A 143,676-nucleotide genomic window follows, 5' to 3' on the forward strand; every position below is an offset into this window, starting at 1 on the left:
ATCACAACCAAGGCGATAGCTAGGGAGCTGGTGCAGGTATTTAGTAGAGTGGGAATACCAAAAGAAATTTTGACTGACCAAGGTACTCCATTTATGTCAAGGATCATGAAAGAGTTGTGCAAGTTATTTAAGGTCACTCACCTCAGGACGTCCATCTACCATCCCCAAACTGACGGGTTGGTGGAAAGGTTTAATAAAACATTAAAAAGTATGTTAAAAAAGGTTGTTGAGAGAGATGGGAAAAACTGGGATTGTTTGTTGCCCTACTTGTTAATGGCCATCAGAGAAGTTCCTCAGTCCTCTACGGGGTTTTCTCCATTTGATTTGTTGTATGGTAGACACCCCAGAGGGCTGTTGGATATTGCCAAAGAGACGTGGGAAGGACAGCCCACTCCTTATAGAAGCGTTATTGAGCATGTAACACAAATGCAGGATAGGATTGCAGCCGTGGTACCTGTTGTCAGAGAGCACATGGAACAGGCCCAAAGTGCTCAACAGAGGGTCTATAACCGGAGTGCCAAGATACGGGAATTTGCTCCTGGCGATAGAGTTCTTGTTTTGGTACCCACTGTGGAAAGCAAATTCCTAGCTAAATGGCAGGGTCCATTTGAGATTAGGGAAAAAGTGAATGAGGTTAATTACAAAGTATACCAGCCGGGAAAGAGAAAACCCGAACAGATCTACCATGTTAACTTAATCAAACCCTGGAAAGATAGGTTGTCTCTGTCAGCGGAGCCTTGCCCTTCGGTGTCTTCACCCCGGTTGCTTCCCGCAGTGAAGGTGTCAGAGACATTATCAGCTGATCAGAACAATCAGGTTAAAGAATTTCTCATCCAAAATAGGGAGGTATTTTCAGAGCTGCCTGGCCGAACGACCATAATAAAACATGACATTGTCACAGAACCAGGGGTCAGGGTTCATTTAAAGCCATATAGGATTCCTGAAGCTCAGCGAGAAGCTATTTCTAAGGAAGTTAAAACCATGTTAGAACTGGGAGTCATAGAGGAGTCTAACAGTGAGTGGTCCAGTCCCATAGTGCTCATCCCAAAGCCCGACGGTAGCATACGCTTCTGTAATGACTTCCGTAAGTTAAATGAGGTGTCCAAGTTTGACGCATACCCCATGCCCCGTGTGGATGAGCTTGTAGAAAGGCTGGGAACAGCCAGGTTTCTCACCGCATTGGACCTGACCAAAGGTTACTGGCAAATACCTTTATCTGATAGCGCCAAAGAAAAAACAGCCTTTTCGGTTCCGGAGGGGCTGTACCAGTATAAGATGTTACCCTTTGGGTTGCATGGGGCTCCAGCAACCTTTCAACGGGCGATGGATAAAATTTTGAGGCCCCATAGAAAATATGCAGCTGCCTATTTGGATGATGTGGTAATTCACAGTACAGACTGGGGGTCCCATTTGGTTAAAGTACAAGCAGTAGTGGACTCAATCAGAGAGGCAGGGTTAACTGCTAACCCAAAGAAGTGCTGCCTCGCAATGGAGGAGGTCAAATACTTGGGCTTCACCATAGGCAGAGGTCTGATTAGGCCCCAATTGAATAAAGTTGATGCTATTCAAAACTGGCCTCGTCCAGTGAATAAAAAACAGGTAAGGGCTTTTTTGGGAATTACTGGGTACTATAGACGGTTTATTCCTAATTTTGCGACCACAGCGGTGCCGTTGTCAGACCTTACCAAAGGGAAGCAGTCAAATGTGGTGAAATGGAACCCTGATGCAGAAAAGGCGTTCCAAGCGTTAAAAGTGGCTTTGTGTTCACAACCGGTGTTGATAACACCAGATTTTTCAAAAGAATTTGTGGTACAGACAGATGCCTCAGAGGTAGGGATAGGTGCTGTGCTGTCCCAAACCAGAGATGGGGACGAACACCCTATCATTTATTTGAGTAGGAAACTCAATGAGCATGAAAAAAGGTATGCCATTGTGGAAAAGGAGGCTTTGGCCATTAAGTGGGCACTAGATACCTTGAGATATTACCTCTTGGGTAGACAATTCAGACTAGTGACAGACCATGCCCCTTTAAAATGGATGTATGTAAATAGAGGCAAGAATGCTCGTGTAACTAGATGGTTTCTAGCGTTGCAGGACTTTAAGTTTACTGTCGAACATAGACCGGGAACACAATTGGCCAACGCAGATGCATTGTCTCGCATCTTCTGTTTGGGGGCTACAAGTGTTCCGGCCCCTAGGTCGAAACAGGGGAGGGGGATATGTGACAAGAACACTGGGATAGTGTTTGAGGGCAGGTATATTTGTCCCAGGTTCTTGTCTTACATGTTTTAGAAAATGTTAACTTCTAGGAAAAATGCTTTTCGTTTTGTCTGAACCTTTTCAGTTTGCTGTAAAAGCTGGGTAAAGGCTCTGAGAGAGAGATAAGGCGAGTTCTAGACATTGGGCCCAGTTCGGGTCTTTGGCCTCACAGAGGGCTAATCAGGGTTTCAGCTGTGTAAGAGTGATATAGTGCTTCTAACCTGATTAGTATGGGCAGACTGCCTGGGAAGGCTGCAGGATCTGTGTGTGAGAGACACGCTTTCTGATGCAAGTAAGCTATACAGTATGTACTGAAGAACTCTGTGTTTTGTTTAGTGACAGTTAGGAACATCTTATGTTTAGTTAGTGCCGGACAGGCAAGGTATTTTTATTTTGGGGTTTGTTTTATTTTCTGCTTCAATAAAACTGGCCGGGTCAGTTGTACCAGAAACTGGACTTGTGTTGTTCCTCAGCTGCTGAGGTGCCAGGAAAAGGCGCCTTGCACCCCTACAGTGTTACAATGTGTATATATATATATATATATATATATATACACATATCATACACATACATAGATAACATCCATGACCACTTAATATCACTTAATACACTTAAATATAAGGTGATATACATACCACCAAGGACTGGGAGACTGGGAGCAGGAGTTCTGTGACGAGGGAGGGCGGGACGGAGGGAGCTGCTGTGGCTGAGCTTCCACAGCCAGCAGCTGCCCCCGGACTTTCACTATGCAGAGAGCTACGTACTACTGTAGCTTTCTGCTGGTGCTGCAGGAGGTCCGCGGTAGCGGTCGCGGTCGCGATCGCGCCTTTTGCTGAGACGGAGACAGTGCTGTCTCTGTCTCAACAATAAAACATTTGGCTCATTAGGGGGGGTTTCCAGGTACTCGGAAACCCCCCATGCGTGCGCCACTGCTTGCGATCACTGCAGTTTAGTTCCTGTTTTGATGTCACGATCACGCCCTGCGTTCGGCTAGCCATGCCTGCATTTCCCCAGGCACGCCTGCGTTTGTATCTGACACGCCTGCGTTTTTCAACACACTCCCCGAAAACGGTCAGTTACCTCCCAGAAACGCCCCTTTCCTGACAATCACTCTGCGGCCAGCAGTGCGACTGAAAAGCTTAGCTAGACCTTGTGTGAAAGTACTTTCGCTGTTGTGAAAGTACATCGCGTGTGCGCATTGCGCTGCATACGCATGCGCAGAAGTGCCGCTTTTTTACCTAATCGCTGCGCTGCGAACGAAAACAGCTAGCGAGCAACACTTGGAATGACCCCCTTGTTTATTATAAACTGTGTAGAAAATAAATGGATTCGGTATAGCGGCATCCCGCCCACCAGGATGCCGGCAGTGGGGCGAGTGCTAAAAGTCCCCTTGTGGGCTTGGCGGCTCGCTGCGCTCGCCACAGGATCTAGTCCCGCTCTATGGTGGACACCCATGAGTGGGAATAGCCCTGATGCGCTGGGATTCTAACTGGCGACATTGCCGGCTGTTGGGATTCCGGCGACGGTATCCTGACCACCAGGATCACGACAGCCAGCAAATTGACTGCATCCCAAATAAATACTGTTCCCATTCATCAACAGCCACCCCAAACACTGACAAATATCACTGGCCGGGGCTCACTGGCAGTTGGTGTGGCTCCCCTGTTTGAATTTTGAACTACAGTGCAGCCCCACCTCTGGATCCGCCACTGATCCCGACGCCGGAATCCCAACAGTCAGAATCCCAAACATAAGTATAAGAGGGAGGGTTAGTGTTAGGCTGCTTGAGGGGGGAGGTTAGGGTTAGGAACTAGTGGGAGGGTTAGGTTTAGGCTGCGGGTAGGGAGGGTTAGGGTTAGGGGGAGGGTAAGGAGAAGGGTTAGCAGACTTACTAAAAAGTGTCAGGATTCTGACCATCAGAATGCCACCGTCGGTATCCTGACCACTGACATCCTGACTTTTGGGATCCTGTACCCAACTTGTAAAAAGAACAAAGCCAATAAAAACATAGCATTTGATGGCAGATAAGAATTAGTTGGCCCATCTAGTCTACCCTAAGCACATGTACATGCACACACTTACAAACCAGGGTTAATTTTTGTCAAGAGCCAATTAACCTGCCAGTATATTTTTGGATTGTGGGAGGAAACCGGAGTACCCGGAGGAATCTCACGCAAGCACTGGGAGAATATACAAACTTCACACAGTTAGGGTCATGATGGGAATCGAACCCATGACCTCATTGCTGTGAAGCAGTAATGCTTACCATTGGCAGAACACTATGAGGACAACAAAATGAGAGGGGAGTGGCATAGCATGGATTATGTAGAATTATAAATGAGGACACAATAATTACTAAGGAACGGAGCTGAACAGTGTCAGGTAAATCACAATGGAGAGGTCTGTAAAATAAAATAAAAAATATGCACTTACAGCATACTTGCATTTATGCGGATGTGCAGGATGCATGATAATACAATTTGCATTAAAGCTATGCCCTCCCACTGTGCAATGTCGCTATTCATGTATGGGTGGCCATTGACCATTGATGGTTAGCAAACATTGATGGTTTGCCACTGATGGACCATGGTTTTGCCATTGATGGTAGAATTCTGATATTTCTCTGCAATAGATGGTGGAGATCCCATGGTGGCATGGTCATTTTTATTTTTTATTTTTGGAGTCACATTGCACTTAGCATTGCCCTGTCATGGCATATCCCAAATCCCTGCTCTCCTTCAATTGGGTCCTCGTTATCAAGTATATATCACTGCTAGTACCGCCCATCGGTGGTTTGAACCATGGTTTTCCGTCAATTGTTAAAAATTCTTTGCCCATTCCTATATTCATGCCTTCACGTGAAGAATGACTGGGGCCACAATAGCATTATCAAGCCCCAGCCCACTTCAGTGAGGGCCATATCTGGAAGGCTTCTCTCCCAGGAGGCCATTAGAACTCCCTAAAATTTAGTTGTTTCCTTGTAGAACAGCGGTGGCCAACCTGTGGCTCCTGAGCCACATGTGGCTCTTTCTTTCTTCAAATGTGGCTCCTAACACACAAAGTCACATGACCACAACAGATTCGGTAACCACTGCTCTCCAGAAAAACACGCAGCAGCATTACGGGGACTTAGAACTGAGGGAGTCAGATACTAGAGATGAGACACCCACCAGCAAACAGAGGACACATAAGGGGCTGCTGCAGTGGCATGAATTGGGGGAAGCTGAAGTGACACAGGAGGGTGCTGGCTGAAGTGACACAGGAGGGTGCTGGCTGAAGTGACACAGGAGGGTGCTGGCTGAAGTGACAGGAGGGTGCTGGCTGAAGTGACACAGCAGGGTACTGGCTGAAGTGACAGGAGGGTGCTGGCTGAAGTGACACAGGAGGGTGCTGGCTGAAGTGACACAGGAGGGTGCTGGCTGAAGTGACAGGAGGGTGCTGGCTGAAGTGACACAGCAGGGTACTGGCTGAAGTGACAGGAGGGTGCTGGCTGAAGTGACAGGAGGGTGCTGGCTGAAGTGACACAGCAGGGTACTGGCTGAAGTGACACATGGGGGAGCTGAAGTGTATTATGTGAATCTGGATTTTTCAATATATTTTATGTGGATCTGGCTTTTACAATTATTTTATGTGGAAGTAGATTTTTCAATGTATTTTATGTTGGATCTGGCTTTTTCAACGTATTTTATACCAGGGGTGTGGCCTAGACGGTACAAGGCCACACCCCATTTTTGCATGTGCGCCTTCGGCTTGATGTCGGCTCTTCGACGTACCTAACACATTTTTTGGGGGCTCTTTGTCTCTGACTGGTTGGCCACCCCTGTTGTAGAACAACTGTGTAAAACACGGGCACTTTGTCAATCCTGGACCTTTGTTTGAGTGTCAGGCAAATAAATGATGTCAAACCTGCTTTACTAGAATCCCTGCAGTAAAGATCTCAAATTGCTGTTTACAAACCTACTTAAATATCCCAATTCTTGCTTACAGTCATGCGCACCAGTCCCTGCAGATGCCGCGGACAGCCTGCAGCAGTATGAGTATGAACAATTCTGTTTGAAGTCAGTTGCAAAGATCTGCTCGGGTGGTCTACAGACACCCATCTGATCTTGGCTGATAAATGCTTTGGTCAAACATTTTGTACTTACAAGCAGGGCCGTAACTACGTGTGTGCCAAGTGGGCTTGGCACACAGCGCGGTTGCCCTGAGGGCGCACGGCCAGCGGCATGTAATGAGTCAAATTGACTCATTACGTGCCGCCTGTTCTGTGCGCCGCGCTGTGGAGGGAGAAGAGAGCTGCCCGGCACTGCTGTGGATGCTGGGATGTGGTTCCTCCTTCCCAGCATCCACAGCAGCGCCAGGCAGCCAATACAGAAGAAGAGGGGACAGCTGCAGCGGCGCTTACTACCAATGAAATAGCGCTGCTGCGGCTCCAGTCCCCCTCCCTCCTCCTCCTTCTCACCTGCCTGCACCGAGGGAGCTGCACGAGGAGCCTGACTGCCAGCGGGGAGATGGTAAAAGTCTCTCTCTCTCTCTCTCTCTTTCTCTCAGGGGGACACCGTCTGCCATAATGTGTAAAAAGGGGGCCTGGCTACCGTAATGTGTAAAATGGGGTACCAGCTGCCGCAATGTGTAAAAAGGGGGACTGGCTACCGTAATGTGTAAAAAGGGGGACGCTGGCTGCCGCAATGTGTAAAAAGGGGGACTGTCTGCTGTAATGTGTAAAAAGGGGGACTGTCTGCCGTAATGTGTAAAAAGGGGGACGCTGTCTGCTGTAATGTATAAAAGGGTCTCTACCTGGTGTAGTGGCGCTACTGTGCAGCGTAATTTGAATAATGGAGACTACTGTGCACCGTAGTATGAATTGCTATTATTTTGTGGCCACGCCCCTTCCCCATAAAGCCACGCCCCTATATATTTTTCGGCGCGCACTGCCCCTATCTTACATGGTGGGGGGGGGGGGGGGGCGCGCCAATGTCGTTTCTTGCACACAGCGCTAAAATGCCTAGTTACGGAACTGCTTACAAGAGGGTCATCTGGCCTATGGCAAGTCCCACTGCTATGAAAGAGACCTCTATCTATCTCAGCTGTTGCTAGCCACTCCCCTCATCAGTTCAAAGTCATCCCAAATTCCATACATAAATGTCACTATTATTTACATGGGAATTGTGTCACAAGACCCTCACATTTTATTTTCTATATTACATAGTGCTGTATGCAAATTTGCACTGGTAGCACTCTTCTACTATAAGCCATGCTACCAAGAACATGAAGAAGACCTGCCATAACATATCAGTCATGTTATTACGTTACCTTCAGCACCATGAAGTTGGCAAACAAGCAATAAAAACAACAGGGTTTCCTGGTGACCCCATTCGTCTTGGAGCGGGCGTTAAATACAGTGGGCTCATGATGCACCATTCTCCAATCCAAGATTACTTCTTCCAGACCGCACAGCTAGTGAGCTATGTGATGAAGGAACAAACATGGTGGAGACTGATAGCCTGTCTCCCATCTCATGTCATTCAGACGGTGCGGAGACTGGTCTGTCACAGTGGTCAGCAATTATATGTCTGTGTGGGCAGGGTGGGTCTGAGGCTTGTGTACCTTTATATCCCCCCTCTTAATCTGACAACACTTTGACCATGAACCGTACTCTACTGCAGAAAGGCAAATGTCCGAAGCATTATTTCGCTTATGGGTGGCTTTGCCTATACCTAGCACCTCTTCTGCGCTGTGGAGGAAAGCCTGGGTGAATTGTGCACTTTTGGGTTTTTACCAACTACATAATGCACACGGTGCTGTGTACGAATGTGGTAGACGTACATCACAGGACTCCATGATAGTCTCTGATGATAGCATGACGTAGAGAGGGCTGCCGTGGAGAAACTGCCACCATGTCAGCAGTTAATGCAGTTGCCATGGGGACCAGTGAGGAAGTGCTGAGGTAGGGCCTGGTCATGCTGCTCCATCTGCAGTGTAGGTCCCTGATCTGCTGCAGTGGGGATGAAGGAAGCTAGCAAATGTGCAGGGAAGCCCTACTAAAAGTTCAAAAGGGGCTTCATTGTGCCACCCCCAAAGCCGTCTTAGATAAGCACTGCTGGGGCCTCCATTGCAGATCACCTGAAATCTCCTCAAATATGGGACCCAGCAATGGAGTGTAATGCCCTTGGAGCGGCGCATCCTAAAAGCTTGTCCCACCACATGGCACACAGTTGAGGACCACATCTCATGGTTATATAGTGAGAAGAGATCATAACACGGTGTCCTTCTCAACCTCCTAAATTTAAAAAGACTAAATCGGGACAAGATAAAACCCTGCCTCTATCCAACCAACCACGTCTGATCGCCCAAGCATGTCCGCGTTCCAGCATTTCAGGATAGCAGGACAGTTCTGACAGGAATGCCCCTTCGATATGTTAGAATTGGTTCAGTCCACCAAATCATGACTGTTGGTAATTATGCTTGTATTGGGTCAAATTATAGGGAGCTGCCTGTGCTATGTTTGTCAGTGACACTAACCCAGGAGGATGAAACATTGGGCCAAAATTGTCGGCATGGCTTATCCAATACATGTGTGGTTTTAAACAATGAAATACAGTGTACATTGGAGAGCTTTCTGGTGATTAACATACAATAAAGAGAACATTCTACTGATTAACATACAATATAGAGAGCAGTTTGATGATTAACATACAATAATGATAGCATTATAGTGACCAACATACAATACAGAGAGCAACCAAGTAATCAGCATACAACAGAGAACATCCTAGTTCAGTGTCGGACTGGGGCAAAAAAGGGCCCACCGGGGGAATGCATTTTTAGGCGCCCATGTTTAGGGGTGTGGCGAAACTTCAGAGTCTTGCTAACCATTAAAGAGTGCATGGACTGCTAGTGCATGCATTATAATGTACCAGATTAATAACAGAAATGCACTGTAGAGAATGCACCATAGTCCTGTGCAATATAAGGTAATATATGTATTATCTATAATTCAAGTGCACAGTCCGGAACCTGATTCCCTAGAGGAGGTGGGGCTCCCAGGAAGTGGGGCCCATCGGTGGTTTCCCCTGTTCCCCTGTGGGCCAGTCCAACCCTGTCCTAGTTATCAGCATACAATACAGGCAGCAGACTCGTGAGAGCTGTACAATGAACCAGATGATATTCTGGAGATTAGTTACTATACCATGTAGACCAAAAACCTTTGGTGGCTATGCAATGTAGACCCTAAATCTGTGGTGGGCATACAATGCCCATCCTGAGTCTGTGGCACTGAGATCCCACTCACTGGTGAAGTGAAAGGAAACGTTATTCATCACTTTACTGTACTCTGATTGGTCAATAATATTTGCATTTGCTCTTTCTGGGAATCAAACCTACTGTAGGAGTCAGGACCATGAGCATGGCGCGTGGTACAACTCTAATTGGTCAGTAGCACCAGCAATTTATTAAAGTAGAATGTAAATGTAAAGCTGCTTTTGTTGTGCCGTTCTATACTTCCTTTATACTGCCTGCTAAAGTGATGGTGAGTGGAAAAAAAATCTGAGAAAAACCTATGCCCTTATTTATCAGTGATAAATTTCACTGTGATAAATTGCACCAGCCAATCAGCTCCTACCTGCCATGTTACAGACTGTTGCCCTTATTTATCAATGAGTGATAAATTTCACTGTGAGTGATAAATTGCACCAGCAAATCAGCTCCTAACTTCCATGTCACAGGCTGTGTTTGCAAAATGACAGTTAGGAGGTGATTGGCTGGTGCAATTTATCGCTCACAGTGAAACTTATTAGCGTGCCACGGCAGTTGCATGACATCACACGCAGCCACTGCAACCTATACATGGCGGGCCGGCGACTGTAGCGAAGTGCTCACATTTTAGCAGGAAGTACCCGGCATGCGGAGCGGACTTACCCTCTGCTGGGCGGCCCTCCGCATGCTAGTGGAAGGAGTTGTAGCTTTGCAATTTTTCGCAAAACTACAATTAGGCCCCAAGTTTGGTAACCTCTAATATTGGCCCTCATTCCGAGTCGTTCGCTCGGTATTTTTCATCGCATCGCAGTGAAATTCCGCTTAGTGCGCATGCGCAATATTCGCACTGCGACTGCGCCAAGTATCTTTGCTATGAAGAAAGTATTTTTACTCACGGCTTTTTCATCGCTCCGGCGATCGTAATGTGATTGACAGGAAATGGGTGTTACTGGGCGGAAACACGGCGTTTTATGGGCGTGTGGCTGAAAACGCTACCGTTTCCGGAAAAAACGCAGGAGTGGCCGGAGAAACGGGGGAGTGGTTGGGCGAACGCTGGGTGTGTTTGTGACGTCAAACCAGGAACGACAAGCACTGAACTGATCGCACAGGCAGAGTAAGTCTGGAGCTACTCTAAAACTGCTAAGTAGTTTGTGATCGCAATATTGCGAATACATCGGTCGCAATTTTAAGATGCTAAGATTCACTCCCAGTAGGCGGCGGCTTAGCGTGTGTAACTCTGCTAAATTCGCCTTGCGACCGATCAACTCGGAATGAGGGCCATTGTGCATTATCGCCCAGAGTAAAAGGGAGCCTGTGCTTAGGAAACCATGCACTGCTTATACACATAAGAGAGCTTGGTGTGTAAAGTTTGGTGAAGGTGGAGCTTCTACCAATAAATAATACTGGGACATTGCACTATCACACTGCACAGGAGAACATCATCAGCTGCAGCTGCAGCAGCAGCAAACAGTCACACCCAGGTCCTGTGGGTGTAGTCAGTACCCTGCCTGTGTACACTACTAAAGCATCCCTTCTACAGATACAGAAACTTTGCATCTTTGTGTCTGCAATGATGTAGCCATTTTGTTGAAGCCATTTGAATTAGCTCTACGGAACGCCAGTCTCCAGATGAAGAGGAATTGTAACTATACATCTGGAGACTGGTGTGGACGCGCTTCTGCCTCTAGTGGCACACTCAGAAACGCGCAAGATGACGCCTTGACTTATTGTGGGCGTGTTCATAAACTCTGAATATCCCGAGCAGCGTGACCATTGGTCAAGTAAATAAAACCAGGGCGTGTTCTGTACAGAGGAGGCGTGGTCTTTAGGGCGGGAGGGCGTGGTCACAGCTGACAGGTTCTTCCTTTGAGTCACTCCTCGCCCCGCAGCCGCCGCCCTTCCCGGAACTCAGGCAGAGAGAGGAAATTCCCGGAGCCCCGGACACAGCCATAGGGTGAGTGCAGCATCCATCTCTCTGCTCATGCGGGATTAAGGAAAAGTGGTGCCCAGTGTGTGTCTGCAGTGTTATATCTACTGGGGTGTGTGTCTGCAGTGTCCTATTATACTGGGGTGTGTGTCTGCAGTGTCCTATTATACTGGAGTGTGTGTGTGTGTCTGCAGTGCTATATCTACTGTGGTGTGTGTGTCTGCAATGTGATATCTACTGTGGTGTGTGTGTCTGCAATGTGATATCTACTGGGGTGTGTGTGTCTGCAGTGCCAGATCTACTGGGGTGTGTGTGTCTGCAGTGCCAGATCTACTGGGGTGTGTGTCTGCAGTGCCAGATCTACTGGGGTGTGTGTCTGCAGTGCCAGATCTACTGGGGTGTGTGTCTGCAGTGCCAGATCTACTGGGGTGTGTGTCTGCAGTGCCAGATCTACTGGGGTGTGTGTCTGCAGTGTCATATCCACCGGTGTGTATATGTGTACCCGCAGTACTATATCCTCCAGTGTGTGTGCCTGTTGTCTTATATCCACTGGTATGTGTTTCCTGCAGTGTTATATCCACCAGCGTGTGTGCCTCTTGTCTTATATCCACCGGTGTGTGCGTGGCTGGAGTGTCATATCCACCGTTTTGTGTGTGTGTGTGTGTGTGTGTGTGTGTGTGTGTGTGTGGATGCAGTGTCCTATCCACCAGTGTGTGTGTGTGTGTATGCAGTGTAATTTCCACGTGTGTGTGTGTGCCTGCGGTGTAATATCCACCGCTGTGTGTGTGGATGCAGTGTCGTATCCACCGCTGTGTGTGTGTGTGCCGGCGGATATGACGATGTGCACTAACCCCTGGCCGCCGGGTATCCGATGTGGAGGGTAACGTCCGCAAAAGCTGGCGTTACCCTATAGAAGCCTATGGGCTTCTCTCCAATTGGAACCCTCCCAGCCTGCCCCGCGGCTGCTGCGTCTCTGCCCATGCACAGATGGACTCCTCGGTCATAAACCCAGAAGTCCAGAGAAGGGAGAACATCACAAAGGACAGCTCTAATCGGAAGAGCTGTCCTTCTCTATACCAATCGCATATGTCGGTGCAATGTGTGGTTACCGCAACAGGTTGGTACGTCCCGCATTTGAAAAATGGCAGGAGCGGATTCATTTGTACTTTATCTCTCTCCAAGCTTTGCTAAATCTTCCATTCTTAGAGAATTAAGCAAAAGCAATCCTTGTGTATACCCGTGTGATAAGTCACGTCTATAATAGATAGGTATTCCCCTCCTGGTGGATGTTATCACGCATTGGACATTTATTTTTATATCCTGATGTCAGTCTGTGTGGTATATCACAGAATGAATGAGTGTTGCAGATGGGTGGACCGGTGAATTATACACACCGTAATGTGCCAGTGCTATTGGTTACAGGGCAGCTTCATAGCACCTGAACGTTATGGTAGGTACAAGTCAGTACTTGTGATGTTACAGTGCGTGTGGTCCGCTTCCCGCTACCCACCAACAAGTAGGCTTTTTGTTGGTCATTCTTGTCCAGAGGGATGGGCAACCTAGTTGGCTGATGACCCTCACCGGGACACGTGTACATCAAGTGGTCATTCCTTAAATTAGATAGTCAAATCCCATTGAAGTCCAGGTATATTAAATTACTGCGCATGGGCTGCATTCAGTTGGATGGTAGCATCGTTTTGTGTTCTTTATGTGGAAGCCAGTGCAGCATTATAACCCACACGGTGGTGCCTTTGAGAACGCCTTCCAGAAACGTACAGGTCTTTTTGATTTAAGCAAACTTGACTAAATGGGTGGAATTCAATTGTTTGAAAAGTCGGTTGGGTGTCTGTTCCCCCCCCCCCCCCCCTGTCTATTAGATAGGAAAAAACGACTTGCAACTGACTTTTCAAACAATTGAATACCCTCCTATAATTGAATAGATTTTTCAAGGCGAATGATTTCTCTCCCTCTGCACCAGATAATAAGGGACTTGGGCTCAGGGAATATTGGATAGCTCCCAGGATTGCATATGTTATGCCTGAGACTAGTCCTTATCAGTTTCCCATTGCACTCTGTGCTCCAAAACAACTTTTTTATTTCTCTGACGTCCTAAGTGGATGCTGGGGACTCCGTCAGGACCATGGGGATTAGCGGCTCCGCAGGAGACAGGGCACAAAAGTAAAAGCTTTAGGACTAGGTGGTGTGCACTGGCTCCTCCCCCTATGACCCTCCTCCAAGCCTCAGTTAGGTTTTTGTGCCCGGCCGAGAAGGGTGCAATCTAGGTAGCTCTCATGAGCTGCTTAGAATAAAAGTATAGACTTAGGTTTTTTTATTTTCAGTGAGTCCTGCTGGCAACAGGCTCACTGCATCGAGGGACTAAGGGGAGAAGAAGCGAACTCACCTGCGTGCAGAGTGGATTGGGCTTCTTGGCTACTGGACATTAGCTCCAGAGGGACGATCACAGGCCCAGCCATGGATGGGTCCCGGAGCCGCGCCGCCGGCCCCCTTACAGAGCCAGAAGAGTGAAGAGGTCCAGAAATCGGCGGCAGAAGGCATCTTGTCTTCAAGAAAGGTAGCGCACAGCACTGCAGCTGTGCGCCATTGCTCTCAGCACACTTCACACTCCGGTCACTGAGGGTGCAGGGCGCTGGGGGGGGGCGCCCTGAGACGCAATGAAAACACTATTTATGGTAAAAAATACATCACATATAGCTCCTGGGCTATATGGATGTATTTAACCCCTGCCATTTTACCTCATAAAAAGCGGGAGAAAGGCTCCGCCCCCTTCACGGCGGCCTATCTCCTCAGCACACAAGCGCCATTTTCCCTCACAGCTCCGCTGAAAGGACGTCTCCCTGACTCTCCCCTGCAGTCCTGCACTACAGAAACAGGGTAAAAAAGAGAGGGGGGGGGCACTAATTTGGCATATAAAAACATATATAGCAGCTATAAGGGAGAAACACTTATTTATAAGGTTGTCCCTATACATATATAGCGCTCTGGTGTGTGCTGGCAAACTCTCCCTCTGTCTCCCCAAAGGGCTAGTGGGGTCCTGTCCTCTATCAGAGCATTCCCTGTGTGTGTGCTGTGTGTCGGTACGCGTGTGTCGACATGTATGAGGAGGAAAATGGTGTGGAGGCGGAGCAATTGCCTGTATTAGTGATGTCACCCCCTAGGGAGTCGACACCTGACTGGATGGTCTTATTTAAGGAATTACGTGATAGTGTCAGCACTTTACAAAAAACTGTTGACGACATGAGACAGCCGGCAAGTCAGTTAGTGCCTGTCCAGGCGTCTCAAACACCGTCAGGGGCTCTAAAGCGCCCATTACCTCAGTCGGTCGACACAGACACAGACACGGACACTGACTCCAGTGTCGACGGTGAAGAAACAAACGTATTTTCCAGTAGGGCCACACGTTACATGATCACGGCAATGAAGGAGGCTTTGCATATTTCTGATACTACAAGTACCACAAAAAAGGGTATTATGTGGGGTGTGAAAAAAACTACCCGTAGTTTTTCCTGAATCAGAAGAATTAAATGAAGTGTGTGATGATGCGTGGGTCTCCCCCGATAAAAAAATTGCTGATATCTAAGAAATTATTGGCATTATACCCTTTCCCGCCAGAAGTTAGGGCGCGTTGGGAAACACCCCCTAGGGTGGATAAGGCACTCACACGCTTATCAAAACAAGTGGCGTTACCGTCTCCTGATACGGCCGCCCTCAAGGAGCCAGTTGATAGGAAGCTGGAAAATGTCCTAAAAAGTATATACACACATACTGGTGTTATACTGCGACCAGCGATTGCCTCAGCCTGGATGTGCAGCGCTGGGGTGGCGTGGTCGGAGTCCCTGACTGAAAATATTGATACCCTGGACAGGGACAGTATTTTATTGACTATAGAGCGTTTAAAAGATGCGTTTCTATATATGCGTGATGCACAGAGGGATATTTGCACCCTGGCATCAAGAGTAAGTGCGATGTCCATTTCTGCCAGAAGATGTTTATGGACACGACAGTGGTCAGGTGATGCGGATTCCAAACGGCATATGGAAGTATTGCCGTATAAAGGGGAGGAGTTATTTGGGGTCGGTCTTTCGGACCTGGTGGCCACGGCAACAGCTGGAAAATCCACCTTTTTACCCCAACTCGCCTCTCAGCAGAAAAAGACACCGTCTTTTCAGCCTCAGTCCTTTCGTCCCCATAAGGGCAAGCGGGCAAAAGGCCAGTCATATCTGCCCCGGGGTAGAGGAAAGGGAAAAAGACTGCAGCAGACAGCCTCTTCCCAGGAACAGAAGCCCTCCACCGCTTCTGCCAAGTCCTCAGCATGACGCTGGGGCCTTACAAGCGGACTCAGGTGCGGTGGGGGGTCGTCTCAAGAGTTTCAGCGCGCAGTGGGCTCACTCGCAAGTGGACCCCTGGATCCTACAGGTAGTATCCCAGGGGTACAGATTGGAATTCGAGACGTCTCCCCCTCGCAGGTTCCTGAAGTCTGCTTTACCAACGTCTCCCTCCGACAGGGAGGCAGTATTGGAAGCAATTCACAAGCTGTATTCCCAGCAGGTGATAATCAAAGTACCCCTCCTACAACAGGGAAAGGGGTATTATTCCACACTATTTGTGGTACCGAAGCCAGACGGCTCGGTGAGACCTATTCTAAATCTGAAATCTTTGAACACTTACATACAAAGGTTCAAATTCAAGATGGAGTCACTCAGAGCAGTGATAGCGAACCTGGAAGAAGGGGACTATATGGTGTCCCTGGACATCAAGGATGCTTACCTTCATGTCCCAATTTGCCCTTCTCACCAAGGGTACCTCAGGTTCGTAGTACAGAACGGTCATTATCAGTTTCAGACGCTGCCGTTTGGATTGTCCAAGGCACCCCGGGTCTTTACCAAGGTAATGGCCGAAATGATGATTCTTCTTCGAAGAAAAGGCGTCTTAATTATCCCTTACTTGGACGATCTCCTGATAAGGGCAAAGTCCAGGGAACAGTTGGAGGTCGGAGTAGCACTATCTCGGGTACTGCTACAACAGCACGGGTGGATTCTAAATATTCCAAAATCGCAGCTGATCCCGACGACACGTCTGCTGTTCCTAGGGATGATTCTGGACACAGTCCAGAAAAAGGTGTTTCTCCCGGAGGAGAAAGCCACGGAGTTATCCGAGCTAGTCAGGAACCTCCTAAAACCAGGAAAAGTGTCAGTGCATCATTGCACAAGGGTCCTGGGAAAAATGGTGGCTTCTTACGAAGCGATTCCATTCGGCAGATTTCACGCAAGAACTTTTCAGTGGGATCTGCTGGACAAATGGTCCGGATCGCATCTTCAGATGCATCAGTGGATAACCCTGTCTCCGAGGACAAGGGTGTCTCTTCTGTGGTGGCTGCAGAGTGCTCATCTACTAGAGGGCCGCAGATTCGGCATTCAGGATTGGATCCTGGTGACCACAGATGCCATCCTGAGAGGCTGGGGAGCAGTCACACAGGGAAGAAATTTCCAGGGAACGTGGTCAAGTCTAGAAACTTCTCTCCACATAAATATACTGGAGCTAAGGGCAATTTACAATGCTCTATGCCTAGCAAGACCTCTGCTTCAAGGTCAGCCGGTGCTGATCCAGTCGGACAACATCACGGCAGTCGCCCACGTAAGCAGACAGGGCGGCACAAGAAGCAGGAGGGCAATGGTAGAAGCTGCAAGGATTCTTTGCTGGGCGGAAAATCATGTGATAGCACTGTCAGCAGTGTTCATTCCGGGAGTGGACAACTGGGAAGCAGACTTCCTCAGCAGGCACGACCTCCACCCGGGAGAGTGGGGACTTCACACGGAAGTCTTCCACATGATTGTGAACCGTTGGGAAAAACCAAAGGTGGACATGATGGCGTCCCGCCTCAACAAAAAACAGGTATTGCGCCAGGTCAAGGGACCCTCAGGCAATAGCTGTGGACGCTCTGGTAACACCGTGGGTGTACCAGTCAGTGTATGTGTTCCCTCCTCTTCCTCTCATACCCAAGGTACTGAGAATTATAAGACGGAGAGGAGTAAGAACTATACTCGTGGCTCCGGATTGGCCAAGGAGGACTTGGTACCCGGAACTTCAAGAGATGCTCACAGAGGACCCATGGCCTCTGCCATTAGGAAGGGACTTGCTTCAGCAAGGACCCTGTCTGTTCCAAGACTTACCGCGGCTGCGTTTGACGGCATGGCGGTTGAACGCCGGATCCTAAGGGAAAAAGGCATTCCGGAAGAGGTCATACCTACCCTGGTCAAAGCCAGGAAGGAGGTGACCGCACAACATTATCACCGCATTTGGCGAAAATATGTTGCGTGGTGTGAGGCCAGGAAGGCCCCCACGGAGGAATTTCAACTCGGTCGATTCCTGCATTTCCTGCAAACAGGAGTGTCTATGGGCCTCAAATTGGGGTCCATTAAGGTTCAAATTTCGGCCCTGTCGATTTTCTTCCAGAAAGAATTGGCTTCAGTTCCTGAAGTCCAGACATTTGTCAAGGGAGTACTGCATATACAGCCCCCTTTTGTGCCTCCAGTGGCACCGTGGGATCTCAACTTAGTTCTGGGATTCCTCAAATCACATTGGTTTGAACCGCTCAAATCTGTGGATTTGAAATATCTCACATGGAAAGTGACCATGCTGTTGGCCCTGGCCTCGGCCAGGCGAGTGTCAGAATTGGCGGCTTTGTCTCACAAAAGCCCATATCTGATTTTCCATTCGGACAGGGCAGAACTGCGGACTCGTCCCCAGTTTCTCCCTAAGGTGGTGTCAGCGTTTCACCTGAACCAACCTATTGTGGTGCCTGCGGCTACTAGGGACTTGGAGGACTCCAAGTTGCTAGACGTTGTCAGGGCCCTGAAAATATATATTTCCAGGACGGCTGGAGTCAGGAAAACTGACTCGCTGTTTATCCTGTATGCACCCAACAAGCTGGGTGCTCCTGCTTCTAAGCAGACGATTGCTCGTTGGATTTGTAGTACAATTCAGCTTGCACATTCTGTGGCAGGCCTGCCACAGCCAAAATCTGTAAATGCCCATTCCACAAGGAAGGTGGGCTCATCTTGGGCGGCTGCCCGAGGGGTCTCGGCTTTACAACTTTGCCGAGCTGCTACTTGGTCAGGGGCAAACACGTTTGCTAAATTCTACAAATTTGATACCCTGGCTGAGGAGGACCTGGAGTTCTCTCATTCGGTGCTGCAGAGTCATCCGCACTCTCCCGCTCGTTTGGGAGCTTTGGTATAATCCCCATGGTCCTGACGGAGTCCCCAGCATCCACTTAGGACGTCAGAGAAAATAAGAATTTACTTACCGATAATTCTATTTCTCGTAGTCCGTAGTGGATGCTGGGCGCCCATCCCAAGTGCGGATTGTCTGCAATACTTGTACATAGTTATTGTTACAAAAATCGGGTTATTATTGTTGTGAGCCATCTTTTCAGAGGCTCCTCTGTTATCATGCTGTTAACTGGGTTCAGATCACAAGTTGTACAGTGTGATTGGTGTGGCTGGTATGAGTCTTACCCGGGATTCAAAATCCTTCCTTATTGTGTACGCTCGTCCGGGCACAGTATCCTAACTGAGGCTTGGAGGAGGGTCATAGGGGGAGGAGCCAGTGCACACCACCTAGTCCTAAAGCTTTTACTTTTGTGCCCTGTCTCCTGCGGAGCCGCTAATCCCCATGGTCCTGACGGAGTCCCCAGCATCCACTACGGACTACGAGAAATAGAATTATCGGTAAGTAAATTCTTATTTTTTTTGCAAAAAGACCTCTTTGAGGGGTAAATGTATGAAGCAGTGATAAGAGTGAAGAAGTTGCCCATGGCAACCAATTGGCACATTGAAGTAACATTTATAATTTGCGTTCTATAAAATTAATACAGAGCAGCTGATTGGTTGCCACTGGCTCACTTCTCCGCTCTTATCACTGCTTCATACTTTTACCCCAGGGCCGGATTAAGCCTTGGGGGTGCCCGGGGCACTTAAGACAAAGGGGCCCCGGTGGAAGGTGGGGGAGTCTATTATAGATTGGGCATATCCCCCTACATGACCTATTCCAGGAGGGACAAAATGCTCTCTACCTGGACTTCCTTCTTAATATATGATTGGTGTCACCTGTGTTGAACTATTTAATAGATGAAGGTGTTTCACAGGTGATTGCAATCATAACTTAAGATAGCATGTTATCCCTCCAGGACTGGGTCATGTTAGGCTGTGTGGATTGTGTATATTACATTTAATCCAAAGGGGTATATTAGATTGTAAAGTTTTCTTGTAGTGGAACAAATACAACTTAAACAACCTTATCTATGATTTATCTTGTCACATTCAAGAATAGCAGCAGCCTCTGTACTACTTACACACTGGGACAGGACTCAGGAGGACTCTGCATGTGTGTCTCTCTCTAGACCCTCATTAGATAACAGGTTACATAGGACCCAGGCAGGGAGGAGAAGATGGGAACCTTGTGTCACTTACAGCTCTCTCCACCTTCCTATCTCTCCTCTGGTCGGAAAGCTCAATCGGTAGCCCATAAAACCTTATACTAGGTCTGCAATGGATACTGTCCTGCTAGTATTCTGGCTGTCTGGTTCTGCTACGGCGTGAGAGGGAAAGCTAGCGATGTCGGTGTGCTCTGGTTGGGGGGCCCTCTAACAAGGGTTCTGGGGCTTTGCGCGCCCAGGGCGGCAATGGGGGCGTGGCTTTGTACAGGGGGCGTGGTCATTTACGCCCCCCTGTACAGACTACTGTAGCGCTCTGAAATGTGCCCCCCCGCTGCCAGCTGTGAACCCCTACGTGGAGAGGTCCTTTAATGTGCGGTGCGCGATGACGTCATCGCGCACCGCACAGTAAAGGACCTCTCCACGAAGGGAAACTCTAGTTTCCCTTCACAGCGGCAGCGGGGGGCACAGCAGCAGCGGATCTTGACAGGGGCCACTTCAAAATGTTGCTATGGGGCCCACAAAGTTCTGGCTACGCCCCTGGTCGAGTTCTACACTCAGTAGAGATACACACTTCCCTCTATCCTGGGTATGGGCCGGTTGCTTAAGGGCCCTTTCTGTGACGTCTACGTGTCATCTGTCTCTCTGCAGATGTGGACTGACCAGTTCCTCTATACATTGCGGTGTGTGTGTTATTTTCCCTCTGGGAGGAAAAGGCAGGGGGGTTTCTGTCTCTTAGCAGGGTGTGGTCCTACGTCTGCATTCCTCACTATCTATCTAGCAGAGCTACTGTCTCTATACTGCACATGTATTCTACATAGTAGACCTGTATTCTTAGCCTGACTGCATGGGGATCCATTCCTTGCAGCCTGGTAATATATCAGAGTGTGATCAATAACTGTCCCAGAGCAGCTTCTAGTGCTGCATGTTATCCCTCTGCTCTCCGGTTATTCAGAATTCATCAGTCTGTCATTCATGTGCGCCCTCTGACCCCAGCCTATTACTCATGGAACTGGTTCCTCCAGCAACAGATTTGCCTATGCTATCAAATACTGAGGTGGGTGGGGCAGGCAAGAACAACTGTGCCCCGTCAATGCAAAGTTTATCTGCATCAGTTGTCTTGCATCAAGAGAGCTGCAGCAGGTCAGGTGGCGTTTGTTTGAGAAACTCCTAAAGGCCAGTACTCACCGGGAGATCAGGGGAGAGATGTGTGCTGAGCGTGCGGAAGGGCGGGAGGGGGGTGCTCGGCGCTCATTTCACCCAGCGGGTGAAATGAGCGACCTGCTAGATTGAGCCTGCAGGCCAATCTAGCAGGGGGGTACACACGGAGAGATCTAGTCCGATTGCTTAGATTATCGCTCCGTGAGTACCCCCGTTAAGAGTTTCCTTTGTATGCTTTGTTACTATATGATGGTCTCTTACGCTAGGGGTAGGCAACTTGTTCCCACTCCAGCTGCTGTGGAACTACAAATCCCAACATTCTCTAACGCATATTTGCTGGTAGGGCATGCAAATGCTATGGCAAGGCAGCTGGGGGTAGCCTACCCCATCTGGCGCTAGTGCGTTTCCCATCCTTCCTCCGTGCTGTGAGCTTGCAGCGTGCATCCGTTCTCTGCTAGGTTTGTTGCAGAATCAATGATTAGTGGGGTACAGGCGGATCCTTGTGCACGGTTTGCACGCTGGCAGAGGGCTAATGGTAGCCTGAATTCTGCACTTCGGACACAAGGCTGCGCCCATGTTTATGTGATAGAAAAAAGTTGATTAAGACAAATAAAATAAACTTGGAGTGATTAGAAGTTGGGGAAGATGTACTGTACCTGCTCTGCGGTGTGCTGACTATTTTCTCCATTTCCAGGTAGATCGCAGTCATGTTCCTAATAAACCAATTCGGAGGTGGAGGTGGCAGAGGTATTGGTGGGTTTGGCGGCGGTGCTGGAGGAATGTTTGGAGGAATTATGAACGCTCTCAGGTAAGCATATACACATTTTAACATTTATTTGTCACCTGCTTCATTGTGACAAATCCTCGGTTTCAGACCTGATAGGGCACAAATAGTAGAATATACATGATCCAGGAGACTGACCGTCTTAGATCACATCTGATTGGGATACATAAGATTCCGGTTGTGTTGGATGGTGAGTGCAGGCGGATGGAGGATGCATTGGATGTGTATGTGGTCATCGGCCCATGGCGTTAATGATGCCTTTTTAGGCCTGACCATTTCAAACCTTAGGACTCCACGCTATCTATTCTCCCTCCAGGGGGGTCGTGGACCCCCAAGAGGGAGAAAAGGTGTCGGTATGCCGTGTGTCGGGATTCTGGCGTTGGTATACTGTGCGCCGGGATCCCAACAGCCGGCAAACTGAAGACCACCCGTTCCAGGCAGCCTCATTGTCATCTGTGTTAGGTTTAGGTTGCGGGGGAGGGTTAGAGTTAGTCTGCGGGGAGGGCGGGTTAGGTTTAGACACCCATGGGGAGGGTTAAGCTTAGGCTGTGGGGGAGGGAGGGTTAGGTTTAGGCACCAATGGGGAAGGATAGGCTGTGTGTGTTGGTGCTTAGGTTGCAGTAAAGGAGGGTTGTGGGGGGAGGGTTAGCATACTTACCCAACCCGGCGTATTCTAACCATCGGGTTGCAGCGGTTGGAATTTTGACCGTCTGCTTCCCGACCGCTGGCATTTCCGCCCCAACCCGTAGCGGCGTAAGTGCATTACAGAATGGTAGACCATAGCAGATAGGAAGCACTGTTCTATTGCAAGTAATCTTCTGTGAACAAGGCTAAACTGATGTAGGGGTCATTTAAGTAGATTTTCTTTGATGGTTATGGTATAACTGGCAATGGAGACAAAATCCACATTTGATAAGAGGATTATCTCGCACACGTTCTCATTATCTAATCTACATGCCTACTGTATTTTATATCACTTTACCCAAATGTAATAATGTTTGTATATTACATGACGGCTGAGCGGACTCGGGGGGAGATATGTCAAACCTCGGAGAGAGATAAAGTAGCAGCCAATCAGCTCCTGATTGCCATGTTTCAGGCTGCGCTTGGAAAATGACAGCTGAAAGATGGTTCTCTCTCTCTCTCTCTCTCTCTCTCTCTCTCTCTCTCTCTCTCTCTCTCTCTCTCTCTCTCTCTCTCTCTCTCTCTCTCTCAAACGCTTTTGGGTACACTTGGAATGTACGTTTGTTCTTGGTGTAACGAACGTTGTTAAATGAATGAGAAAATTGGACTGGTTTTTGGGATGGCCTGTAACCTAGGCCAGCCAATCAGACACCTGACCAGCAAAAGCTGATCTATTTCTGCTATTGGCCTATGCTATTACGTGAGCACAGAGATAATCGCCATAAGCAACAAGTGACCGTCACTCAGGATAATAGCATATTGCTGTATATAGAATTAAGTTAATTTCTCTTACGTCCTAGAGGATGCTGGGGACTCCGTAAGGACCATAGTGTATAGACGGGTTTCGCAGGAGACATGGGCACTCTAAATACTTTAGAATGGGTGTGCACTGACTCTTCCCTCTATACCCCTCCTCCAGACCTCAGTTAGTTCCTGTGCCCAGTGGAGACTGGATGCACTACAGAGGAGCTCTCCTGAGTTTCTCTGAAAAAGACTTTTGTTAGGTTTTTTATTTTCAGGGAGCACTGCTGGCAACAGGCTACCTGCTTCGAGGGACTGAGGGGAGAGAAGCAGACCTACTTAAATGATAGGCTCTGCTTCTTAGGCTTCTGGACACCATTAGCTCCAGAGGGTCGGAACGCAGGTCTCATCCTCGCCGTTCGTCCCGGAGCTGCGCCGCCGTCCTCCTCATAGAGCCGGAAGATAGAAGCTGGGTGAGTATGAGAAGAAAAGAAGACTTCAAAGGCGGCAGAAGACTTCAGATCTTCACTGAGGTAACGCGCAGCTGTAACGCTGCGCGCCATTGCTCCCACACAAACACACACAGCGGGCACTGTAAGTGTGCAGGGCCCTGGGCAGCAATAAAAACCTCTGGGGACACTGGCATAAAGAATAGATACAGCGGAGACAGTATATTAATAAACCCCCGCCAGTATAAATAATTTGAGCGGGACCGAAGCCCGCCGGTGAGGGGGTGGGGCTTGGTCCTCCAGCACTAACCAGCGCCATTTTCTCCACAGCACACTGCAGAGAAGCTGGCTCCCCGGACTCTCCCCTGCTGAACACTGTTACAGAGGGCAAAAAAGAGAGGGGGGGGGACATTTTATTGGCGCAGTGAGTGTATTTATAGATATAAAGCGCTGAATACTAACTGGGATTTTATTCCAGTGTCCAGTGGCGCTGGCTGTGTGCTGGCATACTCTCTCTCTGTCTCTCCAAAGGGCCTTATTGGGGGATCTGTCTCCATATAGATATATCCCTGAGTGTGTGGGGGTGTCGGTACGTGTGTGTCGGCATGTCTGAAGCGGAAGGCTCATCTAAGGAGGAGGTGGAGCAGATAATTGTGGTGTCTCCGTCGGCAATGCCGACACCTGATTGGTTGGATATGTGGAATGTTTTAAATGCAAATGTGGCTTTATTCCATAAGAGATTGGACAAAGCAGAGTCCAGGGATAAAACAGGGAGTCAATCAATGGCTTTGACTGTGTCACAGGGCCCTTCAGGGTCTCAAAAACGTTCCCTGTCTCAAGTAGCAGACACTGATACCGACACGGATTCTGACTCAAGTGTCGACTACGATGATGCGAGGTTACACCCAAGGGTGGCCAAAAGTATTCATTATATGATTTATTGCAATAAAAGATGTTTTGCATATCACAGATGACCCCTCTGTCCCTGACACGAGGGTATGCATGTTTAAGGAAAAGAAACCTGAGGTAACCTTTCCCCCATCTCATGAACTTAACGAGTTATTTGAAAAAGCTTGGGAAACTCCAGACAAAAAGCTGCAGATTCCCAAGAGGATTCTTATGGCGTATCCTTTCCCTGCACAGGACAGGGTACGGTGGGAATCCTCGCCCAGGGTGGACAAGGCTTTAACGCGCTTGTCCAAGAAGGTGGCGCTACCGTCTCCTGACACGGCAGCCCTCAAGGATCCTGCTGATCGCAGACCGGAAACTACCTTAAAATCTATTTATACACATACGGGTGCTTTGCTCAGACCGGCAATAACATCGGCTTGGGTTTGTAGCGCGGTATCAGCTTGGACAGATACCTTGTCTGCTGACATTGATACCCTAGATAGGGATACCATTTTATTGACCTTAGGTCACATTAAAGACGCAGTCTTATATATGAGAGACGCTCAGAGAGATGTTGGGCTTCTAGGTTCGAGAGCCAACACCATGGCGATTTCTGCTAGGTGAGCTCTGTGGACCCGCCAATGGACGGGTGATGCCGACTCAAAGAGGCATATGGAAATTTTGCCTTACAAGGGTGAGGTTTTATTTGGGGAAGGTATCGCGGACCTGGTTTCCACAGCTACCGCGGATAAATCTACTTTTTTGCCTTATGTTCCCCCACAGCAAAAGAAAACCCCACAGTATCAGATGAAGTCCTTTCGGTCGCGTAAGTCCAGAAGAGGTCGGGGCTCTTCCTTCCTCGCCAGAGGTAAAGGTAGAGTGAAAAGAATGCCTGCTACGGCTAGTTCCCAGGATCAGAAGTCCTCCCCGGTTTCTACTAAATCCACCGCATGACGCTGGGGCTCCACATGACGCTGGGGGCACGTCTTTGACTCTTCAGCCACGTCTGGGTTCAGTCGGACGTGGATCCTTGGGCGATGGAAATTGTATCCCAAGGCTACAAGCTGGAATTCGAAGACGCGCTTCCTTGACGATTTTTCAAATCGGCTTTACCAGCTTCTCCCCCAGAGAGGGAGATAGTTTTAGCTGCAATTCAAAAGCTGTGTCAACAGCAAGTGATTATCAAGGTTCCCCTAATACAACAGGGTAGAGGGTACTATTCAACCCTATTTGTGGTCCCGAAACAGGATGGCTCGGTCAGACCCATTCTAAATTTAAAATCCCTAAACCTGTACTTGAAAAAGTTCAAGATGGAATCGCTCAGGGCAGTTATCTCCAGCCTGGAAGGGGGGGATTTTATGGTGTCACTAGACATAAAGGATGCATACCTTCATGTCCTCATATATCCTCCTCATCAGGCATACCTGAGATTCGGTCTACTGGACTGTCATTACCAGTTTCAGATGTTGCCGTTTGGGCTTTCCACGGCCCCGAGGATTTTCACCAAGGTAATGGCGGAAATGATGGTGCTCCTGCGCAGGCAAGGTATTACAATTATCCCGTACTTTGGACGATCTCCTGATAAAAGCGAGATCAAAGGAACAGTTGCAGAAAAGCGTGTCACTCTCCCTGAGAGTGCTGCAGCAGCATAAAAAAACACTCTTAGTGCAGCGCCTAACGATAGTATAGATAAAATAATAAACTGCTGAGACACTGCGCTTGCCTTGACCACTATGTGAAGAATGGAGAGAGTAGACTGAAACAACAAGAGAGGCTGCGCTGTGTCAGTAGTTAAGTACAAAAAGAGCAAACGTGTACTATAAAGGTATTAAATTTATTAAAAATGACATGTAGTTAATAAAACAAACTTAAAATAAAAGCACACCTGTATCTGTCTCAAAGGTATATGGAGTAGTGATAACTGGTATATGGTATATGGCAATAAAGGTCCAATATAAAGTTCAGAAAAAAGAAACTCAATGCGGTGCAGTCCCAGAGAAATGGTTACCTCGTATATGTCACCCGGCAGATGGTGATGTGTGTGTATAGTACCTCTCCGATTGGGCTGGTATAAATTTCGGCCGAGCGTCCCCGGCCAAAACAATCCTGCTTTGCCCAAATTGTTGCACAGCGGAGGGACGATATCTAGTAGACAGCCTGTCAGTAGTCACTCGTCGCGGTGAGGAGATGGTATAAGCTTGCGGCTGGATGGAAGCAAAGTCCGGTAATGCTCACCAGTTGCAGTGGTGAGATGGACGACAGCCTGTACGGTGACGAGCCGGTAATAGGCTGAAATTGGAAACCAAGGAGGGTTTGCACGGCAGTGTAACACCTTGGACCAGGTGTGCTAGTTTGGAGGCGGAGTCCTGACGCGTTTCGTCACGATCACGTGACTTTTTCAAAGGTATGATCCTGCCTCCACATTTACCAGTATTTAAAGCCTGAGCTACTGATGACATGCAGATGTCAGTGATTAACAATTAAGGCAACTGCCCTATGAAACACATTACATACACGTTCGCTCTCAAAATAACACAGTTTAAAAAACACATTGTTATAGAAAACAATCGAAGCATATGGCAGAATTGACCCGTGAACAGAAACAATATAAATCCACAGATTAAACCTCTGCATAGGGATTGCAATGTTGTGCAGAAGGTTTTCTAATGGACAATTACTACAATGAGAAGCAGGAGCTAATTAGCCGTCACCTGTGATGACATTTAAACATAGTTTACTTATTTGATGTTGACAATCTACTATAGTTCTGAGCAGAGGACATATATTATCTAATAGAATAGGATAGAATAAAATAAAGCAGACGATGAAACATAGTTTCAAAAATAATAATAATAAATCAAGAGTAAAAATAAATAAAATAAAAAATAAAGAATAAATGAATAAATGATTAAACTGTATCTATCTGACCATCATGGATTCGAACTGGGGTCTGTGGAGGGATGCTATTCAGTGATCTAACTCAGTGTGCCACTGGCCCTGCTGTGTGTGGAAGAGATTCAGACCTGTATTTGTAAGCTGACAGACACTCGGAAGTACATGTAGAACTTGATATTTAATATTATCTCCATAGCTAAAATAAAATAAATATAGGAAAAAAGAAGAAAGAGAGACACAAAAAGTGGTCAAAGTAAAACAAACGTCAGGATGAAGGTCATGAGTAACCTATATTCTTGTTAGCTCATAACGTCATGAGTCCTTATGTCGCTCGTGTATAAACGTGAGGAATAAAATAAATTTATTCTCTATTGACTGCGCACTGGTGACTGCCATGAGTTCGTATCCCACGTCCAACTGAGGCACCAAATAGTGTCTCAACCCGACGTGCCACTGACCTCACTACAACACACCATAGCTGCAAGAAGACTATTCATTATGGGTAATCTTAAAATTTCACAAAAAAACTTAGAGAAAATATCAAAATATAGTACCCATCTATGACCTTCATTAATAGAGATTGTGTAAAGGGTTTAAAGCAGAAAGAAACTGGGTACCCGAAACATCTATAGCATGATTTTTTTGATTAATAAATATTGACTTTTCTCATCCTAGGTCGAATTCAATGCATTCATTAAGGCCCTCCGGCATTAGGGTCCTCAACTTGTGGATCCAGTAGTTCTCCCTCAGGCATAACTTTCTATATCTATCTCCTTCGCGTGCTGTCGGTGGTATTGTCTCAATACCAATTAATTTTATATCTTCTGGATTTTTTTGGTGTTTGTCTGAAAAATGTCTAGAGACGCTATGGAACACAAAACCTTTTTGAATATTGCGTCTGTGTTCAAGAAACCTAGTTCTTAATTTTCGTGTCGTCCTACCCACATAGATAAGACCACAATTGCAGCTCAATAGATATATCACAAAAGAACTGTTACAATTGATATGTGAGCGGATCTCTACCTTAAGGGAGTTAGGAGTATTGAAAACTTTAACATTGTTTAAAATATATGAGCTGCAGCAGCATGGCTGGATTCTAAATCTACCAAAGTCACAGTTGGTTCCAACGACTCGGCTATCTTACTTAGGAATGATTCTGGACACAGAACAAAAGAGGGGTTTTCTCCCGATGGAAAAAGCCCAGGAACTCCAGAACATGGTCAGAGACCTGTTAAAACCGAAAAGAGTGTCAGTCCATCAATGCACTCGAGTACTGGGGAAAATGGTGGCGACCTACGAGGCCATCCCCTTCGGCAGGTTTCATGCGAGGACTTTTCAGTGGGACCTTCTGGACAAGTGGTCCGGGTCCCATCTTCAAATTCATCAGAAAATAAGCCTGTCCCCCAGGGCCAGGTGGTCTCTCCTGTGGTGGCTGCAGAGTGCTCACCTTCTAGAGGGTCGCAGGTTCGGCATTCAAGACTGGGTTCTGGTGACCACGGACGCGAGCCTCCGAGGATGGGGAGCAGTCACACAAGGAAAGAATTTTCAAGGACTATGGTCAAGCCAGGAGGCTTGTCTTCACATCAACATACTGGAATTAAGGGCCATGTACAACGGCCTACGACAAGCGGAGAATCTTCTTCGCGACCTACCGGTTCTGATTCAATCCGACAACGCCACAGCTGTGGCTCATGTAAACCGCCAAGGCGGGACAAAGAGCAGAGTGGCAATGGCGGAAGCCACCAGGATTCTACGCTGGGCGGAAAATCACGTAAGCGCTCTGTCAGCAGTATTCATTCCGGGAGTGGACAACTGGGAAGCAGACTTCCTCAGCAGACACTATCTTCATCCAGGAGAGTGGGGACTTCATCAAGAAGTTTCTGCAGAGATAACAAGTCTTTGGGGACTTCCTCAAATAGACATGATGGCGTCACGCCTCAACAAGAAGCTTCGGAGGTATTGTGCCAGGTCAAGGGACCCTCAGGCAGTGGCGGTGGACGCCCTGGTGACACCGTGGGTGTTTCAGTTGGTCTATGTGTTCCCTCCTCTTCCTCTCATCTCAAAAATATTGAGAATCATAAGACGAAAAAGAGTGCAGACAATACTCATTGTTCCAGATTGGCCTCGAAGGGCCTGGTATTCGGATCTTCAGGAGAAGCTCACAGAAGATCCATGGCCTCTTCCTCTCAGGGAGGACCTGTTGCAGCAGGGGCCCTGCGTGTTCCAAGACTTACCGCGGTTACGTTTGACGGCATGGCGGTTGAACACCTAATCCTAGCTGGGAAAGGTATTCCGGAGGAGGTCATCCCTACTCTGATAAAGGCTAGGAAGGAGGTGACGGCGAAACATTATCACCGTATCTGGAGAAAGTATGTGTCTTGGTGTGAAGCCAAGAATGCTCCTACGGAAGATTTCCACCTGGGCCGTTTTCTCCACTTTCTACAGACAGGAGTGGATATGGACCTGAAGTTAGGGCCGAAATCTGTACCTTAATGGAGCCTATCTATATTCTTTCAGAAGGAATTGGCTTCTCTCCCAGAAGTCCAGACTTTTGTACAGGGAGTGCTACACATCCAGCCTCCTTTTGTGCCCCCAGTGGCACCATGGGACCTTAACGTGGTGTTACAGTTCCTAAAATCTCACTGGTTTGAGCCTCTTCAAACAGTTGAATTAAAATTTCTCACTTGGAAAGTCGTCATGTTGTTGGCCTTGGCATCTGCAAGGCGGGTGTCTGAATTGGTAGCTTTGTCTCACAAAAGCCCCTATCTGATTTTCTATGTGGATAGAGCAGAGTTGAGGACAACCTATTGTGGTGCCTGTGGCTACGGGAGACTTGGAGGATTCCAAGTCCCTTGATGTGGTCAGGGCCTTAAAAATCTACGTAGCCAGGACGGCTCGAGTTAGGAAAACAGAGGCACTGTTTGTCCTGTATGCAGCCAACAAGCTTGGCGCTCCTGCTTCTAAGCAGACTATTGCTCGCTGGATCTGTAACACGATTCAGCAGGCTCATTCTACGGCTGGATTGCCGTTAACAAATTCGGTAAAGGCCCATTCCACTAGGAAGGTGGGCTCTTCTTAGGCGGCTGCCCGAGGTGTCTCGGCTTTACAGCTTTGCCGCGCAGCTACTTGGTCGGGTTCAAACACCTTTGCAAAATTCTACAAGTTTGATACCCTGGCTGATGAGGACCTCATGTTTGCTCAATCGGTGCTGCAGAGTCATCCGCACTCTCCTGCCCGGTTGGGAGCTTTGGTATAATCCCCATGGTCCTTACGGAGTCCCCAGCATCCTCTAGGACGTAAGAGAAAATAAGATTTTAAACCTACCGGTAAATCTTTTTCTCCTAGTCCGTAGAAGATGCTGGGCGCCCGTCCCAGTGCGGACATATTTCTGCAAGGCTTGTATATAGTTGTTGCTTACATAAGGGTTATGTTACAGTTAAGATCAGTCGTTGGCTGATGCTGTTTTGTTCATACTGTTAACCGGTTGCGTATATTCCAGGTTATATGGTGTGGGCTGGTATGAATCTTGCCCTTAGATTAACAAAAATCCTTTCCTCGTACTGTCCGTCTCCTCTGGGCACAGTTTCTCTAACTGAGGTCTGGAGGAGGGGCATAGAGGGAGGAGCCAGTGCACATCCATTCTAAAGTCTTTAGAGTGCCCATGTCTCCTGCGGAGCCTGTCTATACCCCCATGGTCCTTACGGAGTCCCCAGGATTCTCTATGGACTAGGAGAAAAAGATTTACCGGTAGGTTTAAAATCTTATTGTTTGAGCCCAAAATTTTTAACAAAATAAACACAACAAGCAATGTTTTACCATGTTATAGATCTATGTAATAATATATAATTAGTGTTTCAGCTAGGGTGGCCAATCTCGGGATCTGCGGGATCCCGACCTAAAATTGGCCGGGATTCAATCCTGGGATTGGAGCTTCCAATCTCTGGGATTTCGGGATTGGCCAGCAGGCTATTTTTGGTTATGTTGGCCAGCGTTGAGCGTCCTCAGGACACTCGGACACGGCCCGGCTCCCTGTGCTCGCCTCCCTCGGCTCTGGTGTGGCGGTGAGATCTGGCGGCTGCGCAGCGTGACCTCTGACTCTGTCACGCTGCGCAGCCACAGGACCTCACCGCCGCACTGCCCACCCAGCCGCCAGGACGCAACGGAAGTGTCCCGCCCACCCGGTGAGATTGTTGTGCTTTATCTGACCTGGGCAGTTCCGGAGAGGGAGTCGGAACACTGAATTACAGCCAATCCCGGTAATCCCGTGATTGAACATTTTTCAATCCTTCTTCCCGGGATTGAAGAAATGTCCCTGGATTGGCCACTCTAGTTTCAGCAGATTTATACTAGAATAACTGCAAGATTGTGATCAGTCTGTGACACCTCTTATGCTTTCCTTTCCAGTGATGCTGCTTCAAATTACAGCCCAGATCCTCCGGTAAGAGAACGCAATGTTGTTGTCATTTTTTCTTCTGAGTCTAAGACAGGCCTATAATTGTCCGCACATTACTAGAAGGTTATTATATGGTCGGCTGCTTAGTTTAGTAATAAGATGCCACCATCCAGCCACAGGCTGATCTATTACATAGACATTGTGAATGCACTGTGCTTACCCTGTGACTCAATGTTCTGGTCCTGTATGGAGGGGAAGGTAGCGCATCTTACGGTGGACTCTGGGGTGTAGAGGTGCAGTACAGAATCTTGGGCACCATAGATCTAACTACAAAGGTAGGGACACCGATCCAAACAAGGCAGGAGATAATGCTTCCCTTACTGAGGCCTGCAACAGAAATAGTAGCAGACAGCAGCGCTGGCTGAATGTTGTCTATTGCTGTCTGTGGACAGCAGGCCTGTAGTACTGCAACTTGCTGTGAATGATGTGTCTGCTTTGCAGTGCACTGCAGCTGTTCATCAGTTGGGGAGGATCAGTAGAGTACGTCCAGGGTTTGGGTGGGGAAAAGGGGCCTTGGGGTTCTACTGTGGCATCATCGGGTGAGCCACTTTGGCCATTTGGCCTGGCAATGCTGGTGCATGACCTTGTATGGTTCGGTCTGCTCTCCTCAAGTGAGGATAATGTAATCCACCACCTTAACCTGTCTGCGGAAGCGTCAGACTCCAGCTGCACTTATGGCTTGGGAAGTCAGACTCTGAGGAGTTCTCCCAAAATGAAGTTCAGTCCTAGAGGTTTTATTACCCTTTTGTGGGAATTACTCCTGGAGTAGGAGATTTAGTGGCAGCCCTCTGGCAGGTACTAGATCGTGGACCTCACAATTCTTAATTGATGAGGAGAAAGAGAGAATATTTCCTTTGTCTACTTACCTAGCTGAGGTCTCAGGTCCTGGAGTCTCATGGTTAAGTCATTAACTTTAGAAGGTGACGCGGTCCGAATCCCGGCTGTTGAAATCCTGACAGTCTGAATGTCCGCAGCAGTTTCCTGAGGGTCAGGATCCTGACTGTAAGGCACTAGGGATGGGGTTAGGCTGTGAGATTGGTGGGTTAGGGGTACGGTTAAAATACTCACCGGGATCCATTGGGGTTTTGAAAGTCTGGATGCTGCTTCCAAGATTTCAACAGCTGGGATATGGATACCATCGCTTCAGGAGATCCTCCTGACTCTTTTTCCGTTGGGTAAGCTCTAAGAGTTTATCCATTGGGACACCCATCAGCAAAGGTGTTCTTACCAGAAAACTTTCTCTCCTGTTAGCTTGGGTCTGCTCTTCACGTAATGGTCCTATGTAACTTGATTTCATCCTTGAAGCTGTGCAGTCTACATAATCCAATTTGAGGGTGTTCCAGATTGAGACAATTTTGTAATAGATCTGATTTACCGTAACTCCAACCTCAAGACAACTTTTCAGATTAAAGTGCATCTATCATCGGTGACTGTTCAACCTCCGTCCACCTTGGACTGGAAGGCTGTGTCAACTGATACCAGCCTTCAAGGCTGTAGTCCCATCACTCTTCAGTACAGTCAGTCAGAATTAAAGGGGAATACTTGGCTTAAACGTAATGTGCTGCAATGCAGAGTGGGTTCCCTGGCTGTGCAAGTTTCCAGCAAAGCCTGTGAGGGAAGCAGCCGAAGGTTGGTCATCAATTTTCATCCTCAGGGTTAGAAACTTAGAAGCTATTGCTCAACAGTCAGTACCTTTTACTACAAATAATGATCTCTTCTCAAGGAAGTCATTCAAGCGGATTGCGGACAGTAGTGGCAACTGCTGAGTCGCATAATAGTGTATTGATTTCTGTTTAAGGGACCCCAAGTAATTGCTGCTGGGTTGGGTACACGTTTTAACCCTGATGACCTTTTAACTGTTGACCTTATGACCTTTTGGTTGTCAACATTTTGGGCCTAATTCAGACTGGATCACTGCAGCTCCTATGTGGAGTGGGTGCACTGCGCGTGCGCACCCTGGGAGCCCAGTGAGATTCTACAAGCATCTCAGGGCTGCGATTGCCTCTGCCTGATTGATAGGCAGAGGCTGGAGGGGGCATGCCAATTGTATTAGAACGCCGTTGGTGGGGCGCGGTCCAGACAACGGAGGTGTCGCTGGACCGTTGCGGTGGCTGCGTGACCACAGCTGCTGTGACCCGGGAGGCAGCGAGTAGCGGCCTGACAGTGCGCAGGAGCAGCCCAGGCAGGGAGCTACTCAGCGGGTGCAAATGCGCTTTTGCACCCTTGCGTGAAGGGGGGTGGGTATGGCCATACATGTGGGACGGCATAGTCCTGTGCTGGGCGTCCCCCGCATGTCTGAGAAACTGATCGTAGATGTGCTAAATTTGCCACCTCTACGATCAGATCTGAATTACCCCCTTTGTCCATGTCAACATTCTGACAGTTGATATCTTGGTGTCTAAGTTTTGGCTGTCTAAGATATGACTACATCCCATTTCTGCTAGAGGTTATGCCCTTTGCTATACCCACTCTCCTGTCATGGGTGTTCTGGTGAGGAAAAATGTAAGAGTGTTCAGGGGATTCTCGTAGGATCCGTTTGGTACCCAGCAGGGCAGAGAGACCATACTGTGGATCCTGCCTCCATTACCTGTTCTCAAGCCCCTTTTTCACAAGGGTTTCCTTAGCTGGCTTTAATGGTGTGGCTGCTCTAGCCCTGATCTTTAGAGGCCATATGTTTTCTGTTAGTGTTTCGGGTTAGGAAGGTTCTTGTGGTCAACAGTTTTCCCCGCGCTTGGAAGATCTACATCTTCTGGTGTGAAGCGACCGGGCCAGTAGGGAAATAGTGGGGGTGAGCCTGAGGTTTTGGAATTCTATTTAAAATGCTGAATCTCCAGTGCTACAACTGTGTATCCAGTGTCGCCCATAGAATTCATACTACGCATGATCAAAAATCCAATTTTGTGGTACAAAAAAAAGTAACATTGGCCGTTTTACTTTCCCTGTACCGGGTCTTCATTTCCTTCCAGTAGACCAAAAAAGTAACCACATGGGAGTCTGATCGCAACGCCAGCCTGCGCTATGTGAAATTTCTTCTGGGCCCTATGGGAATGTTGCTGCCTGTACAGAGATGTCTATGGCGCAGGCATCACTCACTCATCTTCTCTTTTTTAATATAGGACAGCAGATTAAAGACACTTCTGTGCATGTGTCCAAACATTAATCTTTTCGCTTTTTGGGGTTGACGAAGAGTTGTTTCCAAAATGTGTGGAAATTCGAAAAATGGCGTATTTCTGCCCAATCTCAAGATGTCCCCATCTCAAGATGTGCCCGAGATTGCGTCTGCAGTGTATGGACTTGGTGTATGACCAGTCATCATCACCAGAGCACTTACAACTGCCTAGGAGTCACCGTCTAACAGACATATATGCTAGTTTCTGCAGTGCCTCATCAGCTGTATTTGCATAAACATGTTATCACTGTATTTGACGCACAGGAAAATGAGAAAATGCAGGTGCACACTCTAAACACTAAGAACACTGGCAATGCCTATTTCGGGGCATCATAATTGGAACACTTAATCTTACACTTCTTAGTACCTAAACTGCTTTTTGCTAATTTAACACTCTAATTACTACTTTTCACCTACAGTATGTAACATTTTTAGTACGGCGCTTCTTATTAATGTAAAACCTTTTAACACTTAGGGGGAGATGTACTAAGCAGTGGGAATAGTGGAGAAGTTGCCTCTAGTGTGATTTGTTGTGGAGGTTGGGTTGTGCTGGCCCAGGGGGTCTCATGCTCTGTACCTGAACATTAGTAATGTTAGGGACCCACCTGTTGAGGTCACCTGGCCGTGGTAGGTGGGGCCCTTGTTGTTTTGGCTAAGAATCTCAAATTTTCTCAATGCTAAATTGCAGAATTTATTATAATTGTTCTTCGTGTTTACAGTGTGTACCTGCATTTATTTTCTTTGTGTGGCACTACAAGTGTCAGCATTGTAGTACCTCTTATGTGAAGAATTAGGGACTTCAGCCCCCCCCCCCCTCCCCCTAATCCATATATATCACTGTGTTTGGCCAACATTAAATTTTACCCCCTCCCTGCCACTTTTTAAGGTTCAAAAATTGTGCATATGGGCATATCAGTGCCCCCACTTTGTGGAGCAATTTCGTGCCAGATACGCGATGCAGACTGGCGTAGCTCTCACTCTGGGTCAGGGTGTTATAACTATAAGCTCATCCTCTCCTAGTCTGTCCTCCATCTGGATCTAGCATTGCCCTACCTCCCTTCACTGCCTAATTCTCTCTCTCCAGCCCCCAAGGACCCATATTTCGACCATTCAAGCAAATGAGAGCGAGGAGGAGCGGCAGTTCCGTCGTCTCTTCAGCCAGCTGGCCGGAGATGTGAGTAATGAGAGTGCACTTTCGGCTTGGCACAGCTGCCTGATGTTGGCACGCGTGATGTTGTCTGAGGGAGAGTCCCCAGCAGTGCACGGCTTTGTTTTCAGTGTTTTACCTGGAATGTCTGCAGTTTCAGTGACCTCTTTGTCTTCATAGGACATGGAAGTCAGCCCGACTGAGCTGATGGGAATTCTCAACAAAGTAGTTAGTAGACGTGAGTATCCCCGACACATGAGCAATGTAATCACTGTCACTGTTTTTTTCCCATCATTCTTGTAGTATACTTTTATAGCTGTGTCTGGAGTATCTACTTGTGTTGCTATTCACAGGTAAAATGAAATATCACTATAGAGCAGGCATTCCCAACCTCAGTCTCTCAGGCACACATAACAGTCCAGGTTTTCGTGATAACCATGCTTAAGCACAGATGGCTTAATTAGCCCCTCAGATATTTTGGTTTTAACCATCTGTGCTGAAGCCTGGATATCACTACAACCTGCAATCTTAGGGCCGGATTCAAATGTTGTCCCCCACCCTCCTGGACGCGATCGCCCCCGCCGGCAGTATTCTAATGTTACTGCCGACTGGCGCGACAAGATCATTTCAGCTTCCGGGTGGTAGCGAGCTGAAATGCGTGTAAAAAGACCAAACCGGTAATTTTTACGATTGCGCCTATTACTTTAGTCGGGTTTAGGTGCTTTGCGTGCCTAAATCTGACTATAATGGGCGCGATCAGCGGAGCAACGGGGGCCATTTGAATATCGCCCCTCTATCTCCCGTCACTTTAGACGGGAGATAGGGGGTGCGATAAGATTTGAATTCCTCCCTTAGTGTGCCTTGAGGACCGAGGTTGGGAATGCCTGCTCTAGACTATTAAATAGTGCCCCCCCCAGTGACCACATTATATTGAAATATTCTAGTTTTGAAGTATAGTTGTAGCATGCTTGCAGAGGAGGCAGCCATTTGGTGTGTTGAGATATTTTGTTCAGACTATAACTCCATTAGGAACACATTGTGCCTCACACTTCAGGGGTGTCACTAGTATATGAAAGTACAACCTATCACCTCTTGAGGAACAGTGTGCCTCACAACTCAGTGGTGTCATTAGTGTATGAGAGTACAACCTATCATTCCATGAGGAACCCATTGTGCCTCACACCTCAGTAGTGACACTAATCCATGAGAATACAGCCATGAGGAATCCATTGTGTCTCACACCTCAGTAGTGTCACTAGTACATGAGTATATAGACTATTTCTCCATGAGGAACACATTGTGCCTCACACCTCAGTGGCGTCACTAGCTTATGAGAATACAAATAATACAATAGATACTGGATGCACCATGCGCTCCTTAGTTGGGACAACGGTGAGTCGTTAGATGTTGTGTTTCAAACAGTCTTGTAATGGTGTCGGGATAGTTCTTCCGTTTATCCACAGAAAAAGCCTCAGAAACAAAAAAAAAAAAAGGAGAGACAGGGAACACTTCTCATAGTGTGCATCAGATGGTCATGGTATGAGATGTATAACACACAAACAAAACGTCCCCTTTATTGGCCTCCACTAGGCCAAATGTCACGTATAGAACAGACAATTCCTCACGTAGCTGTTTTGGAGTTTCCCACCTGAAGACCTCCGCACAATGGTGTTGATCCTAATATGGCCACTCCTTATTCTCCAAATCTCCCGTGTAAGGCCTTGTTGGTCCCAAGGCATAAGCAAACACATGGACAGGATAGATGGTATAACCCGGGTGAAACTGCCCTCCTGGTTGCTCAGCAAAGGATACCTCACCGGCTCTTCCAAAGTACACCAGGGTACGAAGTAAATCCCCCCCCCCCCCCCCCCCCCCCCCCCCCGGTTTGTTTGTGTGTTATACATCTCATACCATGACCATCTGATGCACACTATGAGAAGTGTTCCCTGTCTCTCCTTTTTTTTTTTTTTTTTTGTTTGTTTCTGAGGCTTTTTCTGTGGATAAAAGGAAGAACTATCCCAACACCATTACAAGTCTGTTTGAAAAACAACATCTAACGACTCACCGTTGTCCCAACTAAGGAGCGCATAGTGCATCCGGTATCTATTAAATGCTGGCCTTTGGGATCTCAGCAAACATAATACAGACACCGGGATCCCAATGTTTGGAAGACCGACAGGGGTGACTGCTTGGTGTTCTCCCCCTCCCCTACCCCCTATCCTTCCCTTCCTGCAGCATAACCCTAACTCCCCCACTTAGTGTCTGACCCTAACCACCCCCCGAAGGTGCCTAAACCTAACCCTCTCTCCCCGTAGCCTGACCCTAACCTACCCCCCCCCCCCCCCCCACACACACAGCCTAAACCTAACCCATTCTTCCTTGGGGGGGCAATACTTGCTCTTGGAATGCCGACGTTGATCTCCTGCCGCTTTTGGAGTTCAGGGGTTTGGGTCTGCATCCCGTTGAAGTTTTTGCTGCTAAATGCAATGTTAATGAGAGAGCCCTGTAGTCTGGAGAGCTCATGGTATTACTGATTGTACTGGGAAATGCCAGACGTCACACTTTCTCCAAAAGAAAAGGCTGCTACGTTAAATGATCTTTGTTTGCTCTGAGCTTTTGTGTTCAGTTTTCCAGGGATCCTGTTTGTTAAAGGGACATAAAGAAAATCTCTCCTCTCTCCTTACAGATCAGGACCTGAAGACAGACGGGTTCAGCATTGACTCGTGTCGCAGTATGGTGGCAGTGATGGATGTATCCTTTTACATTACACAGTGTGGGATTTTTTCTTATTTTTTTCTGTTTGGAAATTAGCCAAAATTTATCTTGAACATTCGCTTTTATATTCTTTTTATATTTGTATTCTGAATGGACGTTAAGAGAAGGGGAACTAGGTGTGCTAAAAGCAGAAGGGGGTGGTAGGAGGAGATCTTTAATGCTGGGGAAGGAGCGTTATCTGGCTGGAGGGTAAGAGGTGTACACCGTGAAAAATAAAGGGGAAGGGGAGTGCAGGTAAAGGGGATTGAGCGAGCCAAGATGGCAAGATGAAGTCCTTGAAATTGCGAGTAGCAGGGCCGTTATGTCCAAGCATGATGATGGTGGCGTCGTTGAGGTAACACTGGTCCAGTACTCCATGGAATTACGTAGAAACATTGACGGCAGATGAGAACCATTTGGCCCATCTAATCTGCCCCTTTAAGGGTGTTATTTTTGGTTAGGGTTTGTGGTTAGGGGTTTTGAGTATTGTCAGGGTTTGGATTAAGGCTGAGCGATGGGGTGTTAGAGTAGTAAGATTATTTATGAGGGTTTTGGGTATTAGCGGTAGGGTTTAAGATAAAGGTTTAGTCTATTATTGTTGTTTGGGGTTAGGAATAATAGCAGTTTTATTTATACAGCACACTTTCTCCAATAGGAATCAATACGTTAAATGGTGTGGGTGAAGGTAATAGTGTTATGGTATTAGGATTAAGGGGAAGAGTTAGGGTTATGTGGACAGATACTTATGGCCAGGTCACCAAGGTTCAGCTAGGGAGAGTGGTGGAGTGCCGGACGAACGATATGTTTAATTTGCTGGCTGTAGGCATCCCGGTGGTCAGGATACAAACGCCAGAATCCCGCCAGCCGGAATACTGGTGTTACAGGACTATTCCCACTTGTGGGTGTCCACGATACCCATAGAGTGGGAATAGATCCTGGGGCGAGCGCAGCAAGCCCGCAAGGGGACTCTTTGCGCTCGCCCTGCTGCTGGCATACTGGCTGTCTGTATATTGACAGCCGGTAGCCTGGCCATCGGTAAATCATACTGAATCTGCTACAGTAGGTATCTGCTGCATTAAAGCCCCGATCTTAAAATAAATGAAAACATTTTTATAGATAAAACCCCCCCCCCCCCCCCCATTTATTTGTCTGTAGCATATAGATTTGGAGGGCAGTGGTATACTGTATCGAAATATACACCAAATCTGACTACAGGCTTTTAGCGCGTGGGGTGTAATATCTTTCCAACTATAGGCCTATTTGCGTTTTGCAGTAAATGTGATGTGTAGAATCAGATTGTTCTGCTGTTTCAGTGGAACAGGAGGACATAGTAATGTATGGATAGGAATGAGAGGATATGCCAGTGATGGACGTTCTAGTGGAATTTGCCATCATGAAGAATGGAATTATTATCAGACACATCTGCCACAGGTGGATAAAAGTGACTGGCTACATTTCCTGCATCACAGGTTGAGGTTGGAGGGTTACATTTTGTGGAGGCAGCCAGGAACCAAGTCATGTCTAATGAGTAGTTTAGAAGAATTTGATTCGATTGCACCATATGCAGAAACATTTGGAAAAGCAGGAGCGAATAATATTGCAGTTCTCCGTTCCCAAAGGAGGGTCCGAATGGTGTGCATATTTGGGGGGAGGATGTGTGTGTCCGGAGCCAGTGCCACGTGCTACAAGTAGGAAATACATCCTTCAGCGTTGGGTTGGTGAATGCAGTATTAGTGACGGTTTTGAAGGTATTGATAAATGTCCTGAGCATATCTGTATTAGCGGTTGTAACCCATAGCAACCTCAAATCAGAATCAACCTCAAATGGCAAGTATAGCCAAACACGCTCATCCGAGATACACGCAGTCCTTATGCCTTAACATTACCATACAGAGTGATAGCACTGGCAAATTGGGCTTTGAGGAATTTAAGTATTTATGGAACAACATCAAGAAGTGGCAGGTAAGTGGTTCAGACTCTGCAGCTTCTTATGTACATCTCATGTCTAGGGTTGTTCCTTATTTTTGTTTTTTCCCTTGTTCTGTGTCAGGGTGTATACAAGAGGTATGACACCGACCGCTCGGGAACAATCGGGAGCAGAGAGCTGCCAGGGTCCTTTCAAGCTGCCGGTGAGTATGGTGTATTGGGAACACAAGTCTCTCGTCGTTCCACAGTTAATGACTGTGAAAAGTGATTCTGATCTATGTAATGTGCATTTTTTTATAACTCCAGCTGAATGACCTCCTGTTTTGATGACTGCCAGTAGAAGTAATTGGGAAGCATGCAGTGCAGGTTTATATTTAGTGAATGCAATAATTTTACCCTTTACGTTTACCCACTTGAAATTATTTGTTTCATCCACTAGGGGTCACTGGAGTGCTCTTGGGATATGGACGGTGCGATAGCAGGGATAGACACATTTAAAGATTTAAATGTATAATCCTCCTCCTCTTCCTCCATACTCCCCAGAAGCCTCAGTGTTTTTTTGTGTCCTCACCAGGGAGGACACGTTACTCAAGTCTCCACGACTATGGTCCTCATTCCGAGTTGTTCGCTTGCTAGCTGCTTTTAGCAGCATTGCACACGCTAGGCCGCCGTCCTCTGGGAGTGTATCTTAGCATAGCAGAATAGCGAACGAAAGATTAGCAGAATTGCTACTAAATAATTCCCTGCAGTTTCTGAGTAGCTCCAGACCTACTCCTAGATTGCGATCAGCTCAGTCCGTTTAGTTCCTGGTTTGACGTCACAAACGCGCCCTGCGTTCGGCCAGCCACTCCCCCGTTTCTCCAGACACTCCCGCGTTTTTACCTGACACGCTTGCATTTTTTAGCACACTTCCGAAAAACGCTCAGTTACCACCCAGAAACGCCCCTTTCCTGTCAATCATTCACCGATCTGCAGTGCGACTGAAAATCGCCGCTCGAACACTAGCAAATCTACTAAGTTTTGTGTTAATTAACTTAGCGCATGCGCTCTGTGTACCATGTGCATGCGCAGTTATCAACAAATCGCAGCATAGCGAAAATCGGCAACGAGCGAACAACTCTGAATGACCCCTTATGTTTTTATTTTTATTCACTATGGTGGGGGGGATGGGTTTACAGGCGCTGCGCCGGACACCCTCTTCCCAGACCAGCTGCTGTGGAATTGCTCGGCGGTCAGCTCTTGCTGCCGCCGTCCGGATGGATGGATGTGGAAGGCAGAGGCACTCTTCCCATAACAGGACTACCTTACACTGCAAGCAGCCTCATGCTACACAATCATTAGGGACCGTTTGGGTTGCTGTGGCTAGCGGGGCGGCCAATCATGGGGTTGAATTGTACGTGGCGGTCAGATGTACAGCGCCAAGCCGCGGACATCTCTCTCTGCCACCGCTCCCCAGCACTCATTCACGCTGCGCCCACCCGCATCTAGGCTGATGGCCGCGGTCAGCTCTTGCTGGCTGCCGTCACTGCTCCCCAGCTCTCAGCAGCAGCGCTGTACCGCTGAGACACTGATGTACCCGCGACAGTCGGCTCCCGCCGCTCAGCGCGCTTTCTGGGGGGATGGTGGAGGAGATTTTACTATTTGCAGGAGTACAAATAAGGCTGTCCCTGCTCCCCACGAGGCGAAGCCCCCCGCTGCAGTCAGCGGGGGGTCAGCTCACGCTGCCGACACGGGGGTTGTATTTATCAATCTACATCGGCCACTCTGCACTGGGTAACAGTTGTGTGTTGTATATAATTTTTTTTACGGCCCCAGTCCAGCTACGCTTAATAGTGAGCCTGTATGCACAGGGTGTGTTAAACTTAAGCTTTCCGTAGGTGTCAGTGCTGATTACATACCTATAGGTAAACAGACTATTCCACCCATCCTGAGGATATATTCTGTATATATTGTGTGTGTATGTGTGGCAGGGTCTCATTTTGGTATATGTATATATATGTATATATATATATGTGTGTGTGTATATATATATATATATATATATATATATATATATATATATATATATATATATATATATATATATATATATATATATTAGAAACAAATAAGGAGAGCGCACCGGTAAACGTAAAATCATTCACTTTATATAGAAAAAGTAATATCCACATACATTGCAGTAAAAGTATCCAAACTCAGCGAGGTCCACACGACCATCAGAATTGTGCTCAACCGAGCTGGAACTGTCTCGTCGGCTCCGGACCCGGCGGGTGACGTCACAACGTCCTCAGCAGATAGCCACGCCCAACGCGTTTCGACCTATCACAGTCTTCGTCAGGGGATGTGGTTATTGTGTGTAGGTACGATCTTATATACCCATTCCAACTGATAACAGCTGCATAAAAAGTGTTGTGTTGGCATCGGAGGATCCAAAAACATCTGAATTCTCACCTGTACCAATGTTATCTGTCTTTTTAAACTATGTATTTATAGTTTAATGACGTCACCCGCCGGGTCCGGAGCCGACGAGACAGTTCCAGCTCGGTTGAGCACAATTCTGATGGTCGTGTGGACCTCGCTGAGTTTGGATACTTTTACTGCAATGTATGTGGATATTACTTTTTCTATATAAAGTGAATGATTTTACGTTTACCGGTGCGCTCTCCTTATTTGTTTCTAGCACCAATACCAATTACTCCCTGGCTGGGAGTGGGATCGAGCAGCACTGAAATAACATTAATAGAGACTCTGGAAACATGGACATGCAGCGCAGGAATTGAATCCCGTTTTTTTATATATATATATATATATATATATATATATATATATATATATATATATTTTGCTCTTTTAAGGTCTATCCATAGATTTTCAATTATGTTGAGGTCAGGAGATTGTGAAGGCCATGGCAAAACCTTCAGTTTACGCCTCTTGATGTAATCCACCGTGGATTTTGAGGTGTGTTTAGGATCATTATCCGTTTGTAGAAGCCAGCCTCTCTTTAACTTCAGCTTTTTCACAGATGGCATCAAGTTAGCGTCCAAAATTTGCTGGAATCTTATTGAATCCATTTTTCCTTCTACTCTTGAAATGTTCCCTGTGCCACTGGCTGCAATACAACCCCAAAGCATGATTGATCCACCCCCATGCTTAACAGTTGGACAGAGGTTCTTTTCATTAAATTCTGTGTCCTTCCTTCTCCAAACGTACCTTTGCTCATTCCGGCCAAAAAGTTTGATTTTAACCTCATCGGTCCATAGAACTTTATTCCAAAATGCATCAGGCTTGTCTATATGTTCACTTGCAAACTTCAAACGCTGATTTTTGTGGTGAGGACGTAGAAGAGGTTTCTCTTACGTCCTAGAGGATGCTGGGGACTCCGTAAGGACCATGGGGATAGACGGGCTCCGCAGGAGACATGGGCACTTTAAGAAAGACTTTAAAATGGGTGTGCACTGGCTCCTCCCTCTATGCCCCTCCTCCAGACCTCAGTTTACTACTGTGCCCAGAGGAGACTGGGTGCATTACAGGGAGCTCTCCTGAGTTTCCTAAAAGAGAGTATATTTGTTAGGTTTTTTATTTTCAGGGAGCCTGCTGGCAACAGACTCCCTGCATCGAGGGACTGAGGGGAGAGAAACAGACCTGCTTTAATGTTAGGCTCTGTTTCTTAGGCTACTGGACACCATTAGCTCCAGAGGGATCGGTACGCAGGTCTCGCCCTCGCCGTCCGTCCCAGAGCCGCGCCGCCGTCCTCCTCGCAGAGCCGGAAGATAGAAGCCGGGTGAGTATGAGAAGAAAGAAGACTTCAGAGGCGGCAGAAGACTTCAGATCTTCACTGAGGTAACGCACAGCAGTAACGCTGTGCGCCATTGCTCCCACACAGCACACACAAACGGCAGTCACTGTAAGGGTGCAGGGTGCAGGGGGGGCGCCCTGGCCAGCAATAAACCTCGTTTTCTGGCAAAAGTCTATATATACAGCTGGGCACTGTATATATAAAGAGCCCCAGCCAGGTTTTTAGATATTTGAGCGGGACAGAAGCCCGCCGCCGAGGGGGCGGGGCTTCTTCCTCAGCACTCACCAGCGCCATTTTCTCCACAGCACACCGCTGAGAGGAAGCTCCCCGGACTCTCCCCTGCTTATCCACGGTGAAAGAGGGTTTTAAAGAATGGGGGGGGGGGGGGCACATATTTGGCGCAAAATACATACAGCGCTATCTAGGTAAACATATTGTGTGTGTTTTTTCCTGGGTCATATAGCGCTGGGTGTGTGCTGGCATACTCTCTCTCTGTCTCTCCAAGCGCCCTTGTGGGGGAACTGTCTTCAGATAAGAGGATTCCCTGAGTGTGTGGTGTGTCTGTACGCGTGTGTCGACATGTCTGAGGTAGAAGGCTTTCCTAGGGAGGAGGAGGAGGAGGAGCAAATGAATGTGGTGTCTCCGTCGACAACGCCGACACCTGACTGGATGGATATGTGGAATGTTTTAAGTGCTAATGTAAATTTATTGCACAAAAGATTAGACAAAGCGGAAGCTAGGGAACAGCCAGGGAGTCAACCCATGTCTGTCCCTATGTCGCAGGGACCTTCGGGGGCTCAAAAGCGCCCACTATCCCAAATAGTAGACACAGATACCGACACGTATTCTGACTCCAGTGTCGACTACGATGATGTAAAGTTACAGCCAAAATTGGCTAAATGTATTCGATATATGATTATTGCAATAAAAGATGTTTTGCATATCACAGAGGAACCTGACACGAGGGTACACATGTATAAGGGAAAGAAACCTGAGGTAACCTTTCCTCCCTCACATGAGCTGAACGAGTTATGTGAAAAAGCTTGGGAATCTCCAGACAAAAAACTGCAGATTCCCAAGAGGATTCTTATGGCGTATACTTTCCCGCCAACGGACAGGATACGGTGGGAATCCTCCCCTAGAGTGGACAAAGCGTTGACACGCTTATCCAAGAAGGTAGCGCTGCCATCCCAAGATATGGCTACCCTCAGGGATCCTGCTGATCGCAAGCAGGAGGTTACCTTGAAGTCCATTTACACACATTCGGGTACCTTACTCAGACCGGCTATTGCGTCAGCTTGGGTGTGTAGCGCGGTAGCAGCATGGACAGATACCTTATCAGCGGAAATTGAAACCCTGGATAAGGATACCATCTTATTGACCCTAGGACATATAAAAGATGCTGTCTTATATATGAGAGATGCTCAAAGAGACATTGGTCTACTGGGTTCTAGAATCAACGCTATGTCGATTTCTGCTAGACTAGTCCTATGGACCCGGCAATGGACAGGTGATGCCGACTCAAAGAGGCATATGGAGGTTTTACCTTACAGGGGTGAGGAATTGTTTGGGGAAGGTCTCTCGGACCTGGTCTCCACAGCTACAGCTGGTAAATCAATTTTTTTGCCTTATATTCCCTCACAGCCTAAGAAAGCACCACATTATCAAATGCAGTTTTTTCGGTCACAAAGAAACAAGAGAGTACGAGGTGTCCTTTCTTGCCAGAGGTAAGGGCAGAGGGAAAAAGCTGCACAACACAGCTAGTTCCCAGGAACAGAAGTCCTCCCCGGCCTCTACAAAATCCACCGCATGACGCTGGGGCTCCGCTAAGAGAGTCCGCCCCAGTGGGGGCACGTCTTCGAATTTTCAGCCACATCTGGGTTCACTCACAGGTGGATCCCTGGGCAATAGAAATTGTTTCTCAGGGTTACAAGCTGGAATTCGAAGAGGTGCCTCCTCGCCGGTTTTTCAAATCGGCCCTGCCGACTTCTCCCCCAGAAAGGGAGATAGTGTTAAATGCAATTCACAAATTGTATCTTCAACAGGTGGTGGTCAAGGTTCCCCTACTTCAACAAGGGAGGGGATATTACTCAACCCTGTTTGTAGTCCCGAAACCGGACGGTTCGGTCAGACCCATTTTAAATTTAAAATCCCTGAACCTTTACTTGAAAAGGTTCAAGTTCAAGATGGAATCGCTCAGGGCGGTCATCGCCAGCCTGGAAGGGGGGGATTTTATGGTATCTCTGGACATAAAGGATGCATACCTTCATGTTCCCATATATCCACCTCCTCAGGCGTACCTGAGATTTGCGGTACAGGATTGTCATTACCAATTTCAGACGTTGCCGTTTGGGCTTTCCACGGCCCGAGAATTTTCACCAAGGTAATGGCGGAAATTATGGTGCTCCTGCGCAAGCAGGGTGTCACAATTATCCCGTACTTGGACGATCTCCTCATAAAAGCGAGATCACGAGAGCAGTTACTGAACAGCGTGTCACTTTCACTGAAGGTGTTTCAGCAACACGGCTGGATTCTCAATATCCCGAAGTCGCAGCTGGTTCCTACGACTCGTCTGACCTTCTTGGGCATGATTCTGGATACGGACCAGAAAAGGGTTTATCTTCCAATGGAAAAGGCTCAAGAACTCATGACTCTGGTCAGGAACCTATTGAAACCAAAACAGGTGTCAGTGCATCACTGCACTCGAGTCCTGGGAAAGATGGTGGCATCTTACGAGGCCATTCCATTCGTCAGGTTCCATGCGAGGACCTTCCAATGGGACCTACTGGCCAAGTGGTCCGGGTCACATCTACAGATTCATCAGTTGATCACCCTCTCCCCCAGGGCCAGGGTATCTCTCCTGTGGTGGCTGCAGAGTGCTCACCTTCTAGAGGGCCGCAGGTTCGGCATTCAGGACTGGGTTCTGGTGACCAAGGACGCGAGCCTCCGAGGTGGGGGAGCAGTCACACAAGGAAGAAACTTCCAGGGTCTTTGGTCAAGTCAAGAGACTTGTCTTCACATCAACGTCCTGGAGCTGAGGGCCTTATACAACGCCCTTCGTCAAGCGGAGACCTTGCTTCGCGACTTACCAGTTCTGATCCAGTCAGACAACATCACCGCAGTGGCTCATGTAAACCAGGGCGGCACAAGGAGCAGAGTGGCAATGGCGGAAGCCACCAGGATTCTTCGCTGGGCGGAAAATCATGTAAGCGCACTGTCAGCAGTGTTCATTCCGGGAGTGGACAACTGGGAAGCAGACTTCCTCTGCATCCAGGAGAGTGAGGACTTCATCAGGAAGTCTTCGCACAGATTGCAAGTCAGTGGGGACTGCCCCAGATAGACATGATGGCGTCCCGCCTCAACAAATAGCTGCAGAGGTATTGCGCCAGGTCAAGAGACCCTCAGGCGCTAGCTGTGGACGCCCTAGTGACACCGTGGGTGTTCCAGTCGGTCTATGTGTTTCCTCCTCTTCCTCTCATCCCAAAGGTGTTGAGAATAATAAGAAAAAGAGGAGTACAGACAATTCTCATTGTTCCAGATTGGCCACGAAGGGCCTGGTATCCGGATCTGCAGGAGATGCTCACAGAAGATCCGTGTCCTCTTCCTCTAAGACAGGACCTGTTGCAACAGGGGCCCTGTCTGTTCCAAGACTTACCGCGGCTGCGTTTGAAGGCATGGAGGTTGAACGCCGGATTCTAGCGGAAAAGGGCATTCCGGATGAGGTCATTCCTACTCTGATAAAGGCTAGGAAGGATGTGACAGCTAAACATTATCACCGTATATGGCGAAAATATGTTTCTTGGTGTGAGGCCAGGAATGCTCCTACGTAAGAATTCCATCTGGGCCGTTTCCTTCACTTCCTACAAACTGGAGTGAATTTGGGGCTAAAATTAGGCTCCATTAAGGTTCAGATTTCGGCCTTATCCATTTTCTTTCAAAAAGAATTGGCTTCTCTCCCTGAAGTACAAACTTTTGTGATGGGAGTGCTGCATATTCAGCCTCCTTTTGTACCTTCGGTGGCGCCTTGGGACCTTAATGTGGTGTTGAGTTTCCTTAAGTCGCACTGGTTTGAACCACTTAAAACGGTGGAGTTAAAATATCTCACTTGGAAGGTGGTCATGTTAGCCTTGGCTTCAGCTAGGCGAGTGTCTGAATTGGCGGCTTTGTCTCATAAAAGCCCCTATCTGGTTTTCCATATGGATAGAGTGGAGTTGCGGACCCGTCCTCAATTTTTGCCTACGGTGGTGTCATCTTTTCATATGAACCAACCTATTGTGGTGCCTGTGGCTACACGAGACTAGGAGGATTCCGAGTCCCTTGATGTGGTCAGGGCTTTGAAAAATTTACGTGGCCAGAACGGCTAGAGTCAGAAAAACAGAAGCACTGTTTGTCCTGTACGCAGCCAACAAGGTAGGCGCTCCTGCTTCAAAGCAGACTATTGCTCGCTGGATCTGTAACACGATTCAGCAGGTGCATGCGACGGCTGGATTACCGTTACCAAAATCGGTCAAGGTCCATTCCACTAGGAAGGTGGGCTAGTCTTGGGCGGCTGCCCGAGGGGTCTCGGCACTACAGCTGTGCCAAACTGCTACTTGGTCGGGTTCAAACACCTTTGGAAAGTTCTATAAGTTTGATACCCTGGCTGAGGAGGACCTCCTGTTTGCTCAATCGGTGCTGCAGAGTCATCCGCACTCTCCCGCCCGTTTGGGAGCTTTGGTATAATCCCCATGGTCTTTACGGAGTCCCCAGCATCCTCTAGGACATAAGAGAAAATAAGATTTTAAACCTACCGGTAAATCTTTTTCTCGTAGTCCGTAGAGGATGCTGGGCGCCCGTCCCAAGTGCCGACTACTTCTGCAAGACTTGTATATAGTTTTGCTTACATAAGGGTTATGTTATAGTTTCATCGGTCTCCGACTGATGCTATGTTGTTTTTTCATACTGTTAACTGGTTAGTTTATCACAAGTTATACGGTGTGAATAGTGTGGGCTGGTATGAATCTTGCCCTTGGTTAACAAAAATCCTTTCCTCGTACTGTCCGTCTCCTCTGGGCACACTTTCTCTAACTGAGGTTTGGAGGAGGGGCATAGAGGGAGGAGCCAGTGCACACCCATACCTAAAGTCTTTCTTTAAAGTGCCCATGTCTCCTGCGGAGCCTGTCTATCCCCATGGTCCTTACGGAGTCCCCAGCATCCTCTATGGACTACGAGAAAAAGATTTACCGGTAGGTTTAAAATCTTATTTTTCTTCTGATGACTCTTCCATGAAGACCATATTTGTACAAGTGTCTCTTTATAGTGGAATAGTGTACCACAACTCCAGTGTCTGCCAGATCTTCCTGGAGGGATCGTGCAGTCAAACGTGGATTTTGACTTTCTTTTCTCACAATCCTGCGAGCTGTTCTGTCTGATATTTTTCTTGGTCTTCCAGATCTTGCTTTAACTTCCACTGTTCCTGATGACTGCCATTTCTTAATTACATTCCGAACAGAGGATATGGGCATCTGATAACGCTTTGCTATCTTCTTATAGCCTTCTCCTGCTTTGTGAGCATCAACTATTCTCAGTTTCAGTGTTCTACACAACTGCTTAGAGGAACCCATGGTGCTGATTGTTGGAGCAAGGTCAGATGAGTCTGGGCTTTTAAAACCGTTGAGATTGACATCACCTGGTCTTTCCAGACGATGATTGAGAACAATCCATGACACTGCCAGGTCTCAGCTGTCCAAAGTGGGCAGTACAAGGTATTAACTCTGCAGGGTGCCCAAACTTTTGCAGACGCCATTTTTTTTTTCTGTTCTTTTGAAAGTGTAAATGATGGAAATTAAATCAAACTTTTTTTGACATGTTATAAGAATGTCTAATCTGTAATTTGATGCCGTAAGGATATTTTTCCATCTCTTCCTTGGCTTCTTTTTGCACATTAAAATGAATTTTTGCCTGGGGTGCCCAAACTTTCAATCCCCACTATATGTATGTATGTATGTATGTATGTATGTATATATAAACAAAACAACGGCGGCACTCAGGAGACGATGAGGTAGTGAAACAGAGCGGTGCTTTATCTACGTTTCGGGGTACATAGCCCCGTCATCAGGATAATGTGTGTGTCCTGATGACGGGGCTATGTACCCCGAAACGTAGATAAAGCACCGCTCTGTTTCACTACCTCATCGTCTCCTGAGTGCCGCCGTTGTTTTGTTCCTGTGTATGCACGGACCGCAGTGTCCGCGAGGAGGGCACCGGAGCAGTTTTACAGGTGACTGTTGTATGTGGGAGTGCCGGACATCATCTCATTACATATATATATATATTTCTGCATGTGTGTTTTACAAAATTTAGCTACAAATTACATGCTGTAAACACCATTTCTCTGACGTCCTAGTGGATGCTGGGAACTCCGTAAGGACCATGGGGAATAGCGGCTCCGCAGGAGACTGGGCACAAAAGTAAAGCTTTAGGACTACCTGGTGTGCACTGGCTCCTCCCCCTATGACCCTCCTCCAAGCTTCTGTTAGATTTTTGTGCCCGAACGAGAAGGGTGCACACTAGGGGCTCTCCTGAGCTGCTTAGTGAAAAGTTTAGTTTTAGGTTTTTTATTTTCAGTGAGACCTGCTGGCAACAGGCTCACTGCATCGAGGGACTAAGGGGAGAAGAAGCGAACTCACCTGCGTGCAGAGTGGATTGGGCTTCTTAGGCTACTGGACACCATTAGCTCCAGAGGGATCGAACACAGGCCCAGCCATGGAGTCCGGTCCCAGAGCCGCGCCGCCGGCCCCCTTACAGAGCCAGAAGCAAGAAGAGGTCCGGAAAATCGGCGGCAGAAGACATCCTGTCTTCACCAAGGTAGCGCACAGCACTGCAGCTGTGCGCCATTGCTCCTCAGCACACTTCACACTTCGGTCACTGAGGGTGCAGGGCGCTAGGGGGGGGCGCCCTGAGCAGCAATAAAAACACCTTGGCTGGCGAAAATACATCACATATAGCCCCCAGGGCTATATGGATGAATTTTAACCCCTGCCAGATTACACTGAAAAACGGGAGAAAAGGCCGCCGATAAGGGGGCGGAGCCTATCTCAGCACACTGGCGCCATTTTCCCTCACAGCTCCGTTGGAGGGAAGCTCCCTGGCTCTCCCCTGCAGTCACTACACTACAGAAAGGGTTAAAAAAGAGAGGGGGGCACTAATTAGGCGCAGTATAAACAATACAGCAGCTATAAGGGGAAAAACACTTATATAAGGTTATCCCTGTATATATATATATATATATAGCGCTCTGGTGTGTGCTGGCAAACTCTCCCTCTGTCTCCCCAAAGGGCTAGTGGGGTCCTGTCCTCTATCAGAGCATTCCCTGTGTGTGTGCTGTGTGTCGGTACGTTTGTGTCGACATGTATGAGGAGGAAAATGATGTGGAGGCGGAGCAAATTGCCTGTAATAGGGATGTCACCCCCTAGGGGGTCGACACCTGAGTGGATGAACTGCTGGAAGGAATTACATGACAGTGTCAGCTCTTTACAAAAGACAGTGATTGACATGAGACAGCCGGCTACTCAGCTTGTGCCTGTCCAGATGTCTCATAGGCCGTCAGGGGCTCTAAAGCGCCCGTTACCTCAGATGGCAAATACAGACGCCGACACGGATACTGACTCCAGTGTCGACGGTGAAGAGACAAATATGACTTCCAGTAGGGCCACACGTTACATGATTGAGGCAATGGAAAATGTTTTACACATTTCTGATAATACGAGTACCACCAATAGGGGTATTATGTTCAGTGAGGAAAAACTACCTGTAGTTTTCCTGAATCTGAGAAATTAAATGAGGTGTGTGATGAAGCGTGGGTTTCCCCCGATAAAAAACTGATAATTTCTAAAAAGTTATTGGCATATATCCTTTCCTGCCAGAGGTTAGGGTGCGTTGGGAAACACCCCCTAGGGGGGATAAAGCGCTCACACGCTTGTCAAAACAAGGGCTCTACCCTCTCCTGAGATGGCCGCCCTTAAGGATCCTGCTGATAAAAAGCAGGAGGGTATCCTAAAATGTATTTACACACATACTGGTGTTATACTGCGACCAGCAATCGCCTCAGCCTGGATGTGCAGTGCTGGGTTGGCGTGGTCGGATTCCCTGACTGAAAATATTGATACCCTAGATAGAGACAGTATATTATTGCCTGTAGAGCATTTAAAAGATGCATTTCTATATATGTGTGATGCACAGCGGGATATTTGCCAAATGGCATCAAGAGTAAGTGCGCTGTCCATTTCTGCCAGAAGAGGGTTATGGACACGACAGTGGTCAGGTGATGCGGATTCCAAATGGCATATGGAAGTATTGCCTTATAAAGGGGAGGAGTTATTTGGGGTCGGTCTTTCAGACCTGGTGGCCACGGCAACAGCTGGGAAATCCACGTTTTTACCCCAGGTTGCCTCTCAACATAAGAAGACGCCGTATTATCGGGCGCAGTCCTTTCGTTCCCATAAGGGCACGTGGGCAAAAGGTTCCTCATTTCTGCCCCGTGACAGAGGGAGAGGGAAACGGCTGCAGAAATCAGCCAGTTCCCAGGAACAGAAGCCCTCTCCCGCCTCTGCCAAGCCCTCAGCATGACGCTGGGGCTTTACAAGCAGACAGGGAGGCAGTGTTGGAAGCCATTCACAAGCTGTATTCCCAGCAGGTGATAATTAAGGTACCCCTCCTGCAACAGGGAAAGGGGTATTACTCCACACTGTTGTGGTACCGAAGCCGGACGGCTCGGTGAGACCGATTTTAAATCTAAAATCTTTGAACACTTACATACAGAGGTTCAAATTCAAGAGAAGGGGACTACATGGTGTCTCTGGACATCAAGGATGCTTACCTTCATGTCCAAATTTACCCTTCTCACCAAGGGTACCTCAGGTTTGTGGTACAGAACTGTCACTATCAGTTTCAGACGCTGCCGTTTGGATGGTCCACGGCACCCCGGGTCTTTACCAAGGTAATGGCCGAAATGTTGATACTCCTTCGAAGGAAGGGAGTTTTAGTTATCCCTTACTTGGACGATCTCCTGATAAGGGTAAGATCCTGGGAACAGTTGGAGGTCGGTGTAGCACTATCTCAGGTAGTGTTGCGACAGCACGATTGGATTCTCAATATTCCAAAATCGCAGCTGGTTCCGACGACTCGTCTTCTGTTCCTAGGGATGATTCTGGACACAGTTCAGAAAAAGGTGTTTCTCCCGGAGGAGAGAGCCAGGGAGTTATCCGAGCTAGTCAGGAACCTCCTAAAACCGAGCCAAGTCTCAGTGCATCAATGCTCAAGGGTTCTGGGAAAAATGGTAGCTTCCTACGAAGCAAAGCCATTCGGCAGTTTCCACGCAAGAACTTTCCAGTGGGACCTGCTGGACAAATGGTCCGGGTCGCATCTTAAGATGCATCAGCGGATAACCTGGTCACCAAGGACAAGGGTGTCCCTCCTGTGGTGGTTGCAGAGTGCTCATCTTCTAGAGGGCCGCAGAGTCGGCATTCAGGACTGGGTCCTGGTGACCACGGATGCCAGCCTGCGAGGCTGGGGAGCAGTCACACAGGGAAGAAATTTCCAGGGCTTATGGTCAAGCCTGGAGACATCATTTCACATAAATATCCTGGAGCTAAGGGCCATTTACAATGCTCTCCGCTTAGCAAGACCTCTGCTTCAAGGTCAGCCGGTGTTGATCCAGTCGGACAACATCACGGCAGTCACCCATGTAAACAGACAGGGTGGCACAAGAAGCAGTCAATGGCAGAAGCTGCAAGGATTCTTCGCTGGGCGGAAAATCATGGGATAGCACTGTCAGCAGTATTCATTCCGGGAGTGGACAACTGGGAAGCAGACTTCCTCAGCAGGCACGGCCTCCACCCGGGAGAGTAGGGACTTCACCCAGAAGTCTTCCACATGATTGTAAACCATTGGGAAAAACCAAAGGTGGACATGATGGCATCCCGCCTAAACAAAAAATTGGACAGGTATTGCGCCAGGTCAAGGGAACCTCAGGCAATAGCTGTGGACGCTCTGGTAACACCGTGGGTGTACCAGTCAGTGTATGTGTTCCCTCCTCTTCCTCTCATACCAAAAGTACTGAGAATTATAAGACAGAGGGGAGTAAGAACTATACTCGTGGCTCCGGATTGGCCAAGAAGGACTTGGTACCCGGAACTTCAAGAGATGCTCACGGAGGACCCGTGGCCTCTACCTCTAAGAAGGGACCTGCTCCAGCAAGGACCCTGTCTATTCCAAGACTTACCGCGGCTGCGTTTAACGGCAGGGCGGTTGAACGCCGCATCCTGAAGGAAAAAGGCATTCCGGATGAAGTCATCCCTACCCTGATCAAGCCAGGAAGGATGTAACCGCAAAGCATTATCACCGCATTTGGCGAAAATATGTTGCGGGGTGCGAGGCCAGTAAGGCCCCGATGGAGGAATTTTCAACTAGGTCGATTCCTGCATTTCCTGTAAACAGGAGTGTCTATGTGCCTAAAATTGGGGTCCATTAAGGTTCAAATTTCGGCCCTGTCAATTTTCTTCCAGAAAGAACTAACTTCAGTTCCTGAAGTTCAGACGTTTTGTAAAAGGGGTACTGCATATACAGCCTCCTTTTGTGCCTCCAGTGGCACCTTGGGATCTCAATGTAGTTTTGGGGTTCCTAAAGTCACATTGGTTTGAACCACTTGAATCTGTGGAGTTAAAATATCTCACATGGAAAGTGGTCATGTTGTTGGCCCTGGCCTCGGCCAGGCGCGTGTCAGAATTGGGGGCTTTATCCTGTAAAGGCCCTTATCTGATCTTCCAGACAGGGCGGAATTGAGGACTCATCCTCAATTTCTCCCTAAGGTGTTTTCAGCGTTTCACGTGAACCAGCCTATTGTGGTACCTGCGGCTACTAGGGACTTGGAGGACTCCAAGTTGCTGGACGTAGTCAGGGCCCTGAAAATATGTTTCCAGGACGGCTGGAGTCAGAAAATCTGACTCGCTGTTTATCCTGTATGCACCCAACAAGCTGGGTGCTCCTGCTTCTAAGCAGACTATTGCTCGTTGGATTTGTAGCACAATTCAGCTTGCACATTCTGTGGCAGGCCTGCCACAGCCAAAATCTGTAAAAGCCCATTCCACACGGAAAGTGGGCTCATCTTGGGCGACTGCCCGAGGGGTCTCGGCTTTACAACTTTGCCGAGCAGCTACTTGGTCAGGGGCAAACACGTTTGCTAAATTCTACAAATTTGATACCCTGGTTGAGGAGGACCTGGAGTTCTCTCATTCGGTGCTGCAGAGTCATCCGCACTCTCCCGCCCGTTTGGGAGCTTTGGTATAATCCCCATGGTCCTTACGGAGTTCCCAGCATCCACTAGGACGTCAGAGAAAATAAGAATTTACTTACCGATAATTCTATTTCTCATAGTCCGTAGTGGATGCTGGGCGCCCATCCCAAGTGCGGATTGTCTGCAATACTTGTACATAGTTATTGTTACAAAAATCAGGTTATTGTGGTTGTGAGCCATCTTTCCAGAGGCTCCTCTGTTATCATGCTGTTAACTGGATTCAGATCACAGGTTGTACGGTGTGATCGGTGTGGCTGGTATGAGTCTTACCCGGGATTCATAAATCCTTCCTTATTGTGTACGCTCGTCCGGGCACAGTATCCTAACTGAGGCTTGGAGGAGGGTCATAGGGGGAGGAGCCAGTGCACACCAGGTAGTCCTAAAGCTTTACTTTTGTGCCCAGTCTCCTGCGGAGCCGCTATTCCCCATGGTCCTTACGGAGTTCCCAGCATCCACTACGGACTATGAGAAATAGAATTATCGGTAAGTAAATTCTTATTTTTAGAATTCCTGTTTCTTCCTCCAGGAATTTGGTGTCACCCCTAGAACACATGGCCACTGCAGGGGGCAGAGGTGTTGGTAGGGTTTCTCCACATACTGCCCAGCATCGCATACTGCACAGCATATAGGGTGTGCCAGTGTTGCACTCATTCACACTTCATTTATTTATTTTTGTTAAAGCAACTCATTTGTGGCTGTGTGTACGCATGATACTAGACCAGCATCCACTTGCACGAAGTGTCTTGTACATACGGGTCCCAATAAGGACCTCTGCCCTGATCCTCCTTGAGCGATGATGGCTGGTGTAATGGCTGTTTAGTCAGTTGTCCGCTTCACGGAAGAACATGTGTCTCGGTAATACCGTCTGAGCAGCAACAGCGCTCAGACTAGAACTGTGCGGGGTGCATAAAAGTCCATGTTTAGTTCATTCCTACAAGTAGTCATCTTTTGTCTCCTAGTTTACCGGTTTACTCAGTGTTACAATCTGACGATTCAATGCCAGTCCTGCATATCTCAGGAAACACATGAGCTTTTATTAAATTCAGATTTTCTGTTTTACTATCCGTTCCAAAACGAACTGTGACATTTTGTCATCACTGGACCATTTAGTTTTACAAAGTTAACTATTCCGGTCCCAGGTGTAACAACGCTATAAGAACGGTCACAGCGTACGCTGTGGGCTCTGCTAATGTCCATTTATACTGCAGCAGAAGCGTTTAGACTTGCTTTAGTTGGAGTTTGGGTTAACATGGCTGTAGTTGCTTAGGCAACACCGCTCACGTTAGTCCTATAACAGGTAATTCCTCAGACCATCTTTTACTTCTAAACGATCGCATTTTGCGAATCAACAGAGTATTTGGCTCCGGTTTCTATGGATGTTGGCCAAGTAAGTTCTCGTTATTAGTGAGGCCAAGAATCGTCTATTATTGAGGCGGAGACTTGTTCGTAGAATAGTGGGGTTGCCTTATGCTGGCGATATTTTATTAGTCCTTATTAGGACAGATTAGGGTTCTCAGGCTACCGTTGCATGCACAAGTTATTAAAAGAAGATCTGCTCGTCCAGCGTTCAAAACCTCAGTCCTTTTACTGGGAGCTCCATGGCTCCACAGAAGGTCTGGAGTATAAGTGGACCCGGGTTCAAGCCCGGTATCACCTAGACAACAAACCACTAGGCGTCGTCAACACACAAAACCAGCTGACAAAACAGTGGCATGGTGGCCTTCCTCTCATCTCTGATCTTCAGTTGTGTGAGCGTGTCTTCAGACGGTCCATTTGACGTTGTTCAGACACACAGATGGGTAGTTTCGCAATTTAGTGTCTTAAGACTACACAATGGAGTTCGATCGTTTCCACCGATGAAGTTTCAGGACAAGTCTGCCTGTGTCAGCAGACAAAATGGCAGTGTTGTAGGCCGCTATTCAGTCTTTCGTAGACTCCGCAGTTTTAATTAATCTGGTACACAGTTTCAGAGATTTAATACCAATCTTTGGTAATAGCAAAACCAGACAAACCAATATTGAAACTACTGTGGCTCAATCAGTATGTCACTTACTACAGATTCAAGATGTAATTGCTGCGGTCAGTGATTGTGGGTCTAAACCACAGGAAATCATGTTTTCACTGAATCTCAACAATGCGTACTTACGCATGCCAATTTTGCCACCGCCTCAGGTGTACTTTCTGTTGCGGTACAACAAAAGCGATGTCTAGGGAAAGGGATGTCTGTGATGATTGCTCATCCAAGATCCATGGAAATGGTGAATAGTTCTGTACTTAGACTAGCGTCTCAGGACGCTGTGACAACACATACTCTTTCAGCATGCCTTACGGGCGGACTATGTCCTACTTTAGCACGATTTTATCTGTCAGAGGTATAAGCATAGTACAGTTAGTGCTCTATTCATGGACAGTCTCTGTGAACTGGGCATTCCACTGGTAGTAAAGATGCAGGCGTCTTTCCAAACACTCCAGTTCACTCACGTCCTTTTCAGCTTAATCTGCTCGCACAGTGGTCCGGCTATCATCTACAAATTCATCAGAGGGTGCCGTTGGCTTCAACGGCCACATTATCACTACTCGGGTGGCTCCAAATACACATTTTCACTGTCTGAGTCTGGAATTGAATAATTCTGACAACGGACACAATTCTCAACTGCTGGGGAGCTATAGGCCAACAGGGTCCGCTTCAGGGTCTGTAGTCATACCAGAATACAGAACGGTCAGTACATGCTCTGGAACTCAGGCCTATATTACATTGCTCTGCACAGACAGTTCACATCTTAGTCATACACATCAACAAATAAGGACTAGAAGTCGCATGGCCATGCGAGAAGTTGCTCAAATCCTGCATTGGGCCGAACATCACCAGGTGATATTACCTGCAGAGTTCATTCCAGGAGTGGACAAAGACTAACTCAGTCGTCAGTATTTTCTCTAGGGTGAATGACCTTTACATCCACAAGTAATCCAGATGTTAGTCCAGCGGTGGGGGTTACCCACAGGTGGATCTAATGGCATCTCGCCAAATTCATCTGATGTGTTCAAAACAACGGTGGTGGCAGTGGCTGCTCTACCAATAGAGTGGCCGTACAGCCTTGTATCTATTTCCACCATTTCTGCTGCTTACGCGGTTACTAGAGTGGATCAACTAAAGAGAGTCCATGGAAAATACACTAGTGGCGCCTCATTAGCCTCGGAGAGCGTGGTTCTCTGATCTCCGGTCTACTCTCAGATGATCCGTGGCTGCTTCCGCTATGTCCAGACCTACTACAACAGGGTCCGTTCCTTTACCCCGAATTAGTGCGGCTGTGTTTGATGGGGTGGCTGTTGAAACCGCTCTCTTAAGACGAGCGGGCATTCTAGAATCTGTTATACCAACCATGTTACATGCTAGGAAGCCAGTTACAGCAGCTCATTATCACAGGTTTGGGCAAGATTATATTGGTTGGTGTGAAGCTCGGAAGTTTCCGACATCTTCTTTCAAGTTGTCCCGTCTTTTACTATTTTTCCAGACGGGGTTACAGGAGGACTACGTTTACAGACACTAAAGTACAGGTTTCCGCTTTGTCAATTTCTTTCTGCGCAGTGTGTCTCTTTTGCCAACAGTGCATATGTTCCGGCAGGGTGTCCTTACAGTTCAACCTCCGTTTATATCGCCTACAGCTCCATTTGGACTTGAATCTACTTTTAGATTTTTTTTAAATTTTTTATAGTCCTCACTTTTTGAACCTTTACAATAAGTGGATGTTAAGTTCTCACTTAGGAAACAGTTTGTTTTAGCCTTAACTTCGGCAAGGTGTGTTCTGAGGTAGGTGCATTGTCATGCAATTCACTGTATCTAGTGTTTCATGATAACAGAGCAGATCTTCAAACTAATTCCGCTTTTCTACCTAAGGTAGTATCCTCGGTTCATAAATTAATCATTCATGGTTCCTGCTTTCTCAGAAAGTTCGGGAACTCCGGTTACTTTGAATGTGGTTCGTGCGCTTCGCATTGTGGTACCCGAACATCACCAGTCTGTAAAAAAAACAGAGACCTTGTTCTCAATACTGCAGTCAAGATAAGTTGGCCAGCTTCCAGACAGAGGTTGGCTGCATCGATTGCGCTAACTATTCATCAGGCTTAATTTCGGACTAGTTTACAACCGCCAGCATCTACGTCAGCACATTCCACGCGTTCAGTGGGAACGTCATGGGTAGCAGGTAATCCAGCTTTCTAAAATTTGCCGTGCGGTTACATGAATGTCAGTGCACAAGTAGTGCGCTTTTACAAGTTTAATACCTTTTGCGGCATCAGCATCTAGCTTTGGGCCGTCTGCTATTACAGTTGCCAAACAGCTCTCCCGCCCAAGGGGGAACTTTGGTACGTCCTAAGAGTACTCCAGTGACCCCTAGTGGATGAAAAAGAAAATAGGATTTTGGTATTTACCAGATAAATCCTTTTCTTTGAATCCACAGGGGTCACTGGACACCCACCCAGAGCAGTTTCACTTGTCTTGTGGTTATCCTCCCGTTCGCTTCTATTCGGCTCAGCGAAAAAACACTGAGGCTTCTGGGGAGTATGGAGGAGGAGGATTACACATTTAAATATTTAAATGTCTATCCCTGCTATCGCACCATCCATATCCCAAGAGTACTTCAGTGACCCCTGTGGATTCAAAGAAAAGGATTTATCTGGTAAGTACCAAAATCCTATTTTTTGTTGACGACAATGCAGTTGTGCAATCTCTGTATAAGCGCAGTGCCTTAGAGAGCAGATCAGTGTAACGCAGTCAGCCATAAAGACTGGGTAAATATTGGCCTGTCCCACAGCTCCAGGGGCAGGGTGGTTGATTTGATGGTATCTGAAAAAGGGCAAAATCATTACATAGTTTTAAGACCTGGTTAATGACAAGTCGATTTGGACAAAGGGTGCCCATGCCCAATATAACCATTGTATAGGTATTACTCATTGTGCCAATGCGCCACACTAGTTTTCTACTCTTTGTCTCAGGATTTAACCTGAGTCCGGAGCTGTACCAGATGATCGTCCGGCGTTATTCCGATGAGAAAGGAGAGATGGACTTTGATAACTTCATCTGCTGTCTGGTTCGGATGGATGCCATGTTCCGTAAGTAAAACTCGCCCACAGCAACGTCTATCTGCCAGCTAATGCTCTGAGCGTGAGCTGAATAGCAGTATTGGGCCCATAATCTGGTATCTCTAAATATTTGCCAATATATAAAATGTTAATACATGTTCCATTTTATTCAGCTAGAGGTGTATTTTTCCTTTTCTTTGGAGAATTTTTTTTTTCTTTTTAAAAAAGGATTTTGCATATCCATCTATCTATCTCACTTTAAGTACTGCAGGAAAATCACCCCTCAAACAAAATCACTTTTTTGCAAACTAGGGCCCTATTACACCTCTATAACCCCCCCACCCCCACCCCAACCCCCCTACAACCATCGTGTACACACACACACACACACACACACACACACACACACACACACACACACACACACACACCCCCCCCCCCCCCTCATTGTCTTACAATATTTAAAAATTGCCAAGGCGCACTATCAGTTCCCCACAGAAACCCCCCACCCCAAAAAAAACAAAACACACATTGGCCCTCACAGTAAAAAAATAAATAAAAATCCACACATATATTGTTTTTTTTTCTGTGTAGCCCAAGCACATTGCTCCCCACATTAATCCTATTGCTCCCCAAATGAATTATTCACATTGTTCCCCCCATAAATCCTTATTCTACGCACATAAATCCTATTTCTCCCCACAGGAGAAATAAAACAACAGATATTAGCCCCTACCGATCAGCTGTCCTCCTCCCCTGTCCCTCAGTGGCGGGGGTTGTTCATAGTGGAGTGCTGCAAATACTAAGCAGGGGGCGGTCGGGCAGATGTGGATGTGGGTGGGCAAGGAAAGCTGTGGATGCAGGCGGGAACTGGAAGATGTGTATGCAGGCGGGTGGGCTGGCTGGGTGGTGAGACACGGCGGCTGTGACCTATGATATCACACCGCCACGTCATCAAGGCATAGGTCATGGCCAGAGCACGACTGATCCTCTAAAAAGAGCCCAGGCCAACAGTTCACTCTGAAGGTGCAGAAAGCGGCTCTGGCTCCGCGGCACACCTTGCAACTGGTCGCGGCACACTAGTGTGCCACGGCACACTGGTTGAAAAAGCCTGTGTTAGAGTATAGTGTATTTTTCTCCAATCATCACATATGCGCGTATCTCCGTCTGCAACTACTTAGTGCATAGACCAGGGGTGCGGAACCTTTTTTCTACCAAGGGCCATTTGGTTATTTATAAAATCCTTCGGGGGCCATCCAAAAATTATCAACTTAAAAATTAGCCTGACCCCAGTCAGTTGTTATGCCCCATTAGATATACCCCCAGTCACTTGTTAAGTTCCCTAGTAGTGGCGCTTACACACACATATCACACACACACACACACACACACACACACACACATCACACACACACACATATATTAAAAGAAAAAACCCCCACAATACTCACCAGCCCCGCTCCTGTTTCCGGACCGCTGCCCTCCGCCTGGCTGCCCGCTCCTCGGAACTATGGGAGTGCCACACATGCACACTGCCTTAGCTGCAAGCCTGAGATCAGGAGTGAGCTCCTGCCTCTGGCTGCTGCTGAGGATAAGGATCCGGGCGCCCGCTGGTAACAAAATCTCAGAAGGCGCCCGGCATCTCCCTCGGTTAGGTGAGCTTGACTGGGCCTGATCAAGTGGCTTTGCGGGCCTTATACAGCCCGCGGGCCTGAGGTTCCCCACCCCTGGCATAGACAGTGCATATGTTCCTACTAAGATGCGTCCAAGTTGCTAGACCTCCGTATTGCCAGATATTAGGCATAAACTCTTATGTCAGTCTGCCATTCCGTCTCTCTTACTGCCATGACTGCACTCGAGAGTGAGGAAAATAAGCTTCTCGGTTTGCTCCTGTTTTCCAGGTGCTTTCAAAGCTTTGGACAAAGACGGAGATGGAAATATAAAGGTGACAATCCAGGAGGTGAGAGACGTTTTATAATGTGATAGGAGTTGTGGCGGGTATTGCATGCCCCCTGTTCTGCTGGCGGGTGCGACGTTCTCATCATCTGTCTCTGTCTTGCAGTGGCTGCAGCTGACAATGTATTCATGAGCTGGTAACGGATCTGCCTTGTGGAGCTGTGAACTTTCCTCCTTCTTCTCTTGCTGTATACAGGCTTGGTTTTATACACTGTACTGAGATCAGTGCCCCCCCGACCTTTGTAGCCTTCAGGAGACGAGCTGTTTTACACTTTAATATTAGAACACGTGAGCTGGGATTAGGTTACAATTTTTTTGGAACCTGATTGGCCGGCACAATTTTCTGTGTGATGCTTTTGCTCTCTTATGCTCTGTAACGTCAAATGAATGATATTAAATCCAACACAAACACAGATCTTCAGTGCTTTATTTGGGTATGAACCCGTTTTCAGGGTCTGGTTCTTGCTATTTTGGAGGCGAAAAGAATAATAATTAATTGTGATGGTTGACTTTACTCTGTGCTACCAGTCTTCGGTCCAGGTTTTCAGGATATCCGTCTTTACGCACAGGTGGTTTAATTAGTACCTCAGTCAATTTGATTTAACTATCCCTGCTCAAGCATGTGTATATCCATTAAGGGTGCCAGATGTCCACATTTGGGAGCCAATAATTTACCCGGTAAACCTACCTGACATAGCATTGTTCAGGGTCCATCCCTTGTCTTGTTTCTGGCTTGGAGGCATGAGCATCATGGAGAAACATAGCGTCAATACCTTTTCATATGTGTTCTATGTACAAACATATCAATATTCAGATGGCCTTGCCGGGACTTTGAACTATACAAAGAATATATGTGATTGGAGTTTTGGTTCTTAAGAAGCATCCTTTAGCAGGATCTACTAGGATTTACAAACATATATATTGGTATGTATGGACGTGCTTCATCATAACACAGTCTTACAGTCATTGATCATTTCACTACAGACCTCTGTTATGTTCTGTAGCAAAAATGAGAAATCGTGAGACAAAAACACTTTGCACATGGCGGAGAAAGGAATAAAACTAAAACATGGAGTTAGATTGTGTTTTTTTTCAGCTAGAGGTTTGTGAACGTTCATAGTGCTCAATCACGTCCATAGTGACACACTGGGGGAAAAGGGGGATGTTCTTCGCCTGTCGCACGGGGGTAATAAAACTCTGTGATAAGTACAAGGTGATAACGCACCAGCCAATCGGCTCCCAACTGCCGATTTACATATTGGAGCGGATTGGCTGGTGCGTTATCACCTTTGCACTTATCACCGCTTTATCACTTCTCCAGGCTTAATACATCTGCCCTTCTGTGTCCAATGTTTATGAAGAGGGAGATTTGATAAAGTGGAGAGAATAAAGAGGGAAATGTACTAAGCCTTGGCGAGTGATAAAGTGGAGAGAGATAAAGTACCAACCAAACCGCTCCTGTCATTTTCAAAACATTGCAGTTAGCGGATTGGCTGGTACTTTAGCTCTCTCCACTTCATCACTCTCCAAAGTACCAGCCAATCGGCTCCTAGCTGCTATGTTACAGGCTGTGTTTGAATATGTTTAACTTTTATAAGGTTATAGTTAAAATACAGGGGAAAGCGACAAAAGTCTTTACACACTTAAATTCTTCTTCTAGTTAGAGACATTGACATTGGTATCCTGCTGATTGAGAGGCATCAGGCTGCTCTGTATACAGTTTTAGTAGTCTCAGTATATAGATTCAATAGTTTGTTCAATATAAAAGATGTTTGGTGAAGGAATTTGTACATCAAAACAAAATAATCCTAGGGCCCTTAATGGCACATTAGTAATAAAATAATTGAGATTTCTGACCAGCTCATATTATAAAAAGTTCTGACATTTCATCAGCAAATAAAGCGCATATACTGTGCACTCCACAGTAGCCTAATATAGCGCTATATGAAAAACTGTGCATTAACGCATACATGCAGTGTTATAGTTTCGTATTGCACAGGAGCCCAGTATATGTCCCTTTCAGGTAGTCTAGAATGAGCACCTAGCACCTGTAGTGCTCCCCTCCTCACCTTAAAGTATGCCCATATTATTCACAAAAGATTGCTTTGAGATCATTGGGACAGGTAGCAGTACCATAGGACTGTATACACTTTTACAACTCAAGTGGCCAATACTGAATCTAGGACCTAATTCAGACCTGATCGTAAAACGCACATCTACGATCAAAATTGTTGGCATGCAGGGGGACGCCCAGCACAGGGCAAGGCTGCCCCGCAGGCCGGGTTCTCTCCCCCCCCCCCCCCCCGCAGCCATGCAAAAGCGCGATGCTTTCGCACCTGACGAGTAGCCCTCTGCCTAGTTGCGAAGGCAGGTGGCTACCCGCCATGTTTGGCGGCGGCTGCGTGTGATGTCACGCAGCTGCCACGGCCCGACCCGCAACCTGGTCGAACATGCCTGCGTTGTCCGGACCACCCCCCCCCCAAATGCTGCTGACACGCCCCAGCGACCGCTTCTGCCTGTCTATCTGGCAGAGGCAATCGCACAAGTGAGATGCCGTCGCATCTCACTGTGCGCACGCGCAGTGCGGCTGCTACGGTTTGCACTCACTTTACTGGGCTTCAGCCTGCGTACGCTGCCGCTGCAGCAACCAAGCCTGAATTATATTGCACAAAATTGTCAGTTAATATCACACTTGTCTGAAAACACAATTTGCAAGCAGCAGGGAGAATCAAAGTATAACCAGTTCTCTGCATTAATGCGGAATTGAAACATTTGTAGTGCTGGTAATCTATTGCACCAGCTTTTGATTGCAGATTTCTCTGACGTCCTAGTGGATGCTGGGAACTCCGTAAGGACCATGGGGAATAGCGGCTCCGCAGGAGACAGGGCACATCTAAAGAAAGCTTTAGGATCACCTGGTGTGCACTGGCTCCTCCCCCTATGACCCTCCTCCAAGCCTCAGTTAGATTTTCTGTGCCCGACGAGAAGGGTGCACACTAGGGGCTCTCCTGAGCTCTTTGTGAAAGTTTAGTTTAGGTTTATTATTTTCAGTGAGACCTGCTGGCAACAGGCTCACTGCATCGAGGGACTAAGGGGAGAAGAAGCGAACTCACCTGCGTGCAGAGTGGATTGGGCTTCTTAGGCTACTGGACATTAGCTCCAGAGGGACGATCACAGGTTCAGCCTGGATGGGTCACCGGAGCCGCGCCGCCGGCCCCCTTACAGAGCCAGAAGAGCGAAGAGGTCCGGAAAAATCGGCGGCAGAAGACTTTCCTGTCTTCAGATAAAGGTAGGCGCACAGCACCGCAGCTGTGCGCCATTGCTCTCAGCACACTTCACACTCCGGTCACTGAGGGTGCAGGGCGCTGGGGGGGCAGCGCCCTGAGACGCAATAAATCGATAGAAAACCTTTTATGGCTAAAATAAATGCATCACATATAACTCCTGGGCTATATGGATGCATTTAACCCCTGCCAAAACATACAAGTAAACGGATGATAAGGACGCCGAGAAAGGGGCGGAGCCTATCTCCTCAGCACACTGGCGCCATTTTCCCTCACAGCTCAGTTGGAGGGAAGCTCCCTGGCTCTCCCCTGCAGTCACTACACTACAGAAAGGGGTTAAAAAAGAGAGGGGGGCACAAATTAGGCGCAGTATAAACAATACAGCAGCTATAAAGGGAAAAACACTTATATAAGGTTATCCCTGTATATATATATATATATATATATATATATATATAGCGCTCTGGTGTGTGCTGGCAAACTCTCCCTCTGTCTCCCCAAAGGGCTAGTGGGGTCCTGTCCTCTATCAGAGCATTCCCTGTGTGTGTGCTGTGTGTCGGTACGTTTGTGTCGACATGTATGAGGAGAAAAATGATGAGGAGACGGAGTAGAGTGTCTGTAATAGTGTTGTCACCCCCTGGGGGGTCGACACCTGAGTGGATGTACTGTTGAAATTGCGTGACAGTGTCAGCTTTGTATAAAAGACAGTGGTTGACATGAGACAGCCGGCTACTCAGCTTGTGCATGTCCAGACGTCTCATACAGGGGCTCTAAAGCGCCCGTTACCTCAGATACAGACGCCGACACGGATACTGACTCCTGTGTCGACGGTGAAGAGACAACCGTGATTTCCAATAGGGCCACACATTGCATGATTGAGGCAATGGAAAAAGTTTACACTCTTCTGATAATATAAATACCACCAAAAAAAAAAAAAGGGGTATTATGTTTGGTGAGGAAAAACTTCCTGTAGTTTTCCTGAATCTGAGAAATAAAATGAGGTGTGTGATGATGCGTGGGTTTCCCCCCGATAACAATTGATAATTTCTAAAAAGTTTTCTCTATCGTCCTAGTGGATGCTGGGGTTCCTGAAAGGACCATGGGGAATAGCGGCTCCGCAGGAGACAGGGCACAAAAAGTAAAGCTTTACGATCAGGTGGTGTGCACTGGCTCCTCCCCCCATGACCCTCCTCCAAGCCTCAGTTAGATTTTTGTGCCCGGCCGAGAAGGGTGCAATCTAGGTGGCTCTCCTAAAGAGCTGCTTAGAAAAGTTTAGCTTAGGTTTTTTATTTTACAGTGAGTCCTGCTGGCAACAGGATCACTGCAACGAGGGACTTAGGGGAGAAGAAGTGAACTCACCTGCGTGCAGGATGGATTGGCTTCTTGGCTACTGGACATTAGCTCCAGAGGGACGATCACAGGTACAGCCTGGATGGTCACCGGAGCCTCGCCGCCGGCCCCCTTGCAGATGCTGAAACGAGAAGAGGTCCAGAATCGGCGGCAGAAGACTCCTCAGTCTTCTTAAGGTAGCGCACAGCACTGCAGCTGTGCGCCATTTTCCTCTCGGCACACTTCACACGGCAGTCACTGAGGGTGCAGGGCGCTGGGAGGGGGGCGCCCTGGGAGGCAAATGAAAACCTATTTTGGCTAAAAATACCTCACATATAGCCTCCGGGGGCTATATGGAGATATTTAACCCCTGCCAGAATCCACTAAAGAGCGGGAGACGAGCCCGCCGAAAAAGGGGCGGGGCCTATCTCCTCAGCACACAGCGCCATTTTCCTCACACAGCTCCGCTGGTCAGGAAGGCTCCCAGGCTCTCCCCTGCACTGCACTACAGAAACAGGGTAAAACAAGAGAGGGGGGGCAAAATTGTGGCAAAATTATATTATTAAAGCAGCTATACAGGGAGCACTTATTATAAGGCTATCCCTGTCATATATAGCGCTTTTGGTGTGTGTTGGCAAACTCTCCCTCTGTCTCCCCAAAGGGCTAGTGGGGTCCTGTCTTCTTTAAGAGCATTCCCTGTGTGTCTGCTGTGGGTCGGTACGTGTGTGTCGACATGTATGAGGACGATATTGGTGTGGAGGCGGAGCAATTGCCAAATATGGGGATGTCACCCCCTAGGGGGTCGACACCAGAATGGATGCCTTTATTTATGGAATTACGGGATAGTGTCAACACGCTAAAGCAGTCGTTTGACGACATGAGACGGCCGGACAATCAATTAGCACCTGTCCAGGCGCCTCAAACACCGTCAGGGGCTGTAAAACGCCCTTTGCCTCAGTCGGTCGACACAGACCCAGACACAGGCACTGATTCCAGTGGCGACGGTGATGAATCAACCGTATTTTCCAGTAGGGCCACACGTTATATGATTTTGGCAATGAAGGAGGCGTTACATATTGCTGATACTACAGGTACCACAAAACAGGGTATTATGTGGGGTGTGAAAAAACTACCTATAGTTTTTCCTGAATCAGATGAATTAAATGAGGTGTGTGATGAAGCGTGGGTTGCCCCCGATAAAAAAATGCTAATTTCAAAGAAGTTATTGGCTTTATACCCTTTCCCGCCAGAGGTTAGGGCGCGCTGGGAAACACCTCCTAGGGTGGACAAGGCGCTCACACGCTTATCAAAACAAGTGGCGTTACCCTCTCCTGAGACGGCCGCACTTAAAGATCCAGCAGATAGGAGGATGGAAAATATCCAAAAAAGTATATACACACATACAGGTGTTATACTACGACCAGCTATAGCGACAGCCTGGATGTGCAGTGCTGGGGTAGCTTGGTCAGAGTCCCTGATTGAAAATATTGATACCCTGGATAGGGACAATGTTTTACTGTCTTTAGAGCAAATAAAGGATGCATTTCTTTATATGCGTGATGCACAGAGGGATATTTGCACACTGGCATCACGGGTAAGTGCTATGTCCATTTCGGCCAGAAGAAGTTTATGGACGCGACAGTGGTCAGGTGATGCGGACTCAAAACGGCATATGGAAGTTTTGCCGTATAAAGGGGAGGAGTTATTTGGTGTCGGTCTATCGGATTTGGTGGCCACGGCTACAGCCGGGAAATCCACCTTTTTACCTCAAGTCACTCCCCAACAGAAAAAGACACCGACTTTTCAACCGCAGCCCTTTCGTTCCTTTAAAAACAAGAGAGCAAAGGGATATTCATATCTGCCACGAGGCAGAGGAAGGGGGAAGAGACTGCAACAGGCAGCTCCTTCCCAGGAACAGAAGCCCTCCCCCGCTTCTACAAAAGCCTCAGCATGACGCTGGGGCTTCTCAAGCGGACTCGGGGGCGGTGGGGGGTCGTCTCAAGAATTTCAGCGCGCAGTGGGCTCACTCGCAGGTAGATCCCTGGATCCTGCAGATAATATCTCAGGGGTACAGGTTGGAACTAGAGACGGATCCACCTCGCCGTTTCCTGAAGTCTGCTTTACCAACGTCCCCCTCCGACAGGGTGACGGTCTTGGAGCCATTCACAAGCTGTACTCTCAGCAGGTGATAGTCAAGGTACCTCTTTTACAACAAAAGAAGTTCAAGTTCAAGATGGAGTCACTCAGAGCAGTGATAGCGAACCTGGAAGAAGGGGACTTTATGGTATCCTTGGACATCAAGGATGCGTATCTCCACGTTCCAATTTACCCCTCACACCAGGGGTACCTCAGGTTCGTCGTACAGAACTGTCACTATCAGTTTCAGATGCTGCCGTTTGGATTGTCCACGGCACCTCGGGTCTTTACCAAGGTAATGGCCGAGATGATGATTCTTCTTCGAAGAAAAGGCGTATTAATTATCCCATACTTGGACGATCTCCTAATAAGGGCAAGGTCCAGAGAACAGCTAGAGATGGGATTAGCACTGTCTCAAGAAGTGCTAAAACAGCACGGGTGGATTCTGAATATTCCAAAATCCCAGTTAATTCCGACAACACGTCTGCTGTTCCTAGGGATGATTCTGGACACGGTTCAGAAAAAGGTTTTTCTCCCGGAGGAAAAAGCCAAGGAGTTATCCGAACTTGTCAGGAACCTCCTAAAACCAGGAAAGGTGTCTGTACATCAATGCACAAGAGTCCTGGGAAAAATGGTGGCTTCTTACGAAGCAATTCCATTCGGCAGATTCCACGCAAGAATTTTCCAGAGGGATCTGTTGGACAAATGGTCAGGGTCGCATCTTCAGATGCACCAGCGGATAACCCTGTCTCCAAGGACAAGGGTATCTCTTCTGTGGTGGTTGCAGAGTGCTCATCTATTGGAGGGCCGCAGATTCGGCATACAGGATTGGATCCTGGTGACCACGGACGCCAGCCTGAGAGGCTGGGGAGCAGTCACACAAGGAAAAAACTTCCAGGGCGTGTGGTCGAGCCTGGAAACGTCTCTTCACATAAACATTCTGGAACTAAGAGCAATCTACAATGCTCTAAGCCAGGCAGAACCTCTGCTTCAAGGAAAACCGGTGTTGATCCAGTCGGACAACATCACGGCAGTCGCCCATGTGAACAGACAGGGCGGCACAAGAAGCAGGAGTGCAATGGCAGAAGCTGCAAGGATTCTTCGCTGGGCAGAGAATCATGTGATAGCACTGTCAGCAGTGTTCATCCCGGGAGTGGACAACTGGGAAGCAGACTTCCTCAGCAGACACGACCTTCACCCGGGAGAGTGGGGTCTGCATCCAGAAGTTTTCCACATGCTGGTAACCCGTTGGGAAAGACCAATGGTGGACATGATGGCGTCTCACCTCAACAAAAAACTGGACAGGTATTGCGCCAGGTCAAGAGATCCGCAGGCAATAGCTGTGGACGCGCTGGTAACGCCTTGGGTGTACCAGTCGGTGTATGTGTTTCCTCCTCTGCCTCTCATACCAAAAGTATTGAGAATTATACGGCAAAGAGGCGTAAGAACGATACTAGTGGTTCCGGATTGGCCAAGAAGGACTTGGTACCCGGAACTTCAAGAGATGATCACGGAAGATCCGTGGCCTCTACCTCTGAGAAGGGACTTGCTTCAGCAGGGTCCCTGTCTGTTTCAAGACTTACCGCGGCTGCGTTTGACGGCATGGCGGTTGAACGCCGGATCCTAAAGGAAAAAGGCATGCCGGAAGAAGTCATTCCTACTTTGATTAAAGCAAGGAAGGAAGTAACCGCGCAACATTATCACCGCATTTGGCAAAAATATGTTGCGTGGTGCGAGGATCGGAGTGCTCCGACGGAGGAATTTCAACTGGGTCGATTCCTACATTTCCTGCAATCAGGATTGTCTATGGGTCTCAAATTGGGATCTATTAAGGTTCAAATTTCGGCCCTGTCGATTTTCTTCCAGAAAGAATTGGCTTCAGTTCCTGAAGTCCAGACTTTTGTTAAGGGAGTGCTGCATATACAGCCCCCTGTGGTGCCTCCAGTGGCACCGTGGGATCTCAATGTTGTTTTGGACTTTCTCAAATCTCATTGGTTTGAACCACTAAAAACTGTGGATTTGAAATATCTCACATGGAAAGTGACCATATCTGATTTTCCATTCGGACAGGGCAGAACTGCGGACTCGTCCGCATTTTCTCCCTAAGGTGGTGTCAGCATTTTATCTGAACCAGCCTATTGTAGTGCCTGCGGCTACAAGCGACTTGGAGGACTCCAAGTTGTTGGACGTTGTCAGAGCTTTAAAAATATACATTTCAAGGACAGCTGGAGTCAGGAAATCTGACTCACTGTTTATACTATATGCTCCCAACAAGTTGGGCGCTCCTGCTTCTAAGCAGACTATTGCTCGCTGGATTTGTAGTACGATTCAGCTTGCACATTCTGTGGCAGGCCTGCCACAGCCAAAATCGGTAAAAGCCCACTCCACAAGGAAGGTGGGTTCTTCTTGGGCGGCTGCCCGAGGGGTCTCGGCATTACAACTCTGCCGAGCGGCTACGTGGTCGGGGGAGAACACGTTTGTAAAATTCTACAAATTTGATACCCTGGCTAAGGAGGACCTGGAGTTCTCTCATTCGGTGCTGCAGAGTCATCCGCACTCTCCCGCCCGTTTGGGAGCTTTGGTATAATCCCCATGGTCCTTTCAGGAACCCCAGCATCCACTAGGACGATAGAGAAAATAAGAATTTACTTACCGATAATTCTATTTCTCGGAGTCCGTAGTGGATGCTGGGCGCCCATCCCAAGTGCGGATTATCTGCAATAATTGTACATAGTTATTGTTACCTAATTCGGGTTATTGTTGTAGGGAGCCATCTTTCAGAGGCTCCTCTGTTATCATACTGTTAACTGGGTTTAGATCACAGGTTGTACGGTGTGATTGGTGTGGCTGGTATGAGTCTTACCCGGGATTCATAAATCCTTCCTTATTGTGTACGCTCGTCCGGGCACAGTATCCTAACTGAGGCTTGGAGGAGGGTCATGGGGGGAGGAGCCAGTGCACACCACCTGATCGTAAAGCTTTACTTTTTGTGCCCTGTCTCCTGCGGAGCCGCTATTCCCCATGGTCCTTTCAGGAACCCCAGCATCCACTACGGACTCCGAGAAATAGAATTATCGGTAAGTAAATTCTTATTATTGGCAGTATACCTTTTCCCGCCAGAGGTTAGGGTGCGTTGGGAAACACCCCCTAGGGGGGATAAGGCGCTCACACGCTTGTAAGAACAAGGGCTCTACCCTCTCTGGAGATGGCCGCCCTTAGGGATCCTGCTGATAGAAAGCAGGAGGGTATCCTAAAATGTATTTACACACATACTGGTGTTATACTGCGACCAGCAATCGCCTCAGCCTGGATGTGCAGTGCTGGGTTGGCGTGGTCGGATTCCCTGACTGGAAATTTGATATCCTAGATAAGGACAGTATATTATTGCCTATAGAGCAATTAAAAGATGCATTTCTATATATGCATGATGCACAGCGGAATATTTGCCGACTGGCATCAAGTATAAGTGCGTTGTCCAATTATACCAGTAAAGTGGTCAGGTGATGCGGATTCCAAACATCATTTGGAAGTATTGCCTTAAAAAAGGTAGCCTCTCAAAATAAGACGCCGTATTATCAGGCGCAGTCCTGGTTGGCAAGCGGACAAAAGGGTTCCTCTTTTCTGCTCGTGACAGAGGGAGAGAAAAATGGCTGCAGAGATCAGCCAGTTCCCAGGAACAGAAACCCTTTTCCGCCTCTGCCAAGCTCTCAGTATGACGCTAGGGCTTTACAAGTTCAGGCACGGTGGGGGCCCGTTCTCAATGAATTTCAGTGCGCAGTGGGCTCACTCGCAAGTAGACCCCTGGATCCTTCAGGTAATATTTCAGGGGTACAAATTGGAATTCGAGACGTATTCCCCTCGCCGTTTCCAAAAGTCTGTTTTACCGACGTCTCCCGCCGACAGGGAGGCAGTTTTGGAAGCCATTCACAAGCTGTATTCCCAGCAGGTGATAATTAAGGTACCCCTCCTGCAACAGGGAACGGGGTATTATTCCACACTATTGTGGTACCGAAGCCAGACGGCTCGGTGAGACCGATTTTAAAATCTAAAATCTTTGAACACTTACATACAGAGGTTCAAATTCAAAATTGAGTCACTCAGAGCAGTGATTACAAACCTGGAAGAAGGGGACTACATGATGTCTCGGGACATCAAGGATGCTTACCTTCATGTCAAAATTTACCCTTCTCAGCAAGGGTATCTCAGGTTATGGTACAGAACTGTCACTATCAGTTCAGACGCTGCCGTAGGGATGGTCCACGGCACCCCGGGTCTTTACTGAAGTAATGACCGTAATGATGATATTCCTTCGAAGGAAGGGAATTTTAGTTATCCTTTACTTGGACGATTCCCTGATAAGGGTGAGATCCAGGGAACAGTTGGAGATCGGTGTAGCACTACCTCAGGTAGTGTTGCGGCAGCACGATTGGATTCTCAATATTCCAAAATCGCAGCTGGTTCCGACGACTTGTCTTCTGTTCCTAGGGATGATCCTGGACACAGTCCAGAAAGAAGGTATTTCTCCCGGAGGAGAAAGCCAGGGAGTTATCCGAGCTAGTCAGGAACCTCCTAAAACCGAACCAAGTCTCAGTGCATCAATGCACAAGGGTTCTGGGTAAAAATGGTGGCTTCCTACGAAGCAATCCCATTCGGCAGATTCCACGCAAGACTTTCCAGTGGAACCTACTGGACAAATGGTCCGGGTCGCATCTTCAGATGCTTCAGCGGATAACCCTGTCACCAGGGACAAGGGTATCCCTCCTGTGGTGGTTGCAGAGTGCTCATCTTCTAGAGGGCCGCAGATTCGGCATGCGGGACTGGGTCCTGGTGGCCACGGATGCCAGCCTGCGAGGCTGGGGAGCAGTCACACAGGGAAGGAATATCCAGGGCTTATGGTCAAGCCTGGAGACATCACTTCACATAAATGTCCTGAAGCTAAGGGCCATTTACAATGCTCTAAGCTTAGCAAGACCTCTGCTTCAAGGTCAGCCGGTGTTGATCCAGTCGGACAACATTACAGCAGTCACCCACGTAAACAGACAGGGTGCCACAAGAAGCAGGAGGGCAATGGCAGAAGCTGCAAGGATTCTTCGCGGGGCGAAAAACCATGTGATAGCACTGTCAGCAGTTTTCATTCCGGGAGTGGACAACTGGGAAGCAGACTTCCTCAGCAGGCACGACCTCCACCCGGGAGAGTAAGGACTTCACCCAGAAGTCTTCCACATGATTATAAACCGTTGGGAAAAACTCGACAGGTATTGCGCCACGTCAAGGGACCCTCAGGCAATAGCTGTAGATGCTCTGGTAACACCGTGGGTGTACCAATCAGTGTATGGGTTCCCTCCTCTGCCTCTCATACCCAAGGTACTGAGATTGATAAGATGGAGAGGAGTAAGCACTATATTAGTGGCTCCGGATTGGCCAAGAAGGAATTGGTAACCGGAACTTCAAGAGATGCTCACGGAGGATCCGTAGCCTCTACCTCTAAGAAGGGACCTGCTCCGGCAAGGACCTTGTCTGTTCCAAGACTTACCGCGGCTGCGTTGACGGCATGGCGGTTGAACGCCGGATCCTGAAGGAAAAAGGCATTCCGGATGAAGTCATCCCTATCCTGATCAAAGCCAGGAAGGATGTAACCGCAAAACATTATCACCGCATTTGGCGAAAATATGTTGCGTGGTGCGAGGCCAGTAAGGCTCGACGGAGGAAATTCAACTGGGTCGATTCCTACATTTCCTGCAAACAGGAGTATCTATGGGCCTGAAATTGGGGTCCATTAAGGTTCAAATTTCGGCTCTGTCAATTTTCTTCCAAAAAAGAACTAGCTTCAGTCCCTGAAGTTCAGACATTTGTTAAAGGGGTACTGCATATACAGCCTCCTTTTGTGCCTTTAGTGGCACTTTTGGGATCTCCAGGTGGTTTTTGGGTTCAAAAAGTCACATTGGTTTGACACACTTAAATCTGTGGAGTTAAAATATCTCACAGAAAAAGTGGTCATGCTGTTGGCTCTGGCCTGGGCCAGGCGCGTGTCAGAACTGGTGGCTTTATCCTGTAAAAGCCCTTATCTGATTTTCCATTCGGACAGGGCGGAATTGAGGACTCGTCCTCAGTTTCTCCCTAAGGTGGTTTCAGCGTCTCACCTGAACCAAACCTATTGTGGTGCCTGCGGCTACTAGGGACTTGGAGGACTCCAAGTTGCTAGACGTTGTCAGGACCCGGAAAATATATGTTTCCAGGACGGCTGGAGTCAGGAAATCTGACTCGCTGTTTATCCTCTATGCACCCAACTAGCTGGGTGCTCCTGCTTCTAAGCAGACTATTGCTCGTTGGATTTGTAGTACAATTCAGCTTGCACATTCTGTGGCAGGCCTGCCACAGCCAAAAATCTGTAAATGCCCACTCCACAAGGAAGGTGGGCTCATCTTGGGCAGCTGCCCGAGGGGTCTCGGCTTTACAACTTTGCCGAGCAGTTACTTGGTCAGGAGCAAATACGTTTGTAAAATTCTACAAATTTGATACCCTGGCTGAGGAGGACCGGGAGTTCTCTCATTGGGGCTGCAGAGTCATCCGCACTCTCCCGCCCGTTTGGGAGCTTTGGTATAATCCCCATGGTCCTTACGGAGTTCCCAGCATCCACTAGGACGTCAGAGAAAATAAGAATTTACTTACCGATAATTCTATTTCTCGTAGTCCGTAGTGGATGCTGGGCGCCCATCCCAAGTGCGGATTGTCTGCAATACTGGTACATAATTATTGTTACGAAAAAATTCGGGTTATTGTTGTAGTGAGCCATCTTTTCGAGAGGCTTCTCTATTATCATGCTGTTAACTGGGTTCAGATCACAAGTTGTACAGTGTGATTGGTGTGGCTGGTATGAGTCTTACCCGGGATTCAAAATCCTTCCTTATTGTGTACGCTCGTCCGGGCACAGTATCCTAACTGAGGCTTGGAGGAGGGTCATAGGGGGAGGAGCCAGTGCACACCAGGTGATCCTAAAGCTTTCTTTAGATGTGCCCTGTCTCCTGCGGAGCCGCTATTCCCCATGGTCCTTACGGAGTTCCCAGCATCCACTACGGACTACGAGAAATAGAATTATCGGTAAGTAAATTCTTATTTTTTTTTGCTCGTATAGTCTCACAGAAAATCATGCATGTTCACAAAGGGCAATTGAATTTATAAAGTAATGCTTATAGTAGAGATGGAAAGATAGTTTCAGTCTCCATGATTCCCGCTGTTTCTAGCCGTCTTGAGAATCCAGAGGACCGCAGATGAGAGAACACAAGGGGGTCGCCGGAAATTAAATGAAAGGATAGGGCAGACGGGCGCCTCTGCTTTCAGTGTGATCGCAGGCTCTGTGTCCTGTTATCACAGGACACAGAGTATAGCCAACCAGAAGACCATGCTGCTAAATGTAGATGGTGCCGTGTGTGCAAGCAGCATGATGTGTTGGCCAAAGTATCGGCCGGGATGCTGCTTGTTCATACCTATAGTGTTGCTCTCTCCACTGCTTCCGTAAATGTGACCACCCAACCAATCAAATACAGGCAGGCAATGATTGACCGTGTTACACCTTATCAGTATCGCCTGTTGGTTAGCCAATGCGAACTGCCTGAGAAGAATCGCAGGGTCTGGAGCCAATAGTTGTATAGAAATGGGCAGCTCGCGTTTTAATTTTTCTTACACCTATTGCAAAGTATTAATATAGACATCCCACATGGGTGATTTACTGGGTAGTGTATAGTCTCAAGCGTGATGCACATAAATGGAACACTCTTGGCACACTGTATTTATGAAACAAATGTCGATCCACTACCATTTTTTTTTTTTTATCGTGCCCCTACCAAGCCTAAATCTGTCTCTAGGAAACACTGCAAGCACTGTTTAATAAATATATAATTTGGAATGTTACTAATTTAAGTTGGCCATTCACTGATTTAATGCCACCTCTGTACTTTTACCAAGATTTTTGAAAGAACGGAGAAGGCATTAAATGAGACTTGCGAGCTGCAGTAGTCCATAGATTCATAAAAAAACAGTTGCTGGGAATTACAGCCAGAACAACTGAAGCAGCACTCTGCAGTTATCAGTACTTCCAGAATAAGAATGGGTACTAGGAATAACAAAGAGCATGAGAAGTGGCACTGTGTGTGGGGCATACAATTAATTTACCCCATACAGATCCCAGCAGTCAGGACACCGATGCCGGAATCCTGAGCGCCGGCGAAATGCCGTCAGTCGTAATCTCGACCAAAGCCCCGAATTCCCACTCGGGTGGTGGTCCATGCCAACACCTGAGTTGAAATATAATAGCTTGCCACGGAGCCCACGAGGTGACCGGCTGTCAGGATTCCGGCATCTGTCTCCTGATCGCCGTTATTACATAGCCAGTTGGAGTTGAGAAGATAGGAGAGAGATCAGAGGAGAAGAGGTAGAGTTGAGTGTCATCAGCATGCAGATGGTATTGAAGGCTGAAGGAGCTGATGAAATTTGGAAGGTGCACGAGAAGTGGGCAGAGATGGACCTTTGAGGGACATCTACAGGCATAGAAGGTGAGGAGGAGGAGGAGAAGGTAGAGACAGGAGATAGTGTGGAGGAGAGGTTGGTTGACCGTGTTGAACGTGGCAAACAGATCAAGGGGTATCAGAAGAGAGAAGTGACCCCTGGATTTGGCCATGAGAAGGACATTGGTGGCAAGGGAAGCCATATTGAAAAGGGTAGAGAAGTAAGTGTACACTTCCCACCATTAGAAGGTAAGCTAATCGGAACTAGGGGCTTACCCACATCACAGGATGGGCGTGTCTGTCTTGGAGGGGCATAGCCCCATTAAGGTGTCAGGTGGGAAGTATCCTTGGGGATTGCCTAGCGCCGTGTCCATGATTCCTCTCTTACCACCATTTCTATGTGGCACCCATTCACCGCTCCCCTTGTGGGTTGTATCTCCCAACTTTGTAGGCAGAGCCCTCAAATAGGGGCTGTGCAACTGAAATCTATATGCTTGGGAGTAATGGAACTGCTGGAAATGAATGAAGTATGGCATAAATAGACAATCCTCTCGGGAAGCTTGAATGCATAAAGGAGAGCAATAGGGCTGTATTTTGAGAGGGTGTCTGGGTCAAGTGAGGTTTTCTTAATGAGTAAGACTAAAGCATGTTTGAATTATGAGGGGACCAAACCTGGAAGCTCGGGTGGATCCAGGAAAGAGAGAGGGGGGGGGGTGTAATGATTACTTCTGGCTGGAAGAAAAGGATGTTTAAGCAACGGGCAATCTTGGGAGATATGTATATATATGTTTGTGCAATATAAACATGAGCATAATATACAGGATAGATTGGATAAAAAGCACAGAACAGCTGGCTGTACTAATGACACCCGTTGTGACCAATAATTACTGATCACATATTTTGTCAAGTAAGCTCCATGGAAACTCACTGGGAAGGGGGTGAAATGAAAACAATAGAAATATGCATCTTTATGTAAAATGATATCTATGGATAACATTGCAATCAGTGATCACAGACTCTGGTGTAAAATGTTACTGATGATTATTTTCCTCTAAATAGAATTCCCCTCCAGCCCACTTCTCTGAGCAGACAAGTATCCCTGGTGCTCTGCTGCCCCTGTCATTTCCCGCCCTCTGAGGAGGATGCTGTTTCCATGGCGATGTTACCAAGACGTTGCTGTGGTAACCAGAAGTTCGCTACGCGAGGACAGCTATTGGCTGATAGTTTTCTGTTGACAACTAATGACAATTTGCCGGGAAACACTTCTTGCTGCTGCTCTCTCAGGCTCAGCTGGATGCTCTGTGCTGGACACACAGGTGGGATGTCTGTCATCACTGTTTATGTCGCTGTCATCGCTGTCTCTATGTCGTATGATGGAGTCTGTAATATCAGGTGGTCTGTCACGATAGGATACCTGTCTTCGCTATGTCCATATGTGAGATGTGGCATCACTGTGGAGATACTATGAGGTTCGTCCCCTATTACAGACATTGTTTGCTGTACAGTATATGTTTCTGTGAATAAACTTGTGACATGTATGATGAGTTTCTGTTCTAATTAGTTTTTATTTTTCTATCCAAGTAACGCTCCCAATTTGTTTTCTTTGCTGTCTTCTTCATTGCACTTCTGATTTATGTTACCTGCACTTCTGTTCTCACATCTCCCTGTCCCTGTGCTGTTTCCCTCATCTCCCTGTCCCTGTGCTGTTTCCCTCATCTCCCTGCCCCTGTCACCTCCCTGCCCTTCACCTTCCTCATCTCCCTGCCCCTGTCACCTCCCTGCCCTTCACCTTCCTCATCTCCCTGCCCCTGTCACCTCCCTGCCCGTCACCTTCCTCATCTCTCTGCCCCTGTCACCTTCCTCATCTCCCTGCCCCTGTCACCTCCCTTATCTCCCTGTCACCTCCCTTATCTCCCTGTCACCTCCCTCATCTCCCTGTCACCTCCCTCACCTCCCTGCCCTTGTCACCTCCCTCACCTCCCTGCCCCTGTTACCTCCCTCACCTCCCTGCCCCTGTTACCTCCCTCACCTCTCTGCCCTTGTCACCTCCCTCACCTCCCTGCCCCTGTTACCTCCCTCATCTCCCTGCCCCTGTTACCTCCCTCATCTCCCTGCTACTGTCACCTCCCTGACCCTGTCACCTCCCTCATCTCCCTGTCACCTCCCTCATCTCCCTGCCCCTGTCACCTCCCTCATCTCCCTGCCCGTTACCTCCCTCATATACCTGCCCCTGTCACCTCCCTCACCTCCCTGCCCTTGTCACCTCCCTCACCTCTCTGCCCTTGTCACCTCCCTCACCTCCCTGCCCTTGTCACCTCCCTGCCCCTGTCACCTGTCACCTCCCTGCCCTTGTCACCTCTCACCTCCCTGCCCCTGTCACCTCTCACCTCCCTGCCCCTGTCACCTCTCACCTCCCTGCCCCTGTCACCTCTCTCACCTCCCTGCCCCTGTCACCTCTCACCTCCCTGCCCCTGTCACCTCTCTCACCTCCCTGCCCCTGTTACCTCTCTCACCTCCCTGCCCTTGTCACCTCCCTCACCTCCCTGCCCTTGTCACCTCCCTGCCCTTGTCACCTCCCTGCCCTTGTCACCTCCCTCACCTCCCTGCCCTTGTCACCTCCCTCACCTCCCTGCCCTTGTCACCTCTCTCACCTCCCTGCCCCTGTTACCTCTCTCACCTCCCTGCCCCTGTTACCTCTCACCTCCCTGCCCCTGTTACCTCTCTCACCTCCCTGCCCTTGTCACCTCCCTGCCCTTGTCACCTTCCTGCCCCTGTTACCTCTCTCACCTCCCTGCCCCTGTTACCTCTCTCATCTCCCTGCCCCTGTTACCTCTCTCATCTCCCTGCCCCTGTTACCTCTCTCATCTCCCTGCCCCTGTTACCTCTCACCTCCCTGCCCCTGTTACCTCTCTCACCTCCCTGCCCTTGTCACCTCCCTGCCCTTGTCACCTCCCTGCCCTTGTCACCTCCCTCACCTCCCTGCCCCTGTTACCTCTCTCACCTCCCTGCCCCTGTTACCTCTCTCACCTCCCTGCCCCTGTTACCTCTCTCATCTCCCTGCCCCTGTTACCTCTCTCATCTCCCTGCCCCTGTTACCTCTCTCATCTCCCTGCCCCCGTTACCTCTCTCATCTCCCTGCCCCTGTTACCTCTCTCATCTCCCTGCCCCTGTTACCTCTCTCATCTCCCTGCCCCTGTTACCTCTCTCATCTCCCTGTCACCTCCCTCATCTCCGTGTCACCTCCCTCATCTCCCTGCCCGTTACCTCCCTCATCTCCCTGCCCCCGTTACCTCCCTGCCCTTGTCACCTCCCTCACCTCTCTGCCCTTGTCACCTCCCTGCCCTTGTCACCTCCCTCACCTCCCTGCCCCTGTTACCTCTCATCTCCCTGCCCCTGCCACCTCTCTCATCTCCCTGCCCCTGCCACCTCTCTCTTCTCCCTGCCCCTGCCACCTCTCTCATCTCCCTGCCCCTGTTACCTCCCTCATCTCCCTGCCCCTGTTACCCCTCTCATCTCCCTGCCCCTGTTACCCCTCTCATCTCCCTGCCCCTCCCACCTCTCATCTCCCTGCCCCTCCCACCTCTCATCTCCCTGCCCCTGTTACCTCCCTCATCTCCCTGCCCCTGTTACCTCCCTGCCACCTCTCTCATCTCCCTGCCCCTCCCACCTCTCTCATCTCCCTGCCCCTCCCACCTCTCTCATCTCCCTGCCCCTGTCACCTCTCTCATCTCCCTGCCCCTGTCACCTCTCTCATCTCCCTGCCCCTGTTACCTCTCTCATCTCCCTGCCCCTGTTACCTCTCTCATCTCCCTGCCCCTGTTACCTCTCTCATCTCCCTGCCCCTGTTACCTCTCTCACCTCCCTGCCCCTGTTACCTCTCACCTCCCTGCCCCTGTTACCTCTCTCACCTCCCTGCCCCTGTTACCTCTCTCACCTCCCTGCCCCTGTTACCTCTCTCACCTCCCTGCCCCTGTTACCTCTCTCACCTCCCTGCCCCTGTCACCTCTCTCATCTCCCTGCCACCTCTCACCTCTCTCATCTCCCTGCCACCTCTCACCTCCCTGCCCCTGTTACCTCCCTGCCCCTGTCACCTCCCTGCCCCTGCCACCTCTCTCATCTCCCTGCCCCTGTTACCTCCCTGCCCCTGTTACCTCCCTCATCTCCCTGCCCCTGTTACCTCTCATCTCCCTGCCCCTCCCACCTCTCATCTCCCTGCCCCTCCCACCTCATCTCCCTGCCCCTCCCACCTCTCATCTCCCTGCCCCTCCCACCTCTCATCTCCCTGCCACCTTTCTCATCTCCCTGCCCCTGTTACCTCCCTCATCTCCCTGCCCCTGTTACCTCCCTGCCCCTGCCACCTCTCATCTCCCTGCCACCTTTCTCATCTCCCTGCCCCTGTTACCTCCCTCATCTCCCTGCCCCTGTTACCTCCCTGCCCCTGCCACCTCTCTCATCTCCCTGCCCCTCCCACCTCTCATCTCCCTGCCCCTCCCACCTCTCTCATCTCCCTGCCCCTCCCACCTCTCTCATCTCCCTGCCCCTCCCACCTGTCACCTCTCTCATCTCCCTGCCCCTCCCGCCTCTCTCATCTCCCTGCCCCTCCCGACTCTCTCCTCTCCCTGCCCCTGTTGCCTCCCACCTCTCCCTGCCCCTGAGCTGCCTCCCTTGTCTCCCTGCCCCTGTCCTACCCTCATCTCCTTGTCCCTGTGCTGCCTCCATCCCCTTGGCCATGGGCTTCCCTGATCTCCCTGCCCCTGTCACCTCCCTGCCCGTCACCTTCCTCATCTCTCTGCCCCTGTCACCTTCCTCATCTCCCTGCCCCTGTCACCTCCCTTATCTCCCTGTCACCTCCCTTATCTCCCTGTCACCTCCCTTATCTCCCTGTCACCTCCCTTATCTCCCTGTCACCTCCCTCATCTCCCTGTCACCTCCCTCACCTCCCTTCCCTTGTCACCTCCCTCACCTCCCTGCCCCTGTTACCTCCTTCATCTTCCTGCCCCTGTTACCTCCCTCACCTCCCTGCCCTTGTCACCTCCCTCACCTCTCTGCCCCTGTTACCTCCCTCATCTCCCTGCCCCTGTTACCTCCCTCATCTCCCTGCTACTGTCACCTCCCTGCCCCTGTCACCTCCCTCATCTCCCTGCCCCTGTCACCTCCCTCATCTCCCTGCCCCTGTCACCTCCCTCATCTCCCTGCCCTTGTCACCTCTCACCTCCCTGCCCCTGTCACCTCTCTCACCTCCCTGCCCCTGTCACCTCTCTCACCTCCCTGCCCCTGTCACCTCTCTCACCTCCCTGCCCCTGTTACCTCTCTCACCTCCCTGCCCTTGTCACCTCCCTCACCTCCCTGCCCTTGTCACCTCCCTGCCCATGTCACCTCCCTCACCTCCCTGCCCTTGTCACCTCCCTCACCTCCCTGCCCTTGTCACCTCTCTCACCTCCCTGCCCCTGTTACCTCTCTCACCTCCCTGCCCCTGTTACCTCTCTCACCTCCCTGCCCCTGTTACCTCTCTCACCTCCCTGCCCCTGTTACCTCTCACCTCCCTGCCCCTGTTACCTCTCTCACCTCCCTGCCCCTGTTACCTCTCTCACCTCCCTGCCCCTGTTACCTCCCTCATCTCCCTGCCCCTGTTACCTCCCTCATCTCCCTGTCACCTCCCTCATCTCCCTGTCACCTCCCTCATCTCCCTGCCCGTTACCTCCCTCATCTCCCTGCCCCCGTTACCTCCCTGCCCTTGTCACCTCCCTCACCTCCCTGCCCTTGTCACCTCCCTCACCTCTCTGCCCTTGTCACCTCCCTGCCCTTGTCACCTCCCTCACCTCCCTGCCCTTGTCACCTCCCTCACCTCCCTGCCCCTGTTACCTCTCATCTCCCTGCCCCTGCCACCTCTCTCATCTCCCTGCCCCTGTTACCTCCCTCATCTCCCTGCCCCTGTTACCTCCCTCATCTCCCTGCCCCTGTTACCTCCCTCATCTCCCTGCCCCTGTTACCCCTCTCATCTCCCTGCCCCTGTTACCCCTCTCATCTCCCTGCCCCTCCCACCTCTCATCTCCCTGCCCCTCCCACCTCTCATCTCCCTGCCCCTGTTACCTCCCTCATCTCCCTGCCCCTGTTACCTCCCTGCCACCTCTCTCATCTCCCTGCCCCTCCCACCTCTCTCATCTCCCTGCCCCTGTCACCTCTCTCATCTCCCTGCCCCTGTTACCTCTCTCATCTCCCTGCCCCTGTTACCTCTCTCATCTCCCTGCCCCTGTTACCTCTCTCATCTCCCTGCCCCTGTTACCTCTCTCATCTCCCTGCCCCTGTTACCTCTCTCATCTCCCTGCCCCTGTTACCTCTCTCATCTCCCTGCCCCTGTTACCTCTCATCTCCCTGCCCTTGTTACCTCTCATCTCCCTGCCCCTGTTACCTCTCTCACCTCCCTGCCCTTGTCACCTCCCTGCCCTTGTCACCTCCCTCACCTCCCTGCCCCTGTTACCTCTCTCACCTCCCTGCCCCTGTTACCTCTCTCATCTCCCTGCCCCTGTTACCTCTCTCATCTCCCTGCCCCTGTTACCTCTCTCATCTCCCTGTCACCTCCCTCATCTCCCTGTCACCTCCCTCATCTCCCTGCCCGTTACCTCCCTCATCTCCCTGCCCCCGTTACCTCCCTGCCCTTGTCACCTCCCTCACCTCCCTGCCCTTGTCACCTCCCTCACCTCTCTGCCCTTGTCACCTCCCTGCCCTTGTCACCTCCCTCACCTCCCTGCCCTTGTCACCTCCCTCACCTCCCTGCCCCTGTTACCTCTCTCATCTCCCTGCCCCTGCCACCTCTCTCATCTCCCTGCCCCTGCCACCTCTCTCATCTCCCTGCCCCTGCCACCTCCCTCATCTCCCTGCCCCTGTTACCTCCCTCATCTCCCTGCCCCTGTTACCTCCCTCATCTCCCTGCCCCTGTTACCTCCCTCATCTCCCTGCCCCTGTTACCTCCCTCATCTCCCTGCCCCTCCCACCTCTCATCTCCCTGCCCCTGTTACCTCTCTCATCTCCCTGCCCCTGTCACCTCTCTCATCTCCCTGCCCCTGTTACCTCTCTCATCTCCCTGCCCCTGTCACCTCTCTCATCTCCCTGCCCCTGTTACCTCTCTCATCTCCCTGCCCCTGTTACCTCTCTCATCTCCCTGCCCCTGTTACCTCTCATCTCCCTGCCCCTGTTACCTCTCATCTCCCTGCCCCTGTTACACCTCTCATCTCCCTGCCCCTGTTACCTCTCTCACCTCCCTGCCCCTGTTACCTCTCACCTCCCTGCCCCTGTTACCTCTCTCACCTCCCTGCCCCTGTTACCTCTCTCACCTCCCTGCCCCTGTTACCTCTCTCACCTCCCTGCCCCTGTCACCTCTCTCATCTCCCTGCCACCTCTCACCTCTCTCATCTCCCTGCCACCTCTCACCTCTCTCATCTCCCTGCCACCTCTCACCTCTCTCATCTCCCTGCCACCTCTCACCTCCCTGCCCCTGTTACCTCCTTGCCCCTGTCACCTCCCTGCCCCTGCCACCTCTCTCATCTCCCTGCCCCTGTTACCTCCCTGCCCCTGTTACCTCCCTCATCTCCCTGCCCCTGTTACCTCTCTCATCTCCCTGCCCCTCCCACCTCTCATCTCCCTGCCCCTCCCACCTCTCATCTCCCTGCCACCTTTCTCATCTCCCTGCCCCTGTTACCTCCCTCATCTCCCTGCCCCTGTTACCTCCCTGCCCCTGCCACCTCTCTCATCTCCCTGCCCCTCCCACCTCTCTCATCTCCCTGCCCCTCCCACCTCTCTCATCTCCCTGCCCCTCCCACCTGTCACCTCTCTCATCTCCCTGCCCCTCCCGCCTCTCTTCTCTCCCTGCCCCTCCCGACTCTCTCCTCTCCCTGCCCCTGTTGCCTCCCACCTCTCCCTGCCCCTGAGCTGCCTCCCTTGTCTCCCTGCCCCTGTCCTACCCTCATCTCCTTGTCCCTGTGCTGCCTCCATCCCCTTGGCCATGGGCTTCCCTGATCTCCCTGCCCCTGTACTGTCTCTATCATCTCCCTGTCCCGGTGCTACCTCCCTCATCTCCCTGTGTTGCCTCCATCATCTCCCTGTCTCTGCGTTGCCTCCCTCACCTCCCTGCCCCTGTGCTACCCGGATCTCCCTGTCCCTGGGCTTCCTTCATCTCCCTGTTCCTATGCTGCCTCTATCATCATCCTTTTCCCTGTGCTATCTCTATCATCTCCATGTCCCTGTGCTGCTTCCATAGTTTCACTGTCCCTGTGCTACCTCCCTCATCTCCCTGTGCTGCTTCCATCATCTCCCTGTCCCTAGGCTGCCTTCATCTCCCTATTTTCCTCATCTCCCTGTCCCTGGGCTGCTTCCATCATGTCCCCATCCCTGGGCTGCCCCTGAACTCCCTGTCAATGGGCTACCTCCATCTTCCCTGTCCCTATGCTACTTTCATCTACCTTTCCCTGGGCTGCCTCCATTCCTCCTCTCCCTGGCCTGCCTGCATTCTCCCTGTCTCTGTGCTGCTTCCATTTTGCGAATCCTGTTCTGCTCCCATTTCTCTCACGTCCTAGAGGATACTGGGGATACATTTAGTATCATGGGGTATAGATGGGTCCACTAGGAGCCATGGGCACTTTAAGAATTCGATAGTGTGGGCTGGCTCATCCCTCTATGCCCTTCCTACCAGACTCTGTTTAGAAAATGTGCCCGGAGGAGACGGTCACACTTATGGAAGCTCCTGAAGAGTTTTCTGCATTTATTTTTCTGCTTGTTATTTTCAGGCAGGACAGGATGGCACCAGCCTGCCTGCTTCGTGGGACTTAAGGAAGGGGGAACGGCCCAACCTCTTGAAGGGTTAATGGTCCCGTTCCCCGCTGACAGGACACCGAGCTCACCCCTAACAGAGCCAGAAGAATGAAGAGTGGTGAGTACTAAGCCGGCGTCCCGGTTAGCAGGTCGCCGGCCATTATGGCAGCATGAGGGTATGGAGACGCACGGCTTCTAACCGGGGCGGATTGCATCTCCAGACTCAGTACACAACTGCGTCTCAGTACACTGTACACAGGGAGTAATTCCAAGTTGATCGCAGCAGGATTTTTTTTTAGCAGTTGGGCAAAACCATGTGCACTGCAGGGGAGGCAGATATAACATGTGCAGAAAGAGTTAGATTTGGGTGGGTTCTTTTATTTCTGTGCAGGGTAAATACTGGCTGCTTTATTTTTACACTGCAAATTAGATTGCAGATTGAACACACCACACCCAAATCTAACTCTCTCTGCACATGTTAAATCTGCCTCCCCTGCAGTGCACATGGTTTTGCCCCACTGCTAAAAAAAATTCTGCTGCGATCAACTTGGATTTACCCCCACAGTGCACACACTTGCAAACAAAGCCTTAAAACGGTTCTGTCTCCATTTTAAGCACAAATTACCTCAGCCAGTATAAAAAAAAAAGCGGGAAGACTGCATGCCATTGAAGGGTTGGGGCTTCACTATGAGAGGATCCAGCAGCTTACCAGCGCCATTTTCCCTCTGCAGTGGACACAGACGCTGACTGACAGGGATGCGCAGCTCCTCCGGTGTGACTCCAGATTACTTCAGTGGTACCAGGGGGTCATAGCACGGGGGGAAACGATTATTAGTGTACTAATTCCCCAATCTGTGTACTTAGTCTGCGACCCGGCTAAGCTTGGCATTAGCGATAAGGGTGTGGTGTGCTGGCTCCAAATACCTCTGTGTCTCCCTGAAAGGGCTCTTTGTGGGTTAATCGTGTTTTTAACCTTGTGTGTGTGTGCGTGCTCTGTCACATTTACAATATGTCAGGCAAAGACTGTATTTCATGTACGGAAGAGTGTTTCTCTTCCCCAGGGAGCTCACTACTATGTACTCAGTGTAGTGCACCTTCTCAGGCTAGCGGGGCTGAACCAGTATGGCTGGATTCCCTCAAAGGAATGATTTCTAATATCTCTAATAAATTGTTCTGCAATAAGAAAGAGGCGCAGTACTTAAGACAGTCTGTGGATGAGATTATGAATAGAGACTCCGTCCCCAAACAAGCGTCTCAGTCCCTTGCCATTTGTCCACAAAAATGAACTCTGGCCCATATCCTGCAGTCTGACTCTGACGCTGAGGGGTCAGACATGGAGGAGGGGGAGGTGGATTCAGAAGGGGGGGGGGGGTGCTGCTCTGTCACAGGGAAAACAGGCTCTTATAGAAGCTATCAGAGATGTGCTACAAATTCCTGATAAGGTGACAGAGGAGTGTGAGGAATCTAATTTTAATGTAAAAAAGAAGTCCTCAGTCACTTTTCCTGTGTCAAAGGAATTGAATATCCTGTTTGAAGAACCGTGGGTTAATCCTGATAAGAAATTTCAAATCCCTAAAAGGTTACTCTCATCTTTTCCTTTTTCTCCTGGGGATAGGAAAAAATGGGAAAGTCCACCAATAGTGGATGCATCCGTATCCAGGTTGTCACAGAAGATTGTGTTATCCGTCCCTGGTGCAGCCTCCCTGAAAGACACAGCTGATTGTAAGATTGAGACTACACTCAAATCCTTGTACACAGCTGCTGGGGTGGCTCAGAGACCCACTATAGCATGTGCGTTGAATACTAAAGCCATTGCTAAATGGTCTGGTAACCTTATTGAAGGGTTGGATTCATTATCTAGGGGGGGATATTGTGTTGCTCCTGCAACATATACAGGATTCTGCTAACTTTATGGTGGAAGCCATAAAAGAGGTAGGTTTGCTTAATGCACACACTACTACTATGGCAGTATCAGCGCGCAGGGGTTTATGATTACGCCAGTGGACTGCGGACACGGACCCCAGGAAGGGCGTGGTAGGCCTACCCTTCACAGGAGAGGCCTTATTTGGAGATGAACTGGACAAATGTATCTCCAAAGCTACTGCGGGTAAGTCCACATATCTTCCTTCTGCAGCTTCCCCAACCAGGAAGACCTACTCAGGACCTACCCTACAGTCCTTTCGGACCGCCAAGTTTAAGGGCAAAGTCAGAGGATCTTCTACTGCCAACAGAGGCGCTAGAGGTAAACCACGCAAACCAGCAACTGCCGGTTCTCCGGAACAGAGCTCCGGTTTTGCTTCCTCAAAGCCTTTTGCATTACGGTGGCCCGCGTGGCCTGGAAGACTGGCAGGTGGGAGCCCGACTAAGAAATTCAGTCACATCTGAACAGCATCATGCCAGGATCCCTGGGTCATAGATCTAATTTCCCAGGGCTACAGACTGGAGTTCCAGGAGCTCCCACCTCACAGATTCTTCAAATCAGGCTTACCAGCTTCACAAGAGTCAAGTATAACCTTACAGGATGCCATTCAAAAACTGGTACAGACTCCGGTCATTGTTCCAGTTCCACCTCATCAGCAAAACAAGGGGTACTATTCCAACTTGTTTGTAGTACCAAAACTGGACGGTTTGTTGAGACCAATTTTGAATCTAAAATCGTTGAACCCGTACTTAGGAGTGTTCAAATTCAAGATGGAGTCTCTGAGAGCGGTGCTCTCAGGTCTGGAGGAGGGGGAATTCCTAGTGTCTCTGGATATCAAGGATGCGTACCTTCACATTCCGATCTGGCCGCTTCACCAGGCTTATCTACGCTTTGCACTACAGGACTGTCACTGCTAGTTCCAGGCCCCTCCTTTTGGTCTATCCAAACACCGAGGGTGTTCACCAAGGTAATGGCAGGGATGATGTGTCTCCTTCGCAAGCAGGGAGTGAACATAATTCTGTACCTGGACAATCTTCTGATAAAGGCTCCGTCCAGGGAAAGGCTGTTAAGCAGCATTGGTCTCACAACCAAACTACTCCTGGATCATGGGTGGATTCTAAAGCTCCCGAAATCTCATTTAGAGCCAACTCGGAGGCTCCCATTTCTGGGAATGATACTGGACACAGAGTCGCAAAAAGATTTTCTTCCATTGGAAAAGGCATTGGTGATCCAGTCGATGGTTCAGGATGTCCTGAGGCCAACCCGGATATCTGTGCATCTATGCATTCGCCTTCTAGGGAAAATGGTAGCCTCACGAGGCACTTCAGTATGGAAGGTTTTATGTGAGGCCCTTCCAGCTGGATCTGTTGGACAAATGGTCCGGAACGCATCTTCACATGCACCAGAGGATCCGTCTGTCGCCAAAGGCCAGGATCTCCCTTCTGTGGTCGCTACAGACTTCTCACCTAATCGAGGGCTGAAGGTTCGGGATTCAGAATTGGATTCTGCTAACCACAGGCGCAAGCCTCAGAGGTTGTGGAGCAGTCACCCAGGGGGTGCAGTCCAAGGAAGATGGTCAAGTCAGGAAGTCGTCCTTCCAATCAACATTCTGGAACTCAGGGCTGTATACAACGCCCTTCTGCAGGCCTCATATCTTCTTCAAGATCGGGCCATTCAGGTTCAGTCAGACAATGTGACGGCAGTAACGTACATAAACCGACAGGGAGAAACGAAAAGCAGAGCAGCAATGTCAGCGGTGTCAAGAATTCTCCCATGGGCAGAAAAACCTGCTGTGGCATTGTCGGCGGTCTTCATTCCGGGAGTAGACAACTGGGAAGCAGACTTCCTCAGCAGACACGACTTGCATCCGGGGGAGTGTGGCCTTCACCTGGAGGTGTTCAGGTGCTTGACACGTCGATGGGGATGTCCACAAATTGACATGATGGCCTCTCGTCTCAATAAGAAGCTCAAGCGGTATTGTTCCAGGTCGAGACACCCACAGGCAGTGGTAGTGGACGCTCTGACAACTCCATGGGTCTATCAGATGGTGTACGTGTTCCCTCTACTTACGCTGATCCCAAGAATTCTCAAAAGAATAAAAACAAGGTCATCCTGACTATGATCCAAGCCAGGAAGGGGGTGACGTCTAAACATTACCACCGTATTTGGAAGAAATACGTCTCTTGGTGTGAGAGCAGAAAATATTCTGCGGTGGAATTTCATCTGGGATGTTTCCTGCTTTTTCTGCAGTCAGGTGTGGATGTGGGCCTACGTCTGGGCTCTAATAAAGTCCAGATTTGGGCCTTGTCCATTTTCTTTCAGAAACAATTGGCGTTTCTTCCTGAGGTCCAGACGTTCTTGAAAGGGGTTCTGCACATCAAGCCTCCCACGGCACCTTGGGATCTCAATTTGGTACTGCAGTTCCTCCAATCGGACTGGTTTGAACCATTACAGGAGGTAGATGTAAAATATCTTGCATGGAAAACCGTCACACTGTTAGCCTTGGCTTCTGCAAGACGTGTGTCGGAGCTGGGGGTGTTGTCTTACAAGAGCCCCTATTTAATCTTCCATGAGGATAAAGCTGAACTCAGGACTCGTCAGCAATTTCTTCCTAAAGCGGTGTCGACGTTTCACATCAACCAACCAATTGTGGTTCCGGTTCTGACTGACACCTCTGTTACTTCAAAGTCTTTGGATGTTGTGAGGGCTTTGAAGGTGTATGTGAAGAGAACTGCTCGTCACAGGAAATCGGACTCGCTGTTTGTTCTTTACGATACCAATTAGATTGGGTGTTCTGCTTCAAAGCAGTCAATTGCACGTTGGATCAGGCTCACTATCCAGCATGCTTATTCCACGGCAGGATTACTGATTCCTAAATCTGTACAGGCCCACTCAACTAGGTCAGTGGGTTCTTCTTGAGCAGCTGCCTGCGATGTCTCGGCCTTGCAGCTCTGCCGAGTGGCTACTTGGTCGGGTTCGAACACGTTTGCTAAGTTCTACAAGTTCGATACCTTGGCCTCTGAGGACCTTCAGTTTGGTCAATCGGTTCTGCAGGACCCTCGGCACTCTCCCTCCCGGTTTGGGAGCATTGGTACTTCCCCATGGTACTAAATAGATCCCCAGTATCCTCTAGGACGTAAGAGAAAATAGGATTTTAATTACCTGCCGGTAAATCCTTTTCTCGTAGTCCGTAGAGTATACTGGGCGCCCGCCCGGTGCTTCGTTCTTCCTGCACTGTTACTTGGTTAAGTATTGTTGTTTGGTTCAGCTGTTGCTGTTCCTATTCCAAGTTTGGTTAGCATGGCTTTCCTCTTGTTTTTGTGTGCTGGTTCGGAATCTCACCACTATCCTTTTATATCCTTCACTCAAAGTATGTCAGTCTCCTCAGGCACAGTTTCCTAGACTAAGTCTTGTAGGAGGGGCATAGTGGGAGGAGCCAGCCCACACTATCAAATTCTTAAAGCGCCCATGGCTCCTAGTGGACCCGTCTATACCCCATGGTACGAAATGGATCCCCAGTATCCTCTACGGACTACAAGAAAAGGATTTACCGGTAGGTAATTAAAATCCTATTTTCTCCATCACTGCTCCTACTGAGCTTCCCAACTCCCTATTCATCTGCTGTCCCAATTATCCTTTTATTTCATCGCTGGGCCTCGGTAATAAATGGGGAGGTGTTGCCTAAAAAGGGTGTATATCCATGCCACCTAAAAATAGTACAATGTAAAAAAAATATTTGCTGGGCCGCTTCTGTGCGTGCGCCATCTTCGCGAAGATATCACTGAGGAGATGGCACCAGCCTTAAGTATACTCAGGAGAATGGGGGGTTATTGGAACCAGGCCACTCCAGCAGGCCAGGCCCGGGTAATTAGTACCCGCTGCCCCATCTCGGGACCACTGCATCTAACTCGTTCCTATGCAGCTTTCCTTTCCAAAGCCTGTTCTGCCCCAATTTCCCTGTTACTATGCTTCCCCCAACCTACCTGTTCCTGTGCTCCCTGTCCCTGTGCTGCCCCCGTTCTCCCTGTTACTTTGTTGGTCCCTGTGCTCCCCCATCCTCCCTGTCCCTGTGCTACCCCTATTCTCTCTGTCCCTGTGTTGCCCCCATTCTACCTGTCCCTTTGCTGGTCCCTGTGCTGCCCCCATTCTCACTGTTCCTGTGCTCCCTGTCCCTGTGTTGCCCCATTCTCCCTGTTCCTGTGCTCCCTGTCCCTGTGTTGCCCCCATTCTCCCTGTTCCTGTGCTCCCTGTCCCTGTGTTGACCCCATTCTCCCTGTTACTTTGTTGGTCCCTGTGCTGCCCCTATTCTCCCTGTCCATGTGCTCCCTGTCCCTGTGCTGCCCCATTCTCCCTGTTCCTGTGCTGCCCCCGTTCTCCCTGTCACTGTGTTGCCCCCATTCTACCTGTCACTTTGTTGGTCCCTGTGCTGCCCCATCCTCTGTCCCGGTCCTGCTCCCATTCTCACTGTTCCTGTGCTCCCTGTCCCTGTGTTGCCCCCATTCTACCTGTCACTGTGCTGGTCCCTGTGCTGCCCCATCCTCCCTGTCACTGTGCAGGTCCCTGTGCTGCCCCATCCTCCCTGTCACTGTGCTGCTCCCTGTGCTGCCCCATCCTCCCTGTCACTGTGCTCCCTGTCCCTGTGTTGCCCTATCCTCCCTGTCACTGTGCTGCCCCATCCTCCCTGTCACTGTGCTGCTCCCTGTGCTGCCCCGTCCTCCCTGTCCCTGTGCTGGTCACTGTGCTGCTCCCTGTGCTGCCCCATCCTCCCTGTCACTGTGCTGCTCCCTGTGCTGCCCCATCCTCCCTGTCACTGTGCTCCCTGTCCCTGTGTTGCCCTATCCTCCCTGTCACTGTGCTGCTCCCTGTGCTGCCCCGTCCTCCCTGTCCCTGTGCTGGTCCCTGTGCTGCCCCATCCTTCCTGTCACTGTGCTGCCCCATCCTCCCTGTCACTGTGCTGGTCCCTGTGCTGCCCCATCCTCCCTGTCACTGTGCAGGTCCCTGTGCTGCCCCATCCTCCCTGTCACTGTGCTGCTCCCTGTGCTGCTCCATCCTCCCTGTCACTGTGCTCCCTGTCCCTGTGTTGCCCCATCCTCCCTGTCACTGTGCTGCTCCCTGTGCTGCCCCATCCTCCCTGTCCCTGTGCTCCCTGTCACTGTGCTGCTCCCTATGCTGCCCCGTCCTCCCTGTCCCTGTGCTGCCCCGTCCTCCCTGTCCCTGTGCTGCCCCATCCTCCCTGTCCCTGTGCTGCCCCATCCTCCCTGTCCCTGTGCTGCCCCATCCTCCCTGTCCCTGTGCTGCTCCATCCTCCCTGTCACTGTGCTGCTCCCTGTGCTGCCCCATCCTCCCTGTCCCTGTGCTGCTCCATCCTCCCTGTCACTGTGCTGCTCCCTGTGCTGCCCCATCCTCCCTGTCCCTGTGCTGCCCCATCCTCCCTGTCACTGTGCTGCTTCCTGTGCTGCCCCCAGTCCTCCTATATCACTATGCAGCTGCTGGTTCTCCTATGTCCTGGGTGCTCTTCAGGCTGCTTATCCTGTGTGTGATGTCTAGGCTTTACCTAATGTTATTATGAGTATGTTACCAGCTCTCTGCTGTGATTTCTCAGAATATTCCCCTATATTTCTGCACTGCTGTATACATTACACTGGTCATTGTCGTCTCTTCCTTACAGTATAAGATGGAGTATAAGAGGAAACTCGATAATGAATTACAGATGAAGCGATGCCTAGACCAGGTCACTAATGAGGTAAGTAAAGCCTGGGGAGGATTTGGGTGTGATGGCGGGGAGCTTGAGTCTCGTGGTGAAGTGGAGGATTGGGGCGGTGGTAGTCGTGGGGGGAGAGAACTGGGGCGGTGGGGCAATTGGGGAATAGGTGGTAGGGGACGTGACGTTTGAGGTGGTGGTGGGAGGGTCAGTGGCGTAGGCAGGAGAGAGCAATGCTTCCCCTATCATATAAATTGCCCTGGGTGGCACCCTCAGGAGGTAAGCGTGGTGGATGAGGCGCCATGCTGCCGACGTGCTTCCCATGCCTACCAGTTCCCTTTCGCTCATCCATAATGACTAACCACCCACCTTGCAGATCAGGGCACCCTGCCCCCTGTTCACTGTAAAGTATGGTGCACAAGACGCTCTGCTCCTCTTCAGGCCCTGGACTTTCTGGGTCTCGCTCTGCGTATTGTCCATGTCGCTGAGCAGGCTTACTGGCCAGGATCCCTGGCTATCCTGAAGCAGAGCTGGGAACCAGTGCAGTCTGGAACAATGTGACCTAGTGGGGGCACTACAGTCTGCAATAATGACCTACTTGGGGTGGTGGTGGTTTGGAGGTTTGGTACGGTGGAGTGAGGGAGGGGGTTGTGGTGGTGGGGAGGATTGGGGTGCGGCAGTGGGGTGTGGAGTATGAGAATGAAAGAGCAGAATCTGAGGACAAGCTATTGATGGGAAATAAACATACATCGCTCTGTCTATCCTGCCTGTATAGATACTGGGGTCAGGGCTGACGCTGGACGTTATGTTTATGGGTGCTGTGTAGCTGGATGTAACAGTGCACTCGGTAAGCAGTATTCTATTCCTGGTCTCTTGCAGTCACTGGACATCACCCGCCGTATGGTGCAGTTGGTGGAAGAGGTGAGACATGACAGACGGAAACCTCAGTAACGCAATGTCTGTAGGGTAATCTCACCAGATCATATCTTTCCTTGGAGAATGTATATTAATCCACAACCGTCACCGTGTACGCAGTAGTGCCGTTTATATGCTATCAGTCTGCAGCATATACATGTGTTCCAGATTAATCAGCTTGTAAATTGCAAATGAACTATGGTGGTCATTCTGAGTTGTTCGCTCGCTAGCTGCTTTTAGCAGCATTGCACACGCTAGGCCGCCGCCCTCTGGGAGTGTATCTTAGCATAGCAGAATAGCGAACGAAAGATTAGCAGAACTGCTACTAAATAATTCCTTGCAGTTTCTGAGTAGCTCCAGACCTACTCCTAGATTGCGATCAGCTCAGTCCGTTTAGTTCCTGGTTTGACGTCACAAACACGCCCAGCGTTCGCCCAGCCACTCCCCCGTTTCTCCAGACACTTCGGCGTTTTTCCCTGACACGCCTGCGTTTTTTAGCACACTCCCGGAAAACGCTCAGTTACCACCCAGAAACACCCACTTCCTGTCAACCATTCACCGATCAGCAGTGGGACTGAAAAACGCTGAACGAACACCAGCAAATCTACTAAGTTTTGGGTTAAATAACTTAGCACATACGCGCTGCGTACCATGCGCATGCGCATTTAGCAACAAATCGCAGCATAGCGAAAATCGGCAACGAGCGAACAACTCGGAATGACCACTTGTGTCCATAGATGCCTACTAGCCTGGAATGTCCTAGAGACTCACAAAATTAAATGGACAACCCTCCCATATCACATCCACAGTGCAAGGGGCAGGGCAAGGAGGGTGCAATTCTTGGCACCGTCCCCCTTGCTGCGGTGCCCTGGACCACCTCCTATGGGATTTCATGGAGATGAGTCACAGAAAATCGCCGACTATGATTACGTATGACCACAGAGAAGTCCTGAGCTCTGTCTTTGAGATTTGTACAGTTTTTGAATCATTATCATTGTACTATTGGCCTACACATAGGGGGTCATTCCGATCCGTTCACACGCATTGGTTCTTCGCTGCGGTGCGAACGGGACTGCGGCGGCTGCAATGCGCACATGCGTCGTTGCCTGGCGACGGACGTCACCGGGCAGCGGCGCGGCAGCGCTGAAAGTGATCGCAGCGGCGATCGCTAGAAGATTGACGGCGGGGAGGAGTTCCGGGGCGTCTACTCACCGTTTTCCAGGCGTGGTGAGGTAAACGCAGGCGTGTCCAGGCGTTTGGAGGGCGGATGTCTGACGTCAATCCCGGGACCTTCGAAGCTGCTACGTGCGATCAACTCGGAATGACCACCATAGCTATATGTGACTTCATTAATTTACGAAGGAAACCCTTAGTTAACTTGGGGAGAAAATACAAACTCCACACAGATAGGGCTTTGGAGGAAATTGAACCCGAGACCTCAGTTCTGTGAGGCAGTAATGCTAACCACGGCACCATGCATACTTTATAGGTGTTATGAAACTACCTAGCATACCCTTGCAGCTATCATCCACAGGTTTCCTAGTCCTGGTTTAAACTATTTGATGAATTGATTATCAAATCCTACCTGTCCACGCTCCCTACGCAGACTAGCCATGTGCTGAATTCACCTAGCCATTCTTGCGATTGGCCTAACCGTCCCTCTTTTACACTGACCGCACATTAGATCAATAGAAATTGCAAAACAAAAACCAGCACTTGTTTACAGGGCACATGATTCTATGATATTCTATTATAGAGAGGGGAACACGCTCTTCAGTGCGGAATGTATGACAATCAAATGAACGGTGTTTAAAATATGGACTATGGTATATACACAACACATTATATTCATCACTAATCATGTTTTACCATGTTTCCTGACAGAGTAAAGATGCCGGAATAAGGACTCTGGTCATGCTGGATGAACAGGGAGGTGAGACTGGACACTGAGAAGAGGCTATAGAACATGGTAGCAGAATGATTATTACAGAATATAACAGTGACGCTTCCTCACCTACCTTATATGTGTCCATAATCCAGCACAGCACTTACCTGTGCGCCGCAGAGTAACATCAGCTCCTTCCTATTTACACTAAAGGCCAAAGGGGGTTTGGTTGGGGTTGTGGGGGTTCAGGGGCACCTTGTGGGAAATAAACTGTGGCCTTCAGCATTAATCCCATGGATATAAAAGCAGACTTTGCAGGACAAGACACACTTGTTCTCCATAGAGAGGGGCTTAAAATATAAGGAGTTTTTACCTTTTCCCACCACTGGGGTGATCACCAGGCACACTCCTACTGTGCTACAGAAAAATCAAGGCGTCCCGGGATGGGGGAAGTTCTCCTATAATTATGTGGTTATCTATTTTAGACAGAAAGGTACATTGGACCTTATTCAGTTAGGAGTTCAAAATTTGCTAATCGCAATCTGTCTGATTATGGAATGACTGCGCATGTGCAGTGTTCGTATTGTGCACGTGCGAGTAATAGCGACAGAAAACGCGTACACATCGTGATCGGAATGCAGCCGCTGTTTGACTGACAGGAAGCCGGTGTTTCTGGGTGGAAACCTGCCGTTTTCTGGGTGTGCCTCAAAAAAGGCGTTTTTAAGGAGGACCACTGACATCAGCGATGATCACTTCCAGCCTCTTGTGTCACAAGAATTGTGGATGACCTTGCCTGGCGCAAATAGGAAATAGCTTGGATGTTCCGATAACTGCGTATGGCTTGCGATCAGCCCGCATACTGCAATGCATTTGCAATTTCTGCAATGGGCGTTTTTTCTCTCTTTCTGGGCGGCAACTATTTGGTCGCAGCAACTGCTTTTTAGCAGACACTGCAATCCTTACTGAATGAGGTCCTTTGTGCACTACCTGCCCCATCCTGGCCTGCACTCACATAGGGCTACAATAGTGATCACCAGACAATGGGGGTCATTCTGAGTTGATCGTAGCTGTGCTAAGCACAGGGCTAGTCCGCTCCGCATGTCAGTGCCGCCCCCCCCCCCCCCGCCCCGCACAAATACAAAAGCATTGCACAGCGGCGATGCCTTTGTATTTGAGGAGTAACTCCCGGCCAGCGCAGCTACTGCAGCTGGCCAGGAGTTACTTGTCGCTCCCGCTGGCCGCAGCGGCTACATGACACGTCACGCAGCCGCCGCGGCCCGCCCCCGAACGGTCCGGCCACGCCTGCGATGGCCGGACAGCTCCCCGTAAACGGCGACCTCCCGCATAGGGACCTCCTCTGTCTCAGAGGCGATCGCTGGGCAACCATGACTGCCATGCGCCAGCGCACTGCGGCACCGGCGTATGCGCAGTTCCGACCCGATCGCACGGCTGCAAAGAAGTGCAGTGTGCGATCGGGTCGGAATGACCCCCAATAAGTGAAAGCGCACGCAAAAATAACATTGTCACTGAGTGAGAGAGATTTAAAGGCCAGATCTCCCCCATCCTGTATCAAATTTAAAGAAAAAAGGTCCATCATTTACTGCAGCAGGGTGTCTAGTGTGATAAATAGCAGGCCTTGTGGGGCCACCGAGTGAGCGTTTAAATCAAGATGGCAGACATTGGAAAGTAAATCCGGTCATTTACAGGGGATCAGGATGATAGTTTTACAGTACTATGGTTGACAGTCAATAGATCCACCACTATTGGTCGACATGGACAAAAGGTTGAAATGGCAATGGTCGACATGAGGTTTTTTTTAAAAAAATGTTTTTTTTAATTTTCAACTTTTTCATACTTTACCATTCATGTGGACTATGACTGGGAATAGTGGGGGTAATTCCAAGTTGATCGCAGCAGGAATTTTGTTAGCAGTTGGGCAAAACCATGTGCACTGCAGGGGAGGCAGATATAACATGTGCAGAGAGAGTTATAGGCCCTACACACTGGCTGAGCTGCCCAACGGCGGATACGGCCGACGGGCGACCCGGCGGCGTGGGTGGGGGGGGCAGTGAAGGGGGGAGTGAAGTTTCATTGAAGTGCTGGCAAATATGGACGAGATCGTCCATATTGGCCTGCATGTACAGCCGACGGGGGACCAGCAATGAACGAGCGCGGGGACGAGCATCGTTCATCGCTGGAGCCTCCACACTGCACGATATGAACGTTATCTCGTTCATTAATGAACGAGATCGTTCATATCGTGCAGTCATGTTGGCCAGTGTGTAGGGCCCTTTAGATTTGGGTGGGGTGTGTTCAATCTGCAATCTAATTTGCAGTGTAAAATAAAGCAGCCAGTATTTACCCTGCACAGAAACAATATAACCCACCCAAAGCTAACTCTCTCTGCACATGTTATATCTGCCTCCCCTGCAGTGCACATGGGGGGGTCATTCCGAGTTGATCGCTCGTTGACGATTTTCGCAACAGAGCAATTAAGGCAAAAATGCGCATGGTACGCACTGCGCATGCAGTAAGTATTTTAACACAAAACAAAACATCGTTGAAGTGATCGGAGTGTGATTGACAGGAAGTGGGTGTTTCTAGGCAGAACCTGACCGTTTTCTGGGAGTGTGCGGAAAAACGCAGGAGTGCCAGGATAAAACGCGGGAGTGTCTGGAGAAACAGGGGAGTGGCTGGCCGAACGCAGGGCGTGTTAGTGACGTCAAACCAGGAACAAAACGGGCTGAGCTGATAGCAGTGTAGGAGTAAGTCTCGAGCTACTCAGAAACTGCTAAGAATTTTCTATTCGCAATTCTGCTAATCTTTCGTTCGCTATTCTGCTAACATAAGGTACACTCCCAGAGGGCGGCGGTCTAGCGTGTGCAATGCTGCTAAAAGCAGCTAGCGGGCGAACAACTCGGAATGACCCCCATGGTTTTGCCCAACTGCTAACACAATTCCTGCTGCGATCAACTCAGAATTACCCCCAGTAACCTGTGCTATTTTGGATAAATTCCTTTTTGACGAGTTAGAATTATTCAAAAAGACTAATGGTAAATTCTGAAAATACAGAGTGTTCTTTAAAAGCAACAAGCTATAATTTGTGTGGGTACTGCTTTAAAAATTCAGTGATATTGGAGTGTTATGCTGAGCGCAAACATGAAAAAAAATTGCCTCAGCACAGGGGTGAAAAAAACAGTAGCGAAAGCTTAAGCATTGTGAATCATAAACAAATCAATTTGAGTGGGAGGATTAACTTCACCTGTCACTAATATTAATTTCAATTGTGGTTTTGTTCGCTTTTTTTTTTTTTGTTTCTTTAAAACCAGCATTTGTTATTTTCTAGCGACCTCTAGTGGTAGAAAGAGAACTGACACCATCTAATTAGGTAAATGATATAATAGCATAGAATTTGGCGGTAGATAAGAACCAGTTGGCCCATCTAGTGTGCCTATGGACACGCACTCACTTACACACTAGGGTTAATTTTTGTCGGGCGCCAATTTACCTACCCTATCTATCTATCTATCTATCTATCTATCTATCTATCTATCTATCTATCTATCTATCTATCTATCTATCTATCTATCCTTTCAATTTCGCCTACCTTCCAATGTTTTTCTGTTAGAACAATTGGAGTGGATTAACAATGGTTTGAACCAGATGAATCAGGATATAAGAGAAACAGAGAAGAGAATCTACTATTCATGCCAACTGAGGTTTTATTGGCTCTTTATGTTGTTCAAAAGAGGCATTCTACATATTTTAGTCTAGTGACCTCTGGTGGTGGAAAAATAAATTACGTGCTGATCGGATTAGTGATATATGTAATACTATGTTGTAGTTGTTTTTGTACACTTAGCATTGTTGTACAATAACTTTGTGTATCAGATTATAAATTCTTTTATTATTCTTTATTTATATGGCACTACAAGAGTCTGTAGTGCCTTGCAAAGTTCAGACACAGCATGAACAAAACAAGAAAAAAATGACTTGCAGTATAAAGCATTGCAGAATACAGGAAAGGGTTAGAAACATTGCAGCAGTCATAATACCCAAATTATCAGGAGGGAGGCCGAACCCAAAGGTCTGGAGTTACTGTTGGCAGTGGAGAGTAGATGATGGAATAAATCAGGGAATTAAACGCACATGAGCCCTGCTCATAAAACTTACAATCAAAAGGGGAGTGGGAGACAGGCAGGGGTGACACAGAGGGGAGAGGCAGGGAGCAGTGGCTTAAGAAGAGAGCTGTAAGACTTTGATAAAGAAGTGGATCTTGAGTATACATTTTTGCAGGGAGGTGGAGTGTCTTATAGGTAAAGAAAGAGAGTTCCAGTGGCAGGGAGCAGCACAGAAAAATCTTAGAGGCAGTTGGGAGAAGAAGGGGCATTATGGGTGGAGCGAAGTGGGCGGGCGGATTGTGAAGGGAGATGAGGTCAGAGATGTAAATAAGAGAGGAATGGGTGAGGGCTTTGTAGGCGAGTGTGAGGAGTTTAATTGGGTTCTGAAAGGAAAGGGGAGCTAGGGAGGGGCTTGGAGGAGAGATTCTCAATGCGTTTGGAGGAAGGATGGGTATGAAATCCTGTCTGTCGGGTTGCTGGCAGGCAGGAGACCGACAGTGGCATCCTGCTAGGCTAAATCCTGACATGGGTTGGTAAATTCCCCCTACCCTACCCTACCTGCAGCCTATCCCTAACCCCCCTCCCCGGGAGGTGCCTAAACCTAACCCCCCCTGGTGGTGCGTATCTCTAACTCCCCCCCCCCACTGTACTTTCCCATTCTGCTTTCTGTACGATCGGATTCCGGCGTTGGTGTGCTGTCCCCTATCAGAATTCCAGTGTCGGCCTTCCGTTTTGTGCCGGTATTCCGGCACCGGTATCTTGTGCGCTAGGATCTGGACCATCAGGATATTAACCGCATCGTGATGAGGGTAGATTGATAGACTGGAGTGGGGAGAGGTGGGAAACGGAGACTAGATAGGAGGAGGTTACAGTAGTCTAGAAATGACCAGTGAGAGGATGAGCATCTTAGTTGCCTACCGGGTGCGAGAGGATCTGATCCTGGAGATATTTTTGAGACGGAGACAGCAGGATTGCATCAAGTACTGAATATATGGGAGGGTACATTGGGGCCATTCAGACCCGACCGCTGCTGTGCGTTTTGTGGAGTGCGCCGGTGCCGCAGTGCGCCGGCGCATGGCTGACAGCCGACGGCTGTCGTAGGGTAACGATTGCCTCTGCCTGATTGACCGGCAGAGGCGGTCGCTGGGCAGGAGGGGGTGGAACAGCGCATTAAGCCGCCATTTAGGGGGGCGCGGTCCGGCCAACACAGGCATGGCCGAACCATTGGGTGGGTGGGCCGCAGCCGCTGTGTGAAGTCATGTGCAGCCGCTGCGACCCGGGCAGCGACAAGTAGCTCCCGGCCAGCGCACAGGAGCTGCGCTGGCCGGGAGCTACTCCTGAGGTACAAAAGCATCGCCGCTGTGTGATGTTTTTGTACTTCTGCGGTGGGGGTCGGGCCTGAAATGCGGGGCGGACTAGCCCTGTGCTGGGCTTCCCCCTGTATGTCTGTGCCTGATCGTAGTCCTGCAAAATTTTGCAGGACTACGATCAGGTCTGAAGTAAACCCATTGTGTGCTACCTCCACCATACTGGCCTGCACACACATAGGGGTACAATAGTTTGAAAGAGAGAGGAGACCCCTCTTTCAAAGGATGTGGCCCCTTAATAGTTATTGTCTGGTGATCAGCAATAAAGATCTCCCCTATCCTGTAAAAAACAAAAAAACAAAGTACATCATTTAATGGAGCAGGTTGTCTAGTTTTATAACTAGAAGGCCTTTTTGAGCTACCTATAGTAAGCATTTAAATCAAGGTGGCAAACTTTAGAAAAATAAATCCTTTTCATTTATAGTGTCGATTTTTTTGTCAAGTAATGTAGAATCCTGTTTTTTGCTACTTTGGAAAGGCGGATTGTTGGCAAAACAAGAACTATAAAAAAAGTATTTCTTTATGGTGTTTATAAGACCAAAAAAAACATGTTTATATTTGAGTCACTTCCTTAAATGTTCAACAAAGAAAAAAAAACAACACTTTTTTTTTTTTTTTACTATTTTGGATAAATTCTGTTTGGCGTCTTAGAATGTGCAAAAAGAGTAATGTTGTATTCTGAAATTATTGATTGTTCTAAAAAAAAAAGAACAAAAAAAACAAGCTATAATTTATGTGGATACTGCTTAATAAAAAATAGTGATATTGATGTTGTGGTGTTGTGACGAGGGCAAACATGCAAAAAAAATGGCCTCAGCACAGGGGTGAAAAAACCCCATTCAGTAGCGAAAGGGTTAAACATGACGAATCATCAATAATCCAATTTCAGTGGGTGGATTCAATTCATCTGTCTCTAATATTAATGTCAATTGTAGTTTTGTTGGCTGTTTTTTTTTTTTATGTGGCATTAATGTTATTTTCCAGCGACCTCTAGTGGTAGAATAAAAAAATGACACTATCTAATTAGGTTAATGATATACATAACATATAATTTGATGGCAGGTAAGAAGACTTGGCCCATCTAATCTGCCCATGCACAAGAACACACATATCCCACTAAAAAAACCCGGGTTATTGCTATGAAAATGGTTCACACGGGCAGTGATGTCGAGAGAGGAAGGGGAGAGGGTAAAAATGACCCTACCCAAGTCTGATGGAGGGGCCCAGTGAGGTTCCAGTAGGGCCCCCTCCCCCTCCCCCTCACCTGGCAGCAGCAGCTGCAGCTCTTCTTCTCAACCCAGCACACTCTGCTGTGTACTGGGCTGCAGTGTGGCCATGGAGCTGCTTAAAAGTTAAAATACTATTTTTATTCAGTATTTTTTTTCTAAGGGGACACGACCACACCTCCTGTGATTAGGCCACGCCCCTTGAAAGTACATGGACCCAGCCCGGCTCTAAACTGCCCTGCACACGGGTCCAGTGACCTGGAAATCCAACCTGGTTAGCTTGCAGGGTTGGTCCTGAGAAGGACCCAGGTCGCAGTGCAGTGTAAACGACCTGGCACCTGTTTACAGCATAGGGAGAGCCGGCGCAAGGAAATTATCTTATCCCCAAGCGCTAGCACTGGTCAGATGTGCGGTAAAATGCCAAGTCCAGCCGCCACTCTGAAAGGTATCTATCTTTCCATTTTACCTTCCCAGTGTTATTCTCTGAAAAATTGGGTTATTATAACCAGGTTAATCAGAATATAAGAGACGCAGAGAAGAAAATCTACTATTAATGTCTTTTTGTTGTTCAAAAGAGGCATTCTATATATTATATTCTAGTGACATCTGGTGGTAGAAAAATAAATGACATATTGATCCGATTAATGATATACGTAACGTTGCTGTAGTTATTTTTGTACACTTGCCATTCCTGTACAATAACTTTGTGTATCAGATGATAAATTCTATTAATATTTATTTATATGGCACTACAAGGGTCGGTAGTGCCTTGCAAAGTTCAGACACAGCATGAACAAAACAAGAAAAATTACTTACAGTATAAAGCATTGCAGAATACAGGAAAGGGTTAGAAACATTGCAGCAGTCATAATACCCAAATTATCAGGAGCGAGGCTGAACCCAAAGGTCTGGAGCAGTTGTTGGCTGTGGAGAGTAGATGATGGTATAAATCAGGCAAATAAAAGCACATGAGTGAAGAGGGCCCTGCTCATGAGAGCTTACAATCAAAAGGGGAGTGGGAGACAGGCAGGGGTGACAAAGAGGGGAGAGACAGTTGGAGCAGTGGGTTAGGAAGAGAGCTGTAAGACTTTGATAAAGAAGTGGATCTTGAGAGCCCGTTTAAAATTTTACAGCACGGAAAAAATCTTAGAGGCATTAGTGGGAGGAAGTAATCAGTTGGGAGGATAACTGGCAATCATCGGTGGAGCAAAGTGGGCAGGCGGGATTGTGAAGGGAGATGAGGTCAGAGATGTAAATAAGAGAGGAATGGGTGAGGGCTTTGTAGGTGAGTGCGAGTAGTTTAATTGGGTTCTAAAAGGGAAGGGGAGCTAGGGAAGGGCTTGTAGGACAGATGTAATGCGTTTGGAGAGGAGGATGAGCTGGGCAGCAGCACTGAGGGCAGATTGGTGGGAGACCAGGAGGCCAGACAGGAGAAGGTTACAGTAGTCCAGTCTAGAGGTGACTAGTGAGAAGGTGATGGTTTTAGTTGCCTCCAGTGTGAGAAAGGATCTGATACTGGAGATATTTTTGAGGTGCACTAGGTACTAAGGGGTCTATTTACTAAGCCTTGGATGGAGATAAAGTGGATGGAGATAAAGTACCAGCCAATCAGCTCCTAACTGTCATTTTTCAAACCCAGCCTGTGACATGGAAGTTAGGAGCTGATTGGCTGGTCATTTATCTCCGTCCACTTTATCTCCGTCCACTTTATCTCCATCCAAGGCTTAGTAAATAGACCCCTAAATGTGAGGTTTGAAGGAGATGGAGGAGTCAAGGATAACTCCAAGACAGTACATTTGGGGCTAGAGGAGATGGTGCTGTCAATACAGAATGAATTTAGGGAGGTGAGGTTATTCAGGAGGGTGGGAGGATTATCAGCTTAGACTTAGACATGTTAAGCTAAAGAAAGAGCTGGGACATCAAGGAGGAAATAGCAGAGAGACAGCTGGAGATACAAGTGAAGAGAGTGGGGGAATGGTCATGGGAGGAGCGGTAGGTCTGAGTGTCCTCAGCATAGAGATGATATTGGTGTCCAAAGGAACTGATGAGCTCATCTGTGTATAAAGGAAGAATAGAAAAGGTCCAAGAACAGAACCTTGGGGAACACCTACTGGTCGCGGAAGTGAAGGTGAAGTGGACGCATGAGAGAAGACAGAATGTAAAGTCAGAGAGATAGGACAGCCAGGAGAGGGCTGTATCACACAGTCCAAGAGAGTCATGGATTTGCAGGAGGAGAGAGATCAAGGAGAATGAGCAAAGAGTAGTTGGCTTGGATTTGGCAGCAAAAAGGTCATTGCTGACCTTAGTGAGGGTAGTTTCTATGAAGCGGATAGGATGGAAGCCAGACTGAAATGGGTCAAGCAGGGAGTAGGAGGAAAGAAATGTGGTAAAGTGGTTGTAGATAATCTGCTCACAGACTTTGGAGGCAAAGGGGAGTAGAAAGATTAGGCAATAATTAGAGAAAGTGTCAGGATCAAGGGTGGGTTTCCTAAGAATGGGGGAGATAAGGGCATGTTTGAATGCAGATGGGACAGTGTCTGATGAGAGGGAGAGATAGACAAGATGGGAACAAGGCAATGGGAGAGAGGGAGCTGAGGAGGCGAGAGGGGATAGGCTCCATGGGAGGTGGAAGGGGGCAAGGATCAGATTAGGGCCATGACTTTATCTCCAGATACTGGGGAGAAGGAAGTCAGAGTTGGTATAATATATAGGGAATGGGGATAGGCAGACTGGGACATGAGAGGATGGGATGATGATGGTCTGGTGCAGTGGTGGATTTTACCTATGGGCTGCAGGTCTGCAGCCCCCCCCCATGTAAATCCCCCACCTCAGCTCATGTCAGTGAGCCAGTGAGTCTGTCCTGCTGTTATCAGGCAGTGCACCAAACCCAAACCTGTTTCTGTGATATGACGTTATCACCGTACACCCCGACAAGTTGGAAATTAGTTTCAGCTGCCAATATGCCCTTTAGATGCAGATATCTGATTACACTACACACCTCAATGTGTAGTGTAATGGGGCACAGGGGGTTTCAATTTCAGTTTCAGAATTAAAAAAAAACCCTACTCACTAGGAGTATAGGGTTCCTGAGGTCTGGAGGCAGCGGCAGGCAGCAGCACTGGAATTCGGAGGCTGCAGGACAGCACTCCACTCTCCCCTTAAGATGATCCTGTCGTCAGGCAGTGTGGCTTCGGTGTTCCCTGACGGGTTGGCATAGTGACCTCAGAGGGAACTCCAGTGGTGTGATCTCTGCAGCACAACTTCCGTCCAGCCTGTGAGAAAGGAGGCAGTCGGGTGGAGCAAAGGACGAGGAGTCCCATACCGGAATAAGAGGTTTTGCCAATCTGTCTATTGTATATGGGAATTCAGAGGATTTTTAATAATTGAGTAATGGTTGCAGATGCTCCCAATGTTTTTGGGACAGAATCCCAGGATGACATGGCAAAGGTCGACACATGAAACGGTCAATATGAGATTTTTGAATTTTTTTTTCTACTTTTTCCTACTTTATGATCCATATGGACTACGATTGGGAATAGTAACCGTGCAAAGTGAGCCATGGGAGGGGACACGGTGCACTAATTGGGGTCGCCAGTCATTTTACGAAGAAAATGACACCATTAAAAACACAACAACTCATGTCGACCTTTGTCTATGTTGACCAAATTACAGTGTCGACCTATTTCAGGTGTGGACCTATGTAGTTACTGTCGACCCAACGATCCACACCTGCCGGATCGGAGCTGAGCCATCTTACACCTGATGTTAGGACAGTATGACTGATATGAGACGCAGTGTAATGACCATGAGGGGAAGCCGCGGTCTACCTTCTGTGGCCTGGCGGGAAATTAGAATGAAATAGAGAACATTACACGCGTGAGAGGTCTTGCTACGGGATCCGATCTGAAGATCGACAGTGTCTAGGTCGACCACTATAGGTCGACAGTCACTAGGTCAACATGGATGGAAGTTCGACTGGGTTTCTAGGTCGACATGTGCTAGGTCGACAGGACTAAAGGTCGACATGAGTTTTCAAATTTTTTTTGGGGGGATTTTTTCATACTTAACGATCCACGTGAACTACGATTAGAACGGTAAAGTGTGCCGAGCGAAGCAGTAGCGGAGTGAAGGCACCATGGCCGAAACATGGCGAGCGAAGCGGTGCACTAATTTGGGATCCTGGTCACTTTACGAAGAAAGCGACACACACACAAAAAAAAATCCTCATGTTGACCTTTAGACCTGTCGACCTAGCACATGTCGACCTAGAAACCCTGTCGACCTTCCATCCATGTCGACCTAGTGACTGTCAACCTAAACATTGTCGACCTAGACACTGTCGATTTGATGAACCACACCCCTTGCTACCTTACTTTTATTGAACCATCCTTGTATATTAACTTCTAGTGCCCTCTAGTGGTCTAAAAATAAATGATGCTCTCATCAGATTAATTATAGTTGTAGTTATTTTCACTTAGCATTGTTGTGCAATTACTATCTATCTATCTATCTATCTATCTATCTATCTATCTATCTATCTATCTATCTATCTATCTATCTATCTATCTATCTATCTATCTATCTATCTATCTATCTATTTCACAATCCGAATGTTACATTTATAGAACAACTGGAGCGTATTGACAAGGGTTTGAACCAGATAAATCAGGATATGAGAGAAGCAGAGAAGAACCTAACTGATATGGGGAAATGCTGTGGACTGTGTTCCTGTGACAGGTAACTGTCCATGTCTGATACGTACTTTTCACATGGTGGGTCAGGCCGTTTATAGGTTCTCTTCCTTCATTTAGATATATTTTTGCCCCCCCCCTGCCCACCTGTTTCTGACCTTCCCCTCTGCAATGTTCATTAATGTTACTCCTTTCTTATTTTGCACTTTTCTTACTATGCGAATGGAGAACAGTCCAGTGCCGGACTGGCCCACAGCAGTACAGGGGAAACTCCAATCCCTGTCCCATTATATTATCATCTTTTAAACAATGGGCCTGATTCATGTTTGCAAGTAAAGCAAAAAAAGCATGCAACTGTCTTCAACAAACCATGTTGCCATGTAAGGGGAGCAAATACATTTATATTGTTTCTGTGCAGGGTAAATACTGGCTGCTTTTGCATGTTTCCCACAAATGTTAGGCAGCTTTATTTTTACACTGTAGTTGAGAATTAAATTTGAACATACCCCACCCAAATGTAACTCTCTCTGCACATGTTACATCTGCCCCACCTGCAGTGCAACATGGTTTTGCCCAGGTTCTCACTTTTTGTCTTTACTTACAAACATGTATCAGGCCCACTGTACGCAAATATATCTTGTTTCTTTAACAATGAAAATATATAGACCTTCCTGTTTGTTACAACTCACTGATTACTCTCTTATACATGCGTGTGTGTTGCACATTCTCTCCCCCACCACACGCCGTTCCCTTCTTTCATCCTTCCACTTTTTGGTGCACACACCTTCCCCAGACTGGTCAACAGTTCAACCTACAGAGTGTCCTGGGGCAAATCTAATGATGACGTTGTCTCTGCTCAGCCTTCTCATGTTGCTGATGAGAGAGAGCGAATGAGGATGAGTGGAAGTTACATAAGAAGGTAAAATGTCCTGGAAACAAATACTCACTCGTTATGTCCATCCCGCTCACGGTCTCTTTATTTCTGTAGTGCCAAACTCATCTCATGCTGCTGCCATCACCAGGGCTGCCACCAGGGGGGGACTGCCAGGATTCCAGTCCCGTGCCCTAGCCACCACCACCACCACTTTCATCCAGCTTATTCATACACTGTCACACTTATCCTTCCAAGTATCTATCTGGCATGCTAAGGTCAAATCCCACTTCCCAAACACACTGGTGGCCTTTTCCTGCAGGGTGACCAAGGATTCTCGTGAGGATGAAATGGAGGAAAATTTAAATCAAGTTGGGAGCATTCTGGGCAATCTCCGCAGCATGGCTCTGGATGTCGGGAATGAAATCGATATCCAGAATAAACAAGTGGAGAAAATCATGGAGAAGGTGAGCAAGGGACGCCAGGGGGAGAAGGAGACACAGCACTCGTAGCGTAATATCAGGATTGGCATATAATGGGACAGCTGAAAAAGGGAGCAAGAGATGGGGGCAGGAAAATTTAGGGAATTATAAAACAAACTGCTATTTTTCCTGATGGGAAAAACTAAATGTATCGTATTTACCTTAACAATAGATCTAATAAAGTATAAAAATGACAATTATAATACATACATAGGAATCTTTCCTGTCTGACATAAATGAAATAACATCTTGACTTCAATCTCTGTCTCCATTGACAACTGTACTGTATTCAGTGGGAGGTTCCTCTAAATGTGCCCAGTACTATACATATTTTTAGCCTGTTATTAATGCATACTGAAAAACAACGGGGTTTACTTACAAACCCAACCCTGTGCTTCGGATTGCGTTCATGCACGATATTTAAAAGGATAATGCTTTTACTTGCTGTGTATTGCTAAAAAAAACATTGCCCTTTTAAATATGGGACATACACAAGCTTTGGCTTTTACAACCACGGTGCTTTGTAAATAAACCCCATTGTCCAATTGGTTTTCAGTTTGCATTAATAACGTTGTCTTCTCTATTCCAGGTTGTTGTGAATGAAGATCGAATACAAGATGCTAACACTAAAGCCAAGAAGATTCTTAAGAGTGTCTAAGACCTTCCCCTTAAAGAAAGCTTGCCCTCTATATTCTGCAATCACCCTGTGATATCCTGTATCCATGCAGCTCTTCCTGTATGAATATCTTGAGGAAGAAAGGATGAAATGCTGTTATCACGTTATTCATCATCTCCAGTTGTGCACAAACAAATGAATCTTGTTCAGTTTCGCATTACGCACCAACCCAGCAGTGTCAGCTGTAGGGAAACCCACAACTCTTCTGTGCCAAACTAACAAACCCTTTAGCTGTGTACTAAACGACGCTGCCATTGTCTTCCCAGCTCCAGTAACAGGTGACGTATTTGGTAAATGAATGCCAGCTGTGGGCACGCTTACTTCTTTCCAGCATTAGGTTTGCAAGTTTTTAATAAAAATCAAGCCAATCCTATTGTACTCAATGCACAGTGGGCCTAATTCGGATCCCGTCGGATCTGTGGTATATAACGCAAATTCACCGGAACTGTACTGTGTCGTTGGATGCACTACGGCTGCAGACGTCAAGAGACTGACCGTGAGCTCCTGTTTGGTGGAGTGCTGAGGTCAGGATCTCCGTCAGAATATTGAGATTTCCTGACCACTTTGTATGAGCTGCGGCAGCTGGCTAGAGTGACCCCATTGGAAATGCAGCTGGCCAATGGTGTCGCAGGTGATCCGATGCTGTGCCCTAGGATGCAGTATGGATCACTAATGCATGCAGGTGGCATCTACTTATACCAGACGCCTCCTGCTGCATTCCCATATTAGTGCATCACTGCTGCCACCTAAATACACATCTAAGTTAGGCCCAGTGCACCCACTTAATAATGCCATCCTCCATTACCCAAGGTATATCCTCTGCCCTAAATGCCCTAGATTCTAATATTTCTCACCCTCATTATAATGCCCCTTCACTATACAGGTTGAGTATCCCATATCCAAATATCCGATATACAGAATATTCCGAAATACGGACTGTTTTGAGCGAGAGTGATATAGTGAAACTTTTGTTTTCTGATGGCTCAATGTACACAAACTTTGTTTAATACACACAGTTATTAAAAATATTGTATTAAATGACCTTCAGGCTGTGTTTATAAGGTGTATATGAAACATAAATGAATTGTGTGAATGTAGACACACTTTGTTTAATGCCCAAAGTTATAAAAAATTTTGGCTAAAATTATCTTCCGACTGTGTGTAAAAAGGTGGGTCTGGGACTCAGGGTCGACAGCACAAAGGTCGACACACTTTAGGTCGACACCAATTGGTCGACACACATTAGGTCGACAGGGTCAAAAGGTCGACAGGAACAAGGTCGACATGGAACAAGGTCGACATGAGTTTTTTTATGTTTTTTTGGTGTCGTTTTCTTCGTAGAGTGACCGGGAACCCGAATTAGTGCACCGCGTCCCCTCGCATGGCTCGCTTCGCTCGCCATGCTTCGGGCATGGTGCCTTCGCTCCGCTACCGCTTCGCTCGGCACACTTTACCGTTCCAATCGTAGTCCACGTGGATCGTTAAGTATGAAAAGGTTCAAAAAAAGAAAAAAATCATGAAAAACTCATGTCGACCTTTTTCCATGTCGACCTTGTTCCTGTCGACCTTTTGACCCTGTCGCCCTAATGTGTGTCGACCAATTGGTGTCGACCTAAAGTGTGTCGACCTTTGTGCTGTCGACCTGGAGTCCGGATACCGTATAAGGTGTATATGTAACATAAATGTATTCTGTGCTTAGACTTGGGTCCCATCACCATGATATCTCATTATGGTATGCAATCATTCCAAAATACGGAAAAATCCGATATCCAAAATACCTCTGGTCCCAAGCATTTTGGATAAGGGATACTCAACCTGTACTTTATTTTTGTATTGAAGTCCATTATTTTTGTGAAGTGCAGTACTACCTTTCAGCCTCCAGATGTCACTGTTTTTAATGTCCTTTGATTACACACTGCTTTCACCTGTATGGAGTTTCCTCTTGACGCTGAAGTCCGGTCACATCTGGTCCACAACTATGAATTTTGTTGCTTGTGCCTTGTGTAGGGGTGGGAGGTGTTGGATGGTGTATTTTATTGTCTAATTTGATGCAGGTAATAATGCTGATTGTAAGTTGTAAGCAAAGTAACAGAGCAAGTAATATATATATACTGTATATCAATAGGTAGTCAGCGGCACTCCACTTATAAATAGAATGAATTCAATAAAAATAGCTGGTGCCCTGTCTATTGTCTCAGCACTGGCGTCTGGACAAAATACATGTAAGGACAGATGAAAAGAAAATGTTTGGTGAATAACATTGAAACGTTGACTATTGGATGTGCTGTCTGATTTCTTCTTGCCGTGAGTGCCGCCGCCAACCTCTTACACATTATCTATCTATCTATCTATCTATCTATCTATCTATCTATCTATCTATCTATCTATCTATCTATCTATCTATCTATCTATCTGTGTGTATGGGATCCGGTCAGGATCCCAGTGGTTGGGATCCTGGCAAACAAGCATCTGCCGGGATGGTAAGCCATGCTGGGGGGTTTAGGCTGTGGGGAGAGGGGGTTAGGTTGGCACCAACGGGGAGGGTTAGGGTGCATAGGGGGTGGGGCAGGGTTAGGGTTGAGCTGGGGGGGAGGGGTTATGTTTAGGTTGTGAAGAGGGGGATATGTTTAGGCAGCACCAGGGAGGGTTAATGGTTAGGCTGTTGGGGTGGGAGGGTTAGGTTTAGGCTGCAGGAAGGAGGGGTTATGTTTAGGCTGTGAAGAGGGGGGGTTATGTTTAGGCTGTGGGGAGAGGGGGTTAGGTTCAGGCACCACTGGGGAGGGTTAGGTTTAGGCTGTTGGGGTGGGAGGGTTAGGTTTAGGCTGCGGGGGAGGGGTTATGTTTAGGCTGTGAAGAGGGGGGTTAGGTTTAGGCTGTGGGGAAGGGGGTTAGGTTTAGGCACTGCCGGGGAGGGTTAGGGATAGGCTGTTGGGGTGGGAGGGTTAGGGTAAGGCTACAGGGGAGGGGGTTAAGGCTGCAGGGAGGAGGGGTTATGTTTAGGCTCTGGGGAGAGGGGGTTAGGTTTAGGCACCACTGGGGAGGGGTTATGTTTGGCTGTAAATGGGGGGGGGGGGGGTTATGTTTAGGATGTGAAGACGGAGGTTAGGTTTAGGCTGTGGGGAAGGGGGTTAGGTTTAGGCACCGCCGAAGAGGGTTAGGGTTAGGCTGTTGGGGTGGGAGGGTTAGGTTAAGGCTGCGGGGGAGGGGGTTAGGTATAGGCTGTTGGGAAGAGTGGTTATGTTTGGGCTGTGGGGAGAGGGGGTTAGGTTTAGTCAACCCCGGGGAGGGTTAGGCTGCATAGGGGGTGGGCGGGGCAAGGTTAGGGTTGAGCTGGAGGGGGGGGGGGAGGGTTAGGTTTATGCTGCGGTAATGGGGGATAGGTTTAGACACCACAGGGCAGGGTTAGGTCTACAATGCTAGAAGGGAGGCTTACGGGGCATTGGGGGAAGGATAGTTTCATAGAGAAGAACCATATGTTCCTTTATATAAATAAAAATATATATACAGCAGTGGTCACACCCCCATATCGGTATACATACCCTCGTGGTGCTGGTCACACCCCGTGCAGTGGAATGCAGTCGGCCTATCAGAAATTTCAGCTCCAGGCCCACGAGGACCTTAATCTGGCACTGGGTGCGTGCTTTTCATGTGTGCTTGGTAATTGCATTAGCATACCCTGAAATAGGGCTGCTTTTGGTGGCATGAAGATCTGTGGCTTCCTCCCTGTACGTCTGGTCTCTGTAACATGTAAGTGCAGCTGTATGGACTGTTGATGTGGTCTGGTGAGTAATGTCCACGGTTAAATGTCTCAATTATTTCAGTCTCCAGTACTAGGAGCCTGGATGTATACATTAAATGTCCTGTCTGAAGGTAAAGAAATGGGTCATGCTGGACGGTCAGTGAACTGAATTATCAGTCTTTTAAAAGAGAAGGGAAATCATGCAGTGAGGCAGCTAACAGGAGTACTTAGTGGTATATCTATAATGGGTGCATCTTGCACACAGGCTCCTGGGACCAGGGGCCCCACACCGCATACCCTGCACCTATGTCCCACCTTTCTGGATTCCTGTATCAGCACTGCACAAATCCTCAGGAAAATGGAATGCCATTATCCCAAATACTGCACATGCACAGTAGACTCAATGTACCACAGTCTACAAACCTGCGCCAGTGGCCAGAGAGCAGGGGGCTTGGTCTACATGGAGTTTGCACATGTGCCCCTTCCTATCTTAATTCGCCCCTGTACATAGTCATCTCCTCGCTAGAACAGCGGTCGCCAACCCGTCACTCGCAAATGACGGGTAGCTTGCAGCCGCAACCCTGGGTGGCTCCGGGCTGGGTCTGCAATTGACTTCCCCTGGCTGATCCATAGCGATCCTCCATCGATGAGGAGATAGACGCTATAGCTACCCGGAACTCAGCGTTGGCGCTCCCGGTACTTCCATTGCAACCCTGTAACGAGCATTACACCCCTGGCAACAAGACCCCTGACAACAAGCGCGACATGCAGATCACTGCACCCCTGGCAACGAGCCTGACATGCAGAGCCCTGGCAACAAGCATGACATGCAAGAGCATTACACCCCTGACAACGATCATGACACGCAGAGCATTAGACCCCTGTAATGAGCATTACACCCCTGGCAACAAGCATGACATGCAGAGCATTACACCGCTGTAATGAGCATTACACCCCTGGCAACAAGACCCCTGACAACAAGCATGACACGCAGAGCATTACACTTCTGGCAATGAGCATGACACGCAGATCATTACACCCCTGGCAACAAGCATTACACGCAGAGCATTACACCCCTGGCAACGAACATTACACCACTGGCAACAAAACTCCTGGCAATGAGCATGATACCCCTGGCAACAGGCATGGAACCCAGAGCATGAAACCCCTGGCAACAGGCATGGAACCCAGAGTATGAAACCCCTGGCAATGAGCATGAAACCCCTGGCAATGAGCAGGTAATTTTAAATTAATTAGAAGCCTTATACTGGGCATACACTATACAGTTATCTGGCAGATAATCTTCCAGATCTGGATGGTTGGAAAGAAAATCTGGAAATGGATGAGAGCAAATGATAATCAAACATTTGTTCCCAAACTGTGGAAAATAGACAGAACCTGTTGTTCAGGCAAAATGATCAAATTACAACAGTTTTTGTCCATTTTCCAGTGTTTGGGAGGAAATGGTCAATTGTCATTTGCGCTCATCCATTACCAGATTTTAATTCCAACTAGCCAGATAATTGTATAGTGTATGGCCAGCATTACTGTGGGGCATAATGTATAATGGGCATTACAGTGTGTGATATAATGTGTAATGGGCATTTTGGCGTGTGGCATACTGTATCATGGGCATTGCAGTGTGTGATATAATGTGTAATGGGCATTGCGGTGTGTGGCATAATGTGTCAGGGGCATTACAGTATGTGGAATAATGTGTCAGAAGCACTGCGGTGTGTGGCATAATGTGTAACGAGCATTACATGTGTGGCACATTGTGTAAGTGGCATTAAATTGTGTGGTGTAATGTGTCCCGGGCATTGCGGTGTGTAGCATAATGTGTAACAGGCATTACCATAAGGAGGAAAAATTACAAATAATGTAATGGGCATGAATCAGGATTATTTTTCCCTGTGGTGGCCAATGTCTGGGTGTGCAGGTTGCCAAACTGGGATAGTCATTTCCTGCAATACCACACCCCTTGCAGTGAGGCCACACCCTCTTTTTGTAGCATACACGCCCATGGCGCACGATAATTCTTTACTTTTAATATTGCAATGGGATGGGCACAAAATTTATAGCTACGCCACTGCCCACGAGCTCAATCTTAACACTGAGATAGCGCCCCAACCATTCAAGTACAGCATTTAAAAAACAAAAACTTGAGTAGCTCCTCAGGAGGTTTAATTTTTCTCCAGTATCTCAGACCCCAATTAAGGTTGGAGACCACTGCACTAGAAGATCTGAGTTTTCTGTTGAGAAAATGCATCTAAGGATATCACAAGATATTACAATCCCCATCCAGGGACACATCCTAATGACCTGGAACCGTCCTTGCAAACAGGAGCAGTTGCCATCTATGGATAAAATGTGAAATGTCTTCAATCCTGACTTTTTAACAGACTAGGCAGAGACATGATCACCAGAGGCTTCCCGTTACATTCACTGGGGCTGATTTCGAGCATGCAAGTCAGACGCAACTGTCTGCGTGCATCCAAATGTGGATTTACATACTGTAGGTTACTTTGGGACCGGTATGGGACTTAAGGTCGACAGCAGTTAGGTCGACAGTGGGTAGGTCGACATGAAAAAAGATTGACATGAGTTTAAAAAAAAAAAATTGGTGTTGTTTTCTCCGTCAAGTGACTGGGAACCCTAATTAGTGCACCGTATCCCCTTGCATGGGTCACTTCGCTCGCCATGCTGCGGGCAAGGTGCCTCGCTCCGCTAACACTGCGTTCAGCACAGGTTACCATTCCAATCATAGTCCACGTGGATCGGAAACTATGAAAAAGTCCAAAAAATAAAAAATTTGAAAAACTCAGTCGACCTAGTGTCCGTGTCGACCAATCGGTGTTGACCTAATGGGTGTCAGCCTAAATGGTGTTGACCTAGAGTCCGGAAACCCTTTGGGACATCGAGGACCAAATGTAATAGAGTGAGAGTTTCAGAAAGTGAGAGATTTGGTAACGTTTTTCAGTTTCATCGGGAGCCGGTAAGTGACCATTTGTCCACCAGGGATGATATGTTAACATTTATCACTATCTACAGGATGAATATCGGCAATATGACCATGTTGACATACCCACCCATAATATTAAACCCACCTTCCATACATCAGGATTTGGGGTCTAATTGAGCTCTGCCCTGACAGCCTGCATTGTGCATATATATCTGAATGATAGTAGATACCTGCAGAACTGTGATCATCCTGTATTATAGGCCTAGTGATTGCTGAAACCCGGCCATGTCACCAGCTAAGTGGTCTTGTGTATAAGAAATGTTATATACAGTAAAAGAGTCCTGATGGTGACAGATCACACTGACAAAACAGTACACACCGCAGCTTTTATTTTAGCGTCTCTCTCCATTAGGATATTGGCCGACCATCGCTAATTCCGTCACGATGCTCATTCCTTCTTTGGCCTACAAGCCATGATAATGTGATAGATGGACATGCTGCTTCCTGTAATATACAGAGGGAGAAGCGGAGAGTGAGATATAGACTGGCTTCTCAGCATCACAACCCCTCAGCTCATCTGATTCATCAGGGTGATGCAACCACAGCTTTTGAAGATTTACTTAAGGCCCATACACACTAGATGAGCCCCCGCCGATATTGGCAGGGGAGGGGACCCGGAGGGGTGCCGGCTTTGGCAAGTGCAAACACACTTGCCGATGCCAGCAGGGAAGGGAGCAACGGCGGGGGGAACTATGACCATTCTGCATCTGCAGCATGGCTGCGGTTAACGAGGACCTCCTTTGTCTGTACATGTTAAGACGAGGGCGTTAAAGATGTGCGGGAGCGCGCATTGTTAACGACAATGAGTGTACACACTAGACGTGACTGAAAAAGATCTCGCTCAAAATGGCCCTTCTGAGCGATATCTTTTATTTTCTCGTCTAGTGTGTATGGACCTTTACTTATGCTCCAGTTCATGATTCTATTAGACTGGCTTAATAGTTATTCTCTTTATAGAGCTATATAGAAATGTATCATTTTAAGTTAACCAGCTGAATATGAGTTATTCAGAGTTGTTAGCAAACTGAAAAAGCACACTAATGGGCATAACCATGTGCACTGCAGGTGGGGCAGATTTAACATGTGCAGAGAGAGTTATGGTGTGTACACACGGTGAGATCCTTGCTATGCCCGATTTTCCCCTGAACTCCCCGGAGCCCAACACCACTGATTTTGACTAACTTTTCTTGAGATATGGGCTATGTGTGCTTACGATTTTGGCTTATGTGAGATGTCATTGACCTGTGAGAGGAACTAGATAGTACACCGATCTAGCAAGGATTGACTTGCCTGCACAGCCTATCTTTTCTTGCGATGCCGACCTGGCGGGACCGCGCATCGGGATCGCAAGGTGACTTTCACCTTGCGATATGCACTAACTTTTCTTACGATTTTGACTATATAGTCAAAATTGAAAGAAAAAATCTCACCGTGTGTACACACCATAAGATTTGGGTGGGGTGTGTTCAAACTGAAATCTAAATTGCAGCGTAAAAATAAAGCAGCCAGTATTTATCCTGCACAGAAACAAAATAACCCACCCAAATCTAACTCTCTCTGCACATGTTACATGTGCCCCACCTGCAGTGCACATGGTTTTGCCCAATTCCTAACTTTTCTGGTTTGCTAACATCTCAGAATAATCTCCTTATGGCTATATCCAATTAGCCACTAAATTAGTTTGCCGGGGGCTATCCTATTAGCCCCGATAACTTTTCCGAGTTTTTCCCCATTGGATCACGTTATCTTCAGAAGCATTAGCTGCTTTGTGCCTTACAATCCCTTTCCTGCAACCTCCGTCCTTCTCCAAAGTTTTTTTTTTAAATGACATTGCATGTGACCAGTGTCACTAATACCCCTTTTACACCACCAGCTAGTAACACGGGTTATTGCACATGAGCGCGCATAACCCGTGTTGCTGGCTGGTGTAAAAGGGTCGAGTTGGAATAGTCTGGGTCGAGTGACCCGGTATTCCAACTCAGGAAGTTTGCGGGGTTGAACATGTGTTCAACCCGGCAAACTGAGCAGTGTAAACAGTAGCCGGGTCGATGCGACCCGGCTTCCTGTTTACATTCTATGTGCGGGGCCGGCGCCTGGAGATCATGTGATCTCCAAGCGCCGCCCCCATCGTGTCACCGGCAACGGCACCAACCCGGCAATATGCCGAGCTGGTGAGTCCGGTGTAAAAGGGGGCTGACGCGGGTCACAGCCAGGTAGCTCCCGTGTCAGGGTTCCCGGCTGCGACCCGCTTTCTTTGGTGTAAAAGCAGTATAGGTGAGAAAATGAGAATACACTAAAAGATGAGATATTGCACCAAATCTTATGAATTTTAAGAGGTATGTTGCAGATTTTATTGAGAATGAGCTTTCCCACTTAGGAGTACTTTGATCATCCATAAGAGTGGAACCAAGAGTCAAGGGGTATATTTATTAAAACTCGATTTTGGGTCTATTTAAAATCGACCAGAATAGAACCAACATCCCCGAAAAAATGTGACTACAGTGCTTGTGTTCAAATAGCTCATTTACTAATAGTTGATTTTGAGTTCCATTTCCAGTTCTAAATATGTGCTATTAATCAACAATCGACCAAAAAAATCAATAAAAAAAAAATCGACCAAAATTACACAAAATTATACGAAAGCATTCCTATTGCATACCTCCCAACTGTCCCAAATATCGCAGGACAGTCCCGGTCTTTTGGGACTGTCCTGCTGTACCACCTGCGGGATGCAGTGTCCTGCGGTGGGGGTGGCAGTTGGGAGGATCCTGTCACTCACTGCTCTGCTTAGCAGAGCAGCGTTGAATAGACGCTGTGCGCATGCGCACAGTGTCTATTCACAGGTGACAGAGAGAGGCAGAGAGGGCATGCCAGCAGCTCACAGAGCGCTGGGCATGCACACACATTGACGAAAATGGAGGGGAGTGGCTCACGATCGTGGCACTCCCGTGAAGCCACGCCCCTGGTTCATGCAGGCCACACACCCTTTTCCGGGGCGGCTTCGCCGCGCAGTTGTCCCGACCTACAAATCACAAATGTTGGGAGTTATGCTATTGGCCAAAACAGGTCACATGTACTATACTACCCACAAACACCTACATTCCTGTGCTGATTTGCATATCCACAATTTTTTTTAAATGATTGCTGTGCCTTTCAGTGTCATGATTTATGCAGCCCATGTATTTCCCAACATATTGAGGTTTCAGACAATTCCACATGATATAAAATCAAATAGAACTACTTCTGATGGTAATACTGAAAATAGTGATTTTGGGTCGATTTTTGGTTCTACTGAGGTTCTATTTTCAAATCCACTGTTAGTAAATGTGCTTTTCCTATTGATGTCTATGGGGAAGTACCATCTAATTGAAGTTCAGTTTGTGTATGAATTCAAATTTCTGGTGATTTTGAGGGGATTGTTACTTGGTTTTGCCTTTAGTAAATAACTGATTGTCAAATGCACCCCCAGATCACCTCAAAATGCACCCCAAGATCACCTCAAAATGGACTGAAACTGAAAATCAACCTTTAATAAATATACACCCCAGTGTAAATATCCTGTTGACAATGTGTATGTTTGCTTTAATGGATATGTTAGTAAGGTATTCAACTGTAAGGAGTCATTTCAGTTTCACATAGACCAATAGTCCTCTTTCATTTTGGAACTCAGATGTAAACAGACCATAGACTTCATAGCAGAGCATCAGACACAGACCAAGATAGGAGTATGGTGGTCAATCCCGGGATTGGGATCGGCGGGATCCCAGGATTTAGGGCCAAAAATGGTTGGGATTCAATCCCAGGGTTGGAAGCTCCAATCCCAGGGATTGGGGCATCAACGCTGCCCGGCTTCCTTCTTCTGGCTCCCCAGCGCAGCGTGAGAGGTCATGCTACACCGTCACACGCCACCAGGAGAGAGCAGAGGCGGGACGAGGGGGCGGCTTAATAGTTAAAAGCCAATCCCGGGAATCCTGGGATTGGCCATTTTTCAATCCCGATACCCGGGATTGAAAAAATGGCCCAGGTTTGGCTTCCCTAGATAGGAGCGATGGCCCAATTAGCAGTGTGTGGTCAGGTGGATTGGACAGGTTTCATAATCAATCTAAACGATACCGTTAATCGGCCGTTTTCAGGCTGCCAATGAAAGATAAATCCAGGAAACAAATTCAAGTATGTTGAGTGGTTGCATGGTGCAAGGTTTTCTCACAGACCTCTACAACGCGTTTTGGTCTATACAAAATACTTTTTCAAGCAGTTTACTGATGCATACAACCAATTAGCGGGACAGGCGTTCAAAAATGAAAGAGGATGAAAGGTCCGTGTCATACTTAACTGCCTACTTAAGATAGAATACCTTTCTGACACATCCATGTAAGCTACCACACACATTGTCAACAGGACATATACCATACACTGGGACTCTTGGTTATGAATCTTCTTCTAAGTAACACTCAAATTGATATTTTATATTTTTTATGATTGTTTTACTATATTACTTCTTTTTTTTTTCTTGATGCATTTAAAAAAAAAAATATAAAACCATTTTATATACCACTCGCTCTTTTTTATATAATCTAATTAAGACATTCGGTAATGACGATGTTCAATATTAACTTTATATTAAGGCGGAACCCTCGCTTCACCATTAAGCAATTATTCTCTTTCTAGTTACAAGCCTGTCAAAATGATTGAAAAACATAACAGTAATGTCAGAGCCGGCGGCTGTGCCCGCCTGAACGGAGCAACACTTGAATTGTTCTGTCGGGTGCCATCTAGTGGCCGCTAGCGGGCAAAACACTTGCATTTCCCCCATAGAGGTGAGGAGCTTCGTTAACCTTTTATTATATCCAATATATTTAATCACCGGTGCCAATACCTCTGTGTTTCCAGCATAGCAATAATGAGAATGGAATTATTCAGATTCTCCCTTCTTATAACCCGGGTTGAATTTCTGGAGTGACCCTTTAACACCGCACAGCGACCCGTGTCGACCTGGCAATATACCGGGTTGATAACGGGTTATTTGTGCGGTGTGAAAGGGGTATAAGACGTCCAGATACCATAAATGCAGGGTTTCCCAAACGGGATCCGGTCTGAAGATCGACAGTGCCTAGGTCGACAATGTTTAGGTCGACCACTATTGGTCGACAGTCACTAGGTCGACATGGATGGAAGGTCGACAGGGTTTCTAGGTCGACATGTGCTAGGTCGACAGGTCTAAAGGTCGACATGAGTTTTTTTATTTTTTTTTTCATTTTTTTTATTTTTTCATACTTAACGATCCATGTCGACTACGATTGGAACGGTAAAGTGTGCCGAGCGAAGCGGTAGCGGAGCGAAGGCACCATGCCCGAAGCATGGCGAGCGAAGCGAGCCATGCGAGGGGACGCGGTGCGCTAATTTGGGATCCCGGTCACTTTACGAAGAAAACGACACAAAACCCCCCCACAAAAACTCATGTCGACCTTTAGACCTGTCGACCTAGCACATGTCGACATAGAAACCCTGTCGACCTTCCATCCATGTCGACCTAGTGACTGTCGACCAATAGTGGTCGACCTAAACATTGTCGACCTAGGCACTGTCGATAAAACGAACCACACCCTCCCAAACTTGGTCCTCAAGGCACCCAAACAGTCCAGGATTTAAGAATATCCATGCTTGTGCAATGTGCGTACATGGTATAATCAAGCCGAGATACTAATCAATAAGTCATCTGTGCTTATCCATGGATATCCCAAAAACCTGGACTGTTAGGTTGCCTTGAGAACTGACTGCATTAATGCATTATATAGATGAGGTTGTAGAGAACACGATTCATGCATCATAAAAGATAATGTAAGATATATAGATATTATTTGTGAAAGTTTAGCAAAAAAATGCATGTATTCCACTGCCCAATACTGCTCCGTGTACTACAAGTACCAAGGTATTATGGTGGTCATTCCGAGTTGATCGCTAGCTGCTTTCGTTTGCAGCGCAGCGATTAGGTAACAAAGCAGCACTTCTGCGCATGCGTATGGTGCGCAGTGCGCACTCGCGTCGTAGTTTCACAAAAGCTGATGTAGTTTCACACAAGGTCTAGCGACGCTTTTCAGTCGCACTGCTGGCCGCAGAGTGATTGACAGGAAGTGGGTGTTTCTGGGAGAATACTGACCGTTTTCGGGGAGTGTGTGGAAAAAAGCAGGCGTGTCGTGAAAAAATGCAGGAGTGGCAGGGGAAACCTAGGCGTGGCTGGCCGAACGCAGGGCGTGTTTGTGACGTCAAACCAGGAACGAAACAGTTTCAAGTGATCGCTAGCTAGGAGTAAGTCTCGAGCTACTCAGAAACTGTACAATCTTTTTTTGTAGTAATGCTGAGATCCTTTTGTTCGCACTTCTGCTAAGCTAAGATACACACCCAGAGGGTGGCGACTTAGCGTTTACACTGCTGCTAAAAGCAGCTAGCGAGCGATCAACTCGGAATGAGGGCCCATGTCTATATTTGATCAGCCACGCCCACTACTACTGTATACCTGCAATGGTGAGGCCCATTGTAATTCGGTACAGGATGAGATCCCCTGAGCCACCCTTTAGGTGAACAGGTAATCCATTGTCCGCCTAGATAAAAAGAGACAGTAATGTTGTTATATACTATGCAGAGAGAATTACATCACACTGTAAATATTCTACAGTACAATATTCTTTTTATTCATTTATTTGATCATTCCAGTAGGAATACGAAATCACCCTAAGCTGATGCACAGGCCAGCTATCTCTTATAAGTAACCATATTATTCAACATCATTAGTAAATTGCTCCTATAGTTTCTCCATTAGTCCTCTGTTTTACCTATTTAGATTGTCCGTTCTTTTGACTACAGAAATATTCTAATCGTTTCCTTTTGGCTCTTGTTGCTCACAATAAAAATTACTCCAGCAAAATTTTTATTTTTTGTTTTATAGAAGCAGAATTCTATAAACAACCGCTAAAGCTTAGTACATATGCAAATCTACTTTGAAGACTTAGCAAACCAAAAAAGTTAGCAATTGGGCAAAACCATGGGGGTCATTCCGAGTTGTTCGCTCGTTGACGAATTTCGCTATGCTGCGATTTGTTGCTAATTGGGCATGCGCAAGGCACGCAGGGTGCATGCACTTAGTTATTTAACTAAAAACTTAGCAGATTTGCTGTGGATCCTGCGGCGCTTTTCAGTCGCACTGCTGATCGGTGAATGATTGACAGGAAAGGGGCGTTTCTGGGTGGTAACTGAGCGTTTTCCGGGAGTGTGCTAAAAAACGCAGGCGTGTCAGGGAAAAATGCGGGAGTGTCTGGAGAAACGGGGGAGTGGCTGGCCGAACGCAGGGCGTGTTTGTGATGTCAAACCAGGAACTAAACAGACTGAGCTGATCGCAATCTGTGAGTAGGTCTGGAGCAAATAATTATTTAGTAGCAGTTCTGCTAATCTTTCGTTCGCACTTCTGCTAAGCTAAGATACACTCCCAGAGGACGGCGCCTAGTGTGTGCAATGCTGCTAAATGCAGCTAGCGAGCAAACAACTCGGAATGAGGGCCCATGTGCAGTGCAGGGGAGGCAGATGTAACATGTGCAGAGAGATTTAGATTTGGGTGTGGTGTGTTCAAACTGAAATCTAAATTGCAGTGTAAAAATAAAGCAGCCAGTATTTACCCTGCACAGAAGCATAATAACGCACCCAGATCTTACTCTCTCTGCACATGTTATATCTGTACCACCTGCAGGCACATGGTTTTGCCCAATTGCTAACTTTTTTGGTTTACAAACAAACAAACAAACAAACAAACATACAAACAAACAAACAAACAAACAAACAAACAAACCTTAATAACCCTGTATCTATCTATCTATCTATCTATCTATCTATCTATCTATCTATCTATCTATCTATCTATCTATCTATCTATCTATCTATCTATCTATCTATCTATCTATCTATCTATCTATCTACAGTATGTGTAATTACTGTATTTCTGTTTCATGTCTATTTAACGGGTGTAGTATGGTATGCCGGCGGCCAGCATACCGTCTCCAGAATCCCGACCGCCGGCATACCGACAGCTAGGCGAGCGCAAATGAGCCCCTTGAAGGCACTGTAGCGTGCTACGCGCGTCACCCTATTTATTCTCCCTCCAGGGGGGTCATGGACCCCCAAGAGGGAGAATAGGTGTCGCTATTCCGTGTGTCAGGATTCCGGCGCCGGTATAGTGGTGAGCACCGGGATCCCAACAGCCAGCAAACTGATTACCACCCCTATTTAACACATGCGCACTGCACACCAAACACCTGGACCCCCTTGTGGTGACTACGGCAAAGCCATATTGACAGTCGCCAGCTGTTCGCAGAAAGTGCTCTCACCTGCCCCAATGCCTCCAATCACCCACCTACCCACCTTATCGGAGATATCTGCAGTGGACCCTCCATTTTCAATCACAAAATCACCCTTTATGGGTTTCTATGGAGGCTGATAAGTTATGAAATGTACCAAGCTCTGGAAAGCTTAATTTTTCAGAACTTGGCTCTGATAGACTATGTCTGCTGGCAACAATTCAATTGTGCTGACACTTGGGCGTGATTACTGCCAGCGCCGACATTTCTGCTCGCCGCCCCCTGAGGTGGCGATCAAAAATGTGCGAAGTATCCCATTTGTGGCTTTTTGCATTGTGGGCAGTATTTTAGTTGGGTTTAGCCGCTATGCGTGGCTAAACCTGGTCCTTTTGGGACCATCAGAAGTAATGGCTGCCCGATTGGAGCAACAATTGAATTACTCCGATGTACAGTCAAAAAAACAATTGAATCTCCCCCAGAGAATTCAAGAGAAGGCAGTGAGCATTTGGGGAAATGTGCATAAGTCTAAGACAGTCCTTCATAGCAATACCTGGAATATCTTCTGTTTCTCTGGAACTCTGTTCTGAACATGGGCTCGGCTGGAGCTGGAGAAGGTCCTTGAGATTCTTTGTCCTAAAACCTGATGAGATCAATGAATTCAAAGTTCACTGTTTGTCATATACTGTATAGGCCCGCCTCCCAGGCCAAATTAGCACCATGGGCCTGCTTTGATGTCGGATACCGTGGAACAATTTTTTTGTCTTCTGTGGATGCGCCTAGGTTGCACTGCACATGTATCCAGAGTCCATGCGCACAGAGTCAGAGTCAATGTTTTGAAAATGTATTGCTTGTTCCTGTGACACGGAGGTGGCTCAGCGGGCAAACAGAGATGGCCCATCTTATGGACTTGTTATGGGAATGTTGCGAGTGTGCCACTGATAGTGGTTGCATACATAGACCCAGAATTGTCCACATTGGAGGCCATATTATATAGAGAATCTGCACCTAGCATAGGGCAGACGCAGCAGGCTGTGTGACGGTGCTCAAAGTGGGTGTCTCAATCCTTCCACATGCAGATGCATTGGTGTACACCAGGGATGGGGAACCTTTGTACCTTCAGCTGTTGTTGAACTACACATCCCAGCATGCCTTGCTACATTTTTGCTATTTGACCATGCTAAAACTGATGCAGGGCATGCTGGGATGTGTAGTTCAACAACAGCTGGAGGTCCGAAGGGTCCCCATCCTTGGTGTACACCATGGAAGAACTTGCAGAGGTATTTTCATAAAGTTGCAGAAGCAATACCCTCAAGAGACGCAGACAGGGATGCTGCTGCATCGTCCGCACAATCAGGCCCCATATCACTGGCGTTTCTATAATTGGTGCAGTCTGTGTGGTGCACACAGGCCCCTGAGTCCAGAGGGGGCCCCCACCGCACACACTGCACCCATTTTTAAAATACTCACCCCTCCTGAGTCCAGCGCTGGCATCCGCAGGCAGCGCTGTGAAAACGTCTCAGCGGCCATTTTCACAGAGTTTTGCGCATGCGCAGTAGAGAAATCTCTGGGAAAATGGCCACTGCGCCATTTTCCCACAGATCTGCGCATGCGCAGTAGAGTCTGAGCCCTTTAGCGCTCCTGCAGAGAGGAGGGGGCCCGAATGGAGGAGGCTGAACACGGGCCTCCTCCTGTCTTAAAGCGCCCCTGCCCCATATGTGTTACTTATACCATACCAGGCCTGGCCAAGCTGTGGCTCTTCAGTGTTTGTGAAACTACACATCCCAGCATGCCCTGCCACAGTTTTAGCATTCCGTTTCATGTCAGGGCATGCTGGGACTTGTAGCTGGAGAGCCACAGGTTGAACAGGCCTGTCCTACACATTAGGTTTTACTACATTTCCCACCTACATGGCTGAGAACTACAGTCATGTTTTTATTACATAAAACCTCCCTTTCTCTGACCAGGTATGGGGTCCTCGGAACCACTACCTGTGGAACTTATCCCCTACTCTCTATGGGGGAAATGTACAAAGCCTTGGAGAGAGATAAAGCAATCAGTCAGCTTATTATAAGAGTTATTTACAGTATCTAGCACATTCTTTGAAATGGCAGTAAGAAAATGATTAATTGCTTTGGGTAACTTCTTCACTTTATCTCTCTCCAAGGCTTGATACATCTCCCCAATATATCAGAGCTTGTATAATTTGCATAGGTAACTGGACTGAGGCAGCTGGTAGCTAACTGGATGGATGACGCATACTGTCCAACCACCAGAATGCTTTCACTTCTGTCATTTTTCAAACGCAGCCTGTAACATGACAGTTAGGAGCTGATTGGCTGGAACAGTATCTCCATCCACTTTATTTCTCTCCAAGGCTTAGTCAATAGACCCCCATCAGTCTTTGTTCAAACTGTTAAGTACCATACTTTGCAGTGGGACATGTGTGATAACTTCATAATGAAATACAGTACATAAAAGATATAAAGTAATGTAGTATTTCATTTTAACACTGATTGTCAGATATTCTTCAGGTGATATGCGTGGTAATAAGGTCTGCACTAGTTGCTCATTTTATTGCTTGATACATGTGCTACGTACACAGCACAAGTTTATATTAATACTATATAATAAATACAAGTAGGCTTATTACATACCAGAAAATTCCTCATGTTGCAGACTGCTCCGTTGCGTTTTGTTCCCTTCGTCCTCTCTGTGTCATCTGACAAGGACGAGCACAGAGGATCATTCCTACCAGAAATAGACGTCCTGTAGCAGAGCAGGCCAGGGATCTCTGTGTCACCCTCTGCTAACGTGACACCAGGACTGGAGCAGGAGAGAAGGCCTGTGGGAAATAAATGGTGTCTCCCATCGTGAGTTGTATCAAGCAAAATCAGTGTATAACATTAGACAATGAACTTGGTGGAAAATGAAAGTGTAAAAATGAACTGTAAAATAACTTTCAAACTTTTTATGGCTGCACTAAAGTACCTATTACTCTAAACACGCAAAGTTCACTGTTCCCTGATTCTTTTAATATTAGAAGATCTTGCGGCTGTGTCCCTGAATGTTTTTGTCTGCAGCAATTTTTAATGGCCACCTGTTGTGTCACTTCATACATGTTGGCTGCACAAGTACACGTTTGTTAAAGGAGAAAAATAATAGTTGTTGGCGTTTGTCACCACTACAAATATGGCATTACAGCTAAGATGCATGTAAGATAAGATAAGATAAGAATATTTTATTGTCAGCTCCCGTGTATAAAGGCTACAGAGGTGAGTGCATCTTTTCACTGCAATAGTGATTTTCAAAGCATACATTATAGTGCAGGGCTTGCACCAAGATTACGGGGTGAATTCAGACCTGATCGCTGCTGTGCATTCTTGGCCGCCACCAATAGAGAGTGCAAAACTGCCCTGTGCAAGTGTGCAAATACATGTGTACGGTGTGTGAAATTTCTGCCAGACAGCGGACAGCTGCAAAAAATCAGTTTGCCACTCACTCACCATTGAATGATTTTTCCAGTGCGATAGAATCAGACTGTTAAAGTCCGGAGCTGACGTCACACATCCACCCTGAAAACGCTTGGGCACGCCTGCGTTTTTCCTGACACTCCCAGAAAATGGCCGATTACCACCCACAAATGTCGGCTTCCTGTCAATCACCTTGCAAACGCCTAGCGATCAAAATTTTCACCCCATCCTGTCGCTGTTTAACGATGCGACTGCGCATTGCGGTGTATACTCATGCGCAATCATTCGATAATCGGCCACTGTGCGATTTTGACCATCAGAAATCAGGTCTGAGGGCCTAATTCAGACCTGATCGCAGCGACAAATTTGTTAGCTAATGGGAAAAACCATGGACCTCATTCCGAGTTGATCGGTCGCAAGGCGAATTTAGCAGAGTTGCACACGCTAAGCCTACGCCTACTGGGAGTGTATCTTAGCTTCTTAAAATTGCGAACGATGTATTCGCAATATTGCGATCACAAACTACTTAGCAGTTTCTGAGTAGCTCCACACTTACTCTGCCTGTGCGATCAGTTCAGTGCTTGTCGTTCCTGATTTGACGTCACAAACACACCCAGCGTTCGCCCAACCACTCCCCCGTTTCTCCGGCCACTCCTGCGTTTTTTCCGGAAACGGTAGCGTTTTCTCCCACACGCCCATAAAACGGCCTGTTTCCGCCCAGTAACACCCATTTCCTGTCAATCACATTACGATCGCCGGAGCGAAGAAAAAGCCGTGAGTAAAAATACTATCTTCATAGCAAAGTTACTTGTCGCAGTGCGAATATTGCGCATGCGCACTAAGCGAAATTTCATTGCGATGCGATGAAAAATACCGAGCGAACAACTCTGAATGAGGGCCCATGTGCACTGCAGGTGTGGCAGATGTAACATGTGCAGAGAGAGCTAGATTTGGGTGGGTCTCCTACATACATTACTTGAAATGTAGTTGTAGTTGATGATGTGCTCATATTGCTTATTATACTAATGTATAACATGTGACTGACTGCTTGTGTGATTGCTGACTATACTATATACCAGGGCTGGCCAAACCGGTCCTCGAGATCTACCAACAGTGCATGTTTTCCAGGCCTCCTGGAGATCTGTAGAATTGTCAGTTAGGAATGAATGCAGCACATCTTAATTAGTAATGACTACACCTGTGCACCAGCTAGGTAGTCTGGAAAATGTGTACTGTTGGTAGATCTCGAGGACCGGTTTGGCCAGCCCTGCTATATACTGTATTCTGTCAGTTTTGTTCTATTCCAATCCTCAATGCTGGTGCATGGGTAGGGTTGGAGTGTACGTCACTTTAAAAAGCTTAAAGTGATTACAGTCACAAATTGTGCAGTACACTGTGGAAGTGTTTATTATTTATCATGTCTAAGAGAGGCAAAGGTGAGGAAGATACACTCACAGCAACACCAACACTCAAATCATGTTTGTCTTGCAAAGCTGTGTTAACCTCTCAGGATCTGGTTCAGGATGGTTTGTGGGCAAATCGATTTAGCTTTCACCAGGGGTTCTTGAAAAATACAAGGCAGATTCAGGTGCAGATTGATCCAACTTGGGCTATGTTTGCACAGATATTATCCAGTATAGCTGAACAGATATTTCTTCCAACTCCTGTACCAGGGATAGGTTACATGATTAACCCTTACATGCAGCTTCTCACCTGTGGTTTATCACTTCCAGCATCAGCCTCTCAAAAGAAACAGGCTGATAAGCCAGTGGTAAGTAAATATTCATCCTCACAGGCTACACATGGTTCAGATGAGGATTCATCGGAAGATGAAAGCTCAATTAATTTTACTTCGGCATACGAAAAGGAGGAGGAAAGTCTCAGCTCAGTGGATGTAGATGAGTTAATTAAAGCAATGAAAGCCATTCTATCCTTAGAGGATTCATCAGAGCCTGTGTTAAAAACCAAGGCACCTGTGTTTAAACATCCTAAAACAGTTAAGACTGAGTTTCCAGGGTCAGATCAGCTGACAGAAATCATGGAAGAGGCTTGAGCTACGCCCAATAAGAAGTTTAGAATTCCTAAGAAATGGAATTCCAATTATCCTCTTCCAGCTGGGGATTGTTCAGAAAGGGAAGTGGCTCCTAAAGTAGATATGCATGTGTTTCAATTAGTGCAAAAATCTACATTACCTTTGCCTTCAACATCATTAAATGATGTCACAGATAGGAGAGTGGATGTTTTTCTAAAATACATTTTTTCCCTGTCTGCGGCAGTCATAAGGCTAGCCATGGCTTTAGCTTGGATGGCAAAGGCAGTGGCGGCCTGGGTTGATGCATTGGAGGGGGATTTCCCATGTAGCACATATAAAACAGGCTGCAATGTTCTTGGAAGAAGCAGCTTTTGGATATGGGTGCTATTGGCTCCAGGGCATCAGCTTCAACAATAGCTGCTCACAGAGCAGTTTAACTGCGTACGTGGAAAGCTGATTCAGAAGGTTTTGGAATCTTTACCCTTTTCTGGAGATATTCTTTTTGGAGTCAGAAGCAGACTCCAAGACGGTCAAGTTTCCTTCCACATACAATTTCAAATCTAAAGTTCTGGCTTTTCGGCCCTTTCAGTCTCAAGGAAAAGCTAAAGGAAAAAAGTGATGGTAGGCAGTCCCAATACAACAAGTCTGGTAGGACTAAAAAGCATTGGGCTACCAGAGGACCGGTTGGTAAAACAGATAATAAGCCATCAGCCTGAGGGTGTGGGCCTCCGTCTGGGGGATCCCAGTGTGGGGGGCTGACTTCTTCAGTTTGCACAGATCTGGCAGCAGTCTACAACAGATGCCTGGGTGCAGGATGCGGTATCTCTAGGTTATGCTTTTGCCTTCAAGAAGCACCCTCCTCGAAGGGTTTTTGTACCAGCCCATCTCAGTTAGAGACAAAGGTCAGGGCTTTGCAAGAGGCAGTTCAGAAATTGCTTCAGTCAGGAGTAGTCATTCCAGTTCCTCCTGCACAGCGAGGACAGGGTTTTTACTCCAACCTGTTTCTAGTTCTGAAGCCAAATGGGTCATTCCGGCCCATTCTCAATCTCAAACTGCTGAACAAATAAATTCATTTCAGTATAGACTGATAACGAGCGCTAAAATATAAACTATGGTTTGTATGGACATGATACACGCTGCACAAACAATAACAATAATAAATAAATAAATAGAAAAATGAAAATAGATGAAATGGGGAGGAGGAAAGTAAAGTGGAATATTGAAAGTAAAAAGGAAAAATGGTAAAAAAAAAAAAATACAAATAAAATGACGCAAAATGCTTAGGCTCTCTTTTGTCAAAGGTATTTTGTTGTGAGAAGTGAGATATTGTTTAAAAGCACAGTCCCAGCATCGGGTGGTAGAAACGCTCTCCCTATCTTACCCTGTGGTGTTCTTAATCAGCGCTGCTAGTAGCCGGGCTCGACAGAGCGGGACTTCCAGTCATTACTCACGGCCCCCTCTTCTCTTGCCGAGCTAGTTCTGGCAGTGCTTGATCTATCTCCACAGGAGACCAAATATGGCAGAGCGGGACTTCCGGTTGCGGCTTGTTGCCGATGCTGATTCCAATGAAGTACTCCGCTATCACACTGCTGATTCGTCTTTCCAATGCGTTTCACGTCACCAGGGCGCTTCTTTGCGGATAAATGCTGTTTTGAGTTAGTCTCTTTATATAGCAAACTTTATTGTTAAAAACGGATATGGGTGGAATAAGAATTTTTCCATACCTCGATGATCTTTTAATCCTGGCACAGTCGCAGGAATTGCTCTTATGTCATCTGCAACAGATAATAGCATGTCTGCAAAGGCATGGGTGGCTCATAAATTGGACAAAATCATCTCTGGTTCCGTCACAGCGGATGACTCACTCTGGGGCTGTACTGGATTCAAGTCTTCAGAGAGTAATTTTACCTCTGAACAAGATATCCAATGTTCCATCAAGTATTCAGGACTTGCTACACAGTCAAAAGGTATCCATTCACGCAACAATGCATGTGATGGGTTTGATGGTGTCAACATTCAACATGGTGGAGTATGCACAGTTCCACTCGAAGCCTCTGCAGCGTCTGATTCTTGGCAAATGGAATGGGTTACATCAGATGATAAAAACACAGACTATGGTTCTTACGATAGAAGTAAGAAGATCATTAGCCTGGTGGCTACAGACATCCCATCTGAACAAGGGGAGACCCTTTTGGATATCAGATTGGGAAGTTCTGACAACAGATGCCAGTCTCCAGGGCTGGGAGACAGTGTCAGGAAGGTTGTGTTGCTAGGGGCAATCGACCAAGGAAGAAGGTCGCCTGCCAATAAATATATTGGAACTTTGGGCCATATACATGGCACTGATTCAGGCAAAGGACATTCTTCGGGAAAACCAGTTCAGATCCGCTCGGACAATGCGACGGCTGTAGCGTATCTCAACCATCAGGGAGGAACTCGCAGCCGAAAAGCGATGAAGGAGGTAAGTCACATACTACAGTGGGCAGAACTTCATCATCCAGCCTTGTCCGCAGTGGTCATTCCAGGAGTCCTAAACTGGGCAGCGGATTTTCTCAGTCGACACGCCATTCAGACAAGTGAATGGGCTCTACACCAGGAGGTCTTCCAGACTCTAGTAGACAAGTGGCGGTTGCCAGAGATAGATCTCATGGCGTCCCATCTGAACAACAAAGTTCTTGCATATGGGTCAAGAACAAAGGATCCCAGAGCGATCTTTGTGGATGCCCTGTCGGTGAGAAGGGACTTTCATCTGGTTTATGTATTTACTCCAATCACCCCATTTCCCAGAGTGGTGAGAAAGCTAAATCAAGGAAAGGGTGCCGTGATACTAATAGCCCTGGCTTGGCCCAGACGGCATTAGTACACAGATCTGCAGAGAATGTAGATGGATGTTCTACTTCTGCCCCCTCAACACCCAGATCTACTGATGCAGGGTCTTTGTTATCACAGACATCTGGATCGACTGTCTTTGACGACTTGGCTCTTGAAACCTCTATCCTGAAGTCAAGAGAATAATCACAACAGGTAATTCAAACAATGGGGGTAATTCCAAGTTGATCGCAGAAGGAATTTAGTTAGCAATTGGGCAAAACCATGTGCACTGCAGGGGAGGCAGATTTAACATGTGCAGAGAGAGTTAGATTTGGGTGGGGTGTATTCAATCTGCAATCTAATTTGCAGTGTAAAAATAAAGCAGCCAGTATTTACTCTGCACAGAAATAAAATAACCCACCCAAATCTAACTCTCTCTGCACATGTTATATCTGCCTCCCCTGCAGTGCACATGGTTTTGCCCAATTGCTAACTAAATTCCTGCTGCGATCAACTTGGAATTACCCCCAATGGTCAGAACAAGGAAACCTTCCTCAGCTCGTATTTATCACCGAATATGGCAAACCTATATTCATTGGTGCAATGAACGGAAAATGGACCATAAGGGGGATATTCAATTAGCAGCGATAACGGACTTTTCATGAGAAAAAAAAAAGACTTTTCCCGCAAAACGCTATTACAGCCTATTCAATTTTCCGGGAAAATTTATTGCTGATAATTTTTTCACAAATTTCACTTCACCTACTCTGAGCAGGTGAAAAGTTGGTAAAAGTCACTATTTTAAGGTAAAAATGTTTGGATATGGTACAGAACTCCTTGGACAACCCCTTTAACGACTAATTAGGCACATTGGAATTTTTTATTATTTTTAATTGTCCAATAATGACGTAATTTTTGGGGTGAAAAAGTACAAAGTGATGGAAATTGGGGTTCAAGGTATGGGATAGGTATATTGGGGTGCTTTATGAGTGGGACAGGTGTTTTTAGGCTTGCAGGTGGGAGTAATCGGTCTGTTTCCACTTTTTTTAAAGTACCTGTGGCCGGAGAGCCCCAGCCACGAGGCAAATGGCCGCCCTGGCACTGAAGGGGTTAATCCCTAGTGCCCGGCGCCATTTGCAAGGACAATGGGCGCTTGGCGCCATATTTGAAAAATGTATTGTGGGTGCTAGGCGCCGTGTTTTATTAATGCAAAAACATGTATTTTTAAACTGTGCCGTGGTCCCGGACCCCTCCGGAGACCACGGCAGGGAGGACAGCCCCCGGCGCGCTCAGCAGTGTGTGCGCGCCGGGGGAGAGGAGGCAGCCGCTGACCGCCGGAGTCCGGGAGCTCCGCTCCCGGCAGCGGTCAGTGTAGCCCCGGGCGCACTGGAGTGTGCGCGCCGGGGAGAAGGGTGAGCGCTGCGGCTGGGAGCTCGGCTCCCGCTGCAGTGCTCTATGTGAGAGCCGCCGCTGGGGGCCGGGAGCTCTGCTCCCAGCGCCTCAGCCCAGCACGGGTGGCCAGCCGCAGCAGCCGGGACGGACGTCCCGGGCTGCTAGCCGGCGAGGGGGGTGCGCTGCAGCCCGGCTCCCCGCCGGACGCTGCAGCGAGGCCACCAGACAGGCGCCGCTCATGGGGGACCGGGCTAGCCGGCTCCCTAGCGGCGTGGGTGAAAGTAGGCTGCCAAGCAGGATGGTGAGCGCTGGGGTCCGGGAGCTACGCTCCCGGCGCCTCAGCGCTGAAACAAGCCAGGGTCACGGCGGCCGGGACAAGTGTCCCGGGCCGCCGGACTTCGCTACAGGGGGGTGCGCCGCTGCGTGCGGCGGGGCCACAAAAGTAGTGCCACACTGGGGGGACAGGGAGAGCCAGCTCCCTGGAACCCCAGAGGCAGGAAGGCAGGCTGGAGGATGGGGGAAGCCAGCCCCATACTTCCAGCACAGAGGGAGAGCCCTAGCAGCCAGGCTGCAGGGCTAGGGAAGGCACAGTAGTTAGGACATTGTGTAAAACATGCAGTGCCTAGGTATGTGGAGCCTGTGCAGGCTCAGAGTGTATTTAAATGTATAAACATGTACAGTGTGATTTAAATGTAATGTATGTAAAGGTAAAATGCACTTACTTGATTGTGTGTCCCAGGAGGGGGGAATCCATAGCTGTGCAGGCTGATGGATTCTCCCAGACCTTTTCCCTAAAAACAGAATGCTTTCCCATCCAGCCTCACAGTTCCAATGGGCACAGGGAGAAAGAGAAGCAGCTTAGCTATGAAACCAGCTGAGTGGTTTCTTGGAGCTCCATGGAGATCAGCCGTAGTGGCCAGGAAACCTGGACCGGGGAGCCAGGCTGCCCAGCTCTGGAGCCCAAATCCAGGCTGCAGGCAGTGAGAGGGGTCCCGGGCAGGTTTCTGGAAGTCAGATTTAGGAGGGAAAACTTCCCCCCAGCCAGACTGAATGGCACCGTGGGAGTATCCTGCTCTCCCAGATGGGAGAGACAAAGGAGACCGACCACTCCCCACTGTCCATAGGGAACAATGTTAGGTGTGCATGAGACCAGAGCATGCACAGCTCATGGGTAAACATTGATTGGTTGTACACCACAGGGTGGGCTTACCCCCTGTGGTAAGGGGTCTTGGAGAGGGATAAAAGGAGGGCAGTTGGCCCATAGGAGTGTATTGCAACATCTTCTTCTGCTGAAAACATCTTGATTGTATGCTGTTGCCCCTAGCAATAGGGAGGAGCCTTTTTAAAGGTTATTTGAGCAATAAACACCTTTGCCTCAAGACTGCTTCATCTTGTGACCTACAGGGTTAGGCCAAACCTAGCCCCGTTCTCCGGCTGTCCAGGGAAGCACCTGACGTCTCCAAGCTCCGCCTTCCGCCAGCTACCGGTAGTGGCCTAGCAAGTGGCTAGTGGGGATTCGTCGACACCACACCGGTGTGGTAAAGCAGTGCGTCGGCACATACAGAGCAGAACCGTGGTTCCAAACGCCACGGCAGATTAGGAGTTTGGTGGTGGCAGCAAGAATCCGCCCACAACGCAGTGGGTGGAGTCAGTAACAGGCGGTTACTGACGGTAAGCGGGAATCCCCTATGTGGTCAGGCCTCGTGCGGCTTGACCTTCCATTCTGTGCGCAGTCGACGGTACGCGGCAAGAAGCGGTGAGTGCTTCCGTACGGTACCATCCTGTCACAGAAATTGGTGGCAGCAGTGGGATAATCCCAGGCAGCTTTTCATCACCCGATTGGAGAAGCCGAGTTACTCAGGAGAGGAGTAACTGCAGCGCAGGAGGACGCACAAGATGGCGGAATTCAGCGGAATGTCCAAGGAGGATCTGGAGATCGTATGCCAGGGGAAGGGTGTGGATATCCCTTCCAACGCGTCCAGAAGCGTCATGAAGGCGGCGCTCAGGAGCGTGGAGGAGTCTCATCGGGCGGAGGTGGAAAGCACTGACGGCGTCAGCATCGCAGAGGACGGCCCAACAGTGGACCTTCGTGAGGAACCGGTGAGAACCACAAGCCCCGCCCTCTCTCACAGCAGCAATGTTTCCCAGCAATCCCTAGCAGGGCCAGGATCCCAACGTCCCAGGGGGGGCGGCCCGGATACCCTAGCAGATCGGCTAGCGGAATTGGGGGAAAGGGCAACGGAGCAAGAGCGCTTGATCATCATCCAGATGTGGCGTGATGAGCGGGCACCACAGGCCGTGGTACCCCGGGAGCCGTTGTCAGCTGTTGTACACAGATCAGGACGAGTTCAGTTTGCCAAGTTTGCAGACAGTGATGGGGACATTGATGGACATTTGCAAGTCTTTGAGAGGACTTGTAAACTACATGATCTACCCAAGTCAGAGTGGGTGAGACACCTTGTGCCCACTCTGCATGGAGAGGCCTTGGAGCCCTATCGAGGAGTGGCGACGGAGGACTGTGGGAACTACGACGAAGTCGAGAAGGCCCTCCTCCAGCGATTCTTCATCACTCCCGAGTCTTACAGGAAGAAATTCAGAGACTTGCCCAAGAATCCTAGCAGCACCCATGAGCAGTTCGCCACCCAGCTGCGGCAGTACGTGGTGAAGTGGGTGAAGGATTCGGAAGCCACTACATGGGACGCACTGATCGACCTGATCTGCAGGGAGCAGTTCTACCGCAGGTGCGCCCAAGAAGTGAAGGAGTGGGTGCTAGATTGGGAGCCACCCAGCTTAAAAATGGCTGCCCAATTAGCCGACAAATATGTGGCAATTCGGCCACGGGGGCAGAAGCGCCCCGCCAGCAGCCAGCTCCAACAGACTGTACCACCAAGGGGACCACCCTCTTCAGCTCATCAACCCCAAAGACAAGCATCTTCCAACCCGGGTGCTCTTGGCCAGCAACCGCACCGCAGCGTCCCTTCAACTGATCAGAGATCATCGGTGCCACGACTGGAGAAGAAGTGCTACGGCTGTGGGAAAATCGGACATCTGAGGATGAACTGTCCTGCATCCCAAGCACCCCAGACTCGTGCCCCAAATCCGAGTGCTGGAGCCCGGCTCGCTTGTTTGATGAGAGGAGATGAGCCTACAGAGACTGTTCCCCCTCCAGTCAGTCCGATGGAGTGTGGCGAGAGACAGGTGCACTCTGCGGAGAGAGTCACCTGCATGGCCAAACAGCCCCTACACAACATGTGGAGGCACCTGCAGCCAGTCCACGTGGGACCCCTGCAGGGAGAAGGCCTAAGAGACTCTGGGGCCTCAATCACTGTGGTGAGCCCCCACCTTATAGATCCTGCTGCAGTATTGCAGGGTCGCACTGCCACGGTCACCCTGGCAGAAGGAACAGAAAAAGCGGTTCCCATGGCAAGAGTCTACCTGGACTGGGGAGCTGGACCAGAGTTGCGAGAAGTTGCAGTCATGGATGGTCTCCCAACTGATGTGGTCCTAGGAAATGATCTGGGTGGTGGGATCGTCACTATGTTTGTTGGCGCCATTCCCCGGAGTCAAGTTCCAAAACCACCGTTGACATCAGCTACTCCAGCACAGCCCAGCCCAGAGGAAAAGACTACAGCTGCTAGACAACTGCCAGCACAGCCAACCACAGCATCAACCAGCCCAGAGGAAAAGATCACAGCGGCTAGATCAGTACATCGGCCCCGCATGCCTTTTGCCTCTGGTATGCCTACGTCCCCTAGCAACGCAGAGGATGTCGGTTCCAGCTCGTTTGATCCTGTGGGGGTGCCCAATGATGCTCCTGACCCAAGTGGTTTGCCAACTCCGGCGGTGAGTATGAGAAACCACACTGACTTTTCCATGACTGACCCCTACCAGACTGACCCTAGTAGTCCCCACCTAGATCCCCCTGTAGAGTGTCCCAATTTAGGAGAGATTGAGGGCCACAGGCAGGAATTTAGGGAGGCTCAACTCTCTGACCCATCCCCGAAAGGCATGAGGCGCCACTCTGGCAGCGGCCTTGACAGGGTTGGGGCAGGAAGTTTGACCTGGCGGGAAGGGTTAAGGTACAGGGTAGCCAGGAAAGTGGGAGGGGATAGACCAGATAGGGAATGTGTCCAACTGGTCCCCTCAGGGAACGTTCCTGCGCGACCGGTGTCGGTTGCCAGCGAAACCCCTTTGGACAGTAGCCCGGAGACAGACCGTACCCTGAAGTGCCTGACACAGAGCTTACCCTGGTCTGGAATGTCGGATGACACCCCGACCAAATGTAAGGCTGGTGCCATGCGTTGGCAGCCGGGGCACTCCAGCGTTTGTGTTGTCTCTGGGCCTCTGCCCACAGGAGAACCCTTGCAGCAAGTTGCTGTGGACATAGCAGGTCCCCTACCTGTGCACCGTAGATCGGGGAAGACACGCAGCCTCCCTGTAGTGGATGCCACACAGGATCCAGAGGCTGGTGGTCTGGCCGCCATCACTGTGGCACAGGTAGCGGACGAGGAGGGAAGAGTAGGCCTAGGTGACGGTAGGTTTCCCGAGTCATAGGTCGACGGAGGAGGATTGGAGGGCAGGTCTGACAGTTCGGGCAGACCGTTACCAGATAGGTATGACAGAGGTGCAGTGCTTGGGGCACCATGTGGGAGGAGACAGGGGTAGGCCCAACCCAGAGGGGGTGGAGGCAACCAGAGGCTGTCCCCGACCCACATCACCCAGACCGGTACTGACCTTAGAACCTGTAAGGCCCTACGGACATGTTGTCATTGACTTTAGTCCTGTAGTGAACCCCTTGACAGAGGTGGCTAGGAAGGGCATTCCCAAGTCAGTGGACTTTGCACCCGCTTGCGAGTTGGCATTCCAGTCATTGAAAGAGGCTCGGGTACCCGCTCCAGTGCTGATGGCGCACATTCTTGACGAGGACTGTGTGTTACGAACTATTGCGCCACTGCACGAACCGAGAGCAGTACCGAGCCAGAAAGAGCCATATGGGCAGGAGCACCCTGTGGCCTAGTTGAGCAGTATACTGCTATTGTGGGAGGTGGGGTATGCCACAATTGGGACACCGTGGGTGGCACTTGTTTGTAACCGGCCCCCCACCGTGGTGACTTACCACCTACCTGTTAGGTGGCTGCAACCTACCTTGGGGAAATTTGACAGACTTTTGTGGTGGAGCCTTGAACTTGGACTTCAGGTGGACTATTTGAACATTGTGCACCCACGAAGAGAGGCCCACTACACTATGGATGAACTGTCTAGGCCAGAGCCTACACCCCCCAGGTAGCGTTCCCTTCACCCCAACGGACTGCGGGACCAGGACCCAAATCGTTGGGACATGGGTCCCTGGTTCACCCGCTTGAATGGGGGGGGAGGAGTGTGGCCGGAGAGCCCCAGCCACGAGGCAAATGGCCGCCCTGGCACTGAAGGGGTTAATCCCTAGTGCCCGGCGCCATTTGCAAGGACAATGGGCGCTTGGCGCCATATTTGAAAAATGTATTGTGGGCGCTAGGCGCCGTGTTTTATTAATGCAAAAACATGTATTTTTAAACTGTGCCGTGGTCCCGGACCCCTCTGGAGACCACGGCAGGGAGGATAGCCCCCGGCGCGCTCAGCAGTGTGTGCGCGCCGGGGGAGAGGAGGCAGCCGCTGACCGCCAGAGTCCGGGAGCTCCGCTCCCGGCAGCGGTCAGTGTAGCCCCGGGCGCACTGGAGTGTGCGCGCCGGGGAGAAGGGTGAGCGCTGCGGCTGGGAGCTCGGCTCCCGCTGCAGTGCTCTATGTGAGAGCCGCCGCTGGGGGCCGGGAGCTCTGCTCCCAGCGCCTCAGCCCAGCACGGGTGGCCAGCCGCAGCAGCCGGGACGGACGTCCCGGGCTGCTAGCCGGCGAGGGGGGTGCGCTGCAGCCCGGCTCCCCGCCGGACGCTGCAGCGAGGCCACCAGACAGGCGCCGCTCATGGGGGACCGGGCTAGCCGGCTCCCTAGCGGCGTGGGTGAAAGTAGGCTGCCAAGCAGGATGGTGAGCGCTGGGGTCCGGGAGCTACGCTCCCGGCGCCTCAGCGCTGAAACAAGCCAGGGTCACGGCGGCCGGGACAAGTGTCCCGGGCCGCCGGACTTCGGTACAGGGGGGTGCGCCGCTGCGTGCGGCGGGGCCACAAAAGTAGTGCCACACTGGGGGGACAGGGAGAGCCAGCTCCCTGGAACCCCAGAGGCAGGAAGGCAGGCTGGAGGATGGGGGAAGCCAGCCCCATACTTCCAGCACAGAGGGAGAGCCCTAGCAGCCAGGCTGCAGGGCTAGGGAAGGCACAGTAGTTAGGACATTGTGTAAAACATGCAGTGCCTAGGTATGTGGAGCCTGTGCAGGCTCAGAGTGTATTTAAATGTATAAACATGTACAGTGTGATTTAAATGTAATGTATGTAAAGGTAAAATGCACTTACTTGATTGTGTGTCCCAGGAGGGGGGAATCCATAGCTGTGCAGGCTGATGGATTCTCCCAGACCTTTTCCCTAAAAACGGAATGCTTTCCCATCCAGCCTCACAGTTCCAATGGGCACAGGGAGAAAGAGAAGCAGCTTAGCTATGAAACCAGCTGAGTGGTTTCTTGGAGCTCCATGGAGATCAGCCGTAGTGGCCAGGAAACCTGGACCGGGGAGCCAGGCTGCCCAGCTCTGGAGCCCAAATCCAGGCTGCAGGCAGTGAGAGGGGTCCCGGGCAGGTTTCTGGAAGTCAGATTTAGGAGGGAAAACTTCCCCCCAGCCAGACTGAACGGCACCGTGGGAGTATCCTGCTCTCCCAGATGGGAGAGACAAAGGAGACCGACCACTCCCCACTGTCCATAGGGAACAATGTTAGGTGTGCATGAGACCAGAGCATGCACAGCTCATGGGTAAACATTGATTGGTTGTACACCACAGGGTGGGCTTACCCCCTGTGGTAAGGGGTCTTGGAGAGGGATAAAAGGAGGGCAGTTGGCCCATAGGAGTGTATTGTAACATCTTCTTCTGCTGAAAACATCTTGATTGTATGCTGTTGCCCCTAGCAATAGGGAGGAGCCTTTTTAAAGGTTATTTGAGCAATAAACACCTTTGCCTCAAGACTGCTTCATCTTGTGACCTACAGGGTTAGGCCAAACCTAGCCCCGTTCTCCGGCTGTCCAGGGAAGCACCTGACGTCTCCAAGCTCCGCCTTCCGCCAGCTACCGGTAGAGGCCTAGCAAGTGGCTAGTGGGGATTCGTCGACACCACACCGGTGTGGTAAAGCAGTGCGTCGGCACATACAGAGCAGAACCGTGGTTCCAAACGCCACGGCAGGTTAGGAGTTTGGTGGTGGCAGCAAGAACCCGCCCACAACGCAGTGGGTGGAGTCAGTAACAGGCGGTTACTGACGGTAAGCGGGAATCCCCTATGTGGTCAGGCCTCGTGCGGCTTGACCTTCCATTCTGTGCGCAGTCGACGGTAAGCGCCAAGAAGCGGTGAGTGCTTCCGTACGGTACCATCCTGTCACAGTACCCTAAAATGACCCAAATATATACTTATACCCATTTTCATGTACCCCAAATTTAATGAGAGCATTTATTTTGCACAAAAAACTTGCTTTCTATCATTTTTTTGCATTTAAAAAAAAATGCATATAACAGCCATTTCACACAATTTAAGTCCCCCAAAACTCTCTAATTTGATGTCTAATACACTTCTCTTCTGTTTTCCTATGTTAGTTTAGAATTTTTTGGGGTACAGGCTGATTTCCCCATTTTCACCTACACTTTTCACTGCAACAATTTTCACGTGAAAGCAGTTTGGAATTAAATAGGTAGAAAAACGGGAGCGCCATACCCGCGAAAAGCCGTTTTCAT

At 48.5% G+C, this 143,676-nt stretch overlaps 3 protein-coding genes across 7 annotated transcripts; 2 read left to right on the plus strand and 1 right to left on the minus strand.

Moving 5' to 3' along the window:
• Window positions 1–2,499: 2,499 nt before the first annotated feature.
• CAPNS1 (calpain small subunit 1) lies at window positions 2,500–63,519 on the plus strand. Of its 3 annotated transcripts, none has more exons than XM_063937979.1 (11): window positions 2,500–2,551; window positions 21,745–21,858; window positions 31,899–31,932; window positions 36,201–36,290; window positions 36,444–36,501; window positions 38,950–39,014; window positions 40,911–40,979; window positions 41,068–41,146; window positions 61,064–61,180; window positions 63,052–63,110; window positions 63,213–63,519. In XM_063937979.1, exons 2-11 carry the CDS (start codon window positions 21,758–21,760, stop codon window positions 63,237–63,239), a joined length of 699 nt encoding a protein of 232 aa, XP_063794049.1. In that variant the 5' UTR covers window positions 2,500–2,551; window positions 21,745–21,757; the 3' UTR covers window positions 63,240–63,519. The 3 variants fall into 3 exon arrangements, with proteins under 3 accessions (XP_063794049.1, XP_063794047.1, XP_063794048.1); XM_063937977.1 differs by lacking the exon at window positions 2,500–2,551 and adding an exon at window positions 11,328–11,464; XM_063937978.1 differs by lacking the exon at window positions 2,500–2,551 and adding an exon at window positions 11,328–11,464 and having other exon boundaries at window positions 21,749–21,858.
• A 16,045-nt stretch (window positions 63,520–79,564) lies between these two features.
• On the plus strand, window positions 79,565–112,214 carry LOC134949422 (synaptosomal-associated protein 25-like). Of its 3 annotated transcripts, none has more exons than XM_063937980.1 (8): window positions 79,565–79,672; window positions 94,751–94,825; window positions 95,663–95,704; window positions 97,583–97,631; window positions 108,923–109,034; window positions 109,782–109,907; window positions 110,182–110,326; window positions 110,931–112,214. In XM_063937980.1, the coding sequence occupies exons 1-8, from the start codon at window positions 79,598–79,600 to the stop codon at window positions 110,997–110,999; spliced, it is 693 nt and encodes a 230-aa protein (XP_063794050.1). In that variant the 5' UTR covers window positions 79,565–79,597; the 3' UTR covers window positions 111,000–112,214. The 3 variants fall into 3 exon arrangements, with proteins under 3 accessions (XP_063794050.1, XP_063794052.1, XP_063794051.1); XM_063937981.1 differs by lacking the exon at window positions 79,565–79,672 and adding an exon at window positions 87,140–87,279; XM_063937982.1 differs by lacking the exon at window positions 109,782–109,907.
• Window positions 112,215–118,090: 5,876 nt separating this feature from the next.
• Window positions 118,091–128,884, minus strand: LOC134947894 (cytochrome c oxidase subunit 7A2, mitochondrial-like). Its single transcript, XM_063935726.1, has 4 exons — window positions 128,775–128,884; window positions 126,671–126,760; window positions 124,293–124,377; window positions 118,091–118,222 (listed from the first exon to the last, which is right to left on the minus strand). Exons 1-4 carry the CDS (start codon window positions 128,787–128,789, stop codon window positions 118,167–118,169), a joined length of 246 nt encoding a protein of 81 aa, XP_063791796.1. The 5' UTR covers window positions 128,790–128,884; the 3' UTR covers window positions 118,091–118,166.
• Between the last annotated feature and the right edge of the window lie 14,792 nt (window positions 128,885–143,676).

The sequence above is a fragment of the Pseudophryne corroboree genome, chromosome 8 (genome assembly GCF_028390025.1).
Source record: "Pseudophryne corroboree isolate aPseCor3 chromosome 8, aPseCor3.hap2, whole genome shotgun sequence".
Classification (NCBI taxonomy): Eukaryota; Metazoa; Chordata; class Amphibia; order Anura; family Myobatrachidae; genus Pseudophryne; species Pseudophryne corroboree.

Excerpts from the sequence above, each read along its gene's own strand:
- CAPNS1 (XM_063937979.1), top strand. The coding sequence starts at position 21,758 with ATGTTCCTAATAAACCAATTCGGAGGTGGAGGTGGCAGAGGTATTGGT. Across the intron at positions 40,980-41,067 it reads ACAACATCAAGAAGTGGCAG|GGTGTATACAAGAGGTATGA; the intron begins GTAAGTGGTTCA and ends GTTCTGTGTCAG. Across the intron at positions 61,181-63,051 it reads TCGGATGGATGCCATGTTCC|GTGCTTTCAAAGCTTTGGAC; the intron begins GTAAGTAAAACT and ends CCTGTTTTCCAG.
- LOC134949422 (XM_063937980.1), top strand. The coding sequence starts at position 79,598 with ATGACAATTTGCCGGGAAACACTTCTTGCTGCTGCTCTCTCAGGCTCA. Across the intron at positions 97,632-108,922 it reads CATGCTGGATGAACAGGGAG|AACAACTGGAGCGTATTGAC; the intron begins GTGAGACTGGAC and ends TTACATTTATAG. Across the intron at positions 110,327-110,930 it reads TGGAGAAAATCATGGAGAAG|GTTGTTGTGAATGAAGATCG; the intron begins GTGAGCAAGGGA and ends TCTCTATTCCAG.
- LOC134947894 (XM_063935726.1), bottom strand. Across the intron at positions 124,378-126,670 it reads AGAAACAGAAGATATTCCAG|GCGGACAATGGATTACCTGT; the intron begins GTATTGCTATGA and ends CTTTTTATCTAG. Across the intron at positions 118,223-124,292 it reads AATGGGCCTCACCATTGCAG|GAAGCAGCATGTCCATCTAT; the intron begins GTATACAGTAGT and ends TGTATATTACAG.